General features: G+C 39.3%; 3 protein-coding genes across 4 annotated transcripts; all 3 read left to right on the plus strand.

Annotated features, from left to right (window-relative positions):
• The first annotated feature begins 20,916 nt into the window (after positions 1 to 20,916).
• Positions 20,917 to 22,113, plus strand: RFeSP (Rieske iron-sulfur protein). Its single transcript, XM_067768785.1, has 3 exons — positions 20,917 to 21,133; positions 21,388 to 21,767; positions 21,825 to 22,113. Exons 1-3 carry the CDS (start codon positions 21,043 to 21,045, stop codon positions 22,041 to 22,043), a joined length of 690 nt encoding a protein of 229 aa, XP_067624886.1. The 5' UTR covers positions 20,917 to 21,042; the 3' UTR covers positions 22,044 to 22,113.
• Positions 22,114 to 23,500: 1,387 nt separating this feature from the next.
• On the plus strand, positions 23,501 to 99,324 carry poe (E3 ubiquitin-protein ligase-like protein poe). Of its 2 annotated transcripts, none has more exons than XM_067768786.1 (15): positions 23,501 to 23,626; positions 23,798 to 23,892; positions 68,883 to 68,959; positions 69,016 to 69,405; positions 69,477 to 71,622; positions 71,691 to 72,197; positions 72,261 to 73,753; positions 74,067 to 78,694; positions 78,757 to 78,961; positions 80,151 to 80,855; positions 80,919 to 82,573; positions 82,904 to 83,383; positions 83,581 to 85,639; positions 90,012 to 91,608; positions 99,042 to 99,324. In XM_067768786.1, exons 1-15 carry the CDS (start codon positions 23,529 to 23,531, stop codon positions 99,119 to 99,121), a joined length of 16,215 nt encoding a protein of 5,404 aa, XP_067624887.1. In that variant the 5' UTR covers positions 23,501 to 23,528; the 3' UTR covers positions 99,122 to 99,324. The 2 variants fall into 2 exon arrangements, with proteins under 2 accessions (XP_067624887.1, XP_067624888.1); XM_067768787.1 differs by having other exon boundaries at positions 83,593 to 85,639.
• A 22,541-nt stretch (positions 99,325 to 121,865) lies between these two features.
• Ced-12 (engulfment and cell motility Ced-12) lies at positions 121,866 to 134,677 on the plus strand. The gene is made up of 4 exons (XM_067768800.1): positions 121,866 to 122,406; positions 131,918 to 132,946; positions 133,001 to 133,552; positions 133,621 to 134,677. Exons 1-4 carry the CDS (start codon positions 122,295 to 122,297, stop codon positions 134,118 to 134,120), a joined length of 2,193 nt encoding a protein of 730 aa, XP_067624901.1. The 5' UTR covers positions 121,866 to 122,294; the 3' UTR covers positions 134,121 to 134,677.
• Positions 134,678 to 144,179: the final 9,502 nt, after the last annotated feature.

The following is a 144,179-nucleotide window of genomic DNA, read 5'->3' on the forward strand; positions in this document are numbered from 1 at the left end:
ATCGCTGGCTTGGATCTGGAACAACCGGGGCATTCACCGAGCTACATGTTTTTGCTGACGCTTCGGAACGCGCTTATGCTGCTGTTATCTACGCTCGCACCTTGCAATACGACGGCACGGTCACGGTTTCTATCATTTCGTCGAAAACTAAGGTGGCACCGCTCAAAACGACCACACTGCCGCGTCTAGAACTTTGTGCGGTGCATTTAGCTTCAAAGTTAGTTCGTAGCGTGTTGAACAGTTGGTGCGATATCCGTTACCCGCTGTACGCTTGGACGGATTCGACGATCACGCTAGCTTGGCTGCAAGCACACCCTAGCAGATGGATGACCTTCATAGCAAACCGAGTTGCCGACGTTCAAGAAATCTTGCCTCCCGAGTGTTGGAATCATGTGCGTACAGCATTGAATCCTGCTGATTGTGCTTCAAGGGGTATATCGCCTTCTGATTTGCTTGGACAACAGCTGTGGTGGAACGGTCCTGATTTTTTGAAGGGTACAAACCAGTTCTGGAAGGAAGGTTCCTTGAAGCCGCACACAACCGATCTAGGCGTCCGCAACAAGGTCGTAGCCCACGTGATCAACTCGGATGACCATTGGCCAGTCATTAGGAAATATTCGTCGTTTTCCAAGTTGCGTCGTGTCATCGCTTACATATTAAGGTTTATATCAAACTCTCGTGCTGCTGTCATACGCCTCGATGAAAAACGAGCTGGGTCTTTAAGCGGTCTGGAGTTAATGGAAGCTGAACGCTGCTTAATAAAGTATTCCCAAACCCTTTACTTTGCTAACGAGATCTCCTGTTGCACCGCAAATCGGCCGATCCCGGTACGAAGTAGCTTGTTGCGCTTGCAGCCCTTTCTCGACCCGAACGGTATCCTTCGGGTAGGTGGACGACTAAAATCCGCAGAGGTCACGAATGATGTCAGGCATCCAATAATTTTGGCTAAAAATTCCCCGCTATTTCGATTAATAATTTCTGATATTCACCGTTTTACATTACATGCTGGGCCGCGCATAATGCAGGTCGTATTGCAACGTCGCTACTGGATAATTGGCGTCCGCAGTTTAATCCGTAGCATTTATCATAAGTGTGTTAAGTGCACTTGCATCAATCGCAACGCCTCCAAACAGTCCATGGGTGACCTTCCAGCGTTTCGTACGACTTACTCTCGCTGCTTCACACGCACTGCGGTCGACTTCGCCGGTCCCTATTCGTATAAGTTTACCCATGGAAGAGGAGCGAAATCCATTAAGGGATATATTTGTTCTTTTATTTGTATGTGCACGGGTGCGATGCATCTGGAGTTCGTAGGAGATCTGTCGACCCCTGCATTCCTCAACGCGTTCAAGCGTTTTATTAATCGTAGAGGATACTGCAAGACCATGTTTTCCGATAATGGCACGAATTTCGTCGGAGCCGAGAAGGAGCTTCGTGTCATGTACGAAAAATGTATGGAAGACGATACGCTGCAGAATTTCTTCGCTGATTCGCACATAGAATGGCGCTTCAATCCACCGACCGCGCCTCACATGGGCGGATACTGGGAAACCGGTATAAAACGGATCAAGTACCACCTGAAACGCGTTTTAGGTGGAACCCTCTTGTCTTACGAGGAATTCAGCACGCTATTAACGGAAGTGGAAGCTTGCGTAAACTCCCGTCCATTGTGCGAGGTTTCTACGAATGCACTCGACCTCGAAGCTCTAACACCGGGGCACTTTATTATCGGCGAACCGCTTAAGTCTATCCCGGAACCTGAGGGTCAAGGGTTCCGGGGAAATCTCCGGCAAAGGTGGCAGTTGATATCATCCATAAGACAGCATTTCTGGCGTCGTTGGAGAGACGAGTATCTCGTGAGTTTACAACGCCGCACCAAGTGGTTTAGACCGACGCGTAACTTTGAAGATGGAGACGTTGTGGCTGTATTCGACGAAGCTACCCCTCCCACAAAGTGGACACTAGCGAGGGTAGTTCGATGTCATCCGGGAGCTGACGGTCGCACAAGGGTCGTCACGGTAAAGACCCCTAATGGCGAATTCAAACGGCCGATTACGAAAATATGCCTTCTACCTACGAAAGGTGATTTATTTTGCGAGAACGAAGAACCATGAAGACACATTTTTTAACCATGTTAAAATTGCTCACATTTTTTATATTTTAAACATTGTTTTGTTAACAGTCGAATCTGAACATAATAATCTAATGCTGTTAAACCTTTTTTATATATAATGATTAAATTCTGTTAAGTTTATTTTTCTATTTTGTAAACATAAGAAATGTAAAATCAAATGTAATTTAAAGTTGAACGTATCATACGTAACTAGATAGTTCAAGGGCGGCGGTATGTTGAGTTCGAATTTTCAACCATGAGACATATGTATTTATTTATTACTACAAGGGTTAATGCACAATCATGCTTCCTGTATTTATTGACATTTGCATTATCTCTATTCCTTTTTGTTCTCAATTCTTGCTTACATTCTGCAATACAGTCCATTTTTCTTATATATACCGCTCGCTATCGAATAATTGTTTTGCTAATACTTGCCAATATTTTTGAGTACATTAATTTCAATTAATAAAGTTATTTGTTGTTAAGAATTAAAGTATTCTCGAGTGTTGATTCATTTCAATTTGGAAACCGCCGCATCAGAGCAGCAGAAGCATTTCTTGCCGTACTGACAACCCGCTACAGGTATTAGCCGCAAAAGGTAAATCTACAAGAGAAGGTAATAATCCGCAACAACTTCGTTTATTTGGGAACCAGCATCAACATTAGCAACAACATCAGCACTGAAATCCAGCGAAGAATCAATCTTGCCAATAAATGCTACTTTGGACTAGGTAGGCAATTGAAAAGTAAAGTCCTCTCTCGGCGAACGAAAATCATACTCTACAAGTCACTTATCGTACCCGTCCTGCTATATGGGGCAGAAGCATGGACCATGACAACAGCAGATGAAGCGGCTTTGGGAGTGTTCGAGAGAAAAGTTCTTCAAAAAATTTATGGACCTCTACGCGTTGGCGATGGCGGGTACCGAAGAGGATTTAATGATGAGCTGTACGAGCTATACGCAGACATCAACATAGTCCAGCGAATTAAAACGCAGCGGCTGCGCTGGCTAGGCCATGTTATGCGAATGAAAGATGATGCTCCGGCCAAGAAAGTGTTTCTACCGGAACCCACCTATGGAAGCAGAGGTAGAAGGCGGCCCCACTCCGTTGGAAGGACCAGGTGGAAAACGATTTAAACTCCCTTGGTGTGACCAATTGGCGCCGGTTGGCGGAATGAAGGAGCGACTGGCGCGCCTTGTTGGACGGCCATAACCGTTTAGTTGCTTAAGCGCCAATTAAGTAAGTAAGTAAGTAATGTCCAATGAACGCCAGTGATAATCGACCCTTTAGTACAATTTTCGATTTTAGTGCCTTGAAACCAGCCTGACTGTCGACAAAGTTAGTCGCTGGAGTTTCAATTTTCTGGGGAAATTTAGCTGGCCTTTGTATGGCATAGACCATGAGTTGGAAGGCATTGCAGAAATCAGGAAGACGCTGAAAATGTCTGATCTGCAGATAGAGACTTCACTACGCCTACAACAACAAGAGATACGGTCAAGGTCGATAGATACGGACTCTTTCTACAAGACACTAGAAAATATTTATGGTGAATTTACAACCATGACTTCAAAATCATCAACTTCCAGCTTTAAAATATACACTTAGCTACTTGGCTGTCTCCTGATCGAAAGAAATGTCACATTCGAATTAGTCTAAAATAATTAATTCTGTTGCTGACTAATATACCAGGACAGATTCCTTCAGAAATGATAATGGCGAGCTGAAAATCGATTAGCTGTATGGGCTTTCCGCAGACATCAACTTAGTCCAGCGAATAAAAGTCCCACTACCTAGATAATATTATGAAAATAAAGGAAGACCCTACGTGTGAGCTAGTATTACTATCGGCACCCGTATTTGGAACCAGATGAAGGGAAAGACCTTCTCTGTGTTGGGAGGAGCAGGTGGAGAGTGTTGACTTTAAGTGATTTTTCAAAACATTGAGGCATATAAATGGTTATTGGGTATTTTAATCTTGCTTTCTAAATTGAGTATCACAGTTTTTAAGAAGAAATTGCTACGATATTCTTTCCTCACATTTTTTAATTTCGGACTCAGCGGGAAGTGTCGCTATTTGTCAGCGCTTTTTGACATGCCTGCGCGATTTAAATGAAAGGCCTATTAACTTATACACATAACGGGTGTGTTGCAGTACATGTAATAATGTGTTTAAATTTTGTATTAAAATATAATTAAACTTAAAAGTGTTGTTATCCGACTAATATTGCATACTCAATAAATATTTTTTTTCAATGCTACTAAAGCAAATTGTAATATTTCCCGGATATACGAAGCCCAATCAGCTAAGATCTTCTTCAACTTAATCAATAAATTTTCTATCGTAGGTATAGCCTTTTCCTGACAATGCAATCTAATACATGATCCGGAATGATGTTTATCAGTGGGCGCGATTCTATAAGTAGGTTAGGTTTAACTGGCGGGTTGGAAAAATCCTTCGTGTTATCGGGATTTGTTTAACAAAGAAACCCATTTACGAGGATGTTAAAAAATAATTTTTTTTCTTTTTACAAATATAGATGCGAAGAAACCGACCAAAATGCTTATGTATTTCAGGCCTAAGGCATTCTCTTTGGAGGTAGTAGCAGTGTTGATGTTGGTGTAACATCGTACACCATCGTATACATGACCTTAAGGGTTTTGATCATAAGCAACTCATGTTGTTGTTGTTGTTGTAGCGATAAGGTTACTCCCCGAAGACTTTGGGGAGTGTTATCGATGTGATGGTCCTTTGCCGGATACAGATCCGGTACGCTCCGGTAACACAGCACCATTAAGGTGCTAGCCCGACCATCTCGGGAACGATTTATATGGCCACATTAAACCTTCAGGCCATCCCTTCCTCCCCACTCCCAAGTTCCATGAGGAGCTTGGGGTCGCCAGAGCCACGTCTGTTAGTGAAACAGGATTCGCCGCGGATAGGTGAGGTTGACAATTGGGTTTGGAGAAGCTATATATTGCGCTGACAACCTGAAAGGTTGCGCTACACAGCCCCTTGAATCTGGTATTTTAGTGGCCTCCTACGACAGGCATACCTACAGCGGGTATATTCTGACCCCCTAACCCACTGGGGGTCATGTCATCTGCTGTCTCGTTCGGATACTTTTCCAAGAGTCTAGACTTTTCAAGAGCAGCCTTACCAAAGAGCTGCTTATTTATTTCTCATTTCTGCATCTTATATTCACGTTTGTCTTCTGGTTATATGCGTGTATATGTGTGAGGGGGATGGCCGCTGTGGTGTGATGGTAGCGTGTTCCGCCATCCACGCCGAAGATCGTGGGTTCACTCCCCGGGCAAAGCAACATCAATTTGAAGAAAATTTGTCTAAGCGGGGTCGACTCTCGGCAGTGTTTGGCAAGAACTCCGAGTGTATTTCTGCCATGAAAAGCTCTCAGTGAAAACTCATCTGCCTTGCAGATGCCGTTCGGAGTCGGCATAAAACAAATAACTTTCGTCCCGCCAATTTGTAGGAAAAATCAAGAGTACGACGCAAATTGGAAGAGAAGTTCGGCCTAAAATCTCTTCGGAGGTTATGGCGCCTTACATTTAATTATTAATTTTATTTAAATTTGAGAGTAATAACTTTTGCTCTTAGCTGCTGACTACATGTGTGTATGTGAAATAATCTCTTCGCTGTTACCTTGTAGATGTGGCTGCTTGCTTGGATGTTACGATAAGTCGTCGGCAAAAGTTTAAGTGTGAGTGTATTATGGCCGAGACACAATCAGGTTTTTCACATAGATGCGTTCAACGCAATCTTATACATTCCAGTAACATCGCCACAATCAACCAAGATGTTGCGTTTGTAAATATTGGCAATTAAAGTTTATATCGCCTTGCCCATTCACATACAAAATTTCCCGAAGAACAAATCGGAAAAATAATGTCAAGCACCCTTAACCAAATCAAATATCAAATTCTTTTTCTTATGCTTTGCTTGCAACAAAAAAGAGCTAGTGTCTCTCGATCTGCCGTTCTCCATAAAAATACGTGCAATCTACGCATAATGCATAAGATTGTGTGAAACGCTTATGTGACAGGGCTTTTAGTGAGAGCGAGAGCATGAGGATCCCAGCAGGCGATTGCAACGTTCATTTATAAAAAACAGTTTTATCAAACTTTTCGGAAAATTTGGTTTGTGATTTAGAAATAGTTGGAAATACTCCCAAGTCCCTTATTCCATCAAGTTTTAGCCGCTCCGAACTAGAGGTTTACGCCGATCACTTTATCGGCGGCAGCGGCGTAGTCACTATTATATACCGGCGGCGGCGGCGTGGACGGCGCGCCGACAAAGTGATCGGCGTAAACCTTTAAACTGACTTCAGAGTATCACATTTTCCACAACTAATGCGGGAGTCATTGGTGCCGTTTGTCGTATCGCTGTAGTCGTACCCCTAACGTAATCAGCTGTTTATCGTTACGACGGCAAATCAAAAACCAATTGGTTGGCTACGATATGGTTACGACCTTAGCGGCACCAATAATCGATTGCATTGATTCCCATAAGTTTGGTCGAATCAGCTGTTATAAGGTTACCGATACGGTTACCGATAAATAACCAATGTCTCCAGCTTAATATGGAAACATACTGCTGACGTCAATCGTATGTTTGACGGTCTGGAATAATACATATCATAAAGTTGCGGATGAGTATCTGGGAGGCTTGTAAACCGAAAATTAAAAAAAATATATATTTCGAAAGGTTTTGTTTGTATATATTTAAGGGACTCGACGTTTCGGCCATTTCGGAAAGATCCGGGGTTTGCCTTTCTCGCGGATCGTTCACAAAATTTCATTAGTTGCTCCTTACGGAGGGAGGGAGAAATACTTAAAATAGTCACACTCTTGTAGCGTAGTTTCACTGAAGGAGATGTTCTAGGCCAACTCTAATACTCGTCGTCGGCACTATTTCTTTAAATCATTTGTGGCTCCATGCTGGTCACGCACAAAGGCGACATACGGTTGCTATCAATTATCTACTAATAGTCATGACTCTAGTGGCACAAATTCAACGATTAGCATCAAAGCTGGCTTACTTTTGATCGCGCCAAAGGGCGCCTTAATTTTTTTATATATATATTCGGCCAAGGATGACGCCCTCGAAATCATAATCAGTCTAAGTGGATATCCTTGCGTAAATCATAGGTGAAAATCGTATAATCCTTGGCGTATCTACATAATTTAAACTTTACACGGACCGTTAATAAAATTTTTAAAATTTTTATGATATAAGAGCTCATTATGGATGACCGCCTTCAGTTTTCAGACTAGTTCAACTATCCCCTACGTTGGGGTAGCAGAACGCCCAGCCATTTGTCTTGAGAAAGCATTTGCTTCACCACATTTTAGGTGATATTTAAACACGGTTGATAAGCTATATCCAATGTGATTCACTCCAAAGGGATAAGGCCGCGTTGAATGATGAAGTGTGAACATCAAAATTAACATTTCAGGCGCTATTTTGTAGTTAAGCAAATAAAGTGATTTTTCAAACCCTTCTCATACGTGCATATATCTTCAAGTATGAGGTGAGAATCATTTCATAGGAGTTCTTAGCCCTTGCGATCCGAACCGGGCCTATGTGTCCCGGTATATGTTTGAGGATTGCTAGCCTGGAAATTAAGTGACTAAAATGGGCTTAGTTCATCCTGTTAGATCTTAAAGTTGTCTTCATAATCTTCGTAATGTTAATGGGGTAACTAGGTGTCGATATGGTAGTGTATCATATACGTCGATAAGGTGGGGTAATTTCTCGCTACTTGGCATTTGACGTTTGCTTTCTTACTTTGATTCTGGATGATATACCTCTTGCTGCTGACACGACCGCCAGTGCTATTTTATTTGCCTAATATTACAATTCCAATTAAAGGTTGTATTTATGTAAAAGTAACAAAAGTTTAATTAAATGAAAGTGAACTAAAATCAATTGAGTTTTCCTTTGGCTATCTGCAATTGGGAAAGATAAACCATCGCATACAGTCCACTGCCGCTAAGCCGGAGAAGTCCACCCGCACCGCACAAGCGCAGTAATCCGCCATAAGACATCCCATTTCGTAGTTTATGGTATTCTTAGCGGTATTCCTTTCCGTTATTTCACATTTAATGATAAACACGTTCTCTTTAGTTAAAATAAGAACGCAAGTTTGGACGCGAATTTTGTAAGTGACGCTGTTTTAACGAATTTTCGTGGTTATTTAGTTTTAAAACCAACCAAAAGAATATTAATTCTTGGAGCTAGTGTTTTTGTTATACATTGAGGTATGTACTTATCAGATTGTCTGTTTATTTCAAAAACTGTTAGCATTTTTATCTTACTAGGATGTATGTCTCCTATCAGTATTCATGATGGGCTCAAAGTGTCCCAGTCAGGACAGAATATTCCCATTTCTTAGAAATATATCAGAATGTGTTGGTATTATTATTTACTTCTGCATAGACTTAATATGCCAAAAAAACTTGATTGAGCTGAAATTGTTAATATGACGGAGTCATAATGCATAATGTTAATTTGGATATAGCTGCCTTAGATTGGGACTCCTTACTTGCTAATATCAATACTGAGGAATGCTTTGAAGTATTTAGAAATAGAATTCAAACATTTTGTTCAAAACATGTTCCAGTTTTTGGGAAGAAATGCCATAGGATACCATGGTATACATCGAAATTAAAGAGGTTGAAGAATCTAAGAAACAAATTTTACAAAAAGTACAAGTCTTCTAACTCTGTTTCTCATAAAGAAAAATTTCACCGCTATCGCAAAGAGTTTAAATCGCTAAATAAGGACTTATACCGAGATTATGTTCATAATTTTGAATCTGACTTCAAGCAAAATCCAAAGTCTTTTTGGCGTTTTGTTAAATCCAAAAGAATGTGTTCTAGCATACCATCGGATGTGTTCTATAATGGAACCAGTGCATCCTCTCCGCAAGAGGCCGCTAATCTTTTTGCTGACTTTTTCAGCTCTAATTTCGAGTCGTCGTCTGAGCCGTTCGATGACAACTATTTCCCAGATACCAATTCACCAATTAATTTTGGATCACTTTTCCTATCGCCTGATGATGTGCTCGATGGTATTCTGCATATTAAGTCGTCTACGAGTTCGGATGTTGATGGTTTCTCATCTTACCTTTTCAAAAACTGCACTGCTGTTGCTTATCCTCTTATGATAATTTTTAATAAGTCACTTCATTCGGGTGTTTTTATTGATGCCTGGAAATTTACCTCTATCACGCCTGTTTTCAAAAAAGGTAATAAAAATGATATTGCCAACTACAGGCCAATTTCAAAATTGTCAACCGTATCTAAATTGTTTGAATATATTGTCAAGCAAAAGATGTTCTTTTCCATCAAGAGATATATTTCGATCAACCAACATGGCTTCATGTCTGGTCGATCCACGGTTACCAACCTTGCAGTGTTTTCTGAATTCTGTACATCTGCTTTTAATGATCACCTGCAAATTGACACTATTTATACTGACTTTTCCAAGGCCTTTGAAAGTTGTTTGTTTAGTTGAAAAGTTGGCGAATCTGGGCTTTCACTCTACTTTTCTATCTTGGATAAAATCGTACCTTTCTTCTCGGCATTGCATTGTAGTTGTTGACAATTTATCATCTTATAACTTTATTGCCTCCTCTGGTGTGCCTCAAGGTAGCATTCTGGGGCCCTTACTCTTTATCATTTTTATTAATGATATTTGTGAGTGTTTTACCTTCTCCAATTTTCTGCTATACGCTGACGATCTTAAAATTTATTCCTCTGTTCGTTCTCTGTCTGATTCATCCAGAATTCAGAATGATTTAAACAACGTTGTTTTGTGGTGTGAAAAAATCGACTTCTTCTTAATGTTAGTAAATTTTCCATGTGTCATTTGCGAAGTCTCGTTCCTCTATTCCCACCTCCTATTCCATTGGCAACTCTAATCTATCCACCCTGAATGAAATATCCGACCTGGGTGTTATTTTCGATGCTAAATTTTCATTCTTGAGCCATACCAATAGCACTATAGCAAAATCGTATGCTATGCTTGCTTTCATTCGTCGGTTTAGTTCGGACTTTAGTGATCCGTATACGCTGAAGCGCTTATACACGTCACTTGTTCGCTCCAAACTTGAATATGGAGTCTTTGTTTGGAGACCATATTTTGATTGTCATATCAAACGACTTGAACGTGTTCAAAAGGTGTTTTTGCACTATGCTCTACGCTCATTAAATTTTATAGACCCACTTCCACCATATATTGCCAGATGCAAATTAATCAACCTGAAATCGTTAAACTCCTGAAGAACTATTCTCTCCCTCTCTACAGTGTTCGACATTATAAATGGTACAATAGATTGCCCTCTTTTACTTGAACGTATATTTTTCCATGTCCCGCAGCGTTGTCTTAGGAATAACGATCTTTTTTCCTTAAAACAAGTCAGAAGTACTTATGCTAGCAATGCACCTATCTATAGAGCTTTAAGGGTACTTAACTCTCCATCGGGTTCTTTTACCTCTGATTTATTTAGCTCTAAAGCCAAATTTGTAGCTTCACTACTTGTAAGTTTTGATTAATATTAGGGGGACTCATGTAACCGTATAAATGCCTTATAAAGTGTGTAAACGTATAAATTTATCTAGTGCGTAAACGAGCTGTCAAATTTTGTATGAAAAATCATTTACACAATTTGTATAAATTTACGCGCACATTTCATTGTGTAAACGCAGTAAACTCAAAGGAATGCAACCTTGCAGACATTACAGCCGGCATTTTCATCAGAAATCTCCAACATCAGCGAGTAAAGGCGTTTTAGTTTTGATTTTTCACTTAATCTTGGTATTTTTTAATTTGTATAACAATCAAAAAAATTTTTTTGGCAATAATACAGCTGAAAAACAATCAAGTTTATCAAGAGTATTACTAGGTGCGTTCATATAACCGCGTGTGTAAATGGATATAATTTTACACCTTATAAGTTTATATGCTATCATGAGTTCCCCTATTGTAATTGTATAATCGTGTAATATTTATATTGATCACTTAACATTTATTATTTATACTAAGCACAAAAAAAAAAAACAAAAAAAAATCTAAAGTTTTGTAATTAGTCTGTAAGTGCACTCTCGTCATGTATGACTACAAATAAATAAATAAATAAATATAGTGAGGATACCGAGTTTTCAGACGGCAGTAGTGAAAACTTTGAGCCTTCTGCGAAACTCCAAAGCAAAGTACAAAATTTAAAGCTCACATATATATTGGACAAAAAAAACCGTAATTGGTTGAATAATAATTATGTCATATAATCATTTGCAATCTGTAAGACACTAGGGGGACTCATGTAACCGTATAAATGCCTTATAAAGTGTGTAAACGTATAAATTTATCTAGTGCGTAAACGAACTGTCAAATTTTGTATGAAAAATAATTTACACAATTTGTATAAATTTACGAGCACATTTCATTGTGTAAACGCGGCAGACATTACAGCAGGCATTTTCATCAGAAATCTCCAACATTAGCAAGTCATTTACAAGAATATCTTAGTACAGACGTTTTAGTTTTGATTTTTCACTTAATCTTGGCATTTTTTAATTTGTATAACAATCTAAAAATTTTTGTTTGGCAATAATATATCTGATAAACAATCAAGTTTATCAAGAGTATTACTAGGTTCGTTCATATAACAGCGTGTGTAAATGGATATAATTTTACACCTTATAAGTTTATATGCTTTCATGAGTCCCCCTACTATTCATTGTTTACTATATAGTTTGGCAGCTTAATTTGAGGTTATGTTGCGAATAGAGTGGAAGGCACTCGAATTCGGTGAAAAAAGGCACTCGAATGGGGTGGAATGAAGAACAGTAGGAAGAGCAGAGTTGCATTGGATCAATATACAATCAATCATTGTATCAATATTACAAATAAATTTAGAAAAAATAATTAAATACTTAAGTATAAGCAAACATTTTCTTTCAATTACTGAAATTAAGGTCTCCTAGATGATATATATTCCAAAGTTATAACATTTTATGCCTGTTTAAAAATTTAACTTGAATTTTCCTAAAGATTTCCATAATATGGCCATTAGTGATGGTTGTGTGTGTGTGTGCTAGTTTTGAGCGATCAGCTGTTAGTTGCGCTACTTGGTAAAGTTTACAAAGACACTATTCGTCAAAACAAATCTTTTACCGATTATTGATGATAACAGTTGGCAATTGTTGGGTAATCAGTTCTCAACTTGGACGCAGACAAAATCCACTCATACAATTCATGATAGTTCTGATAGCTGAAAGGAAGGAGAGAGCAGCTGTTCGTCGAAGTGACATGTCTGGGAGAAAAAAGAAACTAGCCACAGGTCACCTACCTTTTCCAATTCCTAAGCGAAGGCGTGGCACAGTCTGTAAGGAGAGGAGAACCAAGACGATATGTGAAGAATGCGAAATTCCTCTCTGCATGGATTGCTTCGCACCTTATACAAAATAAAAACCCACTTTTTATACTCACCCCTATTCTGCATTTCGATTACGTTCCCGTTCTCCGCTCCGCTTTAATCGAAGTTTGGTATTCTGCATTACGACGGAATCGTAACGAGAAGAGGAAGAGCAAATGATTTTTCGAAATCAGCTGTTGGTACGGAATGTGTGAACATTGGAACAAAATAAATTGAAGAAAATTTGTAAAAAACATTGAAAACGTTTATATTTTATTATCCACGCCATTTTGTACAAAAAAAGCAATAGAATATATTGCCGCAGTGTTATATTTTTTTTGAGTGAAGTGTTTTCATAATTGTAAGTGTGTTTTTTTCGTTCTTTTGGCCAATTCCCTGCCGTCGACACCAAGTTTTGTTAAAACGGATTACTGCACGAATATAGTTGACATTTTCTGAATTTTAAGGATGCTAATTTCATTGCACTGGCCTAAAATACTTTATAAAGATTTATTTATTCCTTCCGCAAGGATTGTTTACGTTTTCGCTTCACCTTCCTCTACGCCGGCAGCTTGCTTTGGCATATAACTGGACCCAACGAACAGACACAAATTATAGCTGTCTATTATAATGGAATCAATAGCCGCGGCATATTTGTGGAGTTGGAAAGCAACGCATACGAAAATGGCCAGACGAGAATGGAAGGGCAAATATTGCGACATTTGTGTTATCCATTTGAGATGAGTGACGAATTGTAAGAAATTGAACTTAAAAGTGGTAAAGTTTAAAGACTTATTCTCTTATTTAGGTTCAAAAAAAACTTTCGACTTAACAAGGATGCTTTCAAGTATGTGTTAGATACTTTTGCGGGGCAAATACGTCCAAGGACTTCGACATCGACATGTTGTTTTTGACCTGGAAACATATAAAAAACAATCATCATCAAGCCTTCTACGTTTCTTAACAAGTTTTACTTACATTTTTGTTAAAATTCTGTTATAAATTAATAAAAAAATAAAAAGAAAATATTTTTCCGCCAACTAATTTGCAACTTAGAAAAACGGAACTACGATCGAAATGCAGAATACAAAAAATCGAACGATTCGAAGTTGGATCGAAAGATATTGGAACACAGAATACCAAAATTGCCAAATCGAAAAAATTCCAATCCAAGTCGAAATGCAGAATAGGGCTGACTATATTGCTTCTCTACTATTTTTTTATGTATTCCTGACCGAAATTATTCATTGAATTTGAAATAAAGTAAATTTTCTTATAAAAACCAAATGCAATTATATTTCAGGTAAGGGATCATAAAATACTAATCGGGACAAATAATTCCCATACAAAAATACTGACGGGACTTATGTGTCCCAGCCCCTCCCACCGCCCCTTTTTTTAAGAATTTCATCTTGATGTGATAGAATGTTTTTACCTTGCCCACCGTAACGATTGAACACCTGTAACAAGTTCTGTTTACCTCACAGGCTTTTCGGATCGAAAGGGTTAAACCGCTGAAGCCTACTCAAGGAATTTGCATCACTGATTTCGCTTATTCTTTCAGCCAATCAGGATATAGAATATTTGAAAAAATCGACACCTTTTTCGGGTAGGTAACTTGCTTTTTAACAACTTGACAATTTGAAAACATGTTCGACTTGGGTTATTTTATTTAAATTCATTGTTCCTTACTATTTTTTTGAAAAAATTATGCGAAGTGGGCAAATGAATTTTTTATATAACTTTTCTTTTAGTGTTTTGTTTTAATAACTTGGTGAATTCGGTGATGCAGAGTCCGTGTTAAGCTCGCATTGAAAGCGCCTGTTTTCTCAAATATCTTTTGAATGGTTAGAAAGTGTTAAATTTCGCAATTGGATTTTTATACCTGGCAGTGATGCGTATCCATTGATACCCCTTTCGACCATATGGGACCAATTTTCAAAATGAACAATAGATGGCCGAGACAGTAGGGTGGGTCGATTTGTACGGACCAATATCGCGCCATCGATATTTCGATAGGATTTGGGTTCCACTACTCATACCCAAAAAAATAATTTTGGAGCCTGCGAAATTTCATTTTAAATTTTCTTCTAAATCTCCATAAAAGAAATTTCTTTTTCAAAAAACTGCATTTACCATCGTCTTTAGCGCATGAATTCACTTGGGACTACGCCAATTGACACGAAAAAAAAAATACATTAAAAATGATTTGGAGCCTTGAAAATGAAAAAAATGCATAAAAAATCGATGAAATTTTGCAGGCTCAAAATAATTTGTTTGGGTATGCGTAGTGGAACTTTTTTTCCTGAGCCCAAATCCTATCGAAAAATCGATGGCGCGATATCGGTTAATAAATCGACCCACCCCTAGACAGAGTTAAAAAGTAAAAAATATAGTAACGCACCGAACGCCGCCTCCGCGCCGGTATTTTTGAGACTCGGCGGCGTCGTGCGAAAAACGAAGGAAATCGGCGGCGGCGGCGTATATCTCTACTTCACAAATCACCTACCCAGATTACGCATTCACGAGTTCAAAATTGCTTCGTTCTGCGCATCTAACACCCTACAAGAAACGCTGATAGTTTTACTAATACACTCACACTTGTAATTGACAATGCTGATCCTGCGATGACGTAAACATTGATACTCAAATTTATGTATGTTCCTTTGTTCGCTCACGCATGTCCGCATGTTACCAACGACAGCCTATAATCATTAAAAAGGACTCAAACTGGGAAGGCTTCGGACACCTGGTACAGAACAAAAGAACATACAGCAGATACCATAATGCATGTGAGACAGATACATAATTCTCAACGGAATTTTATGTATGCGAGAACAGATTATCCGATTTAATCATGTTGTCACTACTGACTGTCATATGACAATCAAATGATTATCACGGTTGTTTTGTTATTTTTTAAATTCCGCCATTTTCAAACAACGAAAACCATATAAAAAATAAGTTTAAAAATGAAAAAGAGAGCATTTCAAAGATCCATGCTAAAAGAAAAAAAATCGAAAATAATATTAAAAAATTCCAAAAGCTGTCGGAATGTATGGTGCGCACTCAAAAAATTGATACGCGAAAAATAATAGTGGTTAGTGGTGATTCATTTTTAAATGTGTTTCCGCATGAGGAAATCGCTCTTCTGTTGTTTTGTTATTTTCTGAATTTAAATTGAACATTTTGAACTCGAATTCTTATAAAACTATTTATTTTAAACAAATACGAAATACGTATGCTTTTATCACGTCAAAAATTAATAACATAATGGAATAAAGTAAAAAAAAAGCAAAAAGCATTGTTTCATTTTTGGCGGAATATAACAATGGTCATTTATGATAGTATAACAGTCAAAACTGATATCTACAGTAAACTATCATTTATGACACTTTTTGATAGTTAGAGTGTCAGCACTGATCCAGGAAAAGGAATGAGAGTGAGCAGTACGGCTATATACTTAATCAGTAGGCCATGTTAGTGTATAAGAAGGAGACAAAAACTCACACATGCACAGTTGTTTACATCACATTTGCGCAAGTCCCCTTAAGTTTGTGATAGAAAGTTTGTATGAGGCGTTGATCGTTAGGTTGACATTGCTGACAATCAGATGATAGTCATATGATAGTTAGTGTTCTTGTAGGGCAGTTGACTGCTTGAGCGAATGAAAGAAAGAGAGATAAAAACAAGAGCTAAAGGAAAATTACGTATTAATTGCCCATAAAAAACAGCTGATCTAATGTTTACATGCGCAATCTTCTTGTGTGATTTGTGTCTCTACTTCGAAGGCTAATGGATATTTTTACATGTAAACGCACGTGAATCTTGGCTTGTCAAAGCAGCTTGACATTGCGACTGTCTTCACCCAAAAATTTTGGGTGTGACATTCGATCAGGATCTACATTTTGGTGAACAAGCAACCGCAATTATACCTAAAATCCGGAGCCGTAATAAAGTGCTCAAATCTCTTGCCGGCAGCACTTGGGGTAAAGATAAAGAAACGTTCATCACAACTTACAAAGCAATTGGCCGGCCGATTGCATGCTACGCGGCCCCGACATGGTCGTCAAGCCTAAAGCGGCAATTACCCACCGACGTGTGCCGTACGTACGGACGTTTGTCGTACGAAACACATTTGACCGAACCCTCAAGCCCGTAGGAATCAATGTGTGCGTCTGTGTACATGTACATAACATATTTGTGTGTGTATTGTTTACAGATAAGCACTGTTGCCATTGACCATTTTGCATGCATGCTTATGGAAACATCAACTTTTTCCAATTTAATTTTTGATGTTGTAAAAGGCTGGAATTAATATTAAATAAATATAAATAGATTACATATTTATAATCTCCACTTTTACATAATTATTTCGAAATATTTTCACAATTTTTCAAACTTTAATTAGTTGTTTTTGCATAAAACTGCAAACGGTCAAAAATTAGCCCACAAAAGTTTACTAGGCAACTCTGTCTAGTGAGAGAGCGATCAGCTGACACGTTCTTACGGAAAAAATCAAAATTGTTTTGATTTCTACGTTCCGGGCTACGTACGTACGGGCGTTGCACGTCAGTGAGTTTTCGTTTACATTGCACACTCATAAGATAGGTCGTGTCAGCTGACACGTTTTTGGTACGTACGTTCGTGGGTAACTACCGCATTACAATGGACCGAACCCTCAAGGCCGTAGGAATGTGTGCGTCTGTGTACATGTACATAACATATTTGTGTGTGTATTGTTTACAGATAAGCACTGTTGCCATTGACCAGTTTGCATGCATGCTTATGGAAACATCAACTTTTCCAATTTAGATTTTGATGTTGTAAAAGGCTGGAATTAATATTAAATAAATATAAATAGATTACATATTTATAATCTGCACTTTTACATAATTATTTCGAATTATTTTCACAATTTTTCAAACTTTAATTAGTTGGTTTTGCATAAAACTGCAAACGGTCAAAAATTAGCGCACAAAAGTTTACTAGGCAACTCTGTCTAGTGAGAGAGCGATCAGCTGACACGTTCCTACGGAAAAAAACAAAATGGTTTTGATTGCTACCATTGTAAACTTCAGGGATGCACCTTAACGTTAAGCTAATCGTTTATCAAAAAATTTCCAACGTCTCCGTTGAAACACTTCGAAATATTATCGATAAAGGAATTATCAAAATAAATTGTATCTCGTTTTTAACCGAAACGAAAAGCTTTCGTTAACGTTAAAAACGTTAACAAAAACGTGATACTTTATGTTTGAATTGTGCTGGCAATGCTACAGCCATGGTGAAGCCGTAAGGTGGCAACAACGAGCGCACATACACACACAAACTCTATGTAATTTGTTTGTGTAATTCGTTGGTGGTAATGTCAAAAATACTCTGAGAAATGTTCGTACTGTCAAAATTCAAGAGAAAAGTTGCAATCAGCTTGGCTAATGCTTTCACCTTTAATGACTCCGCCATCAATCAGCTTTGCCAGCATAGTTTGAAATTAATAATCAACATAAACGATTTGATTTCGTTTTGATATGGCAGAAAACGAAACGAAATCATTTCGTTAATTTGACGATCTTAACGTTAATAAACGAAACGAAATGAGTTCGTTTCGTTTATTAACGTTGATTATCGTAACGAAATGATATCGTTTCGTTGGTTAAGCATGCCTGGTAAACTTTACCAAGTAGCGCAACTAACAGCTGATCGCTCAAAATTTGCACACACACACAAACATCACTAATGGCCATATTACGGAAATCTTAGGGAAATTGAAGTTAAATTTTTAAACAGACATAAAATGTTATAATTTGGAATAAATAGCATCTAGGACACCTTAAATGCAGTAATTGAAAGTATTTAATTATTTTTTCTAAATTTATCTTTAATATTGATGCAATGATGGATCCAATGCAACTCTGGTCTTCCTACTGTTCTTCATTCCACTCCATTCGAGTGCCTATTTTCACGGCCTGCGAGTGCCTTCCACTCTATTCGCAACATAACCTCGAATTGAGCTGCCAAACTATATAGTAAACAATGATTGCTACGTTCCGGGCTACGTAGGTACGGGCGTTGCACGCCGGTGAGTTTTCGTTTACATTGCACACTCATAAGATAGGCCGCTTAAAGCTTACTCTCTGGAGGAAAATACAGGCTTGCCAAAACTCTGCCCTCAGAACCGCTACGGGATGTCTTCTTATGTCCGCAGATCATCACCTACACAATGAGGCGAGAGTACTCCCCAATCGGGAGAGAAATGAAATGCTGAACAAACAGTTTCTGTTGAATACCCAGAAACTTTGGTATCCCAACAGGCATCTAATTGAAGAGGCCACACCTTCCAGGGCCTAAGAGGGTATCTCCGTAAGCATTATGAGGAAATACGGCACCTGAGAACACAGCCGTATGAAGCAAAAAAGCAGAAACAGGTCCTAAGTGATATCCACGAACAGGCGTCGGACCCCTATGCCAGGAATTACCCAGCGAATCTAGTTCTTAGAGATAAATACCCAGAACTCTCAGAAGAGGAACGCACTCTCCCTAGGGAAAATCACTCTAGCTCAACTTCGGCCTGAGTACTGTAACAGGTTAAACTCTTACCTATCCAGAACCAAACCCATCATACAAAATGTATGTCCTGCTCGCATTGTGTTCCCACATGACACCAACCGTCTCTTCAGTTGCAATGTGGAGCCAATGCGGTGTCGTGTAAAAATCCACTCTAGCAACTAAGCTATAGTAAATTTTAGTAAACATAGTAAACAATGAACTAAGCATTCTTCGCCGGATGGATAACGTAAGAAGGAAAGCAGCTATGTAATCAAAAAATATGTAAACCCAAGGCGAATCCGTCCAGGTGGTGGCCAAGGCGAATCCAGTAGAGGTGGTGTTATCCCAACAGCTGATTGCTTCTTCTTGATAATTTTCCATACAAAGCCTTGTACAACAATATGTCAGTTAATCGAAATCAATGAAAATTTTCTTTTGAATTGACATTCTTCTGCACGGCGAATTGGTTGAATTCGCTTTGCCACCACATGGTATGGATTCGCCTTGGGTGGTTGCAAAGCGGTTTTAACCAATTCGCCGTGCAGAAGAAAGTGTTAACTGACATATTAAAGTACATGGCAATGTATGGCAAATAATCAAGAACAAGCAATCAGCCGTTGGGATAACATATTGAACGTACTGAATTCGCCTTGTGTAAGCCCTTGTGAATAACAACAACAAGCAGAAGTAATCAGCTGATATCTATGATGTTAAGTAATTGTCATGGTTCAAATGGTTCATGGTTGGCTCATTTGTAAAATAACAAAATATGTATCATTGTGAATGATAACTAAGTGTGATATCTTCTGCATAGACGTCAAAATTCCAAAGTGATTGGATCACCTGATTTGTATTTGACTATCGCTGTCTCATTCTGTATATCTTTCTATCACCAGCTGAAGATAGGCACCGCCATATTGAACACCCTGTCAAAACGCTAAAAAGTAGCCATATTGAACATCCTGTCAGTCATTTGACAGATAAGATATCACACTTAGTTATCATTCACAATGATATGTATGTTAAAATTGTCAAAATCTGTGTATTGGTGTTGGTGCGAATGGTATGGAATGGAAACATAAAACTTAGCAGTTTTTGTATGTGTAAGAAAATGTTGCCAATGTGTTGGTTTCATTTTGAGTTTGCCATCTCCTTTTGGCAATCCCATCGACCATGCAATGAAATAAATAAAATCAGCTGATGAGATGAGCCAACCATATAATTGAGCCATGGGAATCGACAATTAGTACTACTTTTTTCGTCAAACACACCAATATGGCTGCCATCCATATTGAAATATTTTATACTCATTGGGCGCTTTCAGCGAACACAAGTTTGATCAATCGTTGCAAAATTTCATACTTTTACACATTTGGCACAGGGACAAATAGATAAATATGAACGCTTTAAATCGGTAGATAATCTGTGACATTGTGAATGATAACTAAGTGTGATATCTTCTGCATAGATGTCAAAATTCCAAAGTGATTGGATCACCTGATTTGTATTTGACTATCGCTGTCTCATTCTGTATCTCTTTCTATCGCCCGCTGAAGATAGGCGCCGCCTTATTGAACACCCTGTCAAAACGCTTAGAAGTAGCCATATTGAACATACTGTCAGTCATTTGACAGATAAGATATCACACTAAGTTATCATTCACAATGATCTGTGATTCTGGCTGTGTTAAGGAACGGACCTTGCATACAAAAATTTCGCCATCAGCTTCTCTTAAAATAAATTTCGCATCTGGTAAGGCTGCCATTAGGGTTTTCAGACCAAGGAGGGACATGTTACAGTTTTGACATTTATGACAAGTACGAAAAATACTATCGATTGTCACAGTCACCAGAAAGTTAGATAGGTAGTGAATTTTCGCAAATATTTGGTAAAAACTAATCATTTCAACTTATTCTGTACTAAGAAAAAGTTTCCAAATATGATGAAGGCTATAACACGTGCTTACCTACGCGCTGGTAGCCAAACTGTTGCGAATTCGCTCAAACCAGCAGCAGTGGTTTCAACACAGAGTAAGGACAGCAAAGTGCATGAAAACTGGTGGTCCAATTGTTTGCGCTATTCAGTGCATTAGGATATAATTAGCGCTGCAAGTGACCATAAAACGGTTTTCATCTTGTGAAATGTTCTTTGATCACAACATTATTGTTTCCATTATGTAATGTTTTTTGAGGTTATAAACAAATGTCATACGAAAGAATATGGACGATGCAATCAAAACAAACTCGAAGCTAACAACTATTAAATACAACTCTTTTATTCACAGCCCAGCGTAATGCGCACACTGACTTGCAGGTGCCAGACTTTTCTGCCTATCGGCGCGAATCTGTAAAGACACCCAACCGCAAAGATGACTCGGCTGAGAGTCGGAAGGCATTCTCATATATGGTGGTTGGAGCCGGTGCTGTAGCCAGTGCTTACGCAGCTAAGGGATTAGTAACGACTTTTGTTAGCTCAATGAGCGCTTCTGCTGATGTTTTAGCGCTGGCAAAAATTGAAGTTAAACTTGGTGATATTCCAGAAGGCAAATCAGTTACATTTAAATGGCGTGGTAAACCATTGTTCATCCGTCATCGTACCCCTAGTGAGATTGAAGCTGAACGATCTGTTGCCGTTTCAACTCTGCGTGATCCACAAAGCGACGATGTGAGCTTGTAGCATATTTACTTATTAAACTGGTTAATATAATATTTCTAATTGCAGCAACGCGTTACTAAACCTGAATGGTTGGTAGTGATTGGCGTATGTACACATTTAGGCTGTGTCCCAATTGCAAATGCTGGCGATTTTGGTGGTTATTATTGCCCATGTCATGGTTCTCATTACGACGCCTCTGGTCGTATTCGTAAGGGACCAGCTCCATTGAACTTGGAAGTGCCAGAACATGTATTCGCCGATGAAGGCACTTTAATTGTTGGTTAAATAGTGTTGAAATAAAGAAAAGAAAGTGAAGTGTTAATTTAAAATTCAATAAAGCAGTTGCCGAAAATAAGATTTGCTATGGATGCGTCGTTATACATATAGACAAGCATGTTTAATTTGAGGATACATTCCTATAGGGCATCAGTATATAATCCAAAATGTTTCCTTCGAATATTTGAAGGCCGGAACAGGAGTGGTACAATGTTGTTGTGTTAACAGTGATTTGCCCCATTCAATGGGTGCGACCACTCTCAAACTGTCATCAAAGTTCTCAAAACACATCGCATGAAGTACATACTGTCCTGGTCTGTGACAATTAAGCATTCCTTACCAAGGAATGAATGAATGAAGAGCAAGCATTCTTAAATCAATGATTTAAAATTTCAAATGATTGCTTAGTTTTACAGCTCTGGCATCTAGGACACCTTAATTGCAGTAATTGAAAGAAAATACTTATACTCATGTATTTAATTATTTTTTCTAAATTTATCTTTAATATTCCTATTGTTCCAATGACACATGAACTAGATACAGATAGAGATTTAACATGCAAATGCAACAACAATGTGAACATATGGATCACAATTGCCGTCATCCAGTGCGTTTTATATCTCCGGCTCACTCAATTCTCACGGGAATGCTCTGGATCATTGAGAGACTTGAGAAGCAGATGTCGTGAAATTTTCGCACACGTGAAATGTGATAGGAAGATGTCGCCGCTAGTTTTCATTTAGCTCATACGGCAAAAGGCTAAGCAGCGACATCTATTTTTGAAAAAGTAGGTTTATTAAAGGCAGCGTAGCCAAACTAAAAAGAAGTAATTAATAAATTATCTGGCACACAAAAACCGAATAGTATATGGCTCGGTGCATCATTATACCTATATGACACTACTTTATTTTCGTGTATTTTTTCTTGTATTTTATCTTCAATTTTCTGTCGCACTCCCCCCTAATACGGTTTCAGTACTGGTGTAAGTGTGCCAACTATATTTCAAAAAACTAACGAAATACAAGAAAAATACAACCTAGTTCATTAAAAACAAACGAGCCAGTCTGTAAAAATTGAGCCATTGGAGACCGAAATAAATCTCGCGTGTTATTTGCATTGTTTTTATTGTTAAAAATGTTAATGTAAAAACAAAATGGAAAACATAAACAAAAACATGCCAAACTCACTAATTATGGGGGAATAGTGGTCTCGCCTTTTCATGATTGAAATTGTTTTAGTGTTTTGAAGTTCGGATAAAGTTTCGTCATTTTTTTTAGCTTGGAATCCAAGCAAAAATATAGTGTCATATATGCTTTAACAAGAAAATTTCAACCATGTTCGCGCCATTCACAAGACACAAAAAGGGCACAATTCCCAAATTATTTTAATTTGTCTGGCAGCAACGGCGATCTATCTGTCACTTGCGTGATTGACTACAACAAAAAGTTATTTGTCACTTGAGCGAATGACAATCCATTAATTTTGTGAAATTTCATGATGGACTGGAGTTTTGTGAAATCGCTTTTATCAAATCGATATGGAACGTTAAATAAAACAGAAATTGTGAATATAATAAAAGCTATAACAAGATGGTAGGTTTTACGGTAGTTTGCAAATAAAATTTTTGTGAATTGGATTATTGGTTAATGCGCAAAATTAAAATGTCCTATGGGACCATAAAACAAAGATGGCGGCCATGGGGAAAAAATTTTTCACCCAGTTTTATTTGTTATTTAACATGTTTTCCATTAATTTTATTACAGTGAAAACGACTTTTTCGACGATGAGAGCAACTATGCCCAATTTTATATGGCTTTTGCGGCCCTTGCTGCAGACAAATTGAGTCAATGCAAATTGGGTAAGTCCAAATGATTTTTCTGCGAAAATAAATGAATATATACTCTTACTTGAACACAGTAGGTATAACATATTTTCAAACAAAAGTAGACGAATAGGAAAGCAAATACGTTGAATGTAAGCTGCTAATAATATATTTCGAATTGCGCTTAAAAGGAAAATCCTTGTTTATTAATAAGGGGTGAGGCTGGAAAACTTCGGGAATTCGACTGGAGTACTTACCATTATACTCCACTGTAATGCAGCAATGGATCAATTCATGTTTCTACACGAACATCTCTGCAAAAATCGCGAGTACTCCATGCATGCATGTATGAAGTACTCGCTATGGACCAACCGAGTGCTCCAAAATTAACCACAGTTCATACAAAAAATATGGTCCAATTAACATTGCGATGTCCTAGGACTGGACCATATACTCCAGCTCCGCATTACATCAGAGTAATCCATGGAGTACCCACAGTCCAATAAACCTCGCGTAGTGATTACAATCGTTAAAAACGAGCAATGATCGGTTTCAATATGTTCGTGTAGAAACATGAATTGGTCCATTGCTGCATTACAGTGAAGTATAAGTCGGCAGGCATCGGTGAAATTCAGAAACGAAACATCAAAACAAAGGAGAATTAAACAAGGGGTGCCACAGGGTGGTGTCCTATCCCCGCTTTTGTTTAATTTCTACATATCTAAGCTACCTTCACCACCGGAAGGAGTCACAATCGTTTCCTACGCCGATGACTGCACAATAATGGCCACAGGCCCAGGCCCAAAGATCGATGAGCTATGCAATAAAATAAACGGCTATCTCCCTGATCTCTAGTTTTTTCGCCTCGCGAAACCTGTCATTGTCACCGACTAAATCTTCCGCGACCTTATTTACAACATGGACGCCCCAAATGTCGACCATATTGAACATCCACGTCGATGGCACTACGCTACCGACTGTCCTACACCCCAAAATCTTGGGTGTGACGTTTGATCAGGATCTACATTTTGGTGCGCACGCAACCGCAATTGTTCCAAGAATTCAGAGCCGTAATAAAATCCTCAAATCCCTTGCTGGCAGTACCTGGGGAAAAGATAAAGAAACGCTCTTGACCACATACAAAGCAATTAGCCAGCCGATTACGTGCTACGCGTCACCCATATGGTCGCCAAGCCTAAAAACCACCCACTGGAAGAAACTACAGGCCTGCCAAAATACTGCTCTCAGAATCGCCACGGGCTGTCTACTTATGTCCCCAGAACACCATCTGTATAATGAGGCGAGAATACTCCCCATCAGGGAGAGAAATGAGATGCTGACCAAACAGTTTCTGTTGAATACCCAGAAACCTGGGCATCCCAACAGACATCTGATTGACGAACCAGCACCGCCTAGGGGCCTAAGGAGTCATCTCCGTAAGCATTTTGAGGAAATACGGCACCTGAGAGCCCAGCCGTATGAAACGGAAAAACACAAGCAGGTCTTTGGTGAACTCCATAGACAGGCGTCGGACCTTTATGTCGGGAATTGCCCGGTGAATCCAGTACTTGAAGAAAAATATCCAGAACTCGCAGAAGAGGAACGCATACTCCCCAGGGAAACGCGTGTCACTCTTGCTCAACTTCGTTCTGGATACTGTAACAGGTTAAACTCTTACCTATCCAGAATCAACCCCGACATACAAAATGTATGCCCTGCTTGCAATGTGTCCCCACATGACACCAACCATCTCTTTAATTGTAATGTGGAACCAACGCCTCTAACACCCCTTTCCTTATGGTCCACCCCTGTTGAAACGGCAAGTTTCCTTGGACTCCCGTTAGAGGATATTGATGACAATTTGTGATCGGTCGCGGCTGTTAGGTGGGGCGAGCATTGCTACAACAACAACAACAGTGAAGTATAATGGTAAGTACCCTGCAAAAATCGCGAGTACTCCATGCATGCATGTATGGAGTACTCGCTATGGACCAACCGAGTGCTCCAAAATTAACCACAATTCATACAAAAAATATGGTCCAATTAACATTGCAATGTCCTAGGACTGGACCATATACTCCAGCTCCGCATTACGTCAGAGTAATCCATGGAGTATCCACAGTCCAATAAACATCGTGTAGTCATTACAATCGTTAAAAACGAGCAATGATCGGTTTACAATATGTTCGTGTAGAAACATGAGTTGGTCCACTGCTGCATTACAGTGGAGTATAATGGCAAGTACTCCAGTGGACCACATGATCCAACGATTTTAGCAGGGTATCTCCGGACAGAGTTAAAATTTTTCTTTTCCGCTTTCGGATTATTGTTCTCGAGGTCAATGCGTGTCTTTTGACACCTTTCTCGATATTTTAGATAGCGTATTAGCAGTAGACCCTTCAACTAGACTTTTACTTTAAATTTCAGTTTTCAACTGTTTTTTTACATCCATAGACGTTTACACTTGAAACTTTATATGGACTGCTAATGCTTGAAACACAATGCCAAGCGACGACGATATACGCCGCGTCGGGCGATTTCGTCTACTTAAAACACAATGCCGGGCGAAATTGACGCTGTTTATTCAGAGTGGCCATTATTCAGAAATAAAGAAAAAAAACATTAAAACTTTTTTAATTCTCTGCTTTAGCACTTGACTACTAAAATACGCCCAAAATGTTAAGAAATAATAAAACAAAACAGAAATGATAATTTTCTTTAAGCTGGCTCTAGGTCATATGTATAAACCACACGATTATTTTTGTTTTTATCTCCAATTTTTTACGATCTCCACCGGAGATCGTCATCAGGGCTACAACAACAATTAAAGTTTTATTTAACAAGAGTTATCCACATATTGTATACATATATATTAACAAACATATTTACATGTTTTACTAGCATACATACATTGGCTGTTAAATAGGCAGCATCTATTCAGTTCAAGATGTTGTTTAGAACTGATTTTTGCGAATCAAGTAGGTGGCGGTATAAGTGAGCGACCGTTTCGGAGTCTTTTTTTTTGTAGTTAAGTCCAGTGTTGCCAGGTTAGCCTTTTCGAGGCTAGATTTAGCATTTTTTTTTGCCTTTAGCCTCGAAATTTTGTGTTTAGCTTCGTGACTTTTTTCTAGCCTTTTTACTCCGAATGTATTTTTAAAAATTTCTAAAATAAAATAATTTCAATAGTTCCTGTGAACACCTAATACCTAATAATATGAGTTCTCTACAAAATATTAATACAGTCGTCAAGCGATACGGACGTGTTTATTTTCGCTCCGTATTTATGTGCAATTTTTAATTGTTCACTTAACAAATGTTAATAATTTGTGCCTACTGCCACATTGAGATAGTGACTCTTGTTTTGGATTTCAATCCTGAAAGTAATATTTAAATGTTACAAAGGAACATGATATACATAAATAAAATTAAATTAATAGTGGCAAAGTGTTATCATTAAATATCATTATGCCGTGCGAATGTGGACAAAAGGTTGAAAGAGGCCAACTGAAAGTGTTGTGTGCTAAGTGCAATGACCTCTTTCATTTGAAGTGTGTCAACATGTCGTCGGATGATCTTGATTTTCTCATTTCGTCAAACAAACATTATTTCTGCAAAGTGTGTTCGGTTGAGCGACGCGCGTCTATTCGTACGCCGCCACCTACTGCTCTCCCCACTATCGTTAACAATGTTGAGCGCAATGATTATTTAAGTGGTATTGTTAAAAGCATTGCCGACCTACGTTGTGATAACGCTCGTATACTATCGACCATGGATGCTCTAAAATGTGAAAACTCTCAATTATCACTAAAGTGTGTTTCTTTATCAGCTGAAATTCGCTCATTATACTCAGTCATAGAAGATAAAAATGGTATAATCTCTACGATGAGTTCCGAAATGAAAAATATTGGCATTTTTGTTGCTACAGTTGCTAGTGATATCAAATCCATTCTCACTAGTGCTGCGGACAGCAATAAGCATACAAAATCTGCAACAAAACAGCCTACAACAAAAAAAAGGGCAAAGGCAAAGGCAATGAGTTGGCTGGCTCTACAAGCAAAATTAACTCGAAAGCTGTTAAGGCTGCGAAAACAATACAGGCAGCCTCTCTCGAAAATGCAAAAGCAATTCAGTCAGGCGTAACAAGCAAATCAACTTGCGAAGATGATACGACAGAAAATACAAAACAACCAGCAGATGATAGCACTAACAACAACTCAGCTGTGCCAAATGGTCATTGTGCTATTGTTGATTTGTCTTCCTCACCCAGTTCTTTTAGTGGTGCTGCCGCTTGTTCTACTAGTGATGCAAATATCAGTTCTGCTGCACCTGCCAATAATAAAACTGGGTATTCCGGGGTTGTAGCCTTTGGCCGTCAGGGATCAGTCGCTACTAACCTAACATCTATTAATACTTCTAGCTTAGCATCTAACAATGATAATAATGCTTCAAATAAGTTCATAAAAGCACCCACCATTGTCGTAGGTAGCAATTCAAACGCAAATCTTAGCTTAGCTGTTCGATTGAAATGGTTGCATTTGTCGTCTTTTAAGCCGACGGTAAACGCTAGCGATATTTTCGACTATGTCTCACATAATGCAAACATCTCGCCTTCATTAATTCATTGTTTTAAATTAATAAAGAAAGATGCAGACTCGAGTTTGTTATCAAGATGAAATTTTAAACTTGGAGTCTCGCCTTCAATATATAATAAGCTTCTTGAGTCTTCGCTATGGCCATCGGACATCAAAATTAAACCATTCCGTTTTTTCAAAAAGCACAAGGCTCAACTGCAAAACCTTAGCTATATGCGGTAATATTAAAAAAAGTATAAATATCTATTATCAGAATATATCTGGGTTGAGAACGAAATCTAAAGATATATTTTTAGCCACTTCACGGTGCGAATATGATGTCTACGTCATTGTTGAGACTTGGCTTAATAATGACTTCTCTGACTCAGAATTTTTTTATCATAGTCTGTTTCAAACTTATCGAAAGGATAGAGACCCTATCAAAACTGGGCGTCTCAGAGGCGGTGGGGTGTTAATTGCTGTAAGGCGTTCTCTTCTCTCTTCTTTTGTGCCGCTTTCTAACGATGACTCTCTCTTGGACCAGCTTTGTGTCTGTATTACTGGGCCTTCTGGCAATTTATTTATCTGCGTTTCTTACATTCCGCCTTGCAGCACAGATTTGCTCTACTTTGCTCATGTTAATAATATATTTGACCTATATGAATATAATGTTGATAGTAATTTTTGCGTCCTGGGAGATTTTAATCTCAGCAAGGTTGTTTGGTCGAAATTACTAGAAGATGATATCTTAACACCTACTAATGTTCATCATCCCCATGAGATTAATTTCTTAGACACCCTTTTTAGTGCCAATTTAATTCAGATTAACAGTTTCGTGAACCAGTTAAACAATATTTTGGACCTAATTTTTGTCGATGAGAACCTCATAACTCACTTGACTGAATGTGTGTTTCCTATATATAAATCAGATATGCATCATGTAGCCCTATATTTATCTATTGAATTCTTCGACCTAGTGCCGAAAAACAATATAAATAATAATGAGCGCGCCTATAACTTTAAGGATGCAAATTACGAATCCTTAAACTCTCTTATATCTGAAATAGACTGGACATCTATTTTCTTTGCTAAAAATGCAACTGAATGTTTCGACATTTTTCTGGTAAAGATGGCTGACATATTCAGTAGGAATCTTTCTCTCCTACCAGTTAAAGTTCACAAACTACCCTGGTACAATACTAGGTTGAAAAAGTTGAAAAATCAAAGAAATAAGTACTTTAAATTATACAAGGATACCAGCGATACTGTTTTTAAAGATCAGTATACTTCCTATATGACGCAGTTCAATGTTCTTGATAAGTTTTTGTACAACAAATACGTTTCTAGAGTTGAAGATGAGTTGAAAGTTAATCCTAAATCTTTTTGGAACTATGTTCGTTCAAAGAAAGGTTGTTCTAATATACCTACCTGTGTCAAATTTAATGACATTTGCTCCAACAGTTTGGTCGCTTCGGCAAATCTTTTTGCTGATTTTTTCAAATCTACGTTTGTTGTTGAGGCCGATAACTTTGATAACAGGTATCTTACTGATAGCCCCAAACCTTTAGACTTAGGGTCTCTGTCCTTGTCTGAGACCGATATTATCTTGGGTATATCCTCCTTACAGACCTCAATCAAAAATGATATTGATGGATTGTCCTCTTTTTTTTTTAAGAAGTGTAGTATTTCTCTTTGTGTGCCACTGTGCCACATTTTCAATATTTCGCTATCGTCTGGAGTTTTTGTTGATCGCTGGAAGCTGGTGTCTATCACTCCTATCTTCAAGTCAGGCAATAAAAATGAAGTAAAGAATTATAGGCCAATATCCAAACTGTCAACATGTTCAAAACTTTTTGAAAAGGTAGTTAAAAACAAAGTATCATTCGCTATAAATAAAATAGTCGATCCATGTCAGCATGGTTTCATTGCGGGACGTTCGACTGCTACAAATCTGGCTGTTTTCTCTCAGTTTTGTGTCTCTGCGTTCAAGGATGGATGTCAAGTTGACACCATATATACGGATTTTTCCAAGGCTTTTGACACAGTTTCGCACAAATTACTTCTGTGGAAACTTGAAAACATGGGCTTTCGCTCAAGCTTTCTGTCGTGGGTGAAGTCCTATTTGGAAAATAGAATATCTTTTGTTGAAATCGAGAGAACTAAGTCTTATGAATTCTCAGCAACTTCGGGTGTACCACAAGGTAGCATCCTTGGTCCTATTTTGTTCTTAATGTTTATTAATGATGTTGGCTCATCCATAAACAATTCGAATTATTTGCTTTATGCTGACGACTTAAAACTCTTTCGGAGAATCTCCTGTACTTCTGATGCATTGCGTCTGCAAGAAGATCTGAATGCTATAAATAATTGGGCCTGTCAAAATAATCTGCGACTCAATATTAGTAAATGCTGCCACATGACGTATACTAAGTCTACGAATGTGGTTTCATTCGCGTACTCGATTTCAAATGTAACTCTTGCGTCAATTAATGAGTTTCGCGATCTTGGCGTAATTTTTGACTCATCTTTTACTTTTTGTAATCATGTAAACTTTCTCATACCAAAGGCTTATACCAATTTAGCTTTCTTGCGACGATATGCCAAGGATTTCAAGGATCCATATACCAGGAAAATCTTATACAATGCCTTAGTGCGTTCCAAGTTAGAGTATGCATCAGTCATCTGGAATCCCATATACTCCTCACACTCTTTAAGAATTGAAAGAATTCAGCGCAAGTTCATACGATTTGCTCTTCAACCTCTGCACTTTGTTAATCCCCTGCCACCCTACAATTCAAGATGCATGCTTATCAATGTCTTGCCACTTGAAGTTAGACGTCTTGTTCAAAACGTAATGTTTATTTTTGACATAATATCCCGTGCCATTGACTGCTCAGAACTACTTGGGCAGTTGAATTTCAATGTCTCTAACAGAGCTCTCCGCTTTCACAGTACATTCCGCGTTGAAGTGCTGCGTTCGAATTACTTCAGTTTCGCACCTCTTATAAGAGGTGTTGTAGAATTTAATCGCCTATCCAGAAGCCTTGACCTGGACTTTGCCATGCCAAGGTCTCTGTTTAAGGCACGCATTGAGTCCTATTACTTATCTCAGTAAATCTTACTTTAAAATTGTTAAACTAGTACTAAGTTAATCTGTAATCTAGTCAGTAAGGTTGTTACCATTTGACTTAATAAAGATATGAAATATGAAATATTAATTCCTTTTTCTGCTGAAAATTCGTTGAAAATTTCAAAGCCAGATGTATTTTCTTACTTTGAAAAAGAGAAGTATAGTTATTCTTCAAGTCAAATAGCATTAATAAGGCTGCAGTGGCGAAAACTTATAACTATACAATGGAAAAATGTACACTCCAGCATGGAATTTACATAAAAATGCATTAAACGAACCTGCTTTTTTAGAACTTTTCGAATTCATATTTAGTTTTTTAGTATTACCACTCAGTAACGCGGAGTTTGAAAGAGTTTTTAGTGGCATGAAAATTCTGAAAACTAAATTAAGGAACAAACTAAAAATTAATATGCTTAATACGCTGCTTAATATTAGATGCTCGTTAAAACGATTATCTAAATGTTGTAATGACTTTGAAATTACCGATGATCTCATATCTATGGTAAATAGCCAAACTTTATACCCAGACTTAAGCTCTTCTGATTCTTCAGACGGGGAATATTTTATATAAATAATTAGTTTGTAATATTTTTTTTTATGTATATACACATATGCAATCATTTAAAGTAATTCCATGTGCTAGTCAAAGAAAATGTGCCTGATATGTTTTGAAACAGGAAGTTATGCTTAAGTTATGTTTATAAGTTTTTATTTACAAATGTGTAAACTAAAATATAAAAAAAAATTGATGAATTAACCAAAAATTTTCTGGCCTATTTTTAGCTTCTTTTTTTCTAAATTTAGCCTTTTCTAACCTTTTTTTTTTTGCCAATCTAGCTCCTTTTTTTTTGCATTACCTGGCAACACTGGTTAAGTCTCTTATTCTCATTCGTATTAATTATGTGGAGCATCTCCAACGAAAAGCGTTTGTTATAATGTTGCTCTCGCTGTAGTATGCTCACCGCGTCGAAGTCAGGTTGATGTCCACTCTCAGCACAGTGTCTTCTTTTGTAATTTTTTTTGAGCGTGTTATTTGGTTTATGCGCGTAATTAATGTTTTTGTTATTTATAGTTTTATGTAATAGTTCATTTTCTGTAAGGCCCGGGATGTAATTTACGCCGATATATTTCTTGTTCGTATTATCTTGTTGTGTTTTGTTATCTTTTTGGTGAACTCTGTTCAACGTATTTTGGATGAGTCTATCCGTAAGAGAACTTGGATAGCTATTTTTAAATAGAATTTTCTTTATCTGTTTAATGTTATCCGTGAAGAAATCTTCATTGCTAATATTACTTTTCTTATTAAATTTGTTGTTGTGTTGATTTTTTGTTTCCATGGATGGTTTGAGTGTTAATTTATTAATCGTCCCGAGGCAATGGATTTTGCGTACCAATTCATTAGTAAATTTTTATTTTTTCTACTCACTTCTACATCTAGGAAGGCTAATTTGTTGTCTTTTTCCGTTTCAATCGTGAATTTTATACTCGTGAGTTGAGAATTTAATGTGTTTAATATTTCTTCCGTGTCCTTAGATTTGATTATTGCGAATACATCATCTACATACTTGGTGATGTATTTGATGTATATGTCCTTTTTCTTCAATTCAGCTATGCTGTCGTCAAGAATTTTGTCTAGTACTATATCCGCTATAGTGGATTTCCCATTGGCATCCCGTAGGTTTGTTGATACAGTTTTGAATTGTACATGAAATAATTGTTTTCTCGCAGGCAAAATTCTAGTATGGTTTGGAATTGTTTCTTTGAAATATTTGTATGTCTTTCCAACTGCGTCCGTTGTTTCATTATAGTATGTATTACTATGTGTGTGGGAATGTTTGTAAAAAGTGAAATTACCTCAAATGATATAAGTATTTCGTCATCGTCAATATAAATATTTTCAATCTTTCTTTTAATTGGAACGCATTTTTTAAATTGTAATCATCAGACATTAAGTTTTTCAGTATGGCACCGGTATGTTTAGCTAACCTATAGCAAGGTACTTTCGTAGATGATGAGATCGGTCGTAGTGGCATGATATCTTTATGGATTTTTGGTAGACCGTATAATCTGGGCGCGACAGCCGCAGTATATGATAGTTGAAATTTTTCTCTTACATTAATTTTCTTTTCTTTGTATAGCTCGTTAACGATGGTATTGTTTTTCCTCATTAGTTGTTGCGTTGGATCCTTCCTAATTATTTTGTAAACTTTCCTGTCGCTTAGTAAGTCTTGTCATTTTTTCCTCGTACTCGATTTTATTCATTAATACCGTTTTGTTACCTTTATCCGCCTGTGTCAGTACTATTTTGTCCTTGTGTTCTTTGTGTCTTCGAAAGTTCTCATAATTAGCTTATCTTTGGGGTTCTGGTTGCTTCGTCTTTGGTAGCTAGTGATTTTTTCAGCTATACTGCTTCTTATTGCGTCCTCACTTTTTTCATCTTCGATCTCATGTAGTACTTGTTCCAGCTGCGCAATAAGATGTTTATATTAGTTTTCTTAATTTCTAGGTTTAATATTTTTAGTAGAAAACCGGTTTCCAATTTTTGTAGTTGGGTTCGGGTGGACTGGTGTTTAAAGGAGTTTGCTAGGAATCTAATTTTACCTCGTAAGTATGGTGGTGTGATGCCGTAGCTCTTGCATTTGAGCACAAATTTAAGCCTTTCTTTTTGTTTCGCGATATTTTTTGATTTTTTGTTAAATTTATTAATATTGTGTTGTATTTCTTCATTGTATTTAGTTTTGATGTGCCGAAAGAAATGACACATAAGCAGCGCCTACTCAGCTGTTATACAGAGATGCAAGAGAATGTAAAAAATAAACAAATGTCATTTTAATGTACCCATGTTAATAATGTTGTGCAAAAATTATATTAGTACTTGAAATAAATAATTATTAATGTGAATATTAATGTAAGTAGCTAAATAAGTGTTAAGTGATGTTTCAGTTTTATGTTTATTGTTAGATATCCTAGATATGTATTTAATTTTATATACTTAACATTAAACAGATCCCCAAAGAAGAAGACGTAAGGTAACGTCAAAACGCGTCGGGAATAACAAATATACCCTGTTTTAATTTATGGCCACAAATGCTCATTTTAGCAAACCAAATATTTATAAATTGGCCCAAACAACGTAATAAAACTTTAATTGTTGTTGTAGCCCTGATGACGATCTCCGATGGAGATTGAAATATATTGGAGATAAAAACAAAAACAATCGTGTGGTTAATATGTACATATGACCTAGAGCCAGCTTAAAGAAAATTATTGTTTTCAACTAAAGGTCGCTAATAAAAAAATCAAAATTTGTCAAAACAAAAATGTTAAGAAATTAAATTAAAAATTATTTGTAAAAAAAAAAAAATTTGTTTTTGGATATTATGTTTTCTTTTTTTATACTTAAAAAATTGAACAGCAGCAACCCTTGGGATGTTTGTCGTCATCGCCCGGCGGCGACGATAGAAATAAATCTATCGTCGCAAAATGACGTCGCGTAAATTTCGCTCTTGGCGTTCATTGTGTTCACCTTCATGTAATTATGGGGATTCTATTTTCGACAAGGCGATGTTCGTCGCGTTTATTCCGCGGCGTCAGAGCATTGTGTTTCAAGCTTAAGCGTCAAACTTTAAATAATCCTCTGAAATTGCTGCGCATAAAATTAGTACTACTAAATTTCAATACGCATTATACTCAGATGTAACTGAAATATGTGGCTATGTTTCACCTCAACACTTATTCTATTTATCACCTCGACAAATGGTGTGTGTCCACTATTCATCGCAACCAATTCAGCTATATGTTATACACTTTGGCCCCCAGAGGTTTGTGTCTGCGATTTTCGGTACAACATGTTTATGTTTATGTTCTTTTTTTTTCCGTTTTAGGAATTGAATGTTCCAATTCCAATAAATGGCAAGAGGACTTTTAAATTGCCTCTTATATCGCCAGGTTAACAAACGTATAAGGGTAATATACTTGCAACATTTAGACGTGCATAAGCAGCTAACATATGTCGCAAAGTAAAAACCCTTAGCACAAATTTTCTCCTTGTAATTGCTAAATATATGGCTTGTTGCCATGTGCTTTTTCAAAATTTGCAATTCATCATGAATTATATTTTTACGTATGTATGTATCATAATTTTTTTTTTTCTATTTTCCAATCTCCAATATCACTTTATGTATGTTTATGTTCATGTTTAATTTATTCAGTCTATAATCAGTGTTGCCAGGTGATGAAAAAAAAGAAGCTAGATTGGCAAAAAAAAAGGTTAGAAAGAGCCAAATTTAGAAAAAAAGAAGCTAAAAAAAGGCCAGACATTTTTTTGTTTAATTCATTAATTTTTTTTTTTATATTTTAGTTTACACATTTGTAAATAAAAACTTATAAACATAACTTCTTGTTTCAAAACATATCAGGCACATTTTCCTTGACTAGCACATGGAATTACTTTAAATGATTGCATATGTGTATATACATAAAAAAATATATTACAAACTAATTATTTATATAAAATATTCCCCGTCTGAAGAATCAGAAGAGCTTAAGTCTGCGTATAAAGTTTGGCTATTTACCATAGGTATGAGATCATCGGTAATTTCAAAATCATTAAAACATTTAGATAAGCGTTTGAACGCGCATCTAATATTAAGCAGCGCATTAAGCATTTTAATTTTTAGTTTGTTCGTTAATTTAGTTTTCAGAATTTTCATACCACAAAAAATTCTTTCAACCCCCGCGCTACTGAGTTGTAATACTAAAAAACTAAATATGAATTCGACAAGTTCTAAAAAAGAAGGTTCGTTTAATGCATTTTTATGTTCTCGGACTTTCGACCAAAATTCCATGGTGGAGTGTACATTTTTCCATTGTATAGTTATAAGTTTTCGCCACTGCAGCTCTATTAATGCTATTTGACTTGAAGAATAACTATACTTCTCTTTTTCAAAGTAAGAAAATACATCTGGCTTTGAACTTTCAACGAATTTTCAGCAGAAAAAGGATTAATCTTTTGTAGAGAACTCATATTATTAGGTATTAGGTGTTCACAGGAACTATTGAAATTATTTTATTTTAGAAATTATTAAAAATACATTCGGAGTAAAAAAGGCTAGAAAAAAGTCACGAAGCTAAACCTAAAATTTCGAGGCTAAAAGCAAAAAAAAAGGCTAAATCTAGCCTCGAAAAGGCTAACCTGGCAACACTGTCTATAATTAGAAATAATCTTACAGACTAGATACAAAAGTAATTAAAAACTGAAAACAAATACTCAACTTAAAACTACAACGAAAAACGTAAGTAACATGAATAGCGTAAATAAAAAACAAAAAAGATATTGCAAGTTAAAATAGAGGTACTCTTCCAGAGTTGACTTGTAGTTATTTCTCGACAAAGAAAAATCAATAAAAAACCTCCTTGAGAGTCTGTTAAATTCAGTAAGCGCCCGAAAATTGGGTCAAAACTACAATAATTAGCCCTGCAAGCACGCAAGTAAAATGGTAAAAATGTACGAAGACTCCTATTAGGTACATTAAATGACACCTTCGCTAAGAGAGCGGGGGAATCAAGAGAGCCAGCTATGAGATCATAGACGAACATTAGCAGATGTACTACCTGTTATAACTACGTGTTGACTTCAACCTCGTGCTTTATTTAATGATTAGTCATTGTATATAGAGATGAGTTTTCTAATGCATAACTGAACTAGGGTTGCCTAGTTCACTTATGCATGTACAAGTTGTGTTGTTATAAATAGCATGGGTATGCTACAACATCTTCATTTGGTTTATCAGTTTGGTTAGCTATACTAGTATTTTCAAAATTCATATTTTAATTTTCTACAGTCTTGTTTTCTTGGATTTTAGTTTGGTTAGCTATACTAGTATTTTCAAAGTTCATATTTTTATTTTCTACAGTCTTGTTTTCTTGAATTTTAGTCTTTTCATTTACATGTGTATGGTAATTTATTACATTCCGGTCTTTTGCAATATCATCACTTATTGCGCAATTTTCATTTACATTTTCTTCTTTTAAAGGTTTTTTGAGAATATGTTCTCGGCTTCTTCTATATAAACCGCCTTCAGTATCTTGATTATTACACCTGGATACCAAACAGAAGTGGGAGATTTCTTATACATAATTTTCTCCTTTTCATTAAGTGGCTTAAGAGTTCTGGTTTTCTTATTGAAATTTTTAGCTGCTTTTTGATTTTGTTTTTCGATTTCCATTCTATACGCCGATTTATCAACAAGCCTTGCTTCAAAATTGTATGTTATTGATGGTATTTTAGTTCTCACTCTTCGAGACATGAGTAACTCGCTTGGGCTTGGCATGCTATTTTTCGGAGTTGTTCTGTAATGTAAAAGTGCTGTGTATGGATCGGTTTTTCATCTACACATTTATGTAACATTTTCTTAATGGTGTGAATTGACTTCTCGGCCAGGCCATTCGACCTAGGTAGATATGGACTGGAAGTTGTATGTTGAATATTCCATTCGACACAAAATTTTTTAAAATAACAGAATTGAATGGCGGACCGTTATCCGAAACAAGGATTTCCGGTACCCCATGTCGGGCAAAAATAGATTTCAATTTAGTTACTACTGCCAAGCTTGAGAAACCCGAGTTAAGAAGTTCATTTTCAATATACTTTGAATAGTATTCTACGATCAGTACATACGTTCTTTTGTTGAACTCAAATAAATCACAGCCTAATTTGTACCATGGTATATATTCTTGTTTTCGATTTGCTACTCTGTATTTCATGCAAAGCTCGCACATAGAGACTACGTTTAAGATGTCATTATTTATGTTTGGTCAAAACACTGATCTTTAGATAGACTTTGACAGCGCTGCACGCCCATATGGCCCTCGTGTATGTTAAATAAAACCTTTTTACGAAGTAGCTTGGGGATAACAATGCTATTATTTTTTAAAAGTAAATTATCTACAATTGAAAGGTCATCTTTGTGACTAAAGTAAGGCATGGCTGCCTGGTCAACTATTTTTTTATTTGATGGCCATCCATCTTTAACATACTTTTTCACTTTTTGCAAGACTTCATCCACTTGCGTGGCATTTTTTATTTCTTTTATGGACTCTTCTGAAAGTCCTATGTGAGACATTAACAAATTGCACTGTAAATCCAATTCCTTATCCACATCAAGGTTGGTTTTTTCTCTCAATGGCGCTCTAGAGAGTGTATCGGCTACAAATAAATATTTGCCAGGCTTATATACAACTTGCAAGTTGTAACGTTGTAAACGCATCATAAAGCGTTGTAGTCGTGGTGGAATTTTAAAAAGAGGTTTATTAAACAGCGATACTAAAGGTTTATGGTCAGTCTCTACAATAACTTTCAACCCGTAAACGTATTGGTGGAACTTGTCGCAGCTGAAAAGAATAGCGAAAAGTTCTTTTTCTATTTGTGCATAATTAATCTGAGAGCTAGTCAAAGAGGCTGAGGCGAACGCAATCGGATTTTCCTCATGAAAAATAGCAGCACCGACTGCAAATTTAGAGGCGTCTACAGACAACCTCAGCTGTTTGCGGGTATCGAAATACGTGAGCACCGGTGCTCTTGTAATTTCATTTTTTAGATTAATGAATTCCCTTTCATGAGCATCATTCCAATGTCACTGTAATGCTAAGCATCTGTCTTTTTTCAGTAATTCGCGTAAGTTTTTATTTTTGGCTGACATATTTTCTATAAAAGCCCCTAGATAGTTAATCATGCTCATGAATCTCTGTAAATCAGGCACTGAACGTAGTGCTGGTAACTCTGTTATGGCTTTAATTTTTTCTGGGCCTGGTTTAATTCCCTGCTCATTAAAAATATGCCCTATGAACTTAATTTCGCGTCTATAAAAATATGATTTTGTTTTATTAAACTTCAAACCTACGTTTTGAGCTCTTTCCAGTACTTTCTTCAATATTCTGTCATGTTCCGCGATGTTAGATGCATGTATCAAAAAGTCATCCATGTAAATTATTAACCCTTCAATGTCACAAAATAATTTTACCATTTCGGCATGAAATATTTCTGGCGCTGCATTGATACCAAAGGGTAAGCGTAAAAACCGATACCTGCCGAATGGTGTATTAAATGTACATAGCTTGGAGGAGTGTTCATCCAATTTCATCATCCAAAACCCTGAATTCGCATCCAGTGTACTAAAAACTTTAGACCCGCTGAATTTAGATTCACATTCATCAATATTCGGAAACGCAAAACGTGGTCGAAAAATAGCTTTATTCAAATTTCTCGGATCTAGACATAAGCGTAAATTGCCATTAGGTTTTGTAACTAACACAATTGAGCACACCCACTCGGTTGGTTCTTTAACAGGTGTAATAAATTTTAAATCCACCATTCTATTTAGTTCATTTTGTAAAGGCTCATACAGTGTAAATGGAATTTTCCTAGGAGGATCTGTTACTGGTTCCACCTCCGGATTGATTTTTAAATGACATTCATCTTTAAGTAGCCCTAGACCCTCAAACACATTTGCATATTCTTCGAACTTTTTATTTAGGCACTTTACCATATTGACCTGTTTCACTAAATCCATCAAAATGGCGCTTTGTAGACTTAGGTTAGGTTGGGTGGTAGCTTCCCTGATAGGGGAAGCTCACTTGGACAACATTCCGTTGTGATACCACATATAATAAACTAAACTAACGGTGACGTAGATATAACTACTTAGAGAATCGTTGGGTAGCAACGATAAAGTTCCGAGTGATCCCGATCTCAACCTTGGATAGCTCCTCGGGAGATCCAAGTGAGTCACGACCAAAATACTTTCGCCTAGTTCTGGCAAAAGCTGGGCAGTCAAGCATAAAGTGATTTGGTGATTCCACCTCATCATCCTCCATACAGCTGCAGCAGGATGGAGTTTCCAATATATTGAGACGTACCGCATGGATACCCATGGGACAGTGCCCTGTCAAAACCCCAAAGACCATTGATAGGTGAGCCTTAGTGAACCCAATTATTTCAGCAGACCTGCCATCCACTTTCGCCCAGACAGATCTTGATACCCTGCAAGACGTAGTGTCCGCCCAACGTTTACTGAGCTGACTCGAGGCCTAGCTATGGAAGAGCAATCCACAGGTGGCTAGCGGAATCCCGAAATCCCTACAGCCATCTTCATCCGGTTCAGTTGTACCGATTGGGGCTAAGAGATCCGCTTGACAGTTACCCGGAATATCACTATGGCCCGGGACCCAGATAATATTAATTGTAAAATAATTCGATGCAATCGCAAGTGAGGTCAGGCACTCCCAGACCACCCTCGATCGCACTGTAGTTGAGCTCAAGGCCTTTATAGCCGCTTGTCTATCAGAGTAGATGTTAAATTCACTAACCGTAGTAGCGCTGGATAGCATTTCATCCACCGCATCCTTAATCGCAGCAACTACCGCTTGGAATACACTGCAGTGATCAGAGAACTTAAACTTGCGGCTTACATTTAGCTCTTGACAAAATAAGCGCTGTCCGTTGCACTGACACTAACATTTTGGAGGTGCTCGCCGTGTCCAGTGCTTTCCACCAGACCAGCACCCCATAGAGCAGAATCGGTTTGACCATCATCTCATAAAGCCAGTGTACTACTCCTGGCGAGAGCCCCCATCTCTTTCCGATAGTCCTCCTGCAGCAGTACAAGGCAACCGCGGCCTTCCTGGCCCTGTAGACCTTTAATATTATTGCAATTCATATTTATAATACAGAATTCAAGTGAATATACCTTCTGTTTAAAAAATAATTGTATGTTGCACATGCCTAAATTGGCAATTTTTCGCCACTAAAGGTTAATATTTTGGTTTTGACATGTTTTTTTAAATTGTTTAGCTTCAATGTATTATACATACTCAATGACATAACATTCGCTTGTGCTCCTGTGTCTATCTGACAAATAATCTTGCTGCTGCCAACTTGCACGGTGATATTCCACTCCCTATCTGACATGGTTTTAGTTTTTTCATGACGCCCACAAAAAGTTCCTCGCTCTCGTCTTCACTTTCACTTTCGCTTTCATCTTCCTGTAAATTTTTTATGTATTTCTTCCGTTGTTGTGGTATATTCCCGGCCATGCTACAAGTCTCAAGTAGGGCGGTCGTGGAATGGCTTAAAATAATATTCGATGGGTGCATATGACTGAATCATGTACCGCACTCTTGGAGAACTGCTCGTGTAGCTTTTCTACCAAAGGCGGGGAAGATTCCAAAGACTATAGACCCATTAGCTTAACATCATTTCTGCTCAAAACCTTTGAGAGGCTGATAGATGTGTAGATAAAGTCCAACGTGGATGAAAAGCTGCTCTCCATAACACAGCATGCGTACACCAAAGGCAAGTCGGTATACACCGCATTGCATAGGGTGGTAATAAGCATGGAGAAATCCCTGGAATATAAGGAGTATGCTCTAGGAGTCTTCTTGGTCATTGCCGGGGCTTTCAATAATGTTGCAAAATGGGCGATTATGGATGGTCTTAATTACCCTAAAGTACATCCTGCCTTAATCAGATGGATCGGCTGCATGTTAAATTGCAGAAAGATTACATCACAATGGGGATTGTACGAGGCCACGAAATCAGTGGACAGGGGCACGCCGCAGGGAGGGGTGCTATCACCTCTGCTGTGGACGCTGGTCATCAACCAACTGCTCAGGCAATTCGATGAGGGACCCGTAAAACTTACGGCTTACGCAGATGACGTTGCAATTGTCATAAGTGGAAAGTGCCTTCCAACGATTAGTTCTTTGATGGATCGGGCGCTTCGCGATATTCATACCTGGGCATCTAATGTCGGGTTGAAAGTCAATGCGGAGAAGACGGATATGGTCTTGTTTACGAAGAGGTACAAGGTCCCAAATTGGACCAGGCCTAAGTTAGGAGGGGTGACCTTACAGGAGAAACCTTGCACAAAATATTTAGGAATCATCCTAGACAGTAAGCTGTCATGGAAGCTCAACGTGGAGGAGAGGGTCAAGAAGGCCTCAATGGCACTCTACGCATGTAAAAGAATGCTGGGGTGTACGTGGGGCCTATCGCCCTCTCTTTCTCATTGGGTTTTTACAGCGATTGTAAGCCCTATTCTATACTATGGAGTTCTTGTTTGGTGGAAAGCCACACAAAAAACAACATACCTCAAAAATTAGAGGCGGTATGCAGACTATCGGTGCTTAGCATTACGGGAGCCCTGAAAACAACCTGCTGCACTGTATGCCATTTTGCACATCCCACCTGTAGACCTCGTAGCAAAGAACAAAGCGTTAACGACCGCAACCAGGCTCGGTGCTTCGGGGCAGCTTGAGCGCCGACCATATGGCCATAGTAGTATAGCGTCATCAATCACAAGACGAACAGACTACATGATTCCCTATCTGCGCTTCGAGGGAGATCTTAAGGCCACAATAGAGGTGGATGGTTGGCGCAAGGGTGCGCAAATGGCGGACGAGGCGATACATGTGTACACCGATGGTTCCAAAGTAGTGGAAGGAGTAGGGTCTGCGGTATACTGCGCTGATCCGGAAATAAGCAGATCCTACAGGCTGCCGGATTACTGTAGCGTTTTCCAAGCGGAAATATTAGCCGCAACCAAAGCAGTAGAAACCCTGGAAGAGAATAGCTTAAGCTGCAACCGTGTTTTATATTGACAGTCAAGCAGCAATTAAGACAATAATCTCGCATAGCACAGCATCTAAATGCGTGTTAGAGTGTAAGCAGTCTCTGGAGAGAATCGGGACAGGGAGAAGCATACATCTATATTGGGTCCCAAGGCATATGGGAATAGATGGGAATGAAAAAGCGGACCAACTAGCTAAAAAGGGCGCATCCCTTGAAGCTTGCTCCGTAGATGTCCCAATTAGATTGGGCGAGATTAAGCGAAGGCGAGAGGTGCACATGATCGACCAAGCGGGAAAGGCGTGGGTTCAAGCGCGGGGCTGTAAGGTGTCGAAGATTATGTGTAGGTCTTACAACCTTAGACTAACACAGTTGTTCCTATCATTAAAAAGAGAGGACTGTAGAGTCATGACGGGTATTCTGACTGGAACTGCCTTCTGGCGTCACATGCCTTTAAACTAGGCTTGGTCAGTGATAGCAGATGTAGGAAGTGCGGGTTGGAGGAGGAAACGATCGAGCACGTTCTGTGCTCGTGCCCTGCACTTGCCAGGCTAAGACTCCAGCTATTAGGAGTGATACAGCTGTCAGATCTAGAAGCAGCAAGTGGCTTAAGTCCTAGGAAGCTTCTAGTATTTGCCAAGAGAACGAAGTTATTTTATAACATAGGTCCCGGTTTTTGATAGGGTTTTTCAGTTTGGTTGTTAAAACAAACTTCTGGTAACACTACGGACTCAATCAGTCTATGTGAGGTCCTTATGGACCGGCCAGTTCAACCTACCTACCTCCGTTCTTGTTTGTTGTGACAATACTTGGCGAAGTGGTTGGGCTTACCGCAAGCATGACATTTGACACCTGCAGCTGGACATTTGTTTTTATGAAACTGTCCACACTTCGTACATTTCGTTGTTGTCGTTTCCTCCTTCTTAGAGGGCTTGCTGCACTTTCTGTTTGAACGCGTCAATGCCGCAATGGTGCTCACTTCTTGTTCTCCCGAGTTTTCAATGACGTTTTTGTGAGCTGTTGTAATTCAATGGATTTTGCTATTTCGAGTGCTTTTTGCAAGCGTATGTCACCTTCTCTCAGAAGCCTCTCCTTTATTTTTGAAAATTTGTGTGACATGCCACATATAAAAATCTCCCGGACAAGGTCGTCACGGAGACTGCCAAATTCCACGTCGAACTTAAATTGTTTAAAACAGCCACATATTCATTTATTGATTCGCCCGTAAGTTGACCACTCACTGTATTCGACCTTGTCCATATCTTCATTAAATGAGTTGAATATCTGTAGGGACTCTGCCCCGAGATGGTGTATTAATAAAGCGACTTTTCGCGCGTTTGGTTAGTCCTCCAAATTTGACGCGCGTAAAAAAAGTTTGAATTGAGTAGACCAATTTTTCCACTCTACTGTCAAATTACTTGCCGCCAAATTTATTGGCCCAATGGTTGTAGCAAAAGTCATTGCTGGTTTTTGTGAATTTGCCACCAATTCTTTTTCCCGTTTGCCATGTTTAGTTTAGTTATTATTAATTAAATGGTTCGAAAACCTGACACCATGTTATAACTACGTGTTGACTTCAACCTTGGGTATGCATATACAACACTACCCTTCTGGTTTCGGGAGGTTGGAGATTTATAAGCATGCAGCGCGAGTAATAGGATGGAATTGGGTAGTCAAAGTTAAGTGAAAATTCCAACGAATAAATTTTCTTTGAACCCTTTCAATTCTGGCAGCATAGCTGCTATAGACAGGAATCCAAACAATTGAGGCGTATTCTAGTTTTGAACGAACGGGAGAAGTATAAAGAGCCTTCCTGGTATAAGGATCCTTAAAGTCTTTTGCATATCTACGAAGAAAGGCAAGGTTTCTGTAAGCCTTGCGAAGCATATAAGAGATATGGTCGACAAAAGAAAAAGAGATCAAAAACAACACCTAAGTCAATAAATTCATTGACCAAAACCAGTCGAGCACCTGAGATATCATAGAGGGTGGAATGTAAGTTAGATGATTTAGTAAAAGACATGTGAAAACATTTATTCACATTAACGAAGTAATTATTGGCCTTACACCATTCAATAAAATTATTTAGGTCATTTTGTAGGAGTAGGGAATCTGACTGGCCATTAATTCTATGAAATAACTTTAAATCATCTGCATATAGAAGGAAAGAGGACGAAAAAAGCAGGACCCAATATCATTTATAAAGAGCATAAACAACAGAGCCCCGAGAATGCTACCCTGAGGAACTCCGGACGTTGGATAAAAAGCGTGGGACTTGCAGCCCTCGATTTCAACACATAGAGACCGCTTCGACAGATACGATTTTAACCAAGATAAGAATACAGAATGAAATCCAATATACTCAAGTTTAGATAATAAGATTTGATGATGTGAAACTATCAAAAGCCTTTGAGAAGTCAGTATATATGGTAAATACAAAAACCAGAAAACGAAACTAGATTAGTAACAGTAGAGCGACCAGCAACAAACCCATGTTGAAGCGGGTAAATCACCCTTTTAATGACAAAAGACAACTTCTCCTTTATGATTTTTTCGAAAAGCTTCGAGCATACTGTGAGTTTGGCAATAGGCCTATAGATAGAGATGTCATTTTTGTTCCCGGATTTGAAAATAGGACAAATTGAGCTCCTTTTCCATCTATCGACAAAAGTGCCAGAGGACAAATAAATTGAAGATATGGCAAATGGGGGCGCAGAGAGTTAGACTACAGTGCTGCAGTACGAAGGCGCAAAGGCCATCAATGTCACAACTTAGCGAGGGTTTAAGGGAAAGCATAGCATTGTGAACATCATCCTCGGAGATAATGAGGGAGCCAAAATCTATCTGATCACAAAGTCCCGAGCGCGAATGAGAGCCAGCCAGACCTACATTGGCATCGTCAAAATTTGTTTTAAAGAATTCCGCAAATAGCTCAACTATTTCAGTTAGAGACTGGGAGCGCACCCCATTAAAGGTCATGCAGATCGGAATATTCGTTGAACCACGTTTGGAGCGGATAAAGTTCCAAAAGGCTTTTGGATTTTCTTTAAGCTCATTTTCGAGCCTACGCATATAGCGATTATAAAGAAATTTGTCGAGAACATTAAACTGCCGCACACTATTAAAATACTGTTCTCTTAGAGAAATGTTATCCTTATTTACCTTATATAATTTATTGAATTTGTTACGCTTGCTTTTCAACCTCTTAAGAGTTATATTATACCAAGGTAATTTATGCAACCTAGGCCTAAAACGAGGCACTGTACTGTGAAATAAGAAAAGATCATAACACATGCTGACGTCATTAGAAAGAAATATATTTGCCCAATTGAGTGCAAGTAAGACATTTTTCAACTCACTGAAATCAGTAAATCGAAAGTTAAAAGGTGAGTTATCCGTCAGCGTAGGGCTAGCAGCAAAGATATTTAATTGAATGACAAGCGGTAAGTGATATATATCGGATAGACACACAGGAAGAGTACTCTCAGAGAAATCAAATATTAAATTCTCATCGGCAAACACAAGATCAAGCAACCTCGGAAGAGTATTAAATAAATTATTAATTTGAATAAAATTGCAACTTAAAATATTATCTATAAGGTTGATTTCATAAGAACGCGTGACATTCGTAGGTGTTAGAATACCATTACTTTGAAAGTCTGTCCAAACAATATTAGGCAGATTGAAATCTCCAAGTATGCAAAAACTAGCATCAGGGTGGCTTTTGCATAGATTGAAGATGTTCTCGACATGAGTTAAGTATAAGGAATCACCACTGTTTGGCGGTATATACGAGCAAAGTTCAGCTAGAGGAATTGGAAATACAGACGCACAGCTGATCTAGTAATGAATCATGTTGTAGAAGTTGAAACCTTGATGAATGCAAATTTCTGTTAACTACAATTAACACTCCACCCCCTTTCTTTTGACCGGTTTTCACGAAGTCTTGATCTTTCCGGAAGGTTAGGAATAACTTAGAGTCGAAGTATTCTTCATCAAAGAAGTCTTCATTGAGCCACGTTTCCACGATGACATAAACGTCGTAGTCCAAACGAGACGAAGACAAAAGAAAATTTTTAGATTTGGTGCACATGCCGCCGAGTTTTTGAAACTACAATCTCAAACGTGCATCTGATGAGCAATTATGGATATTTTGATTGTTGTTGGGTTGATCAATAGGTGGCCCTACGACACCATTGGGTTTTCTCCGATTTTTGGAAAAAACCGAAGGGGCTTAATATTGACATTGGAGGGCCACAGAGCAGGATCAAATACCTTATTATACCATGTGTAGCTAGTTGGCGCTAGATGGGTCTCCTAAGCATTATCTAAGCGAGGATAAGCGTTTTTTTACGCGCACACGTAAACGTATACGCGTGTAAAAAAACACGGATAATGTTACAAAAGTACCCACGAGTGGGAAAAATAATTTCATTTGCAAAGTGTGAAAGCACTCTTAGCCAAAGCAAATGTCGAATTGTTCTTTTTATGCTTTGCTTGCAACAAAAGTTGAGCGTTGGCTACTTTTTCATGTCAGATGGCGCCAGTGTTGCTCAATCTGCCGTTCTTGATAAAAAAAAACCTGCAATTTACTCATCATTCAGAAGATTGCATTAAATGCATCTATATGAAAAACTGCTTATGTGACAGGGCTTTAAGACATAGGTCTTGTTTTTCAGTGCGAATTTAACCTATAGCTGAAGTTGACCAGAGTTTAGCCTTGCCACTTTGTACGACATCATAAAATTTTACTGCTCATCTCAGCTACAGCGGCCGAAGAGGCATGGTTAAACTCTAGTCAACCTTAACTATAGTTTAAACTCGCACTGATAAACCGGACCTTATACCGATTTCCACAAAAACTTAATGGAATAATAGTTCCATTTTAATGGAACTATTAGTTTTTCCTTTTTATACATGGCCTTTTGTTTCTTTGCGACTCGAACTTCTGTCAGCAGCCCCAAAAATGTATTACGCTTTTTATAAAAAATAGTTAAAATGGATAGAAGCCCCTCAATATTTAACTTAAAAGACAATCAAAACGCATGTTATCTTTTGCTGCAATGTTGCAGAAAGAAAAATTTGCACTTTTTTTTATAATTTTCGTAATTATTGATTTTTCGTAAATTATTGAAAACGATTTATTTTTGATTGTTGTTGCACTGCTTTAACAACAACTATATTTGTCACTCCATTAGGCTTTCAATAAAGCAATAATGAGATAATTAAGAATTTGTATTTTGTATGGAAGATTGAGTTGGATTAGGGCTTTAATGTAGAAAACCTGACAAATTATTCACTAAGCCTCTGTCTGAAATCCTCTTCTTCTTTATATATAAAAATCACGTGTCACATTGTTTGTCCGCGATGGACTCCTAAACTAATGAACCGATTTTGAATTTGTTTTGCACCCCGTGTGTAGTTTGATCTCACTTGAAATATAAGGTAGGTTATATCTCAGTTTATAGGCGCAATATTATTTTATTGCAAATTTTTGTATATGTTTATTCGTAATAATAAAATGTTACGTATACGCCCCGGCACTTATATTTTCAGGTGGGATATACTTCCGTGTAATTGGTTGGTGTTTAATTAAACAACGTGCTTATTAATAAAAAATAGTATAGCGAATGATATCAAGTATAGCACACCACCAGGCCCGACGAGTGGGGGGGGGGGGGGGGGGGATTACCCCCGGGCCCGGGGTTTCTGAGTGGCCCCCGATTTAGAGGTACTAAGACATTTTTTTTTTAATTCAGGAGAGTCTTTAGTTGTTCCTGGTGCAATTTTTAAGCCGAATTTCAAAAGCAACGAATATCTGCATTTCGTTTTAATATTATAGTGAAGTGTGAAAAATAAAAATCTATATATGTATATAAAAAGAAAGGCTAAAATGTGTGTTAGTTGGTCGGCGGTGTTTGAAGAAATGCGTCGTCCGATTTTGTTCCAACTTTCACACAAGTTGCGTATACCTCACGTGGTGGTTATTACATAGGTTTGGTTGCGATCGACGTACAGGATCTCGAGATATAGGCCAAAACGTGGGCCCGTGAATGCCTAGACAGTGTTTATATAATAGGATATCAAATGAAAGCTGTTGCTGAGAGCTCTAAAGTAATTTTCATTGTGATAATCGATTTAGTCGCATCAACCTGGAAAACATAAATATGCATGCGAAGCCGAAATAAAGACATGATTTAATAATACCCACATACATATTTACATACGTCCTATTCGATTTGCCTGAAATTAGGTATATAAATTGCCTATATTAGTATTTACGATCCTTTTTTCCGGGATGTGGACCAGAGACGGACTGGGACTGGGACTGGAACAAAATACATACCGCCCTCTGGGACAGGCAATAAGGGATGAAGAAGAATGAGAATAACTTGAGAGAAGAGAAAAGAGAGAAGGAGACTGAGAAAGTGATAGAATGAGACGAATATGGAGATGGATGAAGCTAAAAAGACGGAGGGTGGAGTGAATGAAAGGATTAGGAAAAAGTGAAGAGGGGGGGGGGGGGGGGGGAGGGCAGAGTTAGATGGAAAAATCTTATTAAAATGCATGCAGATACGCCAAATTTAGGGCTGAACAACGTCTGCCTGGTCTGCTAGTTGATAGATAAAAAATTGTTGGTTATTTATTTAGTGTATGGTGTTGCAGACCTTACAGACCAGTTAATAATGTATTATACAGTACAATAAAACTAGACTTGAATTTATAAAAAACTTGAAACAAGCGACGACTTAAATAAGAAATATTGGAACAAAATGTCTATTATTATATAACAAAAACAAGTAAGTTTAAAGGCCGATTTTATTGTGTTTATTTCGGGATGCACTCCAATTTTTCAGGAGCTTAAAAGAAAACGATGTTGATCGGTTGTTGGTCGGCCGGAAAAGAGGATTTATTATTTTGACAACTCAACGGCAGCCATTCAAATCACAATGGTTCTATTATTCTATTACAATTGACTCATGGTCATATTAGACCATAATACTTATACTACTCTCTCGATGGTACCCACCTCTCAACTCTTAACGAGATAAAGGACTTGGGTGTTGTCTTCGATTCGAAATTTTCTTTCACGACTCATATAAACTCTACTATTGCTAAGGCGTATTCACTTCTGGCTTTTATTAGGCGTTCCTTCACGGACTTCACGGATCCCTACACCTTCAAGATATTGTTCACTGCACTAGTTCGTTGGAAGCTGGAATACGCCTGTTTTATTTTATAGATGAGATATTAACTTTTCTTTTAAAATTTGATTTAAAAAAAATTTTTTTTTAAAAAGTGGGCGTGTTCGTTCTCCGATTTTGCTAATTTTTATTAAGCAGACATATAGTAATAAGAGTAACGTTCCTGCCAAATTTTATCATGATACCTTCAACGACTGCCAAATTACAGCTTGCAAAACTTCTAAATTACCTTCTTTTAAAAGTGGGCGGTGCCACGCCCATTGTCCAAAATTTTACTAGTTTTCTATTTTGCGTCATAATTTCAACTCACCTACCGAATTATCGCACTTTTTCGATTTTTCGAAATTTTCGATATCGAAAAAGTGGGCGTGGTTATTGTCCGATATCGTTCATTTTAAAGTGCGATCTGAGATGAGTGCCCAGGAACCTACATACCAAATTTCATCAAGATACCTCAAAATTTACTCAAGTTATCGTGTTAACGGACAGACGGACGGACGGACGGACATGGCTCAATCGAATTTTTTTTCGATACTGATGATTTTGATATATGGAAGTCTATATCTATCTCGATTCCTTTATACCTGTACAACCAACCGTTATCCAATCAAAGTTAATATACTCTGTGAGCTCTGCTCAACTGAGTATAAAAAGATTAGAGTGACGTAAGGATCTACAAGGAACATAAAGTTGTATGAGTTCTAACAAATGAGGGTAATCAATATTCCCACTGAGTAGGCCTTGTATGATCACAGATACTACCTTCCAATCATCTAAAGCGAGAGATTGATTAATAATCCTAAGGGCCCGCAAATCGAATCTATACATTGCCTGAGTACGAATGCGGGCAGCCCATGTGCATCAACATGCTTTGAATTTTTTAATTAATAGACTTAAAAATGTCTGCCCGTTTTTCGAACATTCTTCAGAATATAAGGAATTGGAGAAGGGTATAATCCCCCAAAGAAATTTTTGTTTGCAATTGGACTGTTTATTTTTATTAAATTGAATCAATACCAGTGCCTCAAATTTCATGACTCCAACCACTCAGCACGAGTATTTTAGTAACTTGTTAGACATATTGCTCCTTCAAATTAACAATGTTTTAAATTGTGGAAACACTGCGAAAGCTAGTCTAACCGAATCAGCACATTATATTCCTTCGTAAAGACCCTAACATCCTACGCTTGAGATACTACTGGAATTTATTCGGCCTAAGATTCTTGATGTTACAAAATCGAAATCTTGATCTCGACCCCGTTGAAGGTTTTTTTATAAGGCAAATTTAAGTTAACTGAATTAATTGATTGGTACCCTCAACTGGTCCAAATCTTTACTCCTGCAATGATATAGGTGACTATGTAGTTGTTGTTGTGGCAGTGCTTCACCCCATCCAATAGGTGCGACCAATCACAAATTGTCATCAAAGTCCTCTAACGGGGGTACAACGGGGGTGCTGTTTCAACAGGGATGGACCATAATGAGAGGGGTGTTAGAGGGGTTGGTTCCACATTAATGTGGGGTCACATTTAAAGCAGGACATACATTTTGTATGTCGGGGTTGATTCTGGATACGTAAGAGTGAGGTTTCTGGGTATTTAACAGACACTGTTTGGTTAGCATTTCACTTCTCTCCCTAATGGGGACTAATGCAGTGTAGATGGTGTTCAGGGGACATAAGAAGGCATCCCGTAGCAGTTCTGAGGGCAGTATATTGGCAGGCCTGTATTTTCTTCCAATGAGTAACCTTTAGGCTTGGGATCCATATCGGGCACGCGTATCATGCAATCGGCCGGTCAATTGCTTTGTAAGTGGCGATGAGCGTTTCTTTATCTTTACCCCAAGTGCTGCCGGCAAGAGATTTGAGGATTTTAATGTTACGTTCCTGAATTATCGCGATGCTCGCCGACCAGACATATAATTTGCGGTCCACCTTTTGAGATTTGGGGGAAGTGGAGACCCTTCTTGCTGTGGTTGACCTTATCCAAAGGCATTTAGCGCGCTGGTAGTATGTAATTTTCGGAAGCCATGCTGATGATTGTGGTGTTATAAAGAAAATTATTTTTTTAATATATTTCGGTTATAGTTTAATAAAATCTTTAAATCTTTTCTTTTCAACAAATTTAAAATGAAAATTTTTGATATTACAAAATTCAACATTGAAAAATAACATTTGGATACATATTGAAAATTACAAAAATTTAAAGTAATACATTTACGTTTAGTTAAATTAAATTAATAAAATTAATCCATTACTAATAGCCAACAATGATTGGCTAGTTGCAAATTTGCATTAAAATAGGGAAGCAGAATGGCTTCAAGTGTCTGGGCTACTGGCGATAGGAAAGATATCGGACGATACAAATCTCCTATGTTAGCTGGTTTTCCAGGCTTTAATAGCGGAACCACCTTGGTCATTTTCCATTTTTCGGGGAAGACGAAGGTGGATAGGGACAAGTTGAAGACTTGCGCTAGATAATTATATCCCTTTTTGCCTAGGTTTTTAAGCATCGGCATGGCTATGCCGTCTGGGTCCACTGCTTTAGATGGTTTAGCATAAACGATGGCATGCTCAACCTCTTTGGCGGCGATTGTAATTGGGGACGCGCTGTATTTATGCTTGCGTGCGCGTCTGTTGGCCCGCCTTCTAACTTTGTCAACCGTAGAATGCATTACATATTGTCAGTAAAAAGCGCTCGCGAATTTTTGCGCATCCGACAGCACTTTATCGCCAAAGGCGATGAAGATTTTGTCATTGTGCTTAGACGGATTCGATAGGGAGTTAACGATGGACCAAAGCTTACCCACACCCGCAGAGAGGTTACAATTCTTTAAATGCTCCTCCCATTTCTCCCGCTTGTGTTCATCCACAAGCAATCTGATGCGTTGGTTTATATCCCTTATTTGGGGGTCGCCGGGATGGTGCTGTCATAAGGTCACGTTCTCTCGCTAAATTTGCGGCCTCCGCCGGAAAATGTGGCCGAATTTCCGGAATTCTTCCGGTGGGAATAAAACGAGTCGAGGCAGATTCGATGACCTTGCGGGCATCAGTCGGGATAGGGAGGGCTGCAAAGTGATTGTCTGTGAAGGATTTGTAATCATCCTAATTTACTTTCTTAAAGTTGATGAAAGCGCAGTTTTCATTAATGATGAAGTCGGCAGATCGCTCGAGCGAAAGGAGTATAGGCAGGTGGTCACATGCCAATGTAACCATCGGCTGCTAGTTGACGAAGCTTACTAGTCCGCGCTTACAATGGATAGATCTGGCGAGCTGTGACAGCCTCCTACCATGTTGTGATTAAATATATTGGTGGTTGATAAACCATCTTTTCTGTGGACGTTATACCCAGAGGTATATCTGCAGAGCAGATCTTGCTGTGAGTTTGGTCTCTTGAATTCTGTAGATCAGGTTATTTCTGATAGAAATGCTCTTTATATTATTCATCCAAATATTCGTAGTCTACGGCAGAACTTCGACTCATTACTTTGTAACTTAGAAACATTTCCAGTCTACCCAGATGTAATATTTTTATCAGAAATATGGATATATTCCCATGAGACGATTTTTTTGCTAACTATAATGATGAATATTCTGCAGGTGGAGTAGGAGTTGTTGTACGCAATTCACTGGATTGCAAATTTTTTAAATATAGTTTAACGAGTGCAGATATCTTGAAAGTTTCAATAAAATATGGTAATAAGGTTTTAGCCCTGATTTGCGTTTACAGGTTTCACTCGGAATCTATCCTTTCTGGAGGAATTCTCAAACCTTTTAATTAATGAAAAATCGAGTGTTGCAGTTATACTAGGTGATTTGAATTTAGATATTTTACAATTAAATGCAAGTTCTGAGAACTATCTAGCATTAATGGCGAGTAACGGATTTATTTCCTATTTAAACGAACCAACAAGGATTTCTTCTGGCACCTGTTTGGATCATATTTTTTGCCGTTCCAACAGTTTGTGCACCTTCGCTGGTATTAATCTGAATCTGAATATTACAGATCACTCCATGACTGGTGTCAAGATAGGATTTCCCTTCCAAGAAAAAAAGGAGAAACCAAAAATAACAAAAATTAACTATTCGCTACTAAATGAAAAATTACGCGAAGAGGATTGGGTTGATGTTTATTCGGAGATTGATATATCCAAGGCGTACTCTACATTTTTAAATTTGCTTCACAATTATATCCAGTTTTCTAGTTTTACCCGCGTTTCACGAATAACTAAAATTAAACTTAAACCTTGGATAAGTTTTGACCTTATCAAGAAGACAAAGCTAAAGAATAGACTGGGTGCAAAGTGTAGGAAATACCCAAATAATCAAGAGCTCCATTCCAGGTATAAAAAAAAAAAAGCAATTACAAAAGAATATTAAGTCGCAGCGAGATACTTATTTTCGTAATAGGTTATTAGAATGTAGCGGCAACACCAGGAAGGAATGGGAGATTGTGAATATTATTATCAACCCAAACGGCATCGGTGGTGAGAAGACTATTGCTCCAAGTGATTATGGCAACATCATCTAATATATTTAATGATTTTTTGTTTCAGTCGGTCAATCTAATGCATCTTCCTGCAATTGTGTGATGTCAGGTAGGAAAGGAACTAGTTCAGGCAATATTTTTTTGTTTGAACCTTTCTCTGGCTCTGAGATCCTAACAATAATTAAACAACAACTCCGGTTGTTGTGGTCATGATGCTATTTCCAACCAATTGCTTAAAAATATAGCCCTTAACTTACTAGACATTCTGAAATATCTCTTCAATGCTAGTGTTTACTCAGGAACTTTTCCAGAATACTTGAAATGCGCGATTATTATTCCTCTATTCAAAAAGGGTAACAGGGAAGATAAAAGCAATTATAGGCCAATTTCATTGATACCTTCCATTTCTAAGGTTTTCGAGAAAGCCCTTAAAAGCCGTATTTTACTATTTCTTGAAAGCAAGATCTTTTTCAGCCCAAGGCAGTTCGGATTTAGAGCCAACCGGTCAACCGAGGATGCTCTATTAAATTTTTGTATATTTATTCACCAAGAGCTGTGAGATCCAATAAGAGACCTTTATTATTTTAAAGTTTTAAAAATCTTTTTCATTAGGTGTGGTTATCTGCATAGTATAAGGGCGGAAACTTATAACCTTAAGATAAACTTTCATCCTACAGTTATTGTACCTCCTTCCAGAACCACATATTCAACAAAGTTTTATACAATTGTATCCAGGAAACTGCAAGATACTACCCTCAGAAATTCCTGCCATGAAGAATATTCTACAATTTGCAAAATGTGTGAAATCCTTTCTTCTGAGTTTCTCACATAATGAAATCGAAGTTATGCTACGACCTATTCAATAAGCAGCTTAATAGCACAGACCAAGAGAAAATAATATTAGTAACTTTCTTTACTTTATTTTATATACATACTCCATTATTTCTTCTTTCACTTACTTTTAGCTTTTCCAATAGTAGCATCTTGTAATTAGGCTAAAAATCATATGTAGGTTTTAAAAAAATTATAACTTAATTTCAATATTTGGCAGTCACCCCACCGCACTAATGCACTAATGTTTTAATAATTTTGATAAATATGACATTTGTCACTATGTTAAGCTTAACATAAAAAATGTCCTACCTTTTTCTTATATCTACACGATTTCATACACATGTTATGCATTCGTTAGTTTATACTTCATAATGGTAAACTTTTTTATTTTTATTTTGCTACTAGCAGAATCGGCAGACGTTGTTTTGACCTAAATTTGGCATATATGCATACATTCTTCTTCTCATTCTTCTTCATCCCTTATTGCTTGTTCCAGAGGGTGGTAGGTATTTTGTTCTAGTCCCAATCCCACTCCGATTCTCAGTCGCAGTCCCACTCCGAGTCTCAGTCCCAGTTCGTTTCCGCTCTACTTCCCGGAAAAAAGGGTCGTAAATACTAATATAGGCAAATTTATATACCAAATTTCAGGCAAATCGCATAGGACGTATGTAAATAGGTATGTGGGTATTATTAATTCATGTCCTTATTTCGGCTTCGCATGCATATTTATCAGTTTTGCCAGGTTGATGCGACTAAATCGAACACAATGAAAATTACTTTAGAGCTCTCAGCAACGGCTTTCATTTGATATCCATATTACCCACACATTCTAGGGGTACCCGGGTTCATTTTTCGGCTTATATCTCTAGACCCTGTACGTCGATCGCAACCAAAGCTATGTAATAACCACCGCGTGAGGTATACGCAACTTGTGTGAAAGCTTGAACAAAATCGACCGACGCATGTCGCTGTGTATACGTAACATTCTATTAATAAATATAAACATTTAAAAAAAAATTGCAATAAAATAATATTGCGACTATAAACTGAGATATAACCTATCCTATATTTTAAGTTAGATCAAACTACACACGGGGTGCAGAACAAATTCAAAATCGGTTCAGTAGTTTAGGAGTCCATCGCGGACAAACCGTGTGACACGTGATTTTTATATATGTATAAAGATTGTAACTTTGCTACATATGTAAATAGATAGGTATAAGAAAAATGCTCAATAAAAATTAAAAATGAAATGAAATGAAATCGCAGCACTGCGGATGTTATGCCGCTTCATGAAATCAACTATCTCCGTGATCTTCCCAGTTAACCCTGTAGTTACCAAAAAAATCCTTTTTCTTAAAACGTATTTCAATTATAATTTATTTTAATCTATAATATATTTTTGTTTAACAAATATCAAAGAATGAAAATTTTTGATGCTATAAAATTCAACATTGAAAAATAATATTTGGATACATATGTATGTATTTATAATTACAAAAATTCAAAGTAATAAATTTACAAAGTTAAAATTAAATTAATAAAATTATTTCGTTACTAATACCCTACAAACCAGGGGCGGAAACTGTTATTCCTTTTATAATATAATTCCTTGCAAAACTATTAATTTTGGACTTTTAATATATTTGGATCAAGATAAAAATTATTTTCAGATTTTTATTACCTGAGGCTAGTTAAACTCGGACTTTTAAAAATAAAAGTCCGGAAATAAAAGTTAAACCCGGACTTTTATTTTTTAAGGCCAAAATAAAAGTCCGGCTAGATAACAAAAAAACGGCTTACCCCGATTGAAAAAATTTCGTACCAATCGATTCTCCTGGATTCCTAAAATTTAGAACCTTATGGAATTTTTAAAATTTATGTTAATAATGACATCGTTTGCGTTCGTGCCGAACAGGCGTGTTTTATCTCGCTCTCTGTTTTTTATTCTTTTCGTCCAGTTTTTATTTATTTATTTTACCTATTACGATACCTGGTGTAATGGATAAATATTGTGCCAAGTGTGACAAGCATTTTTCGCGTTCGGATACCCTTATTGTGCCTTGTGGTGGCTTTCGAAAGAATGTCTACCATCGTTCTTGCTGTGAAGGCAACTTTTCAGAGTACAAGGTGAATTTGCTTATGAAGAACCGCCGCCTAAGTTATATGTGCGCGGATTGCCTAAATGCCTACGGCAAGCTTTATAACCCCTTTGACGCTGTGTTGGCATCCCATAAAGCTACAATGGAGTCCACAATGCTTGCCTTGGACCTTAAATTTAAGGATTTGTTTGCGGAGATGGCTGATATGAAAAGTGTCATCAAAAAACATTTTAAAGATAATGAAGACGACTCTAACAAAAACAATGAAAGGTGTGTGGAGGTGATGGCTGATGGCATAAATAAAATAAAAAATGTTGTTAGCTCTATCAGTAATCCAACTCGTTGAGTAGTGGTAATATTAGTTGCGCGCTCAAACCTCATACTCTATCGATTTCACCTACAGTAATGCAGCCATGTATACATTGCCATTTGCTCGCCCGATCACCTGTTTATGCAAGTCCAATTTCTGCTGATAACAATAGTGAGCCTTTTTGCGTACACTCAGCCACCCCCTCGCATGATTTCAATACACAAATGTCTTATGCTAAACGATTGACAGCCTGTTAATACTGATGATATTCCCAATACAACTGTTAACCCCAGTGCTGCTGCTAACTTTGCAATGTCTAGTAAGAACAAGACTCCAGCTTCAAAAAACAAAGCGAATGCTGTTGGAACAGCACTAATTCTGTTAATGCGGCTGATTCTGATGGTGTTAATGTTCCTGTACCTGTTAATACTGCTGATATTCCCAATAAAACTGTTAACCCCAGTGCTGCTGCTAACATTGCAATGTCTAGTAAGAACAAGACTCCACCTTCGAAAAACAAAGCGAATGCTGTTGGGAACAGCACTAATTCTGTTAATGCTGATGATTCTGATGTTGTTAATGTTCCTGCTATTCAACCCAATTCTGGTCATGTCTTCAGGCTGATCTGAATAGTCTTGGTGACTGGTGTAATGTAAACGCCATGTCACTAAACCTACCTAAATGTAAGTTCATGTGTTTTACAAGGAAGTCCTTCCAATCCCATGATTATGTTATTGTCGACTATGTAATCAAGCAAGTCACTAATTTTATTGATTTAGGCGTTATAATGGACCCAAATCTCGATTTTAAACTTCATATTGAATCTTGCGTGAATAGCGCTAAAGGTACTTTGGCTTTCGTTAAACGTTGGTCTAAAGAATTTAATGGCCCATACGTTACAAAAACTCTTTTTACATCATTGGTCAGACCTACTTTGGAATATGCTTCAATAATTTGGAATACGCGTTACCAGGTTCATTCTGACAAGCTGGAATCGGTCCAGAAACAATTTTTGCTTTTCACTTTAAAGCACTTACCATGGGATCCTTCTAAAAATCTTCCCCCCTATTGCAGCCAGTTAAAACTAATACAGCTACCCACATTGCAGAGCCGCAGGGAGATGCTTGGTGTCTTATTTATTGTTAAATTGATAAGAGGGTCAATAAATAGTCCATTTTTGCTTGGTGAAATTAAGTTTAACGTTCCTATTAGGCCATCTAGACATTTTCAATCAATTTTTGTAGCTACATGCAGGTCGAATTATGAAATGCACGAACCACTTCACTGTTTATGTCGTGATTTTAATAAACACTGTAAAAATTTAGACGTCTGCGACTCGTTTCTTGGTATTAAAAAATACCTTTTAACTACATTAAATTTGTAATTCGAAATGAAGCAAAGAACGCTAAACCGTGATATACTGTTCAACCCTCTGTTTCAAATTTGAAGTATCAGTTACTTGAAACTTGTTTGCAAAATTGCGTTGTGATCAATTTTTTTATATGAATGCAATCAAATTTACTCTGTATAAATTCTATTCTGTATATATTTTATCTACTATTAATTTGCTTTATGGTCAATTTCATAAATTATTATTTACTAGCTCCTTCATGAGTACATTTTAACACATTTACAACATTTTATCTTTTGCTTACTTCTAAGTTTTTAATTGAAATTGACAAGCGTTTAATTCAATACTGTTTAAATATTACTTTAAAATTGATGATTGCTTATGTTGTTTATATCGTGTATTACATCTGAGATTTAAGTGTCGGTATATTTGGTCTGTATAATTGTTTAATTTGTAGACTGATAAATAAATAAATTAAATACTAGAAATTTATCATAAACAAACTCTATCGCAAATCTCGTAGTATAAATAGTGAACTTGCAGTGGATTTTTGCAATAAATTTCGTTCCAATACAACTGTTAGAGTGAAAATTGGTACACCGTATTCTGCTATGACGGGAAAGCTTTCTGCAAAAAAATGGGCGTATGAGAGTAATCGGTCAGTAGCCACGCAAAACACAAAATGATTAATGTTTTTTATTCGTAATTTTGTGTTTTTCTAGTCCTGAGGATGGTTTCAGATTGAAACCGAAATATCGACCAATTATATAAATTATAATACCACAAAATATATGGTGTTTTATTTATCTTTGCGGCCTTGAACTTAATAATTAACCAAGAAGTTAAAATTTTGTTTTTAAGTTAAATTAATTGATATGAGAGGGGTAAAGGAATTACTATTCATAGAACAAAGGAGTAAAACTACAATAAGCTAAAACAAAAGAGATTTTTTTAGATGAAAATAGTGTTGCTTTTTCGTGTATTTAGTCGGTTAAAATATTGTAACGAATTTGCTGCAAATCCTCTTATTTGCCCCTTTTGCTAGGTTCGTATCGCTAAACTGTTGAATAAATAACTCCAATATTGAATAATGCAAAAATGGCCTTTATTAAAATGCTTCACAATAACACTCAAACTGTGCAACGAATAGCTTAATAACCAAACTGATAGCTCAAATGAAACTCCACTATTCAAAATAATACTGCTAGATATCGTGTTAATCAAACTGCTTGACAACTCAAATCAAACTGAATTACTTCTTACTCGCCTGCACCGCTTTTATAGTTTACGCTGCATACTTCTAGGCTCTTCGATTTCCAGAAGTTACTAGTTGTATCGGCTACAAAATTGCCAGCCACAACTACGTGCACAAATTATTGCCCTCTCTTGTGACCACTGAGATAAGATATATGCATGTGTTTGTGCATTGCCGCTCCGCTGCTCGTATACGTACATATGTGTAGACGCAATTATTTATTCATTTACGTAAACACATAAAGATTGAATTATTGATGTGAATGTTTGTAGTTTACAGTCTCTCGCGCGCACATAGGCATATAAGTAAATGCATCTGTGTGTGACATCTCTCTGGGCTGTGTATACTTGATTTAATTATTAACGTAAATACTGCTTGGCATGGCCTTAGCATCGCCTTAGTGATGGGATAATTTAGTGATGCTCATATCCGTGACACTGCCCTCCACCTAAGTCTGATCGTCCCGATCAGACAAATCTCTCGATCTAAACGCTGCTAGCATCGCCAAATGTACCACTCTTCTACTCCGTGGTTTCTCAATGCTTTGTATGCGGTAGATGGTATCACTGATCTTCTTCACAACCTTGTACGGGCCTTCCCAACTGCACCGAAATTTGGATGGAACACCTTTCCGCCGGTGAGGGTTGTATAACAGTACCAAATCTCCCGCCAAGAAACCTTTCGAATTATTGTTCTCATGGTACCTGTGTTTCATCGTACCACTCAATACCCTGGTTCGTTCCTTCACACTCTGTTGTTTGGCCAATGAACCACTTCGTAGAGCTTGCGCTGGACGAATTTTCTTTGCATAATCGGTATCGTTCCCACATTTTACAACAGTAGTGCGCTCCGGCTTGAAACTGCCCTCGCATTCTTTCTCGGAAATTCGTTGCTTCGTTTTCCTGCGTCTTTTAGGTTTTGTCAATGCCAGTGTTTCTCTCGCAGGTACTTTTGATTTTGATTTATTTGGCCCATTCGTTTCATCAACCTTTACCTTTGACTTTCGTGGCCTTTGTCGACTTTTCTCCACCAGTACTCTATTACTGCTGAAACCTTTTTCCAAACTGAAGTTAATTGGCACATAAAAAAAATAAATGTAAGGCGCGATAACCTCCGAAGAGATCTAAGGCCGAGCTTCTCTTCCAATTTGCGTCGTGCTCCTCTTGATTTTTCCCTACAAATTGGCCGGACGGGACCTACATGTTTTATGCCGACTCCGAACGGCATCTGCAAGGCAGATGAGTTTTCACTGAGAGCTTTTCATGGCAGAAATACAATCGGAGCGCTTGCCAGACACTGCCGAGGGGCGACCCCGCTTAGAAAAATTTTCTTCTAATTGAAAAATCTTATTTCTAAAATTTTGATGTTGCTTTGCCCGGGAGTTGAACCCAGGGCATACGGTGTGATAGGCGGAGCACGCTACCATCACACCACGGTGGCCGCCATAATTGGCACATCCTGGTTCTTATAATGCATCGCCCTTCTCCGCATATCGATCTTGATGTCATGGTCAACCAAGAAATCCACTCCCAATATAACTTCATCAACAATCTCCGCCACAACAAATTTGTGTAGAACCATGACCTTCCCAATCAATACTTCACATATCACTTTTCCCTGAACTTGGTTATACTCGCCAGTGACCGTACACAACTTTGCTCCAGGTAACGGTTTTACTCTCCTGTTGACCAAGTCAGATCGGATCAAGGAATGAGATGCGCCCGTATCTACAGTCAGTACTCGTTCTTTGCCATCCACATTCCCTCTGACGGTAAGACTGCCCGATTTTCTACCAATTTGCGACACAGATATCACAGGGCATTCAATAGCTGGATCTAGCTCTCTACCTCTTACTCGCTCTTGCTCATCTCCTCCAGCTTTGCGTTTATGGCCACCCACATTGTTGGAACTATTAGGACCAAGATCGCAATGACGTGCAATGTGACCTGGGTTGCCGCACTTGAAACATTTAATAACTCCGTCATTCTTCTGTTGAGATCCCTTCAGTGCTTCCAAAATTGTTTCTACCCACTCTGTCCTTTCTACTTCCACACGGCGTGCTTTGAAAACTGGCTTACACAGAAGCGACGCTGTTTCCTGTATCAGAGCATGCGATACCGTTTCAGCAAATGTTAGTTTGGGATTCGCATATGTAGCCCGCTTCGTTTCCACATCTCGTATGCCATTTATAAAACTCTGGATTTTTACCCTCTCGGTGTATTCCACGGGTGCGTCCGCATTTGCGAGATGAGCCAACCTTTCAACATCTGAAGCAAACTCCTGCAATGTCTCATTTGCTTTTTGGTAGCGGTTTTGCAACTCAATTTGGAATATCTGTTTTCTATGCTCGCTTCCATAACGTCGTTCTACAGCAGCCATCAATGCTTCATAATTGTTCCGCTCTCCTTCGGGAATCGTCTGCAGGATTTCCGCTGCTGGTCCCTTCAATGCCACGAACAATGCAGCAACTTTATCTTCCGCATTCCAGTTGTTCACTGCTGCGGTCTTCTCAAACTGAAGCTTGAAGACCTGGAAAGGAACAGAACCGTCAAAAGATGGTGTCTTTACCTTTGGATTACTCGTTAAAACTGCTGGGCGATTTAGTTGCAACTGCTCGATACGTCCTCTCAAAGCATCCACCTCGGCCTCGATTTTATCCTGTCGACCACTGAAGCCTTCATGAAACTGGGTTAGTTTTTCCTTCATATGCGCTTCCAGTTTAGATGATATACGGACTTCCTGCTCTTCTAGTTGTGTGGAGATCTGAGATGATATCTGTGCTGAAATTTGTGAAATACGCGTTTCTTGTGCTTCAATTTTCGATGTTATTTCTGACGACATTTCTGCAATACGTGTCTTCTGTTCTTCCATCTTGGATGTTATACGGTTCTCCTGGGATTCTAGTTGAGATGCCATATTTATCTTTTGTTCTTCCAGTTGAGATGTTATATCTGTCTTTTGCGATTCCAGTTGAGAAGCCACTGTCGATGTTTGAGCAGATATTGCAGCCAAAATCATGTTCAAGTCTGTGCTCGTAACTGTCTGCGATGTTTCGTTTTTCTCTTCAATTTTTGTTACTTCCTCGCCATCAAGATGAAAGTCATACTCTTCCACATCAATTCCTTCCGCTTCCATTGCCTCTCGTAGCCGTGCCTGAAGTTCAAGTTTAACGCCGCTTGTATTCAATCCACGGCTCTCCAACTCCTTCTTTAGTTGCTGGATCTTCAATTCACTGAACTTTGCCATGTCCTTGTTGTCCTCCGGAATTTATTCAACAATTCCTCTTCTGACACCAATTGTAACGAATTTGCTGCAAATCCTCTTATTTGCCCCTTTTGCTAGGTTCGTATCGCTAAACTGTTGAATAAATAACTCCAATATTGAATAATGCAAAAATGGCCTTTATTAAAATGCTTCACAATAACACTCAAACTGTGCAACGAATAGCTTAATAACCAAACTGATAGCTCAAATGAAACTCCACTATTCAAAATAATACTGCTAGATATCGTGTTAATCAAACTGCTTGACAACTCAAATCAAACTGAATTACTTCTTACTCGCCTGCACCGCTTTTATAGTTTACGCTGCATACTTCTAGGCTCTTCGATTTCCAGAAGTTACTAGTTGTTTCGGCTACAAAATCGCCAGCCACAACTACGTGCACAAATTATTGCCCTCTCTTGTGACCACTGAGATAAGATATATGCATGTGTTTGTGCATTGCCGCTCCGCTGCTCGTATACGTACATATGTGTAGACGCAATTATTTATTCGTTTACGTAAACACATAAAGATTGAATTATTGATGTGAATGTTTGTAGTTTACAGTCTCTCGCGCGCACATAGGCATATAAGTAAATGCATCTGTGTGTGACATCTCTCTGGGCTGTGTATACTTGATTTAATTATTAACGTAAATACTGCTTGGCATGGCCTTATGCGGCAGTTACCCACCGACGTGTGCCGTACGTACGGACGTTTGTCGTACGAAGCACGTTTGACCGAACTCTCAAGCCCGTAGGAATCAATGTGTGCGTCTGTGTACATGTACATAACATATTTGTGTGTGTATTGTTTACAAATAAGCACTGTTGCCATTGACCATTTTGCATGTATGCTTATGGAAACATCAAGTTTTTCCAATTTAATTTTTGATATTATAAAAGGCCGGAATAAATATTAAATAAGTATAAATAGATTACATATTTATAATCTGCACTTTTACATAATTATTTCGAATTATTTTCACAATTTTTCAAACTTTAATTAGGTGTTTTTGCATAAAATTGCAAACAGTCAAAAATTAGCGCACAAAAGTTTACTAGGCAACTCTGTCTAGTGAGAGAGCGATCAGCTGACACGTTCTTACGGAAAAAATCAAAATTGTTTTGATTTCTACGTTCCGGGCTACGTACGTACGGGCGTTGCACGTCGGTGAGTTTTCGTTTACATTGCACACTCATAAGATAGGTCGTGTCAGCTGACACGTTTTTTCTACGTACGTTCGTGGGTAACTGCCGCATAAGCATCGCCTTAGTGATGGGATAATTTAGTGAAGCTAATATCCGTGACAATATTACAAAAGTGTAATTGAGGGGATGTGTGGAATAATGGTATAAGTAAGAGTTACACCGTTTTTCCATAAATCAACTAAATAAAAAGAGCACGATTACATACACATACCATATTAATCTTAGAAAATAATAGTGATATTTAAACAAGGATATTAGCTTCATTTATGGAAAAACGGTATAACTCTCTAATAAAATTTTGCAGTAGTGAAGCATCGAAATGGTATGAAAATATATTCAATGTTGTAGACCAGAAAGAACTGAAAAATAAAAGAATTGAAGTGGTTTCAAAAACGACTAAGCAGACAGACAACTCCATTGTTAAAAATAGGAAAAAATGATAAAAGTAGTAGAAAAAGATTGCTAAAAATAACAAAAAGAAATAACAAATAGTTATAAGCATTTCTAAATAATAGAATATAATGTATTCAGAGCTGGGTAGTAATGATTACTTTAGGTAATCAATACCCGTCGATTCCCCATTACATGTACTTGAGGAAAGTAATCAATTCCTTTCCTCCACAGCAAAGGAATTTATTACATTTCACATCCTCAAAAAAAAAAAAAAAATACCAAAAGTAATTTCGTTTTTTGATGCTCAAGTACAAACAATTTTTTGTTTGTAATTGAGAAAAAAAATACTTTGTTCAAATGTAATTTCTGCCCAAGTACTTTCGAAAGGAATTGCAAATGTAATTGCAAATTTTCCAATTACATTACAAGTAATGGAAAAAATACTTTCGAATTTCCCATTCCTCAAAGGAATTGCAAAATTGAAAAATTTCTTAGTGTAAAAAATATTTTTGCGATTCAAGCGGTGATTTTATGAGGCCATAGTAACTTTTTGGACCATAAGAAAATGTTTTTAAGCACTGCCTTTAATGACTTGCAATTCATTTCTTCTCGCCAAATATGAGGACGGTTATGGTAAGATTGTATCATCATAGTTTAGATTTGCTGTTGAGTGGCCGGGCAATTGCTTTGTACGTGGCTAGCAACGTTTCTCCATCTTTTCCCAAAGTGCTACTGGCAAGCGACTTTAGGATTTTGTTGCAGATTTGTACTTTAGATACAACTTCGATGGCATAAGTCTTGAAGGTGAGAGTGTGATCGAATGTTACTCCTAAGATATTTTAATGGCTGACAATCGGTAGCGCAACACCATCGACGTGAACGTTCAATATTCCACGTCGCAAAACAGTGACCGTGGATTTGGCCGGCTAGGTTCAGATAAATTGCAGTGGGTTGGTGTCGAAATTCTGTATGTACAAAATTCTAAAAACAAAATTCTGCTTTTTAAAATTCTGCTTTTTTAAAATTCTGCTTTCAAAATTCTGTATTAGAAAATTTTGTATTCAAATATAATGTTAACAATGTTAAGAGGTCATGTAATTATTTTGAAAAAGTGCGCCATGCACAGTAATTCTGCGTAGAACACCTTTCTGCATAGGCGGCCTTCGGCCGCGCTTATAAAAAATAACCCTGGGCTACGCCATGCCAAGTCCGGGTGTGTGGTATAACCGTGGCTACCGCCACGGTGATATCCTTCTGCGTAGTATACCCTTCTGCCTTCGGCCGCACTTCAAAAAATAACCTTTAGCCGATCCAACACCGGCTACGCCATACCATGATTCCGGAATTTTGACTTCCAGAATTAAACATGCAGGCATTTGAAAAAGCAGAATTTTTGAAAGCAGAATTTTAAAAAAGCAGATTTTTGTTCAAGCAGGATTTGTTCGCAATTTACAGAATTTTGTCACCCAGAATTTTGTAATACAGAATAATGACACGCTACCATTGCAGTTTATCTATACAAAGGGGAAAGGGTGAATCTTCTATATGTTGGAGTACAGTACCGTGGTTGACTGTGTCAAACGCTTTTGGCAGTGCTGGTAGTGCTATTTTGCGGAAGCCATGCTGATGAGTGGCTAGGCGAAGATTCGCACTAAACTGACGGAGCAGGAAGGTTTCCAATGTCTTCGCTACTCGCGAACGGAGTAAACGTGCATCAGGTAGCTTTCTCCCTCAGCGCCAAGATATTTTAGCATTGGCATGACTACTCCATTTGGACCTATTGATTTAGAAGGTTTGGCTTTCCACTCCATTTGGACCTATTGATTTAGAAGGTTTGGCTTTTTTCATGGCTTCTTCAACCTCTGTGGGGTGATGGTACCGGCTCACACGTCGTGTTTGTTTCTATGTTCCCCTCATCCGGGGAATTAAAAATTCCGGGCATTAAAAATTGCCGGCAAAAACCGCCCACGCTTGTCTTCGAGTCACCAGAGTTGTATCGCATAAGGCGATGGATAAATTACACAAGACGACAAAATTTAACCAACATTCAGACCCAGATACCGGACTATATATTTTCGAAGGCTTATGATGCGCTGAATCCAAATCTGGCATCAGAATTGCTCTATCAGCTCTGGTTTTCGAGATATCCTAACCTAAAAGTGCAAAAACACCGCTTTTGCCCATATTTGAGGTTATGTAGTCTTGCAGATGTTTTCTTTCACCAAAATTAAAGGATGACATCTTTAAATACAAGGTTTCTTCTTTCAAAGGACAATGAGTTTGCTCAAATATTTTTCGCTGAGATATAGCATTTTGAAATTTTGTGGTGTGGTAGGGGTGGTTTCTAGGGGTTAGACACTTTTAGGTTAGGATATCTCGAAAACCAGAGCTGATAGAGAAATTTTGAGGCCAGATTTCGATTCATAGCATGAAAATCCATCGAAAATATTTAGTCCGATTTCTGGGTCTGAGATGCTGTCGGCCTGTGTTATCATTGTGTTTTTTTTGGGATAGATAAGGACTTTGCAGCATCTTTTAATTAATTTTTAAACATATATCAGGTGAGCTCGAATCATAGCGCTGAGCCTGGTGATATTGCAGCAAAATGGAAATCAATGTATAGATCCCAATGTCCAATCCTGTGTCGGTATATTCGGATTCTGATTCTGCAGAAGTCGCAGTGTATCCTTCGACTTCATTACGCATGGTATCCATACTTTAACTTTTGGTACCGTGGGGATTTGCGCTTTATCCACCACCTCGAACTTCGCGTTGGTGCCTTGTCTTTGGAGGCTTGGAACCACTTCCTCCAGCCACTCCCTTTCTACAGATCTCCACCTTTCAGTAGTCATCTGTCCGAAAGGATTCCTACGACCAACCAGCGCCAAAATCAGTGACTACCTTGCCACATCATTCATCTTCTCGGGAAAAGCCGGAGTCTTAGCTTTTTCTCCCTTTGGCTTATCTCCTACTTCCCTAGTTGGCACTTCGCCACTTTTCATGTCCTTCCTCTGACTTGCAGCTTTCGAGGTAGTTGCTATCTCGCTATTGGGGCCACCTGTCCTACAGCTTTAGGTCTACTTAGTTTGTCTATGCGGCCGCCCTGCCTCGCGGCTCTGGGACTGGGTCCTTTCAGACTCTTAAAAGCAGACTTTTTGCCTTCCGCCGAACGTTGCCTCTTCATTAATTAATTGCCTCCTCATTAATTGCAAATTCTCTTTGAAACTGCATATCATTAGTTTTGTTTATATAATTTTGTTTTCTTCCATCTTTCTACTTAAACAAAGTCTGTCAAACACAAGTGCCGCAAATACAGGAAGCCTGCGCTGTGCTTATACGTTTTATTATACATAAATTAAACAAGGTGAGTGCTCAAGAATATACTATAAGCATTTTAGAAACTGTTTTTTTTTTTTTAAGATTACGAAGAAGCCCAGCTATACTCAATCTCTTAGAGACGAAATAAAATGGCTGCTACCGGCTTTGAAAAGCCTTTGCGAAGGCAAATCTTCATCAACGCAATCTAAACCACTTTACACATCCACCACTGCCGGTGGCGCTACTAGTACAGCATGCGGCACATCACTACTGCAATTTGATTACAATGTTGTAGCAGCCGTACTAAAGAGTGCAAAATACCCTGAAACAAATAAAAGTATTGTAACTAGTGGTGATAAAGAATCGCCAAAATCGGAGATTAAACGTTCGCGTTCCGATTTATCGACTGTAATATTTCAACAACTAACCGCGCCATTAGAAGCTGGAAAGATTACCTGGTCACCATTAAGTGAAGAGCTTACAGATTGTTCAGTAAGTTTGATTTTGAAATTTTAACCAAATGCAATAAATTGTGCACTTAATAATTTGTTTACATATTTTAGGAAATTTTCGCAACGGCAAATATTGCTTATTTACAATCTTTAAATGGCGCCGATGTTATACTTGATGTGTGCATTTCATTACCTATTTTATCACGCTATCGTTCCAAATATCAAGAAACTATTGCCGCAATCAATACAAAATCATTATACTTACCTTTGACGCAGGTCGACGCTGCACAAATAAAAAACACACTTTCTCTTATGGTCACCGACATTTCAATATTATGGCAAGCTTTATCTTTACCTATCATGCAGCCTCTTTCCCCAAGCCGTATTACAAAGTTATCGAATTGCGCAATTTCATCACTTTATTGTGCCGTATTAACATCAATCGCCAGTAGCATTTTAAGCATGTGTAGCGCAACATCATCACAGAAAAATCAACAATCCTCTGGCGGTGGTAGTGGCTTACAAACTAAGGAAGCCGATGAAGCTGATGAGCATGCACGTTTTATTGTTGATAAAGCACTCGAAATATATACTATTATAGGTAATGTTTTTAAAACCTCGGCTCGTTCTCATATCTATCAGAATCATTTGTGTTTTGGTGCATGGATTTTGGTCAGTGGCATACAGGGTGCACTTGGCGCTTCTGGTAGCGGTGCAAACAGCAATAAATCAACAGCACTATTAGACGATGCTTTAAAATCTAAGATAATAGTAAGTGGTGTTGCTCAACGTACGCTAGATGCCCCATCCACACCAACTGCGCGGGTTAATCTTTTCAAAGTACAACAAGGCTTTGGCGTACTTAATGCAGCAATTGCCAATCACTGCATTAAATTGCTTGGTGAACTCGTTGAAGATCTTAAACTTGAATCAACTTGTAATGATATTGGTGTTAATAATACCAATCAGAATTTACCAGAACCAGCCAGCTTTGACATATTAGAAAATTACACATCTCTACAACGTTTGATACGTGTGCTCAACACCGCCACACTACATCAACTCTTTACATTCCTAGCCACTGTTGCTTATAGAAAAGCATGCGCCCTAAAACGCGCCAACGCAAAAGACCGTACAGAATGTGAAGCTATTAGTTATTCTGATTCAACAACCTATTTTAATGATACACTCTCATGCTCAGATAATTCAGAAGAGGATGATAGTGAGAGTTATTTGGGGCATTGGTTCAAGGAGACCCTCTCACCCGAAGCAAATGACGATGCAGTGAATGCTCAAGCGCAGGAACGTAATAATGAGGCACAAAAGTCAAATTTGGTACCAGCAATTGATGAACCACATGAATATTTAGATTTAGCAGCACAGATATTTTGTTTCATGGAACAATTTTTCGCCAACAAACATGCTTATTTACATCGTTATGTTAAAGCGGGCTTAAGTGATCAGCAAATGCTCTTATTGGCAAATATACTGAAAGATCTGGATCGTGACGCGGCACGTGGAGAAGCTGAAGCATCAACCTGCGCCAAATGGCAAGCTGCTATGATACGTTTTTCAGGCGCAGTTGGTCGTTATTTGCATAATTTGATATCAGCTTCGTTGTTAAGCGAATCACTGCAATCGAATTTGTTGCAAAACCTTTCAATTTCGCCATGGTCCACTGATACAAATGCTTGGCCATTGCAAGTATATCCAAGCACGTTGTCGGTTCTGGTGCAAATTCTTCTGCTTAAGCCGACGCAAGAGAAAGAGGCCGCTTGCCTTTCCGTTTGGCATCGGTTAATTAATACGCTTGTAGAGGGTGTGTGTTGCACTTCTGTAGCAAGTACAGCATCCGATGTTGATTATGAAGATCTGAATATGGAGCATGCACAATTATTGCTCTTTTTATTTCATTCGTTGAATTTAATGCAAAAGAAAATGATATTATTACTAACTGCGGGTGCAGTAACACGTTGCGCTGAAGTTTGTCGCGGGATTTCACCTGACAAACCTGTACGTAATAGTCAAATAATGTTATTATCGCGCTTGCTACTATTTCTTGAATATTTAATGAAACATCTGTATAATGCGCCACCCGAATTGCTGGATCAAGTGAGATGGAATTTGTTTAGCATAACAACAATGCATGAAAATCAAAAAGTATCCGATTTGCTTAATAGCAAAACCAAACTTACATCTTTCTGTCGAAAAGATATTGAGGAAAAATTTCGTAAATCGTCATCGGACTATTTATCGAGTAATTAAATAAGTGTAGTTAAAATCAGTTTCTTTAACTTCAATAAATTTTTCCCCTTTATATTTCAGATATAAGGCCAACATTTTATTCGCTCACTGTGGTAGATACAGCTTCGTCTACTACACAACAAGAATTTAAACTTGATGGTCTGGCTTGGAATTTCATACTGTGTACGCCCGATAAACTAAAATATCCACTACTTGTTGATGCGCTTATTGATATACTTTCTGTTACTGATATGTCACAAAATAAGGTGACCTCACACACCTTATGCGCAATGCAATATTGCTTTAGTATTTGTTGGAAACTGCTATTGGGACTTCCGCCGTCTACAGTGCATGTTGAATCATTGATGGATGACAAAGTGCCAAATTTACATTCACTTTTATGGTCTATACGTTGCCCAATGCCAACGTCACATTATTTGATTGTAAACAGTTTAATCAAGCAAGGCATGTATACACAATTCGCTGAGACATTGTGGTCCAATGTTGGTGATCGTGTAAGCGATATTGGTTTTAATATGAAACAAACATTACTTGGCGTAGAATCATTTAATAGTGCTGTAGATAAAGGTTGGTTGTAATAAAGTGATAATGTGTATGTGATGCATATTATTTAATATCATTTCTTTATAGTAAATCCTCGCTTATCTCACATTGTACTATTGGATGCCGTAGTTGCACATATGCAAGCTGTAGCCTGGGCTGCCAAAGAAGGTATCAAACCACAGCGCGCTGCTGCCAGTACTAATAATAGCGGTAGTGCTAGTCCCAGCTTACCAAGTTCAAATTCACCAATTACAACATGCGAAACAGATGTTTACTCCTCTTCGGAATCGTTAAATCAAAAAAATAAATCCGATTCGCCATCAACATTACTGCAAGAACGTGCTCAAACTAGTCGAGCTTTGTTACTGTTATTAATTGATACATATAAAATTGTCGCTGAAACTGTGCGCAGGAAAATGACTTTACAACTCACGGACGCCACACCAGTGAATATATTAAATCTTATCGTACCAATTGTTAGCTCTCAGAATCCACTAACTTCTGAATTGAATGCAACGTTTATTAAATTATTACCAAACCAAGATAAGGATATACTCAATGTGGAGTGGCCGAAATGCTTACGCGTTTCAGAAGGTGCTATATTCACAAAACCTAATTATCCTGTAGAGGAATATACACTTACTGTGATAGAGTCTCATATTGTAGAGCTAACACGCTACAGTAACTATTCACTTCTAAATTCCTTAAAACATTGCATGAAATCTACATTGAGTTTAATTGATTTATTACTTCCCTACTGCAATGTAGACCAAATACACACTACTGGTGCCGCAAATGTTGGCTCAGATATTGAAAAAGAATTAAAATCCCTTCTGATTTCAACAATGCTTGATGTACGCATGGAATATGTGTACGAAAAAAGCGAGAAATGTATGCATACGTTGATGAATGGTCAGGAAGGCAGTGCTGAAGTACAACAATTACTTGTTTACGAGTACACTTTACGTCACTGTTACAATTTGTTGTTAGAATTTGCAGAGGAACTACGCCAATCGCAGTCTAACGCAAATAAGGTGATGTTTAGCGAGGTGATGTTGTTCGCCGTATTGAAGACTATGACGCAAATGCTTGACAAACCCACTGGTGTTAAGGCAATGCATAATTTCTTTAAAGTGAACAAAGCTGGCAGCATGGTAGAATTGCTATTATCCTTCACAGGTACAACAATGTCTGTATGTTATGCGCGTCGACTTCTACAATTTGTGGAAAAGTTATTCCAGCTCGCTGAACAAGCTAATTGTAATTTCCCAATGGAAGATTTGGTACAATGCTTCAGCGAATTAGCTAATGTTGATGGCGCACGCATAAAATCGTGGCTAAGTCACGTCATATATGGCCCCAATGGTGCGCAAAGCAGCTCGGATGCAGTGGATAAAGTTTTAGCAAGTATGCAACCCTCTAGTACACCATCAAGCAATGCCCAAACTCCAACTAATATGGCAACCGTATCGGCGATACCTAGTATAACAGATCAGCTAGCACCATCTTCGGGAATGGATGCTGAAGCAATGGAAACAGACGATGATGGCGCTGTGGCGTGCGGTACAACTTTGTTGCAGGTAAAACGATAAAGAAAGAAGGGATGATATATATTCCTTACCCGCATTCGTGGGGAAGAAGTTTCTTAGAAACAACTCAATCGATTATGTGCATGTGACTCATTTCCACATGTATATTTATTTAACATTAAAATATTGACTCTTATAAAGGCAGTTTAAAAGGAATATAATTGAGACATTTTTATCTTTTGCTACTGTATTTTAAATCCTTTTAAATATATTAAATAGGGAAAACCGATAAATTTTTGTACTATTTACACAATTGTAAATTATTATTGAAGAAGAAAATACCTTATATTTTTTTATATTGCAGGCAGATACATTTAACCTTTGGCAAAATGCTGGTAACAGCTATGTGACTAATCAATCTGATGAATCATCACAAGATGCGGAGAATACCGAACGTAATGGTGCGCTTTTGCTTAACGTTGTAAAATATATAACTCGCGATGGTAAATCATCCCCCGGTGTAGCTGTGATACTATTTCAATCTCTATTACAACTTGGCCAGTCACTTATAGCGCCACCTCAAGAAACTTCTGACTTTGCCGACATTTTGCAAGTGATGATAACACTTGCCGATACTACACAAGGACGCGGTCATGCAACACTTTTCAATGCCACTATTGTGTGGCTTGAAATTACTAAATTTCAAGTACTTGAACGTGCTTTGAATCCTAAGAATCTAACATCTTTAGTACCGACTGTAACGCTGGAGAATATAAATGCACTACTTAAATATCTTAGCGAATTGCTGCAAAGTCTTGGCTATAAAGGCAGTAAAAATCTAACACCACCATGGGATGATGAAATGCAAACCGATTTAGAAGAGCTAATGGACGATATGGCTATGGATGAAGATGACTCTTTTGTTGAAGATTCCGATGAAGATAGTCTTAATAATAAACTATGCACATTTTCACAAACCCAAAAGGAATTTATGAATCAGCACTGGTATCATTGTCACACCTGCAACATGGTGAATACAGTCGGTGTATGCTCGGTATGTGCACGAGTATGTCATAAAGGGCATGATGTTAGCTATGCTAAATATGGTAACTTTTTTTGTGATTGTGGTGCAAAAGAAGATGGGTCGTGTCAAGCTTTAAGTCGACGTGTTTCATCGAGTGGTGGTGGTACATTAAATAGTAGTGGTACTGGTGCGGAAAGCCGTCAATTAATAGATTACAGTCAAAATGTATACGCAAGTAATATGAATGTATTAAATAATAAAAAACGTTCACAAACACCACCTACACAAATAACCAATTATACCCAGCGTACGGATGCTCCCAACGAACGTATAACCTTATTGATGAAATTGCTGGAATCAAATCGTGATGCATTGCAAAATAATGAACAATGGAGCGTTATCGTACGTTGTATACTTGACTTCTTCGATGTTCTATTACCATCTATACGGGAAAATTGTTCATTATTTTCTATAGTTGGTTGTCACAAGCGTGCAAAGACAGCCTTAGATCGGTTACATGCACCCGATAAAGCGTTCCAAATCACAGATCAATTAATGGTACCAACACTAGGCTCACAGGAGGGCGCATTTGAAAATGTACGCATGAGCTATTCAGGCGATCAGGGCCAAACTATTAAACAACTACTTTCGTCAGGTTTGGTAAGACGCGTTGCGTTGTGCTGTCTTTCTTCGCCTCATGGTAAACGCCAACACTTGGCCGTATCGCACGAAAAGGGTAAAGTAACAATTTTACAATTGTCAGCATTGTTAAAGCAAGCAGATGCTGCTAAGCGCAAATTGACGTTAACGCAACTCTCTTCAGCACCAATACCATGCACTGTACTCTCATTAACAGCTAATCCAGCCAATGAGGATTGTTTGGCCGTTTCTGGTTTGAAGGAATGCCACATCCTAACTTTCTCAAATAGTGGCACCACCAATGAGCACATTGTACTAACACCACAACTGGAGAATGGAAACTTTATTAAAAAGGCCAATTGGTTGCCTGGATCACAGACTATGTTAGCTCTCGTTACAGCAGACTATGTAAAAATCTATGAACTCGCTGAAGACTCGTATAGTCCAAAATATTACTTCCTTGTAGCGATTGGCAAAATACGTGACTGCACGTTCGTCTATCAAGATGGTGTATACTATATGCTGATTATAGCTTCGTCTGGCTACATTTACTATCAAAAACTAGATGACCAGAGCTTGGCCAAACATGGCGATTTTTATGTAACCAATACCTTGGAATTAAATCATCCTCATATCAAGGATGTTAGTGGTCAAGTTGGTGGTGGTGGGGTGTCTATTTATTATTCGCATACGCTTCAGCTGCTATTCTTTAGTTATTCAGTGGGTCGTAGTTTCATGGCACCATTAATTGATGTTAATAAGGGCGTAAAAAGTATTACACATTTACAAACCGCACCCGCTTCCAAAAGCTCATCGAAAGGTCCTCCCCAACCACTTTGTCAGTGGACTGAAATAACTGGGCATCCTGGCCTAATTTGTGCCATGATGCATACATCGAATAACCCAGTTATATTTATGTTTACACCAGAACGTATACTCATGCAGGAAATTAAAGCACAATCGACTAAATCTCGTATTATGGATATGGTAGCTATACGCCATACAGTTTCGGGTGTAGAGAAAACAACACTGATACTTTTGTGTGAAGATGGCAGTCTACGAATTTTTACTGCTCAACCTGAAAACACCAGCTTCTGGCTGTCGCCACAGGTACAACCATTTGGGAACCAATTGTACTCTTCTACACTCTTTGCCAAATGCAATTCAAGCAAAAAATCAAAACGGAAAAGTACTAATCAGCAGAAAACTGTCGGTTTCAATGGCGCTCCGATATTTCCCATTGATTTCTTTGAACATTGTACAATGCTCTCCGATGTAGAGTTCGGTGGCAATGATCTCTTGCAAATATATAACAAACAGAAACTTAAGACACGACTTTTCTCGACTGGGATGTTTGTAGCTTCTACGAAACCAACTGGCTTTACTCTTGAAGTGTACAACAATGATCCAAACACTGTCATTGTTGGTATACGCGTTCTACTGGGTACACAGGATCCATTACGTGCTCCACAAAGTGTCTCCGTACTCGGTCGCACAATTCAAACAGTTGTGCGTCGTGCACGCTGGTTTGATATACCGTTAACACGCGAGGAGATTTTGCAATCCGATAAATCCTTGAAAGTGGTATTTGGTAAATCACAGGATCCCGAGAATGTCAGTATGCTAGATAGTATTGAAGTATATGGAAAATCAAAGGATTTGGTTGGTTGGCCAGATGATAGTGATGATACAGCCGGCAATGCCGTGGTGGGTACAACTGGAAACACCAATATAAATTTAAATGGACAACTGTCCGCTGCTAACTTTGGTGAAGGTTTCACTTCTATCAACAATCTGGATAAAATGGTCACTAATTTGTTGGAGGTTCTGGACTATGCTCTTAATTTGCTTGGCGGCAACAATGTAGCTGCAACTATCAAACAAAAAGCTATTAAGACTGCAACAGCGCTTCTCCTTCTACCAACACCCAACCAAGTACAGGCACAATCGCGCTATGTATTAGCGACATTATTCGGTAATCGCACAGCTTATCATTCCTACAAGGATAACGAGGTTGTAAACTACGTAAATGTAGAACTGCAAGCATTAAAATCAAAAGTCACTGATCCAGAATTGGTGCGTGACATTGATCCTGAGGAATTTTATCGCTTAGTATTGCTGGTTCGCGGTATTGCAATGCCACGACCACAATCGTTAACAAAGATTTGCCTTGAAAACAAAATTGAACTTGTACAAGATATTCTAGAGTTTGTAGAAAAACTCTACAAGATCACACCGCATGTAGATGAGCCGACATCGATTGTTAGGCGCGGTCTTAGTCATACCGAAACTATTGTTCATTGCCTGGTTGAAATAATGCACGCGTTTGCACTTTCCGATTGCGATCAAGTAGAACGCATGACAAAATATTTTATCGACCTATTAAAGAATGAGTCGAGTGTTATAAGTCATAGCGCCAAGGAGGCTATTATATTGTTGCTTAACCCGCGTTTAAAGCGCCGAAAGGTTGCCATTGTGACCACACCGATTTGCTCTACGCCTACGCCATCAAATGCCACTGCAACTGTTGGCTCGTCTAATCTAACAACGTTGGCCGTAACTGGCGCAACTGAAGTGACTGCTGATGAGGTTTTGGAAGCAGCCACTGCCGCTGTTGGGGGTCCCTCAAACGCTGCAGTAGGTCGTAGTAATAGTGCGGAATTTGTGGATGCAAGTGCATTAGATCCATTGGCACATGATGCTGGACATCAGTTGCTAAACTTAGAAGCTTTTATGGGTGGCGGTTTTCCTCAACTTTTGGGTCTACAGCAAGATGCCGATGATGAGGCAATTATGGATTTGGCGATTGCCTTAAGCTTACAACAACACGATGGCGAGGGTCTGCAATCTTTACAGCAGGGCTTGGCAAATTTACAGGGGATTCGAAATTCCGGAAATCTACATAATTTACAAGCACTTGAGGGCAACAACATAGGTATGCCAGCTAACGCAGCGAGTGTTTCCGCAGGTGGTTCCGATGATGAAGGGTCAAATGTAGCCACAGATGGTTCGACTTTGCGTACATCGCCTGCTGAGCCAGTAGGAAGCGGTGGTTCGGAAAGTGGTGGCAGTGGCGTTGAGAGTATTGGGGGCACGTCGGGACGTAGTAGTACCTACGGAGATCAAGCAAACTCATCACCACCACGCTCAGCAAATGCAGCATCAGACTTACATCTGGCATCTAGCAAATCAAACACGAACACGGGTGCGGTAGGTGGCACTGAAGAACCTGTGCCCAGTACCAGTGCAGCAGCTGCTGTAGTAGCAACAACCACAAATGAAGAGCCGGTCTCTGAGGATGAGAATTTGTCGAAATTGCATGATTTAAGGTGAATATTAGCTTTTTTTTTATTAAGGAGTAGTATAGTTTATATTTCCTAATAAATTCTAGAATATCCATTTTGGAGAATATTATCCTCAATATAAATACTCTGGATAATTGCAATGGCGTGCAAGCCATTCCGTTGATACAAGTTATTTTAATGCTAACGACCGATCTAAATGGCAATAACGAACGTGACCAAAAGGTTTTAAATGATCTGCTATCTGCATTAGTCGATTATGTTGAAATGGACTCAATATCAAATACTTTTAAGGTAAGAGTAATAAAAAAAAATAAGGAAACATAATGGTTCAGAAGTGGAATATAACTGAAGCTTAAATAATCTGTACTACCGCCCATAGGAAAAAGGCAGTAAAGTTCGCTTGTTGCCTTTTGGGAATTCTGATGCCAATAACTTTCAGCGATTACAAATTACTCATTAATTAGGCAAATCTCATTTAAAACCCACATTCAAAGATAAAAGGGGTTTAGAATTTCCTAAAATGTTGCTAATTAAAAAAGAGCGGCTTTAACCCCTGCCTCATTAAGTGTCGTAAGTGGATACTTTTCATAAGTGTGGTTTATATAAAAGTATCAATCACCGCTAATATTTGAAAAATGATTGGCAGACAGCTCCACCACAAAACAATATAAATAAAGGCCGCACATTGTGCGGCGCACTATATGAATGAAGGCACAATGCAATTTTTCATATAGATGCGTTTAACACAAGCTTATGCATTACATTACATAACATCGCCACAATCAACCAAGATGTTGCGTTTATAAATATGAAGGAACTTCAGACTTGGCAATTGAAGTTTATTTCGCGAAGCACTGCTCCAAACATTTTCACTATACAAAAAAAAAAAAAAAAAACAGCATTTGTTTAATTGCAGTTTTTAACTGTCAAAAATGTTAGAAAAGTTACCAACGCGTGAGAAAAATAATTTCACTTGCAAAGTGTGCTAGCACCCTTAAAAAAATGTAAGGCGCGATAACCTCCGTAGAGATTTTAGGGCGAGCTTCTCTTCCAGTTCGCGTCGTGCTCCTTTTAGTTTGTCCTACAAATTGGCGGGACGGCACCTACTTGTTTAATGCCGACTCCGAAAGGCATCTGCAAGGCAGATGAGTTTTCACTCAGAAGCTTTCCATGGCAGAAATACACTGCCGAGTGGCGACTCCACTTAGAAAAATTTTGTTCTAATTAAAAAAACTGGCCGCTGTGCCAGCACCCTTATTCAAAGCAAATGTCAAATTCTTCTTATGCTTTGCATGCAACAAAAATTGCAAGTTACTTTTTCATGTCAGATGGCGCCAGTGTCGCTCGATCTACCGTTCTCCATAAAAATACGTGCAATCTACTCATAATGCATAATATTGAGTTAAACGCATCTATATGAAAAACTGCTTATGTGACGGGGCTTTAAGATGCTGTAGCAAACAATTGCTTTTCTTTTTAGATGAAGGATCGGAATGCCAAAAACGAAGTTCGACTGGTATTACTCTGTCTTTTCGGTGTTTTAATGGGTAAAACAAAAACAAAACAAGCTGGAACCACGTCACCCCCACATCAATTCAAAGACAATGCTTCATTTGTAGCAAGCACAACTGCAAGCATTCTCAGCAATAATGGTGCATTCACTTTTTCATTAGTTGTAATGGAATCCTTACTCGAACATTGGAAACGTGTCTCCAGCGAACAAACTGTAAATGGCAACAACTCAATTGTTGCTGTTGGTACCTCAAATAATGGCACTACAACTACACAAACCCAAAATAATTTACTAAAACCTATACGATATGGAGCTAAACCAGATATCTCAATGCTTATACCACACAACTATTTGAAAAATTATCCCGATATTTTTGACTCATACGACGCATTACTCACTGAAATTTCGGTGCGTCTACCATATCAAATTTTACGCCTTTCTGCCACACACCCAGGTCCTTACGATTGGTATCACAATTATTGCGAAAATATGACTTACACACTATGCGAATATATGATGTTAAATTTGAATGCATTATTGCGGCGTCAAGTGCGCAAGTTGCTGATGTACATTTGTGGAAACAAGGAGAAGTTCCGCATGTTCCGTGATGGTCATTCACTTGATGTACACTTTAATTTTGTAAAGGAGATTTGTAGTCTCTTCAACACGAAGGTTAGTTGTATAAAACAAACTTATGTATGCAAAATTGTTTACTAATCAATTATGTGTTCTTAGAATGTGGTTCTATCGAATCAATCCATACCGATACTTAGCTATGATTCTCTGGTCGAACTTACGGAACATTTGCGAACTTGTCAAGAAATAAGTCAAATACGCACTGGGAATTGGCAAAAGTTTTGTCTTATTCATGAGGATGTGATTCCAGTATTAATTGAGATTGCTTGTTACCAACTAGATGATGGTGTTTCACCAATACTCTTACAACTACTTCAAGCAGCACTTTGCAATAATATTCAAGCTGTGAAACAGCAGCATCAACCGCCACCTGGCACTTCATCAAAATTGCGCAGTGATCGTGATAAATCTGAAGAGATAGAACTTTCCTTCGACTCGAAGTTTGATCCAGCACATTGCAGTACATTTGTACATCAAATTTTCCGATTTGTTTCAGATTCGTTATTAAATAAATTTGTCCGCATTTTTTTATTAGAGACAAATATCACTTCGATACGTTGGCAAGCTCACTCATTGATCTTTGCAATTTATGAAAATTCAAATGATCGTCAAAAAGAAAAACTGATAAGCATTTTGTGGAATATGTGGCCATTAGTACCGGCTTTTGGACGCCGTACCGCACAATTTGTTGATATACTTGGCTATTTGACATTAAGTACTAAATCGATAGTTGAGAAATTACCAGAATACACTGAGAAAGCAGTTGAAGTGTTACGACAGCAAAATGATTTGCTCTCGAAACATCCAAATGCACCAATATATACAACTCTTGAGCAAATATTACAAATGAATGGTTATTATCTTGAATCCGAACCATGTCTTGTGTGTAATAATCCAGAAGTAGCAATGGCCAACATTAAATTGCCATCAATTAAATCCGATTCAAAATTTACCACAACAACAATGATTGTAAAATTGGTACAAAGTCATACTATTTCGAAAATGATCGTACGCATTGCTGATTTGAAACGTACAAAAATGGTGCGCACTATTAATATATATTACAACAATCGTACAGTGCAAGCTGTAGTTGAGCTTAAAAATCGGCCAGCAATGTGGCATAAGGCACGTTCAGTAACATTACAAACTGGGCAAACCGAGGTGAAAATCGATTTCCCGTTACCTATTACTGCATGTAATTTAATGATCGAATATGCTGACTTTTATGAGACTGTAACTGGGTCGAGTGAGAATTTACAATGTCCACGCTGTAGCGCCGCTGTGCCCGCTTATCCCGGGGTATGTGCTAATTGTGGTGAAAATGTGTTCCAATGTCATAAATGCCGCGCCATCAATTACGATGAAAAGGATCCCTTCCTCTGTCATTCTTGTGGTTTTTGTAAATATGCCAAATTTGATTTCAGCATATATGCTCGCGTATGTTGTGCGGTTGATCCAATTGAATCGGCAGAGGATCGTGCTAAAACTGTGCAAATAATTCATTCCTCTTTGGAGCGTGCCGATCGTATTTATCGTCAATTACAAACTAACAAACAAATGCTAGAATTGTTAATTCAAAAAGTGGCCGAACATCGTTGTTCCGATCGTTTGGTGGATGACAATCTTGGCACAGTGCATAGCACATCGCAAGTTAACAAAATTATACAGCTATTAGCACAGAAGTATTGCGTCGAGTCACGCAGTTCATTTGAGGAATTGAGTAAAATTGTTCAAAAGGTGAAAGCATGTCGCAGGTGTGTGAAGTATTCAAGCTTCTTTTTCTTATTCCCCCCCAATTGCGATTGTCGATCGTAATAGAATCGACTATTTGTCGATTCCATCTTTTCCATAAAATTTTTTTTTTTATACAAATCAATCATCAAATCATTGGACCATTATATACTGTTATCTTACACGGACAGACACTGATTTTATTTTAATTGTTCGATGTATATAACAATTTGTATCCATTTAAAGATAATCGATTTTCGCTCAGCGGTCTACTATCTACTGCAATCGACTCTCGCAATAAGGGAGATTATTCAATATTTTATACTTTTTCATTAATGAATTTTATCAAACAGTGAATTGGTTGCTTATGATCGCAGTCAACAGGATCAATCACACAATTCTCAAAGTATGGAGATACGTGAAAACTATGCTATTAATCGTTGTTATGGTTGCGCCTTGGCATCGACAGAGCAATGTCTTACACTGTTACGTGCAATGGCATCCAATTTTGAATGTCGTATCGGTTTGTATTCACAGGGTTTGGTTGTAGAATTAGCTCAACATAACTTACGACGTGGAACACCGCAAATACAAGACGAAGTACGCAGTCTGCTAGTATTATTAACTAAAGGCAATCGTGACGCTTGCATGAGTTTGTTGGATTTGATCACCGAACGCGTTAAAACTGCTTTATTAGGCGCTATACCATTAGCAAATTTGGATGCCGCAATACACCATGAAATGGTTTTACTTGAGGTATTGATTGCACAGGACGATTTTTGCTGGGAGAATAAACTGAAAGTTGTATTTGAACTGTTTCTTGTAACATGCCGGTAAGTTTGATTTTAAACTTTATATTTATTCCAAAATCATAGGGCCAACATTTTTACATCATCCTAATAAACCTCGTATTAAGCTAGCTTACTTTAAGTAATTTTTCGAATGTTTTGCAAATTTTACGAAAATTTTTTTTCCAACCAATATTTACTGTTTACATTTCTAGTTTTCGTGAGTTAATCTAATGTTTTAGTCTAAATTTCAGTGGTCCACGAGGACCTACCATTTCAGTAATTCAACCATGTTTACGCATAATGCAAGCTCTTATTTGTCCAACAATACCTAAAAGCAAGTTAAATCGTGATTTAAGTCCTTCACAATTATCCACTATCACAAGCATGGATGGTCTCACCGTTAACTTTAATAAATGGTTAAATGGCGACCCACAACATTCATACGACGCTTGGAAAGCACGTATGCCTTCCAATACAGCATCAAACGCTCGTAAAGGATTTACCAACTCTAACGGTAATTCGAATACTGCTGCTTCTATATTACCAGATGATCGCATGTTAGCAGCAATGCTACAGTCTGTAGTAGGGCAAAATACGAATAGTATGAATGTTGCCATGCCAGCAATGGAGGCAACGTCTCCTGATTCAGCCAAGAAGAAACGCCAGATGGATCGAGAGTTATATTTGTCCGAAAAGTATGGACGACGTTGGCGTAATCGTGTACTAAATAAAGAACATCTTAATGCACCGCTAGTGCTGAACGCAAGATGGTTGCAACCCATATTATTCAATACGAATTCACGATTTGGACGCCAATTGGCATGTTTACTTATTACATCATTAAGCCGTACACAAGAACGTAAGCGTGAAATATTAAATTTGCTTACTGGTTTTCTTAAATACGTTGGTGAGGCGGGTGAGGCAAGCTCAGAGTTTTTAGCACTTTACCGTGCATTAGCCTCGGATACGCCATGGCGTCAATATTTGGCGCTTAGAGGTGTGCTAATTGAGGTTTCTCAATTACTAACTACGGAAATTGTTAAAATACATCGTCTAGAGGAGACAACGTTGTCATCTGACTTATCACAGGGCTATGCGCTGCGTCAATTTGTAGAGTTACTTTCGCTTTTCCTAGAAAGTTCCACAATAAGGCAAGCATACAAGACCCGTTTACTTGGTCCGGTACTCGAGGGTTATTTGTCTTTACGCAAACTGGTTGTACAACGCACACGTCTAATCGATGATGCACAAGAGAAATTACTTGAAATGTTGGAAGAGATGACTAGTGGTACCGAGGAGGAGACACGCGCATTCATGGAGATTCTAATCGACACGGTGGAAAAGACCCGCATGAATGATATCAAGACTCCGGTATTCATATTTGAACGTCTCTATTCGATAATACATCCCGAAGAGAATGATGAAAGTGAATTCTTTATGACGCTAGAGAAGGATCCACAACAAGAAGATTTCCTACAAGGGCGTATGTTGGGTAATCCGTATCCATCTACTGAAGTTGGACTGGGTCCACTTATGCGCGATGTTAAGAATAAAATATGTACTGATTGCGAATTGATCGCACTACTAGAGGATGATAATGGCATGGAACTGTTGGTTAATAATAAAATTATTAGCTTGGATTTACCCGTTAAGGATGTTTATAAAAAAGTTTGGTTAGCTGAAGGTGGTGAACGTGATGCAATGCGTATTGTATATCGTATGCGAGGATTATTGGGCGATGCTACTGAAGAATTTGTTGAAACACTTAACAATAAAAGTCAAGAAGAGGTTGATACCGAACAACTTTACCGTATGGCGAACGTTTTGGCCGATTGCAATGGCTTGAAAGTTATGTTAGATCGTATTGGCAGCTTACAAAATATATCACGTACACGCGAGTTAATTCAAGTGTTGCTCAAGTTGTTTCTTATTTGTGTTAAAGTACGTCGTTGTCAAGAGGTGTTATGCCAACCGGAACTGGGGGCAATCAATACTCTACTCAAAGTATTGCAAATGTGTCTACAGTCGGAGAATGATTCTATACAATCATCGGTAACCGAGCAATTATTAGAGATAATGGAGACTATACTTTCGAAGGCAGCTAACGACACATTAGACTCATTTTTGCAATTCTCACTAACTTTTGGGGGACCCGAATATGTATCGGCATTAATATCATGCACTGATTGTGTAAATGTACGTAATAATCCATCGGTTTTGCGACATCTTATACGCGTATTAGCTGCGTTGGTATATGGTAACGAGGTGAAAATGGCACTGTTATGTGAAAACTTCAAGGTAAGCTAAATCCAAGAATTTTGTATGTATGTTTAAAATGGACGGCTCCAAGATGGAATCGGGAGTGGGGGCCGGAGTCTACTCTCGAGTCCCTAGATTTGTCTGCATCATTCAGACTGCCATCGCACTGCAGTGTGTTTCAAGCTGAAATCCTCGCGATTTGGCTGCCTGCAAATCACTGGAGGGCTTGAATGTAGCTGGTAAATTTTGCATCTTGTCGGAGCGCTTTCCTCGCCACACATTAACTCAAAATTAGTGTGGGCGTATAAGCGACTCATATCCCAGTTATCCACCAATCTAGAACTATGCGTTATCTGGGCCCGGGTCATAGGGGATAGAGGGTAACGAGAAGGCCGACGACGCTTCCCAAGGCAGTCGGTTCTATGTACCGGAGCGACTCTGGATTTTTCCCGACCAAGGACTGTCATTTCAGTGCAAACCCCAATCTACCGGGTACATCAATGCTTGTCCAAGGACGCCCAGTCCCAGGGCCACAACAGCAGTTGCGTCCTGGCCTTCCTCAACCCATGCACTTCAGAATTCTGCAGTTAAACTGTAATGGATTAACTGGGAAGATCACGGAGATAGTCGATTTAATGAAGCGGCACAACATCCGCATTGCTGCAATTCAAGAGACTAAATTCACAGCAAGATCTGCACTGCAAACCTGTTCAGGGTATAATGTCCACAGAAAAGATCGCATGAGCGGAAATGGAGGCGGCCTCACGTTTATCATACACCACTCTGTGCAATAGCATATATTTGATCCTGGCATCGACCGCAGGGACAATGTCTTAGAACGTCAAGGCCTATCTGTCCTGTCAGGCGATGCAAACCTAGAAATCATCAACATCTACATCCCTCCTGCCACCTGTTGCGCCAGTGGATACCGCCCTAATATTAGCGCCTTACTCACTGGCAACAGTCGCATTATCCTAGGCGACTTTAATGCCCATCACGATCTATGGCATTCAAACTTGCGGGCGGACAGTAGGGGTGAGATGTTGGCGGATCAAATAGAAGAAACGACGTTCTGCACAATAAACGGAGACGCCCCCACACGTATGGTAGGAAGCTGTCACAGTTCGCCGGATATCGCAATCGTGAGCGCAGAACTCGTAAACTGCGTCAAATGGCAGCCGATGGTAACATTGGCATCCGACCACCTGCCTAAACTTATTTCGTTCGAGCGTACCGCCGACTTCATCGTTGCAGAAAAACGCACTTTCATAAACTTTAAAAAAGGAAAGTGGGAGGAATACAGATCTTTTACAGACAACCTCTTTGCTGCCCTCCCTATCCCGACTGATGCCCGCCAAGGGGAGCGTGCTTTCCGCAAGGTCATTGAATCCGTCTCGGCACGTTTCATTCCCGCCGGGAAAATTCCCGAAATTCGGCCCCACTTTCCGGCGGAGGCCGCAAATTTAGCGAGAGAACGTGACCTTATAAGACAGCTCGACCCAGGCGACCCCCAAATAAGGGATATAAACCAACGCATCAGATTGCTTGTGGATGAACACAAGCGGGCGAAATGGGAGGAGCTCCTAAGAGGTAACCTCTCTGCCTGTGTGGGTAAACTTTGGTCCACCGTAAAGTCCCTATCGAATCCGTGTAAGCACAATGCCAAAGTTTTCATCGCCTTCGGCGATAAAGTGCTGTCGGATTCGAAAAAATGCGCGAGCGCTTTCTGCGGTCAATATGTAATGCATTGTACGGTCGACAAAGATAGACGGAGGGCCAACAGACACGCACATAAACATAAATTCAGCGCGTCACCAATTACCATCACCGCCAGAGAGGTTGAAGATGCCATTGGTCACGCTAAACCAACCAACGCAGTGGGCCCAGACGGCATAGCCATGCCGATGCTTAAAAGCCTAAGGAAACAGGGTTTCAAATACTTAGCACATGTCTTCAACCTGTCTCTTTCCACCTTTGTCATACCCGAAAAAAGGAAAATGGCCAAGGTGCTCCCGCTACTAAAACCTGGGAAACCAGCTTACATAGGAGAGTCGTATCGTCCGATATCTCTCCTATCGCCAGTAGCAAAGACGCTTGAAGCCATTTTGCTCCCCTACTTCCAAGCAAATTTGCAGCTAGCCTCTCATCAGCATGGCTGCAGAAAACTCCATAGCACCACCACCGCGCTAAAGGCCATCAGCACCCAGATAAATTGCGGTTTAAATCAAAACGCCCACCATAGAACAGTACTCGTAGCGCTAGGACTATCAAAAGCTTTTGATACGGTCAACCATGGCACGTTACTGCAAGACCTAGAAGGGTCTACCCTTCCCCCATGTCTTAAAAGGTGGACCGCAAATTATCTGGGTGGTCGGCAGGCATCGGTGCAATTTAGAAAGGAAACATCAAAACCAAGAAGAATTAAACAAGGGGTGCCACAGGGTGGTGTCATATCCCAACTTTTGTTTAATTTCTACATATCTAAGCTACCTTCACCACCAGAAGGAGTCACTATCGTTTCATACGCCGATGACTGCACAATAATGGCCACAGGCCCAGGCCCACAGATCGATGAGCTCTGCAACAGAATAAACGCCTACCTCCCTGATCTCTCCAGTTTTTTCGCCTCGCGAAACCTAGCATTATCACCGACTAAATCTTCCGCGACCTTATTTACAACATGGACGTCCCAAATGTCGACCATTTTGAACATCCACGTCGATGGCACTACGCTACCGACTGTCCTACACCCCAAAATCTTGGGTGTGACGTTTAATCAGGATCTACATTTTGGTGAGCACGCAGCCGCAATTGTTCCGAAAATCCAGATCCGTCATAAAATCCTCAAATCCCTTGCTGGCAGTACCTGGGGAAAAGATAAAGAAACGATCATTACTACATACAAAGCAATTGGCCAGCCGTTTACGTGCTACGCGTCACCCATATGGTCGCCAAGCCTAAAAATTACCCACTGGAAGAAGCTACAGGCCTGCCAAAATACTGCTCTCAGAATCGCCACGGGCTGCCATCTTATGTCCCCAGAACACTACCTACATAATGAGGCGAGAATACTCCCCATCAGGGAGAGAAATAAGATGCTAACCAAACAGTTCCTGTTGAATACCCAGAAACCTGGGCACCCAAACAGACATCTGATTGATGAGCCAACACCGCCTAGGGGCTTAAGGAGTCATCTCCGTAAGCATTTTGAGGAAATACGGCACCTGAGAACCCAAAGACAAGCAGGTCCTTGGTGAACTCCACAAACAGGCGTCGGACCTTTATGTCAGGAATTGCCCGGTGAATCCAGTACTCAAAGAAAAGTACCCAAAACTTGTGGAAGAAGAACGCATACTCCCCAGGGAAACGTGTGTCACTCTTGCTCAACTTCGTTCTGGATACTGTAACAGGTTAAACTCTTACCTATCCAGAATCAACCCCGACATACATAATGTATACCCCGCTTGCAATGTGTCCCCACATGACACCAACCATCTCTTTAATCGTCGAACCAACGCCTCTAACACCCCTTTCATTATGGCCCACCCCTGTTGAAACAGCAACTTTCCTTGGACTCCCGTTAGAGGATATTGATGACAATTTGTGATCGGTCGCGGCTGTTAGGTGGGGCGAAGCACTGCTACAACAACAACAGAAGGCCGACGAGCTGGCACGCAGGGTCTCATCGGAGATGAACGAGGAAATAACCAGTGTCGAAGTAGGCATACCCTTAGCAGTAGCCAAGGGGAATATCCAAAGCTTCTACTTGAAGAAAGCACAAACAAAGTGGAATAACATCACCACATGTGCAATATCAAAATCCATTTGGCCAAACTGTGATGGAAAGAGGACGAGAAGTCTTCTGAACAAGATAGCAGTCTGCACCGGTCATTGGGCAGTAGGTACGCATGCGGAAAAGATGGGCATTCCGTATAACGACTACTGCAGAAGCTGCAAAGATCCAAATGCCAGGGAGATAGTAGAACACCTTATGGGTAAATGCCCGGCTCTAGCTAGAGCCCGGCTAAGGTTCCTTGGAACCCCGTTTCTAGAAGACCTCAGAGGGTTATCTGTGATAACAATCCCGAATATTCTTAATTTATCAACTCTGGCTGGTTGTAACATTCCGTAGGTTTTAAGACGAGTTACATGGCATCAAAACGGCTTTAAATAGCTACTTGGGCGACCAGGGTCGCAGCCATTTCACCTACCTACCTACCTTAAAATGGACATATAGATATAAAATAAAAAAAAATTAAACTTTTTAATGTATGCAATTAATCGCCAAATCTTTGGACCATTATAAATTGTTATCCTCAACGAAACAAATTTAAATATTTTTTTAATATTTCGATGTATATAACCTAAATGTCAAATCCAAGAGCCCCGACTTATCGTTTTCTTTTTCTAGGAAATCCTTGATTTTAACCACTTCGATAGTGAGCGTACACCTGAAGAAGAATTCAAAATGGAGCTTTTCTGTGTTTTAACTAACCAAATAGAGCACAACTGTATTGGCGGTACCTTAAAGGACTATATCGTTGGTCTAGGTATTGTTGAGCGTGCCATCGCTTATATCATCAAACATGCACCATGTGTCAAACCAACACTATTGCGCACCGACTCAGATGAATTGAAAGAGTTCATTTCCCGCCCAAGTCTCAAGTACATTCTACGTTTTCTCACTGGACTCGCTAGTAAACACGAGGCTACACAACTCGCAATAAGCAAAGACATTATACCAATTATACATCGTCTCGAGCAAGTCTCCAGCGATGAACATGTTGGAAGTTTAGCTGAAAATCTATTGGAAGCATTATGTACCGATGAAGCAACGGCAACGCGCGTACAAGAAGTACGTGATTTTACACGTGCCGAAAAGAAACGTCTGGCAATGGCAACACGTGAAAAGCAGTTGGACGCTTTGGGGATGCGTACTAATGAAAAGGGACAAGTAACGGCTAAAGGTTCAATACTACAAAAAATTGAAAAATTACGCGATGAAACTGGTCTTACATGCTTTATATGTCGGGAAGGCTATGCATGTCAACCAGCCAAAGTACTGGGCATTTACACATTTACCAAACGTTGTAATGTTGAAGAATTTGAATTAAAGTCACGCAAAACAATTGGCTATACCACTGTCACACATTTCAATGTTGTACATGTAGATTGTCACACTTCAGCTATACGTTTGGCACGTGGACGCGATGAATGGGAACGAGCTAGCTTACAAAATGCCAATACACGCTGTAATGGCTTGTTACCATTATGGGGACCAGATGTGTCAGAGGCAGCTTTTTCAGCGTGCATGACACGTCACAGTAGTTACATGCAAGAGAGTACGCAGCGTTGCGACATTTCATTTCCCAGCAGTATACATGATCTCAAAATGTTATTGATGCGTTTCGCATGGGAACGTAGCTTTCATGATGACGCTGGTGGTGGCGGGCCACAATCAAATATGCACTTTGTTCCATATTTGCTATTTTATGCAGTTTATTTGTTGTTATCCTCACGCTCAGCAGCAAGAGACTGTAAAACATTAATTGCTTATTTAACAGCAGCGCCATCAGATAAATGGTTGGAATGTGGTTATGACGTTGAAGGTCCGTTATATATGCTGACTATTTCATTGGCCCTACATAGTCATGAAACATGGAATAAGCATAAGCTGTCACATTTAAAACGTCTTATTGCTATAGCACAGGCCCGTCAAATTTCACCATCCGTACAATGCAAGGCATTATTATCGCCAAGTGATCGACAAACAAAAGACTATAGCGTCTATCGCCCATTCACGATGATGTGGGCACTTATTGATTTAATTTATAGTGTTTTATTCAAAACTGTAAGCACACCCAAGGAGGAGGATTGGTCAATATCATTGTTTGATTATATAAGAAAGAATGATGAAGCTATGCTGAAGTCAACCGATTTGATTTTGCAAACATTTACCGAGGAATTTTTGCCATGCACTTCTTTTGGCGAATTCTGTGATGTAGCTGGTAAGTTGATTCGTTCGTCGTTTCTTGTTATCATGTTACACATACAGACATATGTATGTATTTAAGTGGCTATTCGTCTGGAAATCTGTTTTTTTTCTTTGTCTAGAATGAAGTAAAATGAAAAACAACAAAAAGAAATCGAAAATTTGTGTACTGAATTTCCGGACGAATAGGAACAGCCTGAAAACGTTGCCCGAATTCAAAAACTTATCAAAAACGTTGTTTTGTATTGAGTTTCAAATGAAAATAGAAGTATATCTTCTTTTTTTTTTGGTTTGGTTGAATGGCACGGACGTTAGTCCATAAAGCCAGGTTGTATATCAGACGGTTTTTTCTTCAGATTGTTGTTATCATGTTGTTGTTGTTGTTGTTGTTGTTGTTGTTGTTGTTGTTGTAGCAATGCTCGCCCCACCTAATAGCCGCGACCGATCACAAATTGTCATCAATATCCTCTAACGGGAGTCCAAGGAAACTTGCCGTTTCAACAGGGGTGGACCATAAGGAAAGGGGTGTTAGAGGCGTTGGTTCCACATTACAATTAAAGAGATGGTTGGTGTCATGTGGGGACACATTGCAAGCAGGGCATACATTTTGTATGTCGGGGTTGATTCTGGATAGGTAAGAGTTTAACCTGTTACAGTATCCAGAACGAAGTTGAGCAAGAGTGACACGCGTTTCCCTGGGGAGCATGCGTTCCCCTTCTGCGAGTTCTGGATATTTTTCTTCAAGTACTGGATTCACCGGGCAATTCCCGACATAAAGGTCCGACGCCTGTCTATGGAGTTCACCAAGGACCTGCTTGTGTTTTTCCGCTTCATACGGCTGGGTTCTCAGGTGCCGTATTTCCTCAAAATGCTTACGGAGATGACTCCTTAGGCCCCTAGGCGGTGCTGGTTCGTCAATCAGATGTCTGTTGGGATGCCCAGGTTTCTGGGTATTCAACAGAAACTGTTTGGTCAGCATCTCATTTCTCTCCCTGATGGGGAGTATTCTCGCCTCATTATGCAGATGGTGTTCTGGGGACATAAGAAGACAGCCCGTGGCGATTCTGAGAGCAGTATTTTGGCAGGCCTGTAGTTTCTTCCAGTGGGTGGTTTTTAGGCTTGGCGACCATATGGGTGACGCGTAGCACGTAATCGGCTGGCTAATTGCTTTGTATGTGGTCAAGAGCGTTTCTTTATCTTTTCCCCAGGTACTGCCAGCAAGGGATTTGAGGATTTTATTACGGCTCTGAATTCTTGGAACAATTGCGGTTGCGTGCGCACCAAAATGTAGATCCTGATCAAACGTCACACCCAAGATTTTGGGGTGTAGGACAGTCGGTAGCGTAGTGCCATCGACGTGGATGTTCAATATGGTCGACATTTGGGGCGTCCATGTTGTAAATAAGGTCGCGGAAGATTTAGTCGGTGACAATGCCAGGTTTCGCGAGGCGAAAAAACTGGAGAGATCAGGGAGATAGCCGTTTATTTTATTGCATAGATTATCGATCTTTGGGCCTGGGCCTGTGGCCATTATTGTGCAGTCATCGGCGTAGGAAACGATTGTGACTCCTTCCGGTGGTGAAGATAGCTTAGATATGTAGAAATTAAACAAAAGCGGGGATAGGACACCACCCTGTGGCACCCCTTGTTTAATTCTCCTTTGTTTTGATGTCTCGTTTCTGAATTGCACCGATGCCTGCCGACCACCCAGATAATTTGCCGTCCACCTTTTAAGACATGGGGGAAGGGTAGACCCTTCCAGGTCTTGCAGTAACGAGCCATGGTTGACCGTATCAAAAGCTTTTGATAGGTGTAACGCTACGAGTACTGTTCTATGGCGGGGATATTGATTCAAACCGCAATTTATCTGGGTGCTAATGACATTTAGCGCGGAGGTAGTGCTATGAAGTTTTCTGAAGCCATGCTGATGAGGGGCTAGCTGCAAATGTGCTTGGAAATAAGGGAGCAAAATGGCTTCAAGCGTCTTTGCCACTGGCGATAGGAGAGATATCGGACGATATGACTCACCTACGTTAGCTGGTTTCCCAGGCTTTAGTAGCGGGACCACCTTGGCCATTTTCCATTTCTCGGGTATGAAAAAGGTGGAAAGAGACAGGTTGAAGACATGCGCTAAATATTTGAAACCCTCTTTCCCTAGGTTTTTAAGCATCGGCATGGCTATGCCGTCTGGGCCCACTGCTTTGGATGGTTTAGCGCGACCAATGGCGTCCTCAACCTCTCTAGCGGTGATGGTAATTGGTGACGCGCTGAGTTTGTGTTTATGTGCGTGTCTATTGGCTCTCCGTCTATCTTTGTCGACCGTAGGATGCATTATATATTGTCGGCAGAAAGCGCTCGCGCATTTTTTCGCATCCGACAGCACCTTATCGCCAAAGGCGATGGAAACTTTGTCTTTGTGCTTAGTCGGATTCGATAGGGACTTTACGGTGGACCAAAGTTTACCTACACCGGTAGAGAGGTTACAACCTCTTAGGTGCTCTTCCCATTTCGCCCGCTTGTGTTCGTCCACAAGCAATCTGATGCGTTGGTTTATATCCCTTATTTGGGGGTCGCCTGGATCAAGCTGTCTTATAAGGTCGCGTTCCCTCGCTAAGTGGGGCCGGATTTCGGGAATTCTCCCGGCGGGAATGAAATGTGCCGAGGCGGATTCAATGACCTTACGGAAGGCACGCTCCCCTTGGCGGGCATCAGTCGGGATAGGGAGGGCAGCAAAGCTGCTGTCTGTTGCAGATTTATAACCTTCCCACTTTCCTTTTTTGAAGTTTATGAAAGTGCGTTTTTCGGTGACGATGAAGTCGGCGGTACGCTCGAACGAAATAAGTATGGGCAAGTGGTCGGATGCCAATGTTACCATCGGCTGCCAGTTGACGCAGTTTACGAGTTCTGCGCTCACGATTGAGATATCTGGCGAGCTATGACAGCTTCCTACCATACGTGTGGGGGCGTCTCCGTTTATTGTGCAGAACGTCGTTTCGTCTATTTGATCCGCCAACATCTCACCCCTACTGTCCGCCCGCAAGTTTGAATGCCATAGGTCGTGATGGGCATTGAAATCGCCTAAGATAATGCGATTGTTGCCAGTGAGTAAGGCCTCGATATTAGGGCGGTATCCACTGGGGCAACAGGTGACAGGAGGGATGTAGATGTTGATGATTTCTAGATTTGCATCGCCTGACCGGACAGATAGGCCTTGGCGTTCTAAGACATTGTCACTGCGGTCGATGCCAGGATCAAATATATGATATTGCACAGAGTGGTGTATAATAAACGCGAGGCCGCCTCCATTTCCGCTCTCGCGGTCTTTCCTGTGGACATTATACCCAGAACAGGTCTGCAGAGCAGATCTTGCTGTGAGTTTATGTTGTGCCGCTTCATGAAATCGACTATCTCCGTAATCTTCCCAGTTAGTCCATTACAGTTGAACTGCAGAATTCTGAAGTGCATGAGGGGTGACGCCGCCACTCTAGGGGTAAGTGAGGGGTGACTACGCCTAGGTTGTGGAAGGCCAGGACGCAATTGCTGTTGTGGCCTTGGGACTGGGCGCCCTTGGGCAAGCATTGGGGTACCCGGATGATTTGGGTTTGCGACCTGGCAACATGGCGCGATGAAACCCGTCGAGGGGTTGCCGTCGCGGAGACCAGAACATCTAGGAAAGTGGCACCACCCAAGGCAGGAGCTGCATTGAGCGGATGTCGCAAACCTATATATTCTGTGCTGGCAGACGGTGCAAACGGAGGCAGGGACTAAGAGTCTGTTTCCCTGACCTGCACGATTGTTGTTATCATCAAAGTGTATATGTAATTTTGGCGGCACTGGTACACAATGGTAAGACCATAGAGGCCAGAACCATGTGTAGCAGCTTGCGATTTGGTATTAATTTTTGTAATTGTTCGTATTTTCAATTAAGATTGGTTTTAAATGGCACCATGCCAGGTTATATTAAATTTGTCTTTGGTTAAGTTATTGGCGCATAATCATAGTCAAAATAAAATGGATTTTAAATTTAGTTGCAGCCTTTTGACATAATTTTCTATGAGCTATCTGTCAAAAAAGCTGAAACTAAATTGAAAACCTATTTTATTTTGACTATGATTATGCTTAAAAGCCTAGGGAAAGAGGGGTTCAAATATTTAGCGCATGTCTTCAACCTGTCTCTTTCCACCTTTGTCATACCCGAGAAATGGAAAATGGCCAAGGTGGTCCCGCTACTAAAGCCTGGTAAACCAGCTAACATAGGAGAGTCGTACCGTCCGATATCTCTCCTATCGCCAGTAGCAAAGACGCTTGAATCCATTTTGCTCCCTTATTTCCAAGCAAATTTGCAGCTAGCCTGTCACCAGCATGGCTTCAGAAAACTCCATAGCACTACCACCGCGCTAAATGCCATTAGCACCCAGATAAATTGCGGTTTAAATCAAAACCCCCACCATAGAACAGTACTCGTAGCGCTAGACCTATCAAAAGCTTTTGATACGGTCAACCATGGCACGTTACTGCAAGACCTAGAAGGGTCTACCCTTCCCCCATGTCTTAAAAGGTGGACCGCAAATTATCTGGGTGGTCGGCAGGCATCGGTGCAATTTAGAAAGGAAACATCAAAACCAAGAAGAATTAAATAAAGGGTGCCACAGGGTGGTGTCCTATCACCACTTTTGTTTAATTTCTACATATCTAAGCTACCTTCACCACCAGAATGAGTCACTATCGTTTCCCACGCTGTTAACTGCACAATAATGGCCACAGGCCCAGGCACACAGATCGATGAGCTATGCAATAGAATAAACGGCTACCTCCCTGATCTATTCAGTTTTATCGCCTCGCGAAACCTGGCATTATCACCGACTAAATCTTCCGCGACCTTATTTACAACATGGACGTCCCAAATGTCGACCATTTTGAACATCCACGTCGATGGCACTACGCTACCGACTGTCCTACACCCCAAAATCTTGGGTGTGACGTTTGATCAGGATCTACATTTTGGTGAGAACGCAGCCGCAATTGTTCCGAGAATTCAGAGCCGTAACAAAATCCTCAAATCCCTCGCTGGCAGTACCTGGGGAAAAGATAAAGAAACGCTCATGACTACATAGAAAGCAATTAGCCAGCCGATTACGTGCTACGCGTCACTCATATGGTCGCCAAGCCTAAAAATTACCCACTGGAAGAAGCTACAGGCCTGCCAAAATACTGCTCTCAGAATTGCCACGGGCTGTCTTCTTATGTCCCCAGAACACCATCTGCACAATGAGGCGAGAATACTCCCCATCAGGGAGAGAAATGAGATGCTGATCAAACAGTTCCTGTTGAATACCCAGAAACCTGGGCATCCCAACAGACATCTGATTGATGAACCAGCACCGCCTAGGGGCTTAAGGAGTCATCTCCGTAAGCATTTTGAGGAAATACGGCACTTGAGAACCCAGCCGTATGAAGCGAAAAAACACAAGTAGGTCCTTGGTGAACTCCACAAACAGGCGTCGGACCTCTATGCCGGGAATTGCCCGGTGAATCCAGTACTCAAAGAAAAGTATCCAAAACTCGCGGAAGAGGAACGCATACTCCCCAGGGAAACGCGCGTCACTCCTGCTCAACTTCGTTCTCGATACTGTAACAGGTTAAACTCTTACCAATCCAGAATCATCCCCGACATACAAAATGTATGCCCCGCTTGCAATGTGTCCCCATATGGCACCAACCATCTCTTGAATTGTAATGTGGAACCAACGCCTCTAACACCCCTTTCCTTATGGTCCACCCCTGTTGAAACAGCAAGTTTCTTGGACTCCCGTTAGAGGATATTGACAACTTGTGATGTTGTTGTTGTTGTTGTTGTTGTTGTTGTAGCGATAAGGTTGCTCCCCGAAGGCTTTGGGGGAGTGTTATCGATGTGATGGTCCTTTGCCGGATAAAGATCCGGTACGCTCCGGTACCACAGCACCATTAAGGTGCTAGCCCGACCATCTCGGGAACGATTTATGTGACCACATTAAACCTTCAGGCCATTCCCCCCTCCCCACCCCAAAGTTCCATGAGGAGCTTGTGGTCGCCAGAGCCTCGTCTGTTAGTGAAACAGGATTCGCCGCGGATAGGTGAAGCACTGCTACAACAACAACAACAACAACCTGGTTATCAAGACGAGATTTCGTATAGCCAAGCTTGTTGAACCCAACCGTAAATGAACTCATTCGGCAAGATTTTCTTCATACTCAAAGAGCATCCACCATCTTGCTCAAAGTAACTTTGATACCTGGATACGTGATGTTGGTAAACTCTGTTGAATGTCGCCACTACATTGCTATAAACAGGTTATTAAAACTTGGCTTCGGGACTATTCCGGTTTAAGCGTCAGCTATTTCTAGGAAGAGTTGGTTGGTATTCTTTGTTTTGGACGAAAAATGTTGTTGTTGTTGTAGCGATAAGGTTACCCCCCCGAAGGTTTTGGGGAGTGTTATCGATGTGATGGTCCTTTGCCGGATACAGATCCGGTACGCTCCGGTAACACAGCACCATTGAGGTGCTAGCCCCACCATCACGGGAACGATTTATATGGCCACATTAAACCTTCAGGCCATTCCTCCCTCCCCACCCCCAAGTTCCATGAGGAGCTTGGGCTCGCCAGAGCCTCGGCTGTTAATGAAACCGGATTCTCAACGGATAGGTGAGGGTGACAATTGGGTTTGGAGAAGCTATATATTGCGCTGGCAACCTGAAAGGGTTGCGCTTCACAACCCCTTCAATCTGGTATTTTAGTCGACTCTTACGGCAGGCATATCTACCGCGTGTTTATATTCTGACCACCTAACCCGCTGGGCACGACGAAAAAAGTCGTCTCTACCAGCGTTGTAGACTAAAAACTTTCACTGCTACAACAACAACAACAACAACTAAAAGCTTTTAAGCATAGAAAGAAATAATATCTTCTCCAAATTCTATTAAACGAAACGAAAAAACTTAATAATTATCAACTAACGTAAGCGGTCGCGTGGTGTGATGGTAGCTTGCTCCGCCATCCACACCGATGATCCTGGGATCACGCCCCGGGCAAAGCAACATCAAAATTTTAGAAACAAGTTTTTTCAATTGGAAGAAAATTTTTCTAAGTGGGGCCGCCCTCGGCAGTGTTTGGCAAGCACTCCGAGTGTTTTTCTGCCATGAAAAGCTCTCAGTGAAAACTCACCTGCTTTGCAGATGCCATTCGGATTCGGCATAAAACTAGTAGGTCCCGTCCCGCCAATTCGTAGGAAAAATCAGAGGAGCAACACGCAAATTGGAAGAGAAGCTCGGCCCAAAATCTCTTCGGAGGTTATCGCGCCTTACATTAACGTAAAAATAAACCTTGAAAAATAAGTATTGTAGAAAAAACCACTCTAAACTATAAACTATTATGTCCCTGATATAAACCAAATTTTGATTTATATTTTGCAGGTCTCTTACATTTGATTGAAAATCCTGATGGGTTTATTGATGAAGTTTTGGCCTCACTACCTACAACGTCATCTGCTTGAATCGACACTGCAATAATAAATATATTAACTTGTCTATTGCACTTAAAATGATCATTATGTCACTGAGCTCTTTAAGAAGACTTAAATAAAAATATGTGCATTCATTACATACAATGTCAATGAATGTTTGCTAATATAATAATCACATATATACATATATTGCAAATTTAATCTCAATAAATATTGTCGTTCATTACTTAAAAGTTTAATGTTTATTTTAAACTTATAAGGCATATTCTACATCTAAACTTCACTCAAATTCGCCACTTGTGCTGCTACAATCACAAAAATTTTGTAGGCTGTCTTGTTTTGATTTCGAATTCAAAACTCATTGCGGGCATTTTCTATTAGCAATATAGGAGTATCGAGCAAAGAGTCAGCGCATACGTGCCTTAGCAACCACGCTACTGTTGGCAGGCATAATTTCGAAATAGTAATAGACTTCGTTTATTTGGGAACCAGCAACATCAGCACTGAAATCCAGCGAAGAATCAATCTTGCCAATAAATGCTACTTTGGGCTCGGTAGGCAATTGAAAAGTAAAGTCCTCCCTCGCCGAACGAAAATCATACTCTACAAGTCGCTTATCGTACCCGTCCTGCTATATGGGGCAGAAGCATGGACCATGACAACAGCAGATGAATCGGCTTTGGGAGTGTTCGAGAGAAAAGTTCTTCGAAGGATTTATGGACCTCTACGCGTTAGCGATGGCGAGTACCGAAGAAGATTTAATGATGAGCTGTACGAGCTATACGCAGACATCCACATAGTCCAGCGAATTAAAACGCAGCGGCTGCGCTGGCTAGGCCATGTTATGCGAATGAAAGATGATGCTCCGGCCAAGAAAGTGTTTCTATCGGAACTCACCTATGGAAGCAGAGGTAGAGGGCGGCCCCCACTCCGTTGGAAGGACCAGGTGGAAAACGATTTAAACTCCCGTGGTGTGACCAATTGGCGCCGGTTGGCGGAGCGAAGGAGCGACTGGCGCGCCTTGTTGGACGGCCATAACCGTTTAGACGGTTAAGCGCCAATTAAGTAAGTAAGTAATATAGGAGTATTACATATATGAAAAAGGTTGAAGAAGGCCCTACCTCAGAATTTTTTCATAAACGCCCCAGCTATGACGTTTTTGAAACAAACTCTTAAATAGTGCGGTATGTTAACACAAAAGTTTGCTGAGATAGAGAGTTTTCGGAATGCACTGATTTTTTTTTTTTTTTTTTAGCAAAAGCAGTTCTTCAAATTCAGCATTGAATAGTTTTTGTAGTGCACTACCAAATATTGATCGAAGACTAAATATGGTGCATGCGCGAACTTCAGTGGAAAGCAGCGGAGCTCCCAAAATTCTAGTAGGTCACTTCCACCACACCAAAAACTTTAACACAATTTTTAACATAATGTTACGAATATTAGCAACACTAAGGGGTACTGCCATCTCTAAGCCGATGCTAAACAGTGAACATCCATAAATCAGTCATTATGTATCTACACAAACGAATCAATAAATTATGTCTACACATATGTACGTACACACAGGGAGAAACAGTGCACAAACACATGCATATATCTTATCTGAGATGCTCCCAAAAGTATGCAATTGTAATTGTGGAAGTGTCGCTCACAAATACACGCATATGAGAAGCTATATACGTGCATCTGTAGTTATAATTATATGGCGGTAACTAAGTAAATTCTGGAAGCGCCTAGAAGATGCCACGAGGAAATCACAGAGTATAAAAGCACCAGCGGTAGAGGAGCTACAAGCAGTTTCGATTAAGACGCTATCTAGCGAGAAATAGCAGTATAATTTGAAAATAGTAGAGTTATTTATTGTGAAGTACTTTAATAAAGGCCATTTTGCATTTTTAAATATTGGAGTTATTTATTTAACAGTTTAGTGATCGAACTTAGCAAAAGGGAAAATAAGAGGATTTGCAGTAAATTCGTTACAATTGGTGTCAGAAGAGGAATTGTTGAATAAATTCCGAAGATTGGGAATACAACTTGGACATGGCAAAGTTGAGTGAATTGAGGATCCAGCAACTGAAAAAGGAGTTGGAGAACCGTGGATTGAATACAACCGGCAATAAGATCGAACTTCAAGCACGGCTACGAGAGGTAATGGAGTCGCAAGGAATTGATGTGGACGAGTATGTCTTTTATCCTGATGGGGACGAGACAACAACAAAAATTGAAGAGAAGAACGGAGGTCTGAGTCCAGTCGCAAGCGGCGAGGATAATGCGATATTGGCTTTGTTATCACAGATATTGGCAAAAATGGAAACCCAGGAAACACGCATAACAGAAATATCATCACAAATATCCACAAATTTGGCATCCCAAGTGGAATCGCAAGAGACACGAATAACATCGAAGATTGAAGCACAAGAAACGCGTATGTCAGAAATGTCGACACAGATAACATCCAAGATGGAAACACAGCTCGAAGAACAGAAGACATATATGGCATCCCAACTGGAATCACAGGAGGCACGTATTTCAGAAATGACGTCGCAAGTGTCATCTCAACTGGAAGACCAAAAGGCATATATGGCATCTTAATTGGAAGCGCAAGAGGCACGTATATCTGAAATGTCGGCAGAAATTTTGGAACAGGTATCATCAAAACTGGAAGCGCAGGATGCAAAAATGGCTCAATTTCAGGCAGAAGTAGATGATTTAAAAGGTCGTATAGAGCAGTTACAACTAAATCGCCTAGCTGTTTCAGCAAGCAATCCAAAGGTAAAAACACCATCCTTTGACGGTTCTGTTCCTTTCCAGGTGTTCAAGATTCAGTTTGAGAAGACCGCAGCAGTGAACAACTGGAGTGCTGAAGATAAAGTTGCTGCACTATTCGTGGCATTGAAAGGATCTACTGCTGAAATCCTACAGACTATTCCCGAGGGAGAGCGGAACAACTACGAAACATTGATGGGCGCTCTAGAGAGGCGATACGGAAGCGAACACAGGAAGCAGATACACCAAATAGAGTTGCAAAACCGCTACCAAAAAGCTAATGAGACTTTCCAGGAGTTTGCGTGAGATGTCGAAAGGCTTGCACATTTGGCGAATGCCGACGCACCCGTGGAATACACCGAAAGGTTAAAAATTCAGAGCTTTATAAATGGCATACGGGACGTCGAAACGAAACGAGCCACATACGCAAACCCAAAGCCAACATTTGCAGAAACGGTATCACATGCATTGACTCAGGAAACTGTCTCACTATTGAGTAAACCAGCATACAAAGCTCATCGTGTGGAAGTGGAAAGGCCAGATTGGGTAGACACAATTTTAGAAGCACTGAAGGGATCACAACAGAAGAATGCCGGAGTTATTAAATGTTTCAAGTGCGGCAACCCAGGTCATATTGCACGACATTGCAGCACCGGTCCCAATAGCTCCAACAATGTGGGTGGCCGTAAACGCAGAGCTGAAGGAGATGAGCAAATCTCCAAGTCCACTCAATCGTTACACTAAAGCGAGTCAGTCGCAAGGGGCGACAGCTGGCTCCCTCAATTGAATCCCCCATAATCTCTATATCACAAATCGGAAGAAGGTCAAACAATCTTACTGTCGGAGGACATGTGGATGGAAAGGAACGTTTACTGACTGTAGATACGGGGGCATCTCATTCCATCATTTGAGCGGATTTAGTCAACAAGATAATAAGACCATTGCATGGAGCAAGATTGCGTACAGCCACTGGAGAAGACACCACGGTTCTAGGAGAAGTATCATGTGAAGTTGCAATTGGGAACGTCACGGTAGTACACAATTTTATAGTGGCAGAGATTGTTGATGAAATCATATTTGGAGTGGACTTCTTAATCGACCAAGGCATCAAGATCGACATGCAAAGCAAGACGATGAGATATAAGAACATGGATGTGCCACTTAATTTCGGCTACGAGAGAGGCTACAGCAGTACACAAGTGCTGGTGGAAGAGATTCAGCAAATACCACCAAAGTCAGAAGCAGTAATCTGGGCAAAGGTTGATGGAGATTGTGGGACAAACAAATTGTGGGTTGTCGAAGCAGCAAACAAATCAACACCGAACATACTTCTGGGAAAAACCCTGGCTGTGACAAAACAAGATGGACGTATTCCGGTAAGAGTACTCAATGAGTTCAAGTCACCACTCAAACTGAAAAAAAGGAGCTATATTGGGAAGATGCCAAGAGGCTGAAGTAGTTATTAACTGTGAACAGCTCCAGGAACACGTTTCAACTAGCAAGACTTATCTTTCAAATGACATCACGGCATGGACGGAGGGGCCAGATCAAGATTATCAGAGAAAGGCGAAGCAACTGCTACTAGATAAGATATTTCCAAAAAACCGAAAAATTGCCCGGAGCACTCCGAAAACGGGGTTGGTATCCATAGTATTTTTGCGCAGAACACCTTTCTGCATTGGCGGCCTTCGGTCGCGCTTATAAAAAATTACCCTCGGTGGGTCCAACAACGGTTTGGAGACCAAAACTATATCCGCGCAAAACACTTTTTTACCAACAGTTTTTCTTGTGGGTACACAAAATCATCAAAATTACAACAACAATTGAAAAATTTTAAATTTTGTTTGCAAATATCTCCGAAAAGGAATAAAATTTCCAATTTCCGCCTTCGGATTCGTGATCCTGGGTCCAAAGCGCGTCTTTTGACACCTCTCCCGATATTTTTGCAGTTGTGAGCTAAAGTAAAGAATTACCAAAATTTTGATTTTCGTTTTCGGATTCTTTGATAATTTTTGATAAAAAATAGGTGGTGCACCGTCTAGTAACACGTTATCAAGGCGGGATTTAGATCGCGTATATGCGTTCTGGCGTGGATAAGCGTCAAAGGGAACAAACGCGGTGGTTGGAAGGATCTCAGGCCTATTGCAGAAACAGAACGGAATGCGGTTAATAAAATACTGTGTTCCGAGCGTAAGATAGACAGGTTGTGGAACAAATGGTGGAACATACCTAAAATGTATTATTTTTTTTTGTACTCTGATGCTGTTTCCCAACCAGCTGATTATGGCAGAGTATATAAGTTACTCCACACGCCAGAAAAATAACACTAAAATGTATTAAATCGAAGCCAAATCACCTACATGGAAACAGCTGATCTGATTTTAAAATAATTTTTAATTGAGTTTTCGTGTGAATTTAAAAATTTTTAAATAACCTCAAAAAAGAAAATTCTTATTAGTATTAAAATATTTAAACTCAATAATAAACAAAAATAAATTTTTAAAAATAAAATAAATATTTGGTTTATTACCAAATATATTAGCGATCCGTGCTTAAATTATGTTTCAAAAGATGCTGAATAATTTCACGCGAATTTATAACATTTATCTGTGAGATGCATTATTTTACATTCATAGACAATTAAATCTATACATGTATCTTATCTGGATGACAAAATAACGCAGAAAATATAAAAAGTAACTCATAGAGGAACATATCATTCAAATTTTAATGCAACTTCAACTACTACAACTACCATTATATGCAACAGCAAAATCATTTAGATCACTTTCACGAAATTTAATTTTTTCATCAAACTTTACAACTTTCCGAAATTTCCGTTGGTATTTTTTGAGTCAAAATACATACATGCAATAACAATTAACTTAAATGCAACACCAAATCATATTGGAACAGTTTATGCCAAACGATTTTCATATGCAATAATAATAACCAATTTAAAGCCATTGCAACATATTTGAAAATTTCTCGACAACAACAACAATCAATAATCAGACTTAAAACCATTGCAACATCTTTGAAGATTCCTTGACAACAACAACAACAATCAATTATAAAAATTTTAATTGAAATTTACAAGTTATTTAATCATATTTTTTATTTATTTTAATATTTTATCAATATTTAACTTTTTAAAAAAAAATATTTTTTCTTGATTATCTTTTTATTGAGTTGGATTTTTATTCATTCAATTAAATTTTTTCAAATTTATTTTTACTTTTATACACTCCTCCTCCAATTTTTTTTAAATGTATCGATCACCCATTCGTACACGAAATTTTACAACAACAGATATACAAACTCCGCAAAACGAATAAATTAATATTTAAACAATAACTTAATTTTCAATTCGAAAAGAAGACAAAACACTAAAAACACAAATAATTTTGAAACACAAAAAAAAAAAAAAACAATCAAACAAATTTCTACAATTTTAAAAAAGTCAAAAGATTTTTTAAAATAAATTTTAACAACATGTTTTGCTAAATATCAATATGTCACATTGAAATGTAAATCATATTAAAAACTCAACAATATACCTATTAACATGACTCAATTAATGATAAATTCATATAACCCATGAGCGAATAAAATATTCAACTTTTCATTACTTATCAACAACTTGGACATACATTATGCAGAGTACAATTATATATTGAACACATATTCTGCATAATACAAGTTTTTAATTTTTTAGTAATTGTGCACACAAAGTTGCCATCTACTATTACTGAACCTAATTCTAGATTCTTCAATCACATCATGATAAATAACAATATTTCACAAACAACATAGCAATAACACAACCAAATATTAATATAAAATATTAATGCAATAAATAAACAATAACAACAACTAAAAATAAAATATAAAGTAAATCAAATAATCAAAAAATTTAGTAATTACATTAATACCAACATAAACTTTGAACGCAATTAACACAAAATTCAAATAAAAAAATAAATTTTTCGTTTCACTGGAGGGGGAGTAAATGTACTTAAAATAAATAGACTGTATTTTTGTAAATTATTTTTATTTTACTTTACTTTTAATGTTCTTTCAAAATGAAAATTTTTAAGTTAGTTAGCTACTCGCATCAGTGAATCCTCCCCGAGCCTCATCCGAAGCATTGATCAGCGCATCCTTAAAAATAACGAGTTTATAACGAAACAAATTCTAGACTCTGAAAAAAGACTTATTGAGTTTGTCTGTAAAAAGATAGAAGACAAATTTGAAAGCTTAAAGTTAGAGGACAAATTTGTGGGCTTAAAGCAGGATTTAAATGAGCTGAACGATAAAGTATCTCGTCTGGACGCTGTATTTGATCGTTTAGGACATCTCGAGGAAGAAGTTTCTCGTCTGGAGACAGCACTCGTGCGCATTGGGCATCTGGAGGATGAAATATCCGGCCTAAAGGTAAAGGTGACCACACAAGAGAGCGAAGGAGAAAACCAAGTAGCTGCTTGCGACGTCCGGGTTCATGGTATCCCAGCTGAGGAAGGGGAAAATCTCCAAAGCATTTTCCACCATTTGTGTTTCACATTGAACTTGCAGCCACCCCCATAAACAGCATCTTTCGGTCTCGCAAATTACGCGACAGTGTCACTGATCCAACCATCGTCATAAGGTTCAAGTCTCCATCCGATAGAAATACCCTCCTAAAAACAATTTCGAGCTTCAGGCGTCCGGACCCTGAAAATAAAAGTCAACGAGGGCTCCGCCTAGTAGATGTGGGTATAAACTCCGAAGCTCCGTCTTACGTAAATGCATCACTGACGAAACGGAATTATGAAATATTCAAGGCAGCGATCCGCCTTAAAAGAAGGAAAAAAGTAGCCGCTGTCTTCACAATCAGAGGCATAGTTCACATAAAGCGTAAAGCCAACGATAACCCCGAAAAAATCCCTAGCTTGGAGTCACTCAAGGACCTTGAGAATTCAAGCCCAGATGATGGTAGCTCCTTTCGATACGAATCCATTAATCGATCTACTAATGCACAGAACGGGCTTCCACGTATTTAGTGTAATAAGTATATTACGTATAAGTCATTTCTTTCCTTTCTGTCTCTTCCTCTTTCACCTTCATTTGCCATAGCAAATTGCATTTAACCAAAAGCAGTGAAAAACTGATTGCCAAACCTTTTTATATCTCTGGTGCTAAATTATTATAAGTCCCCAAGTTTCAAAGACTGCTCTCGAACGTTGCTGCGCATACTTAGCAGGCGTGCGAAAGGTATAAATATCATACACATCAACGCGCAAAGCCTCTATAGAAAAATTGATGAGTTAAGATATCTTTGCGAGGCCTCCGATATAGATATTAGCTGCATCTGCGAGACCTGGTTTTCTTCACGCCATAACGATGAGATAGTGAAACTAAATGGCTATCGCCTTTTCAGAGCTGACAGAAGTGGTCATGGTGGTGGTGTCGCTATATATGTTAAAAGTAGTTTGTCCTGTAAATTACGTTGTAGTTCTTGTACCGGTGATTCTGTAGAATTTGTGTTCGTTGATGTTTTATCATCAAAGGGTGATAAGCTCCTTGTCGGCTGTGCATACAGACCTAATCGCCAAGTAAATTTTGCTGACTACTGATTTTCTGCAACCTCTACTCTTAAGTTACGAAAATATAGTCCTAGCTGGTGACTTCAATAGCAACCTGCTCACAGATTCAAGTCTTAAGCTAAGTATGGAATCTCTGGAACTCTTCTCGGCTAACATTACCATACCAACACATTTTACCAACACTAGTTCCTCGCTGCTAGACCTCTTCTTTGTAAACGACTCATAGAAAGTACTTCTTTACGATCAGCTGTCTGCTCCCAGTTTTTCTAAACATGACCTCCTATTCATTACTTACAACTTTCAAACGTTGTTTACACCGAGCTCGTTTACATATCGTGACTTTAAAAGTATAAATTATAGTGCACTTGCTGAAGCAGTGGAGTCTGTCGACTGGAGATTGATTCGAACGATGGCATCGGTGGATGGGCAAACTAAATTCCTTCAAGACAGTATAAATAAGCTCTTCGACGACCACGTTCCTAAGAAACTTAAGGTGACGAACCACAATAGCAATCCATGGTTTGACGCCAGTATTATGCATCTAATTCACTTGCGTAATCTAGCTTATTCCCGGTGGAAAAGATACAGAACTGTGGAAATGCACATGCGCTTCAAAGCTGCACGAGTCACTGCCAATAAAGCCATAAGATCGGCTAAAGTAAATTTCTACGAAAATAAGTTCAGCACCGCTTTAAATTCAAAAGAAACTTGGAATAGGATCAAGAAAATTGGAATTGGCAAATCCAAGGCCGATCTCTCTGTCCCCCCTGATGTAGATGTTAACGATATCAATGATAGTTTTCTAAAGTTACCTCCCTCGGCTGCTAATGTATGTATTGACAACTACGTTGATCGTGTAAATGTTGATGCTAGTCCCCTCGAGTTTGTTCGTGTCGATGACTGTGATGTTGTGAAAGCCATACTTTCTGTGAAGTCCACCGCTATAGGCTTAGACGGAATATGTGCAAAATTTGTGAAAATTATTCTACCCGTAATCCTGCCCCATATAACTTATTTAATGAACTCTATCCTAACCACCTCCGTCTTTCATACTGCCTTTTCTTTCGAAGGTCGTTGAGCGCATCCTACATGGGCAGATCGCCACATATGTGCATGTAAATAAACTTTTAACGAACCATCAGTCCGGTTTCAGACCAAAAAGGAGCTGTACTATGGCACTTTCTTTCTGTGGTAGAAGATATACGGGAGCGCATAGATAATAACTTTACGGCTTTCCTAACCCTTCTTGACCACTCTAAAGCCTTTGACTCTGTTGACCATACCCTACTATGTAAAAAGCTGGAAAACATGTTTAATTTTTCCAGTCATGCAACCAACCTAATCAGATCTTATCTAGATGGCAGAACGCAGGCAGTATGTGTAGATAATAGAAAGTCAAACTTGTTAGACGTTTCGCGTGGTGTACCGCAAGGGTCAATCCTTGGTCCTTTGTTGTTTGTATTGTACATTAATGACCTGCCTCGTTTTCTTAAGTATTGTGACGTCCACATCTATGCTGACGATGTTCAATTGTATACGTGCTGTCCTGTCGATTGTATGAGTTTATGTATAAGTAACTTGAATCAAGACCTTAGTCAAATAGGTGTATGGGCTTCCATGAATGGTTTATGTCTAAATCCTAGAAAGTCGAAGTGCATTGTTATCCGTAGAAAGCTGCTAGCTACAAATGGCTTAAACAATATTATGTTATAGAATATGTTGACACGGCAAGAAATCTTGGCATAATTTTTAACAAAACATTGTCCTGGAGAGACCATATCTCTAGAACCGTAGGAAAAGTGTACGGTATGCTTCGTACACTGTGGTTGACACAGTATTTCACTCCGCTACATATTCGAATACTTTTATCCAAAGCGTACTTAATACCTACGCTCCTCTACGGCTGTGAGATTTTTTCTAACTGTGATGCTGTGAGTAAAAAGAAGCTTAATGTTGCCTACAATAACATTGCTAGATACGTTTACGGGCTGAATAGACTTGATCACGTTTCCTGTTATTCTGCAAAGTTGCTAGACATTTCTTTTGACAACCTTTTAAAGTTTAGAATACTTATTACCTTGCATAAGATAATCTACACGAAGGAGCCTTATTACCTATATCGAAGGCTTCAATTTCTTCATTCTACGAGGACAATGGTTCTTCTTAAACACCGTATGCTAATTTCTCAACGCCAATTCTTCGTTACTTCGATCCGTCTTTGGAACTCCCTTCCAGCCAGAATAAGACAAATAAGTAATGCACTGCATTTCAATTGTTATTTAATTGACTTACCTCTCCTTCTTCATTTGACTCTCTTTACTGATCTTCTATCCGTTTTTCTTGCCACCTCCTATTTCCTCAAAGTATAGAACCTAATATTATTACTGTACTATCTACCCTTGCAATGTCCCTTTATTCTTATTTATGTTCTGTGTCCCTAGGCTAAGCTCTTTAAAATTTATTGTAACCATTAAGTCTTATTTTACAAATTATCTATTGTTTATCTAAGCTATTGAAACATTTTTTGAATTTTCGCCTTTGTTCTGTCACTGTTCTGACTAGCACTATAAAATAATTTTGTCAAATTGTTGTGTTAGGAAAAAATTTAATAAAATACAGATACAAAAATTATTTTAGAATTTTAAAAATGTGAAAATAAATAATTTTTGTGAAATTGATTTTCAACAAATAAAATAATAATATTTTAAAGAAATAGTTATTATCTTAACTACAGGGGAGTAAATATAGTGTTAACTACTTTGTACTCTTTACTTTAATTTTTAAAATAATTTTTAATTGAGTTTTCGGTGAATTTAAAAATTTGGTAGTAGTGCAGTTTAGGGGCCCCACCCTAAAGTTGGGCCAAGATTTTCGGGTGAGGTATCAAAAGAGGCGTATTAATCTCGAGAACAATAATCCGAAGGCGGAAAAGAAAAATTTTATCTCTGTCCGGAGATATTTGCAGTTGAATTTGGCGATTTTAATGTGGTTGTTGTTGTGGTCGTACCCACAAAAAAAATTGTGCATCACCGTGACGGTAGCCACGGTTATACCACACACCCGGACTTGGCGTAGCCCAGGGTTATTTTGTATAATCGCGGCCGAAGGCCGCCAACGCAGAAAGGTGTTCTGCGCAAAAATACTATGGATCCCACCACCGGTTTCGGAGGTACCCGCGGGTCTTTTTCGATTTTTCGTTAATATCTTTTGAACGGGTAAAAAAGTTCACTTCCGCTTTCGGATTCTTGATCTAGACGTGAATACGCGTCTTTTGATGCCTCACTCAAAAAAAGGAACAATTTTAGGGTGGGCATCTAAACTGCACAATTAGCAAAAATTTTTAAATAACTTCAAAAAAGAAAATTCTTATTAGTATTAAAATATTTAAACTCAAAAATAAACAAAATTAAATTTTTAAAAATAAAATACATATATATTTGGTTTATTACCAAAGGGGGAACTATACAAGGTGGCAGCACGTGACGGGTGATTTGTACTTTTTTTAATTGATACGTCGTCAACTTCGGGCGCAGTAAGATTTTGACATCAGTCCATCGAATTTACAAAAACAAAGTACATGGAAGTTTTATTTCTTTTGTGATTTGTGAAATCGAAGAGATCAGGAAAACTTCGATTTATAACTTTGATTTCTGTCGATAGGTGATTTGTGTGCAAAACTCACCGGATTATCACAAATCATCTGTGTGTGATTTGTGCCGGATTATTGCTATTGAACATCTGCTAAACCATCATTCGGCGTTAGTTGCTTTTACCATTCGGACGTGTTTCTCCTATATTAGCTTTTTGGCAAAGCAAAGCATCACACAAAAAAAAAATACATCAAGTTTACATATAAATGCAAAAAAAAAGCCTACAGAATTTGTGATAAGCTATCCAGCTTTAAGTAAAAAAAGGAAGAAAAAATTGAAAATTAACAAATCGTAGCGGAGTTAAAGATCTACAAATAAATAAGTTTAACACATTTGCGCATGTTTTTCGACAACAACAAACAGCCGCCGGCGCCATTTTGATACGTGAAAGCAAAAAGTGCCACAGCACACTGCATGTAATTTTACTACCCGCATATGCATCCAAAGAAGTTCGTGGATTTGGAGGTACTGTACCTATGTATGTAGATATAGAAAGTGCAAAAAATAAATAGATATTCATAATTTAACACACATAATTTAAATACTCCATTCCCATTTGAAAATAAAATTAGTGAACGTGTCTGTGTGTAGGGGACTCTATTTTTGAGCGCTAACACAGGAAATAACCTACAAACCAAAACCAGGTGAGAGATTTTTTCTGTGCAAATATGGGTAAGGTATAGCAATTAGGGTGGTGTGGTTGTGGTACAGGCCCTAACATTTAAACGTGTTCCTGTTCCTTCAAATTGTGCCCCACAATGTTGACAGGGAAAAAATCCAAAACTGAAATGACGCCCTCGACATCCAGGGAATCACAGGATACAGACAATTTTGCAAGTCTAAATGCAAAGGCTATAAAACAAAAAAAAAAGAAACGGAACAAAAAGTAATTAAAATAGTAAAGATGCAGGATTTTATGAAAACGAAATCCTCATCTGCATCTAGCGAAAAAAAGTGAGGTTAGGAAAAAAGAAAACGAAAAAAGAAACAACGCAATGTTTCCCGCCAATAATAATGGTACAAAAAGCGCATCACAAAATCCTACAGGTACACAGACAGACAACACGATCAACGGACAAGAAAGACAAAATGAAAACACATACACATACCCCAACGCACAAAACGGGAAAACAGCTGCGACCACCGTACTGTACCCACCTTATTACAGTGGCATATACTTTGTTCTGGTTGAGTCACCAGCGTGCAAAGAGATGACAAACGAAAAAATCACAAACGGCTTAAATCTTTTTAACTGCATAAGACATCTCAAAATAAAAGATATCCATCTTATTTATGCAATAGGCAAATCTCTATACAAAATTCTTTTTAAAAATGCAGCTGCAGCAAACAATTTCCTACTCAACCAAAAAGCTAAAGAATTAGGCCTAAAATCCTTTATACCAAGATCAGCTTTTGAAACATATGGAGTCATTAGGGGTATCCCAATAACATATGATGAGGAAGAATTAAAACTCCACATACAATCTCACATACCGATCAATTCAGTTCAGCGTTTTATGCGCAAAAACCACACTCAAGACACACTCATACCAACAACAACGGTAAAAATAGGCTTTATCGGCAATGACATTCCAAGCGTCATCATACTGGATTATGCCAGGATTCCAGTAGCTTTCTTTATTCCCCCTTTACGCCAATGTCTAAACTGTGGTAGACTTGGGCATGTTCAAAACTCGTGCAAATCCAAAAAACGCTGCATCAAATGCGGTCTTCCCCAATGTAGTAACGACAACTGCGAAAAAAAATGCATCCTTTGTGCAAGCACGGAGCACATTTCAACGGACAAATCTAAATGTTCGGCGTGGGAAAGGGAGGTAGGTAGGTTGAACTGGCCGGTCCATGAGGACCTCACATAGACTGATTGAGTCCGTAGTGTTACCAGAAGTTTGTTTTAACGACCAAACTGAAAAACCCTATCAAAAACCAGGACCTATGTTATAAAATAACTCCGTCCTCTTGGCAAATACTAGAAGCTTCCTAGGACTTAAGCCACTTGCTGCTTCTAGATCTGACAGCTGTATCACTCCTAATAGCTGGAGTCTTAGCCTGGCAAGTGCAGGGCACGAGCACAGAACGTGCTCGATCGTTTCCTCCTCTAACCCGCACTTCCTACACCTGCTATCATTGACCAAGCCTAATTTAAAGGCATGTGACGCCAGAAGGCAGTGTCCAGTCAGAATACCCGTCATGAGTCTACAGTCCTCTCTTTTTAATGATAGAAGTAACTGTGTTAGTCTAAGGTTGTAAGACCTACACATAATCTTCGACACTTTACAGCCCCGCGCTTGAACCCACGCCTTTTCTGCTTGGTCGATCATGTGCACCTCTCGCCTTCGCTTGATCTCGCCCAATCTAATTGGGACGTCTACGGAGCAAGCTTCAAGGGATGCGCCCTTTTTAGCTAATTCGTCCGATTTTTCATTCCCATCTATTCCCATATGCCCTGGGACCCAATATAGATGTATGTTTCTCCCTGTCCCGATTCTCTCCAGAGATTGCTTACACTCTAACACGCATTTAGATGCTGTGCTATGCGAGATTATTGCCTTAATTGCTGCTTGACTGTCAATATAAAAGTTAACACGGTTGCAGCTTAAGCTATTCTCTTCCAGGGTTTCTACTGCTTTGGTTACGGCTAATATTTCCGCTTGGAAAACGCTACAGTAATCCGGCAGCCTGTAGGATCTGCTTAATTCCGGATCAGCGCAGTATACCGCAGACCCTACTCCTTCCACTATTTTGGAACCATCGGTGTACACATGTATCGCCTCGTCCGCCATTTGCGCCAACCGTCCACCTCTATTGTGGCCTTAAGATCTCCCTCAAAGTGCAGGTAGGGAATCATGTAGTCTGTTCGTCTTGTGACTGAGGACGCTATACTACTATGGCCATATGGTCGGCGCTCAAGCTGCCCCGAAGCATCGAGCCTGGTTGCGGTCGTTAACGCTTTGTTCTTTGCTACCAGGTCTACAGGTGGAATGTGCAGAATGGCATACAGTGCAGCCGTCGGGGTTGTTTTCAGGGCTCCCGTAATGCAAAGCATCGATAGTCTGCATACCCCCTCTAATTTTTTGAGGTATGTTGTTTTTTGTGTGGCTTTCCACCAAACAAGAACTCCATAGTATAGAATAGGGCTTACAATCGCTGTAAAAACCCAATGAGAAAGAGAGGGCGATAGGCCCCACGTACACCCCAGCATTCTTTTACATGCATAGAGTGCCGTTGAGGCCTTCTTGACCCTCTCCTCCACATTGAGCTTCCATGACAGCTTACTGTCTAGGATGATTCCTAGATATTTTGTGCAAGGTTTCTCCTGTAAGGTCAACGCTCCTAACTTAGGCCTGGTCCAATTTGGGACCTTGTACCTCTTTGTAAACAAGACCATATCCGTCTTCTCCGCATTGACTTTCAGCCCGACATTAGATGCCCAGGTATGAATATCCCGAAGCGCCCGATCCATCAAAGAACTAATCGTTGGAAGGCATTTTCCACTTATGACAATTGCAACGTCATCTGCGTAAGCCGTAAGTTTTACGGGTCCCTCATCGAATTGCCTGAGCAGTTGGTTGATGACCAGTGTCCACAGCAGAGGTGATAGCACCCCTCCCTGCGGCGTGCCCCTGTCCACTGATTTCGTGGCCTCGTACAATCCCCATTGTGATGTAATCTTTCAGCAATTTAACATGCAGCCGATCCATCTGATTAAGGCAGGATGTAATTTAATGTAATTAAGACCATCCATAATCGCCCATTTTGCAACATTATTGAAAGCCCCGGCAATGTCCAAGAAGACTCCTAGAGCATACTCCTTATATTCCAGGGATTTCTCTATGCTTATTACCACCCTATGCAATGCGGTGTCTACCGACTTGCCTTTGGTGTACGCATGCTGTGTTGTGGAGAGCAGCTTTTCATCCACGTTGGACTTTATGTACACATCTATCAGCCTCTCAAAGGTTTTGAGCAGAAATGATGTTAAGCTAATGGGTCTATAGTCTTTGGGATACACGTGACCGATCTTCCCCGCCTTTGGTAGAAAAGCTACACGAGCAGTTCTCCAAGAGTGCGGTACATGATTCAGTCTTATGCACCCATCGAATATTATTTTAAGCCATTCCACGACCGCCCTACTTGAGACTTGTAGCATGGCCGGGAATATACCATCGGGGCCCGGCGATTTAAACTTAGAAAACGTCTTCACTGCCCACTCGATCTTGGTATCGGTCACCAAGCCCGGCACCACAAGCTCCGTGATCGAAGTGTGAGTGATGTCTGCTGGTTCTTCTAAACCGTCTCCCGATGGGAAATGTGTATCGAGAAGCACCTCAAGGGATTCCTCACTATCACGTGACCATTCCCCGTTCTCTTTCTTTATTAGTCCCTGGACTATGTTTCCCTTTGCTAGGACTTTTTTCAACCGTGCTGTTTCACTGGAGCACTCTATGTCTGTACAGAAACTTTTCCATGAGTTTCTCTTCGCCCTGGTAATTTCACGCTTGTAGATCCTCAGTAGATCCCTGAACTCGTCCCGACACGCTTCGCTTTCCGCGGTCTTTGCGAGTTTAAACATTTCTTTTACCTGTCTTCTTAGAAGACTCAGCTCATTGCTCCACCATGGCGGCTTTGCTTTTCCTCTGAATCTTCTTAGAGGGCAAGCTTTGTTATACGCAGTCATAAGCGTCCTTGTTAGGAATTCATTCGACTCCTCCAGTTCCTCTACATTAGCAACCTCTTTGGGTTGTCCCAGTTTCGTTTCTACATGTTTCTCGAATTTAGTCCAATTCGTTGCCCTAGGGTTTCTAAAGGTTCCTCCCTTCTCTACCCTCTTTAGTGGGATGCTGAAGCTTATATACGCATGGTCGGAGAAGGATGGTCTATCGAGAACCATCCAATCTTACCTTGATATATCACGCTCGGAGCTCAATGTAATATCCAGAACATTGCTGGATGTTGGACCAATGTATGTAGGAACATTTCCCCTGTTGGCTATCTGCAAATTGGTTTGCAGGATGTAACAAAATAGAGATTCGCCTCTCTCGTTCATATCTGCTCCTCCCCACGCATTGTGGTGCGCATTTGCATCTGCGCCTATGACCAACCGCCCTTTGCGCCCTTCCTCCTGTACTAGCCTTTTGCACTCCATCGGTGGAACCTCCGCAGCATGGGCCATGTAGCAGGACGCCAGGATAAATGCCTGCTTATTCTTTTGCTCAACGGCCACCGCTACGAGATCCTCGGTGGTGTAATTAGGCAGCATATATGAATGCAGCTGTTTCCTTACCATTACTACAGCTCGCACCCGTCCTTCCGTTTGTGCGTAGTAAACGCCAAACCCGCGCGCGCTAAGTCCAGAAACCTTTCCTCCCGATGAGAGCCACGGCTCCTGGATCAGCGCCACGTCAAACGAACCCTCCTCAAGGGTTAGTAGGAGTTCGCTCGACGCCACTTTACTGTGTTGGAGGTTTATCTGTAGGACTCGCAGCACCATTGGGCTGTTTGTCCCCCTCCAGCACCTTCGTCTTGACGTCGTCGTCCTCCTCTTGCCCTTTTGGTTTAGAGTATTCGAGGCCCCCTTCAGCCCCTCGTGAATGTTGTGCCGTGTGTTCCTCTGTGCGAGTCACAGCACCATTTAGCGGTTGGTCCTCTTCTAGCACGTTCGTGGTGACGTCGGGGACCTCCACCTGTCTTTTTTCCCTTAGGCTTCTGAGGTCCTTTTCGACTTCGCCCACTTCCAGCGTGTTAGGATTTTTATCCTCGGGACTTCTTTTCCAGAGTCGCATGTAAATTTTGCCAGTGCCAAAGGACATTTTGCCAAGCTGCGTGTACAAAATATCCTCCGCCTGCTTGTTTATTTGGAAGATGTAGAACTGACCATCCTCGGTAGGCCGAGATACAGTAAGTACCTTCCAATCCTGTGTCGGTATGTTCGGATTCTGATTCTGCAGAAGTCGCAGTGTATCCTCCGACTTCATCACGCATGGTATCCATACCTTAACTTTTGGTACCGTGGGGATTTGCGCTTTATCCACCACCTCAAACCGCGCGTTCGTGCCTTGCCTTTGGAGGTTTGGAACGACTTCCTCCAGCCACCGCAAGCTCGCGATGTTGTCGCACGCTATCATCTTCACACCATTATACCATCCCCCCGAATCAAAGGTTGGAAGGGGCTTACTTGATTGTTCCCGCATCATCTTAAGCATTAAGCTAATAAGCTCCCTTTCCACAGATATCCACCTTTCAGTAGTCATTTGTCCGAACGGACTGCTACGATCAACCAGCGCCACAGTCAGTGACTGCTTTGCCACATCACTCATCTTCTCGGGAAAAGCAGGAGTCTTAGTGTTATCTCCCTTTGGAACCTCCGAGAACACCGGAGTCTTCGCGTTAACTCCCTTTAGCGCCTCCGTGGGAAAGGGAACAAACAATAAATTTCGTGAAAAACGTAAAAAAAAATTTCGAGACGCGAAACTCTGGACACATACTTTTCGGATAGATCCAACAAATTTGCACCACTGGCAACTGACAACACACAGTTCCCTTATCTACCAGATACATCGAATAATACAGTGAACAATACAATTGACAGGGACCTCACAATAAACAGAAAACTCACAAAAGTTAGGTACAACACAGTAGCTCAAAAAGCCAACACTGTAAAAAAACTGAACCACCTGACCACAGAATTTAGGGAAAAAAATAAAATAGTGCCAGTATACAACACAACAGAATACCTTAAGGGAAGAGTCACAGAGATGGAAAAGATGATAAATGATCTGTTCCAAAGTCTACAAAGGGAAGGAGTTAGGGAGCACCTGGGAGATGCTCTGGCAAAAATGGCTAAAATAAAAGAAAAATTTCATGCAAATGCATTAGATGAAGATATCCTTGCAATACAAACAGGGGCTGACGTCCCCTCATTTTAACCTTCACAAAAGGCGCGCTGAAAATTCTACGATATAACTGCCAATCTCTCAAAGCCAACATAAACACAGTAGAATACCACCTAAATCGGAATGACGTAGATATAGGTTGCCTGAGTGAGGTATTCACCAATCAGGAACAAACACATAGAAACATTATAAACTATAACATTCTGGAGAAAAACAGAAATGATGGCTACGGTGGAGTCGCAATTATTTGAAAAAGAAAATAAAATTTCATAAAATCAGCTACAGTACTGACAAGGACATCCTTATTATTAGGACAACCAACCTCAAACCAAATTTAATAATTTGTGCAATATATTTTCCACAATCAATCACGATAGAACCCTTTAAGGTGGAAATCACTAAACTTCTGTCCTTCCTCGAAAATCAAAATAACGTTCTCATACTGGGAGATTTCAATGCGAGAGCTAGAATCTGGGGGGACTCGATCCAAACTTGCAGAGGAAATAACCTACTAAATATAATGGAGGAATTCAACTTCACCTGCCTCAACCATGGCTCACCCACCTTCATATCTGACGAAACGTCCAACACGGGATCGGTACTAGACCTATCCTTCTCTAACTCAAACATCCCATTTTCATGGAAGGTGGATAGTATGAGGCTTGGTGGAAGTCACCACCTCCCGATTGTCATCGAAACAAAGTCAATAGTAACGTTAGGTATAAAATTCCGTTCTACCAAAAAACTTATGAAAAATCTCAAACAAATTGACTTCGAACCTGATTTTGATGACATTCACCAAAAATTCAACCAGGAAATAAAAGCCACCACCCATGTGGTCAAAGAAAATTATGTTCCCAAAGCATGGTGGGACGAGAACATCGCCAAAAAATATCGTTTCCTTAAAATCGCCTTTAAACAATGTAGAATCCACCCCTCACCAGAAAATCTACAAGCCCTACAGGATACCAAAAACGACTGGAAAAAGGAAGTCAGATTAGCCAAGACAAAAAGCTTTGAAGCAAAAATCAAAGAACTTAACTCAGATCCATCCTAAAAGGAATCTTGGAGATTTGTAAAGGCTATGAGGGGTGACTTCAAAAACTCCAACAAGCTCGAATGGTCCCCGGACAACGATAAGGACTACCTTCAAATTCTAAAAGAGCAAGTCCCCTCATCTGAAATCCTCCCGATTAACATTGAAACAATCCCAATAAACTCCCTCGCAATTAGCTTTGAGGAACTCAAAGATATCCTGACCAGCAAAAGGAAGAAGTCTGCGGGAGGGGTGGATGGCATTACATATGCGATGCTAAAAGCCCTACCTGATCCAATGCTCAATAACATAAGAACTGCGTTAAATAATGCCTTCCTTACAAATCAAATACACGAAAAATGGAGAACGACGAAGATAGTTCCCATCCCTAAGAAAGGCAAAGATCTAAGTGATTTAAATAACTTCAGATCCATTTCACTCATACCCGTGTTCATGAAATGCATAAACCTATGCATCAAGGATAGAATCTTCAAGTTCATAGAAGAAAATCAAATTCTTCCCAATCACTCTTTCGCATATAGGAAAAAAAAATCAGCAACAGTATGTATCAACTACCTATTACATGAAGCTGCAGCTCTTAAAGACCAGGGCCTCAAAGTCCTTATCTGTTCGACGGACATTAGTAATGCGTACAACTGTGTGAGCATCAAACGCCTCAAAAGCATTTTAGAACATACAAACCTAGAGGAACACTACATCAGTTGGATCACAAACTTCCTAGCCTGCAGAAACTTACAACTAGGAAAAGAAACAATAATGACAACAATGGACTCCCACAAGGAAGCTGCCTTTCCCCCTGTCTGTTCAATCTCTATACAAAAAACTTGCACATTATTGAGGACGCAAACACAAAATTGTACCAATTTGCGGACGATTTTATCCTCATGTCATCGCACAAAAACCTGCAACAGACCGCAGCAAACCTACAAAACAAACTCACCCACTTCTCTAATCTATGTCAACAACTCTATTTGTCATTCAATCCCGACAAAACAAAGGTTATGGCTTTAAACCAAAGTAACAACTTAAACTTCGATATCACTTATCAAAACAGATCTCTGCAGCGGATACGAAACATTAAATTCCTGGGTAGGCACATCAGTGCGTCACTAGCGGTCAACGAGCACTATAAAGACATAATAAACCAATCTAGGAGAAACTCAAACCTGTTCAAATCTATTACATCCATCAAATCGGGACTACACCCGCAAGTTGCCCTAAACTTCTACAAATCCTTAGTACGCAGTAAAATTGAATATTGTATATCATCCACTTCACATTGCGCTAAAACAACAAACAAAAAATACAAACATACCAAAACAGCTTTCTTCGGAGATGTTTAGGCCTCACCTCAGCAACCCCCGTGCCATTGATATACGCACTATCTAACGAACTCCCACCCAAAGAACGAGGCAAATGGCTCACTGCCAAAGAAATAACAAACAACATTAGCATGGATTTCAGTTTCATGCAAACGCTAGTCAACAATCCAAATGCCAAATCTAGCTACGCCCAGATATATAAAGAGTTCAAACTGATTCTTGACAGATTTCAAACAGTGGACTCATCCGTATCCTCGCCAAACCTAAAAGTAATTACATCAACCCTACCTGACAAAAAGTCCAACCTAAGCTCCATTATTATACAATCAATGTATGCCAGTTTTCTTAACGAATATACAAGCCTCAACTACAAAATTTGTTTCACAGATGCGTCTGTAGGTACCACAGCAACTGGCTGTGGAATATACAACCACACAGACAATACGGAATTTACTTTCAAACTCAACCTCAAATCCTCATCATGTTTCGGAGAAATAGTTGCGGTTTATATGGCACTGCGGCAGGCCAAGGATAAGAACTATAGCGATGTTGCAATTTTCACAGACAGCCTAGGTGCTTGCCAACTCCTCTCCAAAGATCGCACACAAAACTACTATATCTTAAAAATCCACGAACTAATAAGTGACAACAACTTTGATAAAGTTGATGTAATATGGACTCCCAGTCACAAAGGTATCACTGGGAATGAAAAAGCCGACCCCCTTGCCAAAAATGCACTAAACTGTGATAATACAATAATAGTCAACCTTTCCAAAGAAGAAACCCTTAGACTCATAAAAAACCAAATCATGGAGAAATGGTACGAAGATGTACTAAACTACGCGACAGACAAACAAATTCTTTTCACCAAACTCTTTCCAAACAAACCAAACAAAACATGGTTTCGAAAATGCAACCTAAACCCAAAACAAATCAAAACCTTAAATAGAATTCTCGTTGGGAGCACCTATGACAGTGCGTATCTGCACAAAGTTAACATTCTTGATTCTGACTTATGTGAATGTGGGGAAACAAACAATTACACCCACAAAAATTTTGAGTGCAGACTCCTTGAACACGTCCGAAGAGGCTTTAACATCTTCAACAACTACACCACTTTTGAGCAAATTTTTCAGGGGTTTAACCCGGAAAGAATCACTCAACTGGCAGAATTCTATACGAAAGCAAAATTAACCTTCTAAATTAAATGAAATACTTAAATTTAACATCAAAAGATGTTTCGCATATATGGATTTTGACCATTGAGTCTCCTACGGTGCTGACACCGATCATCACTTACTCCCATGTATCCCCTTAATCCTAATAATATCAAATAAACAATCAAAAATAAAAAAGATAAAAATAAAAATTAAATGCACTACAAGAAATACGATATACTACTGAACCACAATATGGCATCACCAGCTTGGGCTTTTGGAACATTGTACACTATGGATTGGAACTAACATGCTGGCAAGCACATTAATTCATAGTTGGATATATAAACACATCACTTACACGCTCGTGTAGTAAGCAGTATTTTCTGAAAAATACCTAGACAACAAGTGAGGAAAGTTACAAATTAGCAAATTTAAGCGTAATTCTACACTTTCGTGTAGTTAATCTAAGCGGAGATTTACCAAACAAGAGAAAATACCTGGCGTGTGGAGACATACTCTCTGGCCAACAAAGTTTAAAAAAAAAAAAAAAACATCTGCTAATCGATACATTGCAAAGACTTATATCGGTGCATTGATGCTTTTTCCACATCCCTAGTTATTGTCATTTTTGTAAAGTGATTAATAAATGTGTATACAGAGTTTGAATTGCCTACGAGTCATTTTAAGAACATTTCACGCGCTATTTGTCTAGTAACATTTAAGAAAGTACGTGAGGTTTTCTTTAAGACGAAATGATTCCAAAGAAAACTCTTGTGAAAGACGCCCACATTGTGAAAATCGCAGTAGAGTTGGAGAACCATTTGCCACAGCTTATTAATTTGGATCAACGCCAGCCCTTGACAGGTACGTTTCGCATAGAAAAAGGAGCATTAAAATGTATGCATGAGGTTCCCATAAATAAAAAGACATGCATGTTAACATATACATATATTTTTGGTAATAGTCTAGTTGAGGGGTCGACTGCTAATACGATACCAAAAATATCGAGGGAGGTGTCAAACGACGCGTATTAATCTCGAGAACAATAATCCGATGGCGGAAAAGAAAAATTTTATCTCTGTCCGGAGATATTTGCATTTGAAGTTGGCGATTTCCATGTGGTTGTTGTTGTGTTTGTACCCCCAAAAAAAATTGTGCATCACCGTGGCGGTAGCCACGCAGAAAGGTGTTCTGCGCAAAAATACTATGGATCCGACTCCCGGTTTCGGAGGTACCCGCGGGTCTTTTTTCGGTTTTTCGTTAATATCTTTTGAACGCGTTAATATTTTTATTTTCCGCCTTCGGATTATTAATACTGATGTCAAGACGCGTCGTTTGACACCTCTCTCGATATTTTTGGTAGCGTATTAGCAGTCGACCCCTCAACTAGACTATTACCATATTTTTAAATATATATACATATGCATGCTTATCGCGGAAAAGCCAACGCCCTTCCGTAATCCAAAGTGATTATTTTTTGTCGGAAGTACAGAAGCCCGAACTATGTCAGAACGCAGACTGCATGTCTGCTAATGGAACAAATGGATTGTTTTGGATGGGTTTGTTTCACAGAACTTAAAGAGATGGTATGATTCGTGATCAAACTCCTCACGTGCGAGGTATACATTAGGATAATTGGAATATAATCTGTATCGGTAATAGTTTGAACTAGTAAAGTATCCAGAGTGTACCTCACTCATTGCGCTGGTCCTCTGCAATACGTGTTGGTGTTAAGTTAAGGCTGTTTATAGCCGGATCTCATCATTTCGGATGGTTGCCTTTGGTGTTTTTGTTTATCCCCAAAAACGCACAGATTTTCCCTTAAGGAACTATGATTTCGAAAATGGAGGGTAGGGGTAGAGTGTACAGGTTCCAAACCACCTTCCGCAGCCTTATAGTTTTTGTAGGCCTTAAAGTATATTATACAAGAAATTGAATTTCACAGTATTTCTGAGTAAAACACCGTTTTTCATAATCCGTTCTTCAAGAAAGTAAAACTTAGCGGACACTCGCAGCATCCTTTGCCAATTGTTAACTACTATTTAGGTCCACCGGATTTATGTTCCCATGCACCTTCTGGACCTCTCATCTTTGCTATTCTAAAACAATTTTTTGGAGCAAACAGCGCTAGCGAACGTGAAGGGCAGTAGAAGCAAAATATAATAAACAAAATAATAGTGAACTTGAGGGTGATAATGTTTCTGTAGGAGTTCTGCATCAAATGAAAGCAATATACAACCCTTTGGTTGCAAAAATTTTGAAAATTTACATACAATTTTTTCGTTTAAAAAATTATCTTTAAATATAAGCGCTGAATTACGGAAGTCATATAGTACATATTCAGGCCTAACGGTACTTGGTAAACACAGTCCGTGAAAGTTTCAGTACTTATTTTTGTTAACAAAAACAATAGAGATATAACTGACGCTAAGCAACTCTTCCCATATTTGAAAACCATTTTCTAAATATTTTGACTTCTCAGCCCAGATGTTGCGTTTGTTCCCCAGTGCCGACCTGCATCTGGACATCGCAAGTATCTAAACAAAAGTATTTCTAGATGTACCGCCTTTATACGTAAATAAAAATAAAGATGCGCAGAGGAACACTGAGTAAGTAAAATACTTAGGTCATCTTGTACTATCTTGTATGCCCATATGTAGCTTGTGGACTCCGAAGCCACTCTGCCGATTTTGTTCAAATTTTAATTCGAGACAAATAGACGGAGTGCAGCACAAGTACATGTTGTTGTTGTGGTTGTAGCGATAAGGACACTCCCCGAAGGCCTTGGGGAGTGATATCGATGTTGATAGTCCTTTGCAGGATACAGATCCCGTACGTTCCGGTACCAAGCCCGACCATCTAGGGAACGATTTGTTCTGACCGCATGCGACCTTCTAGGCCATCCTGTGCTCCCACACCCTAGATTCATAAATAATAAAACAGTATTCGCCACGTATAGGTGAGGTTGACAATTGGGTTTGGGGAAGCTATATAGGTAGGTGAAGGTAGGTGAAATGGCTGCGACTCTGGTCGCCCAAGTAGCTATTTAAAGGCGTTTTGAGCCATAATTAATTGAGGATCGCACTGCGACCATTGATCTATTGTGCCCTCAACTGCTTCACAGAACCTCATCCAAGCCGACTTCTCTGATGAACCCTAGCAGTTCACCTGGCTTGAGGGATTTGATGTGAGAATGCTCTGGCCATGGTAAGCCCATAAACTTAGCCCTACGTCTTGAGATTGCGTCACATTCCAGGAGTACATGTTCCGCCGTCTCCGCTGATCGATCACAAAATCTGCATGTGTTGTTCGATAGTATGCCCAGCTTCTGCATGTGGCTGTTCAGTCTACAATGTGCTGTAAGAATAGCTGTTAGGATCCTTAGGTTATCTTTCGAGAGTCCTATTAATGCCCTATATCGAGTTGTGTTGTAGCCCCCTAACAGTATTTTAGATTGCCTCAGGCCTGGCATATTGCGCCAGTGTTCTTGCCTCTTTTCCCTTTCTTCTACTAGTAGATGCCCTCGTGATTTCCTGCGGGCCTACTGGCAGGAACGGCTCAGGACCAATAGGTTGCTGCCTCTATTGCCAGGCTGTCCGCTTGCTCATTGCCCTCAACTCCCCTGTGGCCAGGAACCCAGGCCAACAGCAGTTCGTTGTGTGCTCCTAGTTGATTTAGCTTTTCAACGCACTCAAGGACTAGTGCTGATTTTATTTCAGACGCCACTGAGTATGGCAGTTGTTTCATTGGAGTATTCGCGCTGAAGGTTCAGGTCAGCACACTGGCTTATAGCGAATACTTCCGCTTGAAAAACGCTCGGGTGTGCTCCCAGAGGTGTTGATATCTTGGCTCTGGGTCCAATGACTCCAGATCCAATCCCCTCTAGCGTCTTCGAGCCATCGGTATACCATACTATTCTATTTAGCTGATGAATGTACTCAATTCTGCTTTCCTCCCACGTACCCTTGTCTCCCAGTTCTACTTTATACCTTCTCTCATAGATTATCTGCCTGAGGATATCATCCCTCGAGAGTTGAGAGATTGGGATCTTCTCTCTCAATTCCCCATGTTTCGGGACGATATGACTTTACCTATGCCCGAGCCCTCCTTAGCGAGATTCAGGAGGGTTCGCTTGGCTGACTGCTCTATTGATATATGCAGCGGGGTCAGATCGAGGATAGCCTCCAGCGCTGCTGTAGGGCTTGTGCGCATAGCTCCCGTGATGCATACACATGCCAGTCGCTGAAGTTTTGACAGTGCTTGCCTCGTCGTCGCCCGAGTTGTTCTCGATGCCCAGGCTACCGAGCCGTATGTTATCATAGGTTTTACTATCATGGTATACATTCATCTTGGCACATGCGGGCCCCATGATTTGCCTGCTAAACGTTTGCATACCATGATGAACCTCGTGGCCCTAGCTCTCATGGAGTCGAAGTGCTGTTTCCATAGGAGCTTGGTGTCAAAAATGACCCCCAAGTATTTCACCGCGGTTCCATATTCTAGTGCCACGCCATCTATTGTTATTGCTCTCAGGGCTGGTAGGGCCCTTCTTCTGGTGAAAGGGATGATGGTCGTTTTAGATGGGTTGATGTTAAGCCCCACGTTGTCACAGAGCGTACTCTCGAATTTACCCCTTGCAATTATGACGATGTCGTCATCATATCCTTGGCATCTTATACCACTGTCAGATATCTTTTGCAGGAGTTCATCCACTACTAGGCTCCACAGAAGGGGTGATAGAACACTTCCTTGAGGTCACCCCCTCGTGGTATTAACCTTAACTGCGCTGTTGCCTACATGGACTTCAGCAATTCTTGTGCGGAGTAGATTCTCAATCCATCTCTGGATAGGCATCTGAATTTCTCTTCTCTGCAGTGCTATGTTTACGCTTTCGTGAGATGTGTTGTCAAAGGCACCCTCGATGTCAAGGAAAGCGCAAATCACTGTTTCCTCTGTTTCGAACGCCCTCTGTATTTCAGATGTTAGTTGGTACAGAGCTGTGTCCGTGGACCTACCCGCTCTGTACGCATGCTGGCTATGATGTAGGGGCCAGCTCTTGAGGGCGTTCGACCTAATTTCTTGGTCCAATATCTTTCCCCATGCCTTCAAGAGAAAGGAAGTGTCTAATTTATTGGTCTGAAGGACTTTGCTTTTGAATAGTCCTTTTTTCCCACTTTTGGTATGAAAACCACTTTTGCTCTTCTCCACATCATGGGTATGTATCCCAGTGCCAGGCTATCTCTCATGATCCTGGCCAGATTTAGGATAATCTGTGTCCCTTGCTGCATTAGCGCCGGGTAGATACCATCAACCCCCGGAGATTTGTATATCTCAAAGGATTCCACTGCCCATCTGATTCTGGCCTCACTGAAGAGGGAGTTGGCCAATTGCCAGTCTGATAGGGTTGGTTTCACTCTGGGAAACACAGGTTCCGGTACTTGCGGAGAGGCATCCGGAAAATGCGTTTGTAGCAGGGCCTTCGCTCGCTCCTCCACCGTTCCGGTATAGGTACCGTCTGGGAGCCTAATCGCTACGTTAAACTCCCTCTGCTCTTTGGCTAGGAGCCTTGCCTTGCCGCTGCAGGTGTGCTAGAAATTCCCTCACAGAAATTTCTGAAACTCCCTCTTAGCTTTCCTTATCTCCTTATTGTACTTTGTTAGATTTCGAGTGTATTCCTCCCAGTTGTCGGTTCTTCTTGCCCCGTTAAAGAGATTCCTGACTTTCTTCCTTAGTAGTGTCAGGTCATGCGAACACAGGGGGTTGTCTTCTTACCCTTAACTAGGGAGACTCGGCAACTGGAGTTGTAGGCATCTATCATTATCTGATTTGCTGTATCCACTCTGCCCTCTAACTCAGTACAGTTAGTGCTTCTGCTCTTATTTCTGAGACTATCCACATTAGCCTCTATGATACTTTTGTAGCTGCCCCAGTCTGTTTTCCTGGGATTTCTTCTAGGGCTGGATTGCCCCGATACAGCACCCAGCTGAAACCTTATGATCCTGTGATCCGATAGGGAGGGTTCTTCTGAGACCCTCCATTTCGAGATCATATTCTCAGTTAGGTTGTTGCCAAGTGTTATATCTAGGACAGGCATCGGCATTTAGTGGCAGAATTGTGCACACTCAATTCACATGTATTCTTATTCCCTTTAGTTTAGTAGTCACTGAGCATTTGGCGCAGCAACATCGATTATGTGCGTCGCTCGCAATGTTGACGAATGTTATTAGCAAGCAACAAACAAAGATCGTTTGTTAATTTTTTCAGTGCGCACAAGCGGAAAATATTTAATGTTGAACAACCCTTTTGCGCAAATACAATCTATTTAATTGTATAAACCTTTTGCTTCCCATTGTGCGCATTAAAAATATAATAACAAACGATCTTGTCTTGTTGCTTGCTAATAAGTGAATGAACTAAGCAAACCGATGCATCACGTGATGTGCGCGATTATCGCGCTCTCACTAACACATCTGCATTTCCAATTTGCCGACGCTTGATCTAAGACATCTGCCCTGACTCTCGTAACAAACGTCGATTAGCTCCCGACGTTATATATATTCAAATCGTTGCATACTATATATTCTAGTAAACACTCACCCCTTTGGTTGGTATCACTGCTGCCACACTCCGTGTTGTGGGAGTTAGCATCGCTTCCTATGATCAACGGAAGTTTCGATCTTCTGCAGTGCTCCACCAGCTTCTGCCCTCTGCCTCCGCCTTGTCTTCCGGCTGCTCATTATTCCGTGGTTGCCTCTGCCTGCGTTTCTGCGTGTAATTTGGTACGATTCCTCGTCTATGCCCACGTCGAGACGTAGGCCTGTTTCCTCTGCGCTACAGTTAATAACGCGCCATATCTGCGTCCTGAGGCCCTCATTTTGGTTGGCGAGGAGCCGTAACGCAAACTCTTTGGGGCGTTCCGCACTTCGTGCATAATTGCGGCCCTGTCCACCCCTCAAGCGTTGGTATCACTTCAACGAGCCACTTAACCGTTTTCTCGTCCTCGCAATCTACGAGTAGGAGCCCTGCTCGGAAGTACACCCCGCAAAAAACTAGGGCATGCCCACATCCTCACCATGCCTGCCCTGGACACTCCGTCCATCTGCCCTTGCTCTTACCTCTCTGGGCGACAGGCCCTCCTCGATTTATCGGAGATATCTTTTTACCCCAGCCCCACTTAGTCCAAAGCGCCTCTTATCATCCAGCGCTCCTGGACTGCCCCGTGGTGGAAGTGCAGGTTGTCTGCCTCTGTTGTGCCTTCTGTTAGGCCGCTTCCACTCCACCGGGTTCCGCTCTTTACTGTTCCCTTCCTGGGACTTTTCATAGTTGCTCTGTTAGCTGCTACCTGAGTCATGCTCCGACGGTGAGCGCCTAGACTTACTCGTCCCTCTAGAGGAACTGCTAGGGTGGTGGTTTTCGTGCTTGGATGCACCGTCGTAGCCTCTCTTTGTCACCTTTTTTCGCTCTTCGGCAGTCAATTGTTTTGTTGTTCCTTGCGGCCCGCGCTGCGCAATGGAGGTACTGGGCCCTCCATGGATCGCGGGTTTGTTGCCTGCCGCCGCCTTCTTCTCTCCTTGTTTACCTTGCCCGCGCTGCTCACCAGTGGATAGGGGTCCACTGGGGATCGCAGGTTTCTCTGTTTCCTGGTTGGAATGCTCTTCGGGCCCGCGCTGCTCTCCTTGGGTTTTGGTGTTGCCCTTGAGGTTCGCGGTTTTAAGAGCCGGTTCTCCGTACACTCCAGTGCTTATGGAGGGGGATTCATCCCTCTGATGCTCTAAGAAGGGCATTGCCTCCTCTCTCGTGAGGCTCTCCAGGAATTGCCTGGAGTACGTGCGTGGCCTACTGCTTCTCTGCCGCTGCTCTTCCTGGAGCCGGTTTTCTTCGTTGTACTTTTATTGTTGTTGTTTGTTTGTTTGTTTTTTTTGTTGTTGTTCATTTTATTGTTCTTACGACAACTTGCTTGACGTGGCAAGCGTTGTTGTCAATGTTTTAGTTTGGGGAACTCGGTTGGTACACCGCGGCAGAGCCCCTTGACGCGGTAAGGCCATGGTTACTCCCCAAGGTGGCCTGGTGTTGGCGAGGTGCCGTTATAATACAGCCGGTGTTATGGACCTGCTGGCTGCAAATCAGTCCAATGGGCACGGTGACGCATGACACTCTGGTTTAGGAGGTGACAGTTCCTGGTTACCGATCGCATTCGACCACATCTGTCAGGTGAGCGCGGTTGCCGCGCTCCCATCTGACCAATTAGTATCGTATGCGATCGGCGTAAGCCCCTGCACCGCTATAAGGTGACTGTCTTCGCAGGGGTTGATGCCATGTAACTCGTCTAAAAGCCTACGGAATGTTTCGGTCAATGTATTACAACCAGCCAGAGGTGTTGATAAAATTAAGAATATTCGGGATTGCTATCACAGATACCCCTCTGAGGTCTTCTAGAAACCTTAGCCGGGCTCTAGCTAGAGCCGGGCATTTACATATAAAGTGTTCTGCTGTCTCCCTGGCATTTGGATCTTTGCAACTTCTGCAGTAGTCGGAATGCCCATCTTTTCCGCATGCGCACCTACTGCCCAATGACCGGTGCAGACTGCTATCAGTTTGCGTGTGTTAGCCCTGGATTTGCTCAGAAGACTTCTCGTCCTCTTTCCATCATAGTTTAGCCAAATGGATTTTGATACTGCACATGTGGTGATGTTATTCCACTTTGTTTGTGCTTTCTTCAAGTAGAAGCTTTGGATATTCCCCTTGGCTACTGCTAAGGGTATGCCTACTTCGACACTTGTTATTTCCTCGTTCATCTCCGATGAGCCCCTGCGTGCTAGCTCGTCGGCCTTCTCGTTACCCTCTATGACCCGGGACCCAGATAACGCGTAGTTCTAGATTGGTGGATAACTGGGATATGAGTCGCTTACAAGCCCACACTAATTTTGAGTTAATGTGTGGCGAGGAAAGCGCTTTTATTGCTGCTTGGCTATCCGACAGGATGAAAACTTTACCAGCTACATTCAAGCCCTTCAGTGATTTACAGGCTTGCCAAATCGCGAGGATTTCTGCTTGAAAAACGCTGCAGTGCGATGGGAGTCTGAATGATGCAGACAAATCTAGGGACTCAGAGAAGACTCCGGCCCCCACTCCCGATTCCATCTTGGAGCCGTAAGTGTAGATTTGGATATCGTCGATCCTTATGCCCGGGTTTCTCTTCCACTCGTTCCTGCTTGGAATGGCGGTATTACAACCGTACTCAAACTTCAGTTTGCGAGGGTAGTAATCTGTCTCGGTACTACATGTACAATCCGGAAGTTTCTTTAGGATACTACTATGCCCTTGCTGAGTATCCTTCCAACACCCAGACTCCCTGAGTCTCAGTGCGGTTTGTGACGATGTACAAAGTATATGCAAGTCGATCGGAAGCAGGTGCAAAATGGGGTCTAAAGCAGCTGTGGGGCAAGTGCGTCCGGCTCCTATGGCACCAACGCACGCAGTGCGCTGGACTTTTTGCAATCTGGTGAGTATGTAGCTCTTACTTAGAGCTTCCCACCAGACTATGGAACCAAAGGTAAGCACCGGTCGCACCACCGCCTCGTACATCCAAAGTACCATGCTTGGCTTGAGTCCCCATTTCTTACCAAACATTGATTTGTAGGCATAGAATGCGATGCAGGACTTCCGTACCCGCTCTTCGATGCATACTTTCCAATTCAACTTGCAGCCAATTGTTAGTCCCAGATACTTGTTACTAGGTGACAGGTTTAGTTGCTGGCCGTTTAAGAATGGTAGTCTGAAGGCAGGTGGCTTGTACTTCTTCGTGAGAAGCTTTATATTGCGCTGGGAACCTGAAGGGGTTGCGCTACACAACCCCTTGAATCTATTTGGTATTTTAGTCGCCTCTTACGACGCATAGAGATTTCCGGTCAGTATATACCGCAATAAAAATCTCGAAAAATGTCATATGTGGACCTAGGCAGTTTTTTATATGTATACCAACTCATTTACATACTCAATGTATGTCCCACATGCCATCAACCAACTATTCAATTGCAATGTGAAACCAACGCATCTTATCTCTATGTTAAAACTACAAGTTCCCTCGTACTCCCGTTAGAGTGCGTTGATGACAATTAGTGAGTGGGCGCACATATTGATTGTGATGAAGCACTACTGCAACAACAACACCAAGAAATTGAGGAGATTATAAAATTTACTGCTGCATATTGATTGTTGTTTTTATTAACAGCGCATATTGGTAGCGGAGAGTACCGAATTCAGCCCGGTAAAGAGGTGCCCGTACAACAACTGCCCTTTTGACTAGTTTTTTTGGTTAAGCCCATAATTTATCTTTGTGTTTATAGCGCCTTATCTTATGCTTATTTATGTGCAGGTAAAATACAAGAAATTTGTAGTTGTTGGGGTATTGTCGATCCAGAAAATTATGCTTTGCAATTTTGTGATGTAAATAATCAAAAATATGTTACGGAAAAAAATCGCAATGAAATCAAGAATGGTTCAGTATTACGCTTACAATACTCACCATCAAAAACTGCGAACGATACACTTGAATCGTTGCGTACCGGGTCGACAATGGAGAAAACCAAATGCTTAAAACTACTCGCCACACTTAGCAAAGATCATACATTTGCCATGGAATTTATAAAAGAGCAGGGTTTAGGTATATTGATAAACATGATTGAGGACCCAGCACAAAAAGATGATGACATACTCATATATAGCTTGGCTAGCTTTGTAGAGTTAATGGAGCATGACACAATTTCTTGGGAAATATTACAAAGCTCTTTTGTTCAACGAAACATTTACATTGTATGTAACTTTCAACATTTCTCAAAGGAGTGCACTCAAAGTGCTCTTTCAAATTTAGAGAATATTGTGCAAAATAGTAGTAAATATATGTTAGTCGAAAAGGAAGTTACACTACAAGATTTGTTACATCTGCTACAAGATGCCAACTCGGCGACAATTCAACAAAATGCCATTGCACTTATCAATGCCTTATTTATGAAAGCAGATGAAGTACGAAAACGACAAATTGCACATACGATTAGTGCCAAACCATATCGTTTAGCTTTGATTGATAATGCTTCGGGACGTCAAATGGAGATGACACATCAGTTATATGTACTGCAAACACTCACTTTGGGTTTACTTGAGCAAAGGATGCGCATGAAAATGAATGCACAAGATCAAGATGCACATGAGAAAATCAAAGATTTGCGACGTATTGCATTCGATGATTATTCAGGTCATATGGGCTTAGGTGATGAGCAATTGCGACGTGGTGGAGGTGTAGGCGGCGGTTCTGGTGGTGGCAATGTAAATTTCTCACAGTTTTACAAAAAACTTGGTTTCAAATGTGATATAAATCCAGCACAGGATTTCTTTGAAACACCACCAGGTATGTAAGAGGTATAAAAATTGCTCGCAAACGCCAATAATCGTTGCTTTTTAGGAGTTCTGGCTTTGGATTGTATGGTCTACTTTGCGCGCACATATACACAACAGTATACAAAAATTGTTCATGAAAACTCGTGTCGTGCTGACGAGCATGAATGTCCGTTTGGCCGTACTTCTATTGAATTGGTAAAAGTGTTATGCGATATATTACGTATTGGTGAACCGCCAGCCGAACAATCTGCAGATTTTCAACCTATGTTCTTTACGCATGATCATCCTTTCGAAGAGTTCTTTTGCATTTGTATAATAACACTAAATCGTACATGGAAGGATATGCGCGCTACGGCTGAGGATTTTCAAAAGGTGTTTAGTGTTGTACGCGAGCAGATAACACGCACACTCAAAGAACGGCCAGACAATTTGGATGAATTTCGTGCTAAAATAGCGCTTCTAACTTATCAAACCATAACAAATTTGCGACAACAAGAACGCACATCAAAGGAGGAATGTGACTCTACAGCATCCGCTATAGTTAAATTGAAAGAAAAAATCTCACCACATATTCTAGATCTAATTAAACAACAACGACTGTCATATTTAGTAGAAGGTGAGTCACATTTATATGCAAATAAATTTTGAGTGATTAATGTATATATACATACTTTACTGATTTAGGTACACGCTTTTCGAAATACTCACGTGGTACACGCTCTAAAGATAAATTTTGGTATGCTCGCTTATCACCAAATCACAAAGTTATACACTATGGTGATTGCGATGAGAAAACTGTACCAACCCCAGAAGAACTAACCAATAAAGTAGCCGTAATCGATATTAAACAGTTACTTGAGGGAAAGGAATGTCCACACATGAAAGAAATGCGTACACGCAAAAATGCTGGAAATTTGGCTTTTTCTATAACTTTGGATAGCATGGAGAATACAACATTAGATTTTGTAGCGCCAGATGAAACTACATTCCATTATTGGACAGACGGCATAAATGCTTTATTGGGACAAGAGATGACAAGCAAACAGAAAAAGGAAGACTTTGATACATTATTATCTATGGAGATTAAATTACGATTGCTTGATACCGAAGGCGTTGACATTAGCAAAGATCCTCCACCAATACCTGAAGATCCAGAAAACTATGATTTCTGTTTCGAAAGCTAGAATGTTTTTTTTTCGAAATGATGAATATCAACAAAAGTTTTATAGTTGCTAAAAAATGCGAAACCCTTTTTTTGTTTGCTTGAAACATGCCAAAGTAATATAAGTCCTAACTCAACACAAATATTAATCGTTTAAAGGGTTGGCGTTGTCAACCGAAAACATAATGGATGAGAGAAAAATTATATTTGAACTATTGACAGCTATAGGCACGCAAATAATGATGCCAACAATTTTTATAGTTTTTGCTCTTCGATATCGTTTTATAATAAATATGTTTACATATGTAATGGCACCACTATCGATATGGCAACGCATATTAAAAGAAGGCAATATCGATAGTGGGCTGGCAATGCCGGCATTCCGAATGGAATGCATATAACGGGATAACGAAAATTTCAAAAGACCAAATTCATTGTAGATACGCGTATGGCAGCAGTGACGCATAAAAATTAAAAGTGTTACAATAATATAAGTGACCTTTTTTAATATTGTAATTTTGTAAAGAAAAGACGTTCTTTTTAAACATCTTATAAATACATATTGTATTTGAAATAAAACTCAATTTGTTATAAGTTTGGCAAATACCAAGTGAGTATCGGAGTAAATTTGAAAAATCGCTCAAAAATACAAAAAAAAAAGTTAAATGCTGTAAAAGCAAAATGAACTAATTTACAAACTTTTCTACTTAGACATTTTTTATATGGTACAGTAGTGTAAAAAATAACACTACCATGAACTAATTTACAAATTTTTCATACGGCTCATACATATATGGTGGTGGTACAACCGTGCATATGGTACAGTAAAATGCAAAAAAAATATAACGTAAAACTAATTTATACGGAGGTAATAAAAATAAGCGAAATAACTAAATAACTTTTTGTAAAGAAAAAGGCAGAGACAATCTACAAATATAACATAATCTACAAACCTAATAACCAAAACAGAAGTAAACCACAAATTATTAAAAACGAAAAAATCTACAAAATTAATATACGAAATAATTTGCCAAATAGCGGAATTAATATACAAATTGAAACTATAAATCAAAAAACTGTACATAACGGTCCTAAAAAACTGTTACCATGTGCCACCATTAAATATACATATGTAAATTGATATGTACATCTAACGGCGCCTAACATCAACCATACCATAGCGGCGCAGAAACAAACATCAGCAGCAGCAGAACGCCAGCAGAGGAAAAGTACCGGCAGAGAAGGCAATCAGCAACAACATATAGGGTTACAGACTAGCAGCGGATAGCGGAATTTCAAACACGGGTATGGCGCACAGTGTGCACACAACACATTATATGTACATGTAGACAACTACAAAACTTTTCAAATTATAAATTTATAATCTTTAAACCTATTTTCTCTTTAAAATACATGGTAGTTTTTGAAATCTTTACTCTATCTTAATATAAATTTGTAGCTTTGTATATCTTTACTCTGTCATAATAAGACACTGTACAATATGTAGCTACTATTACTGGCGGCCACCGTGGTGTGATGGTAGCGTGCTCCGCCTATCACACCGTATGCCCTGGGTTCAACTCCCGGGCAAAGCAACATCAAAATTTTAGAAATAAGGTTTTTCAATTAGAAGAAAATTTTTCTAAGCGGGGTCGCCCCTCGGCAGTGTTTGGCAAGCGCTCCGGGTGTATTTCTGCCATGAAAAGCTCTCAGTGAAAACTCATCTGCCTTGCAGATGCCGTTCGGAGTCGGCATAAAACATGTAGGTCCCCTCCGGCCAATTTGTAGGGAAAATCAAGAGGAGCACGACGCAAATTGGAAGAGAAGCTCGGCCTTAGATCTCTTCGGAGGTTATCGCGCCTTACATTTATTTTTATTTTTTATTTATTACTATTTTTCAAACAAAATTTATTATAATTAAAACATTACATAACACAAAAAAAAATTATGAAAAAAAAGCAAAAAACATATACATTTTTAAAAATTGTTTATTCACTTCAAAATACAATGGGTCACAGTGGGACAAAACCAAACTTAAAATTTAATTCAATACTTTCGGTCAAATAAATTTCCCTTTTCTACTTTTTACCATTCGGCAATTTCAACTGTTCTAATCACAACTTCAAAAACATGCAAAGTTCAATTCCGTTGATTCTAACTACAAATAATAAGAATAAAAACTTCTAATAATTGTAAACTTTCACAAAACATTAATTTGCTTAATCTTCATTGTTTTTTTTTTTGGTTTTTGCCCAACTCAGCCATCTACGTATGTACGTTTTTAAGCGTAACAATTTATTTTGCCAAGACAGATACGAGATTTTTGTGTTTTTGGAAATACGGTGCGTCCGTAAACAAACATATGTACATATATTTTTGCATAAAGCGGTGGTTCCGTAAATAACCAAATAGATTTTTTTTACTTTAAAGCGGTGCGTCCGTGTATAAATATACCTTAATTTTTTTTTAATCCCGGTGCGTCCGAGGACATTTATATTACAAGTTTGAAAGATGCGGTGCGCCCGTATCTATAAAAATAAAACCTATACAATTTTGATGAAAACGGTGCGTCCTTAATAACACAAACACATTGCGATTTTTTTTTTAATAAAGCGGTACGTTTGTTATCAACAGCCAAAAGTCTTTTCTACCAACATAAAATATTTTTCTGTGAAATTAAATTAAATTACTTTAATATACATTCAATTTAAATATTCAGTCTCTCATTAAATTGTCGGATAATTCTTTCAATTTCACATCAACATCCAATTCAATATCAATTTCTGTTAAACTTTCGTAGGTTCGATAAACTCGACTCAGTCTAAATATTTCTTCTTTGCTTTCTACTACATATGTTTCTTAGAAACAAGAAAGTAGTTCCCAGAATTTCAGAGCAAGACTCAGATTCCGAAAATTCAGAGTCCAATTCCAAAAATTTTAATTCCGAAAGTTCCGATTCCGAAAATCTTGATTTTAAAAGCCCAGTTTCCGAAGGCTCAACCACATATTCGCCCAGTACATTCAAAAACGTTGTTGTTAGACTTTCTTTGTCCGGAGAATTTCACGGATTTGAGGAATTGCCCGAAAACATATTTCAACTCCTAATTACGATACAAATATGGCAACTCCTGAGGAAAAAAGATCGTTTATCAGCATGTGTGCTGGTATCATGCGTGAAAATTATAGCGGTGAGCCCCTGGGTCTCGAATCTTTCATTAATAAAATTGAGTTAATCGAAGATTTTGTCGACGAAAATTTACTTGCACATTTATTTCATATATTAAATCCAAACTCGATGGTAAAGCTCGAGAAGCAATACCAACTCAAATACTTTCAGTTAATGATATAAAAATAGCACTACGTAACCGTATAAAACCCGACAACTCCAAAGTTGTGGCCGGAAAAATTGCGGCTTTGCAAGTTAATAATAATAATTACATCGATTTTACAAAACGCGTCGAGGAATTGTCTGATTCTTTAGAGCGTTCGCTCATTATCGAAGGGATAACTCAGGCCAAAGCCCATGAAATGGCCATCGAGCAAACAGTTAACGTTTGCCGATTGAACGCAAAAACCAGTTTAGTCAAATCAATCCTCGCATCAACTAATTTTTCTGATTCCAAGGACGTAGTAGCTAAACTGATTGTAGAGCAATCAAATGAAGTAAAAGAACGCCAAGTTTTAGCATTTAGAGCGCGGAACAATAACAATTTCAGAAATTTTCAAAGTAATAACCGAGGTCGAAACTTTCAAAATCAAAGTCGTAACTTTAACAATTATAGGCAAAATAGGCCATCTTTTAGTAACAGTAACTATGGCAACAATTTCAATCGCGGCAATCAAAGGCAAAATGTCCGTTCCGGCGGCGGAAATCGGTATCAGCCTAATAATAATAATAGCAGCAATAGTCGGACTAGCAATAATAACGGTTCTAACACTTCCAATAATAGAGGTAGAAATGCAAGTGTTCGGACTTTAAACAGGGAAGCCCCTCAGGAGCGAACACTGAGGGAGGACGAGACAAATTACTAACTGATTCAGCTCACAGTTTTTCTCCTAAAAACGTTTATTGTCTTAACTTAAATTATTCTGATTTTATACAATTAAATATTACTGGCTCTGACAAATCTTGTACATTTATAGTCGACACACAAGCCGACATTTCGTTAATTAAAATTTCTTCTCTCAATAAAAATTCGTCAATTAATAACAATGATACAATTAATATTACTGGAGTAACTACAGATTTTTTCAACTAACTTACACTTTTCAAATTTTTATATCAAACATACGTTGAACGTGGTAGACAATGATTTCAACATTCCATCAGATGGAATACTTGATAAGGATTTCCTAAAATCAAATAAATGCGATATCAGCTATGCAAAAAATTGCATTTCCCTCTGGATAGGCAATGAAAAGATCGCACTTCCCATCCTTCAGGGAATGGAAAGCGATACATTTGTTATACCACCTCGTTGCGAAGCTTATAGAATTTTCGCCTTAGAAAAAGACTCAGAACCACTTTTCGTGGATTCTCAAGAGATTTCTGACGGTGTTTTCACAGCGAAATGTATAGTTGATACTAGTAGCGTAAAATACGTAAACAACTGCAACATTCAAACCGAAAAACTTTCTAATTATCACGTTTATAAAAACAATAAACCAGTAAAACCAGATAGTCGTATTAAAGAACTTAAAAGCATTTTAGAAAAACAAATACCTAATTATGCTGAAAATAAGCTTATTAACTTATGTATACAATATTCCGATATTTTTGCGCTAGACAATGATAAAATGACAATAAACAATTTTTATGAACAAAAACTAAGACTAAACGATACGACGCCAGTATACATTACAAATTACCGCCTACCGTACTCTCAGCGCGAATAAATAAACAAGTTAATAAATTGTTGGAAAACGATCTGATCGAAAATAGTTGTTCGAATTATAACAGTCCCTTGATTTTGGTACTGAAAAAATACCTAAATGGCCAAAAATCGTATAGAATGTGCGTTGACTTTAGGGCTGTAAATAAAAGGTTAATTGCCGATAAATTTCCTTTGGCACGTGTAGACGATATTTTGGATAACCTTGGCCGTGCGAAATTCTTTTCTACTTTAGATCTTTTTTCGGGTTTTCACCAAATTCCACTTCACAAAGATTCGAGAGATATAACATCATTTAGTACAGATCGCGGAGCTTTGAGTTGGAAAGTCTTACCGTTTGGTCTAAACGTTGCTCCTAATTCTTTTTCAAGAATGAAGTCAATAGCGTTTTCCGGTATTTCACCCAACCAAGCATTTATGTATATAGACGACGTTATAGTCATTGGATGCAGTGAAGGACACCATTTAAAAAATTTAGAAACAGTTTTCGAGACATGCAGAAAGTTTAATTTATGGCTTAACCCTATCAAATGCAATTTTCTAAGACCTGAGGTAAAATTTTTAGGGCACAAATGCTCAGCTAAGGGTCTATTACCTGACGATTCGAAAATAGAAACGATTAAAAAATATTCTAAATCCCGTGACAAAGATGCAGTTAGAAGATTCGTTGCATTTGCCAACTACTATAGGAGGTTTATACTAGATTTCGCTACTTTAGCAGCACCATTAAACCGTTTAGCCGAAAAAATGTAGAATTTAACTGGGATACTTCATATGAATTAGCCTTCCAAAAACTTAAGCGCAGCCTAATGTCACCAAAACTATTAGGGGGACTCATGTAACCGTATAAATGCCTTATAAAGTGTGTAAACGTATAAATTTATCTAGTGCGTAAACGAGCTGTCAAATTTTGTATGAAAAATCATTTACACAATTTGTATAAATTTAATCACACATTTCATTGTGTAAACGCGGTAAACTCAAAGGAATGCAACCTTGCAGACATTACAGCAGGCATTTTCATCAGAAATCTCCAACATCAGCAAGGAAAGGCGTTTTAGTTTTGATTTTTCACTTAATCTTGGCATTTTTTAATCTGCACAACAATCAAAAAAATTTTGTTTGGCAATAATACAGCTGATAAACAATCAAGTTTATCAAGAGTATTACTAGGTGCGTTCATATAACAGCGTGTGTAAATGGATATAATTTTACACCTTATAAGTTTATATGCTTTCATGAGTCCCCCTATTGCAATATCCAGACTTCACTAAAGAATTTTTAATAACAGTAGATGCTTCAAAGAATGGTTGCGGTGCGATACTTAGTCAAAATCACAATGGTAGCGATTTACCAATTTGTTTCGCTTAAAAAGAATTTAGCAAATCAGAACAAAATAAAGCAATTATAGAACTAGAACTTTTGGCAATATACTTTGCGATAAACCAGTTTCGACCATCTGTCCATGGTACACATTTCAAAGTTAGATCAGACCATCGGCCGTTAGTTTATTTATTCAAAATGAAAGATCCTTCATCCAAATTATCGAGAATACGTTTAGAACTCTCTGAGTATAATTTCACAATCGAATACATAAAAGGTAAATCAAATGTAGGCGCTGTCGCCCTATCACGTATTACAATAGAAGAACTAAAAAACTCGACAAAAATATATTGGCAGTACAAACAAGATCCATGACAAAACAAAAAGAGGAAACACAGTTACAAAACGATGACAAAGAAATGCAATCAGAAACATTACAAGTTTACGATAAAAACGCCTATAATTTTTCAAAAAGAATCCCGAGGGCAAAATCAAATATAAATTATGATAGAAATGGTAAAATTAAAAATATACAAATATGCGCACATTTAAAACATAAAAAGCTCGAGTTACTTAATTTTGCGGTTGCTAACAAAATAGCGAATCTAGATGAACTACTTTTGAGGTTGGAACGAAAGGCCGGCAATCACAATATTAAGAAAATAGAATGGCAAAAGGATGATACCATTTTTCATCACTTTAGTATTACAAAATTTAAAGTTACCGGGAATAAGATTTTAAAACATTTAACTATTATATTAACAGAACCAGTTGAGACAGTAACTGACGAAGACAAGAAACTTAAACTCATGCAAATTTACCACAATGATCCGATATCAGGCGGTCATTTCGGAAACAAGAAATTATACGCGAAAATACACACTAAATACTACTGGAAAAATATGACACGCGACATTGCCAAATTCGTTAAGAATTGCGAAAAATGCCTATTAAACAAAGTAAAACCAAAAATTTAAGAGAACATGGTTCTCACACCAACTCCTTGCAAGCCTTTTGAAATTGTTGTTATAGACACGATAGGACCTTTGCCTGAATCAAACAATGGAAATAAGTTCGCTATTACCATGATGTGCGATTTAACCAAATACCTAGTTACAATAGCTATACCAGATAAAACTGCAAAAACAGTTGCATCTGCAATTTTCGAAGGTTTTATGTTAACCTATGGCATAATGAAATCAATAAAGTCCGATTTAGGGACAGAATTTAAAAATGAAATTTTCTCGGAATTGACCGAGCTTTTAAAAATCAATCACTATTTTTCTACACCCTACCATCACGAAACCGTTGGTACCATCGAAAGAAACCACCGAGTCTTTAATGAGTACTTACGAGCTTACCTTAATGATAATTTTCCTGAGTGGGATGTCTATCTAAAATACTTTACATTTCTGCATAATACAACCCCATATACGGTTTTTGATAACAAATTTACACCATTTGAGTTAGTATTCGGTAGAAAAGCTACCTTGCCAAATGAGTTAACAAAAGAAAAAATCGATCCAATTTACAACGTTGAAAATTATGCTAGCGAAGTAAAATACAGAATGCAAAAGTCTCATATTTTAGCAAAAGAACTTATTGAAAAACATAAACATAGAAATAAAAAATTGTACGATAGAGTTGCTCGCCCAGTAAATGTAAAGAAAAATGATATGGTACTAGTTCAAAAAGAGCCTCGTGATAAACACAAAAATGTATATAAAGGTCCATACAAAGTGACTGAGGTAGACGGTGTTTATTTATTTATTTATTTGTTAGTCTACAAATTTTACAATTAATCAGACCAAATATGAATGAATGAATGAATATAAATGCGGATTACAGTGTAAAATTAACAAGCATACATAGTGAGCAAAATTGTATTATAAAATATGTATATGCATATATTATTGAATCAGTTGTCGGAATGGACTGTGATGCCGAGCAACGGAATTGATTATCAGTGCTGTCGGAATGGACGTGATTTCGAGCAGCTGATGTATATTTAACACACAATAGTAGGGCAGCGATGTGTGGGAGGTTGGAAAGGACGTGATTCCAAGCCACCCGCCCAAAGTAATTATTGATTATTAGTGCTGTCGGAATGGACGTGATTTCCAGCAGCTGATGTATATTTAACACACATTGAGTAGGGCTGTGATGTGTGGGAGGTTGGAAAGGACGTGATTCCAAGCCACCCGCCCAAAGTAACTATTGATTATTAGTGCTGTCGGAATGGACGTGATTTCGAGCAGCTGATGTATATTTAACACACAATGAGTAGGGCTGCAATGTGTGGGAGGTTGGAAAGGACGTGATTCCAAGCCACCCGCCCAAAGTAACTGGAGCAGGTAACAGATTTAGTTTAACATGTGATTTTGAAACAGTTATGAGTTCAAGGCAGTAAGTATATATTTTTTTATACTGTAAGGTGTGTCGCAAGTATCAATATTATTACAGTGATTATTGAAATCTTGACACAGACAACGAAGAGGTTCATGCATTTGAAAATTCGATCTACATGTATTTAAATATAGCGGTTGGAAATACCGAGAGGGCCTAAAAGGGACATTAAACATCACCTCGCCAAGCAGAAATGGACTGTTTATCATCCCCCTTAATAGTTTTACCATAAATAAAACGCCAAGCATCTCCCTACGGCTCTGTAGTGAAGGCAGCTGTAAAAGTTTTAACCGGCTGCAATAGGGCGGTAGGTTCCTTGATGGATCCCATGGCAAATGATTTTAAGCAAAGAGCAAAAATTGCTTCTGAACCGATTCCAATTTTTCGCTATGAACTTGATAACGCGGGTTCCAGATAATAGAAGCATATTACAATATAGATCTTACTAACGATAAAAAAAGAGTTTTAGTGACATAGGGGTCATTGAAATCCTTTGGCCACCTTTTTACGAAACCCAAAGTGCCTCTAGCCCTATTCACACACGATTCGATATGTAATTTGAAGTCCAGTTTAGGGTCCATTATAACACCAAGATCAGTAAAGTTTGTGACTTGCTTAATGATATAATCGCCTATCATGTACTGATAGGTTTTAAAAGATTTCCTCGTAAAACACATAAACTTGCACTTCGGTAAATTTAGTGACATGACGTTCACGTCACACCACTCGACCAGGTTATTCAGATCCGATTGAAGAAGTGCCCTATCTTCAGGCGAGCGAATGGGCATAACCAGTTTGACATCGTCAGCGTACATCAGCGGTATGCAGCGCTTCAAAACATTTGGGAGGTCATTAATGAAGAGCAGAAACAACACTGGACCAAGGTGACTGCCCTGTGGAACTCCAGAAGATACATTGATGAATTCAGACAAGCAATTGTTAAACACAACGGTTTGCTTTCTACCTACCAAGTACGAAGAGACCCAAGAGAGAAGCCGTGATGGAAAACCCAATCGATCGAGTTTTAGTAGGAGTAAGGAATGGGAAACTATCAAACGCCTTACTGAAGTCAGTGTAAATGACATCAACTTCGCAGTTCGTCCTTAAGTTATTGGATACGAAGGTTGTGAACTCCAGCAAGTTAGACAATGGACTTACCCCTGCAAAAGCCATGTTGTGACAGGTCCACTGCCGAAGATACTGCAAAATCCAGTTGATTTGTGACAACTGATTCAAATAGTTTTGGAATAGCACAAAGTTTGGCTATTCCTCTATAGTTTGTGACACAAGATCTACTCCCACTTTTATAAAGTGGTATTATAAACGACTCCTTCCACTTCTTAGGGAATATCCCTTGCCTCAAAGAGGTATTAAATAAGCAGGTAAGGGGTTGACAAAGAAATTGAGCGCAAGTTCTCAGCACAACAGATGGTATTTCATCAGGTCCACTGGAGTAGGAA

The sequence above is a fragment of the Eurosta solidaginis genome, chromosome 2, assembly GCF_040869045.1.
Source record: "Eurosta solidaginis isolate ZX-2024a chromosome 2, ASM4086904v1, whole genome shotgun sequence".
In the NCBI taxonomy this organism is placed as follows: Eukaryota; Metazoa; Arthropoda; class Insecta; order Diptera; family Tephritidae; genus Eurosta; species Eurosta solidaginis.

What these genes read in the sequence shown, in the direction of transcription:
- RFeSP (XM_067768785.1), top strand. Translation starts at nt 21,043, where the DNA reads ATGATGAAGGCTATAACACGTGCTTACCTACGCGCTGGTAGCCAAACT. An exon ending in AGCAGTGGTTTCAACACAGA is followed by an intron (nt 21,134 to 21,387) that starts GTAAGGACAGCA and finishes TTTTATTCACAG; the next exon opens with CCCAGCGTAATGCGCACACT. An exon ending in GTGATCCACAAAGCGACGAT is followed by an intron (nt 21,768 to 21,824) that starts GTGAGCTTGTAG and finishes TTCTAATTGCAG; the next exon opens with CAACGCGTTACTAAACCTGA.
- poe (XM_067768786.1), top strand. Translation starts at nt 23,529, where the DNA reads ATGATGGACTGGAGTTTTGTGAAATCGCTTTTATCAAATCGATATGGA. An exon ending in AAGAGCTTACAGATTGTTCA is followed by an intron (nt 69,406 to 69,476) that starts GTAAGTTTGATT and finishes TACATATTTTAG; the next exon opens with GAAATTTTCGCAACGGCAAA. An exon ending in AAGGTGAAAGCATGTCGCAG is followed by an intron (nt 82,574 to 82,903) that starts GTGTGTGAAGTA and finishes TTTATCAAACAG; the next exon opens with TGAATTGGTTGCTTATGATC.
- Ced-12 (XM_067768800.1), top strand. Translation starts at nt 122,295, where the DNA reads ATGATTCCAAAGAAAACTCTTGTGAAAGACGCCCACATTGTGAAAATC. An exon ending in TTTCTTTGAAACACCACCAG is followed by an intron (nt 132,947 to 133,000) that starts GTATGTAAGAGG and finishes GTTGCTTTTTAG; the next exon opens with GAGTTCTGGCTTTGGATTGT. An exon ending in ACTGTCATATTTAGTAGAAG is followed by an intron (nt 133,553 to 133,620) that starts GTGAGTCACATT and finishes TTACTGATTTAG; the next exon opens with GTACACGCTTTTCGAAATAC.